This window comes from Corvus moneduloides, chromosome 7 (assembly GCF_009650955.1).
Source record: "Corvus moneduloides isolate bCorMon1 chromosome 7, bCorMon1.pri, whole genome shotgun sequence".
NCBI lineage: Eukaryota > Metazoa > Chordata > Aves > Passeriformes > Corvidae > Corvus > Corvus moneduloides.
This window is the reverse complement of record NC_045482.1, coordinates 24,761,633-24,903,297: the sequence shown is the minus strand read 5'-3', so window position 1 is coordinate 24,903,297 and position 141,665 is coordinate 24,761,633. Positions and strand designations below refer to the sequence as shown.

The 141,665-nt window shown below is 48.3% G+C and overlaps 2 protein-coding genes across 3 annotated transcripts; one reads left to right on the top strand and one right to left on the bottom strand.

Moving 5' to 3' along the window:
* The first annotated feature begins 23,769 nt into the window (after positions 1-23,769).
* IGFBP2 (insulin like growth factor binding protein 2) lies at positions 23,770-87,222 on the top strand. 2 transcript variants are annotated; one of them, XM_032113773.1, is made up of 4 exons: positions 23,770-24,231; positions 81,671-81,894; positions 83,300-83,440; positions 85,201-87,222. In XM_032113773.1, the coding sequence occupies exons 1-4, from the start codon at positions 23,832-23,834 to the stop codon at positions 85,366-85,368; spliced, it is 933 nt and encodes a 310-aa protein (XP_031969664.1). In that variant the 5' UTR covers positions 23,770-23,831; the 3' UTR covers positions 85,369-87,222. The 2 variants fall into 2 exon arrangements, with proteins under 2 accessions (XP_031969664.1, XP_031969665.1); XM_032113774.1 differs by lacking the exon at positions 23,770-24,231 and adding an exon at positions 37,577-37,616.
* Positions 87,223-93,514: 6,292 nt separating this feature from the next.
* On the bottom strand, positions 93,515-113,336 carry IGFBP5 (insulin like growth factor binding protein 5). Its single transcript, XM_032113775.1, has 4 exons — positions 112,007-113,336; positions 94,491-94,717; positions 94,207-94,326; positions 93,515-93,820 (listed from the first exon to the last, which is right to left on the bottom strand). Exons 1-4 carry the CDS (start codon positions 112,335-112,337, stop codon positions 93,689-93,691), a joined length of 810 nt encoding a protein of 269 aa, XP_031969666.1. The 5' UTR covers positions 112,338-113,336; the 3' UTR covers positions 93,515-93,688.
* Between the last annotated feature and the right edge of the window lie 28,329 nt (positions 113,337-141,665).

The window sequence follows — 141,665 nt, the reverse complement described above, 5'->3', positions numbered from 1 at the left end:
TTTGGTTTGGACTATTATTACTGCACCAGTGCTTAGCAGCTGAAGACAGTGATGGTTTTTACAATATATACCTTAATCACTGATAAATCATTTCACATTGCTCACTTGGAGAATCTGAGGCATTAGAAATGGTGGTAGAGCTGCTGGTTATGTTACTTTTTTGCTCTAAAAGGGTAGAGAGTGATTGTACATGGTAAACAGGCTACTTCATTTGGTCAGTGTGCTGTCCTGGCCTTTCCCACTACTTCCCTTCTTTCCTTGGTGTGTTCTCACCCTGTGTGGACCCTCCTCGATGTTGTGAGGCCCTTGAGGCATGGAATATCTTCTTGTTTTGCCCACTGGGGCGAGCTGAGCACAGAGGATCCTGCACGCTCCCTGTTACCTCTGTTGTTCATCTGGACCATGGAGATCACCCAAGCCTTTGAGAATACATTTTAGGAGCATTCCCTGCCATCAGAGCAGGAAGATGGTACCTTTGTCAAAGGGAAAACTTGCCATCACTTGCAGAAAAAGGGGTTGCATAGAAATGAGGCAGACTCTGACTTGTGGTTTTGCTCTAAATCAGCTGCATTTTTAACATTCAGAAGCCAACAAAGATGAAAGACTCCTGGTCAACCTCTCTACTCCCTTGGGGAAAAAAGTAAAAAGACTTGATAAATATTTTGCATTAATAAATTCCATTTGTCTTATAAAATGAAGTTTGCCAGCTACCAAAGCAGAAAAAATATTTTACATAACTCTGAGTGCGACATCTAAAAGGTTGCTATGAGCCTGGTTTGAACAACTCTTTCCACAACCCAGAATGTGAAGGAATGCTAAGCTTCACCCAAGCTAGGGCCAAGCTTGTTGCGTGTGTCTGTGTGGAGGTCCAACCCTGGCTGGCTGCCAGGTGCCCACCAAAGCTGCTCAACTTTAATTGGGGAAATTAGTTTAATTTATTCCCAATCAAATCAATGTGGGGTAATGAGAAAATGAAAACCAAACTCTTAAAACACCTTCCTCCCACCCTCACTTCTTTCCCAGGCACAGCTTCACTCCTGATTTTCTCTCCATCCTCCACGGCCTCAGGGGAACAGCTGCCTCACCATGGCCTTCCCCATGGGCTGCAGGGGAATCTCAGCTCCAGCACCTGGAGCACCTCCTGCCCCTCCTTCTGCACGGAGCTGGGTGTCTGTTCCTCTCACATGTTCTCATTCCACTCTGGCAGCAATTGCTGTGGTGCAATAACTTCTTTTCCTTCTTAAATCCATTATCCCAGAGGCGCTGCCAGTGTCATTGATGGGCTCAGCCTTGGCTAGTGGGTGGTTCCATCTCAGAGCTGGCTGACATTGGCTCTGTTGGACACAGGGGAAGCTTCTGGCAGCTTCTCACAGAAGCCACCTCTGTAGCTCCCCTGCTATCAAAACCTTGGCATGCAAGCCCAGTACAGTCCATGTACTTTTCTGCCAGATGGTTGGATTTATTTCAGGCTGGCTGCCTTCTGGTGAGTGGGGTCCACCAGGTAAGAGGTAAGCCATGGAAAAAGAGATAAAGGTGTGTACTTGTCCCAAAAGCTGTTTGTGAACCCAAAGCAATGTCCCTCACTGTGCTGTGGGAACGTTGCTATAAAAGGCAGGGAAAGCACAGCTGCCTACTATTATTGTTTTGTTATTAGTTTTTAAGTGTGATGTTGATTACTCAGTGGAGCAGATTCCCCAGGGATGTTTCTTGGTCTGGGCTACCAAGTTTCTGATTCTCAGGGCAGGAATTGGGCACTGGCTGTTCCTGCTGATCCTGACAGGGTCTGTGTGATGGTTTGCATCACCCTGCTGTGGTTTTGTGTCAGGCTGTGGGGTGTCAGGCATCAGCCACAGCATCTCGGGGAGCTGCAGGAGGCTTTGCTTGTCTTTTTCAAGCCTGCACCCTCGGTCTTGGTTAGCACTTCCTGGCATACACAAATATGAATTGTTATGAGCGGTTGAAGGAGACACCCAAAGCCTGAGACAAGCAGGGTGCAGCTGAGGTCTGCCTTCAAGTAACAGTCTCAAGACCACTTCAGGTTTGGCACTCAGAGCATTCCAAGCCAAGGATGCTTTTTTGGCTTTGTAGGATGCACACCATTGCAGCTGACCAACCTCCCTCCACCCCTCCCATCAGTCTTCTCCTCAGTATCAGCTTGGCTTGCAGGAGCTGAGGTTGTTTCTCTACTCAGTTTCAGTCCATCTCCTGGTCACCTCTGCCTAGCTCCTCGAAGATTAACTGGCTGCAGCTTTTTGTATGTTTACACTTCCTCTTGAGCCACCCTTTGCCTTGGGCCGTCTGCCACTAGATGAACTTTTGGAAGGAGGGAGTGACCAAAGGCTCACAAGTCTCTGTCAGTGTCAAGGCCAGGAAATGCTGTGAGTTAAAGCACAAAGAAAATGAGGGATGCAGCAGCTCTGGGGGCACAAGAATTGTCTGGAGCTTGGCTCCTACAAACATTGAAGCCCCCCAGCCTCGCTGCCTGAGATGTGCATGCCAGGAAGATATGCCATAGTGAGCCACATGGGAAGTGACCATTCCCTCTTGGGAAGGTGTTTGAAACAGTTGACTAAGGATTTATCCTGATTTGGGGTGAAAATTTATTTGCGAATCCCAAACAATGTCTCTTGTGGAGCTGTGGGAATATTGCTATAAAAGTCACGAAAGGCCCAGCTGTCTACGATTATTGTTTTGTTGTTAATTTTTAACAATAAGGGCAATTACTCTCTGGAACAGATCCCCCCTGGGATGTTTGTTGGTCTCGACTATTTAAACTATGAGGGCCTGTGAACAGAGACGTGTCTAGGGCAAAGTGTATGTACAGCACCGAAAACCTCAGTGCCTTCAGTCACAGCTTGTGCAAACCTACTCTCAGTTGTGTTGCAGCAGTTCAGGAGGGCACATGTGGCCAGACACGCTGTCTCAGCAGAGGGGTGTCTGCTCCTTCTGGGGTGGCAGTAAGTCTTAAGAAAATTTAGAGACCTGAGTAGCCCTGAGCACCTGAAGTCTTTCCCAGTTTTATCAGATTGATATTTCACAGCAGAATGGCCTGTTCAGGCTATATATAGCCAGCCCCTAGCTGAGAACAATTAGTATTTGTTTTAACAGCAACTGAGGCTCTTCGGAAAGAGTTTCAACAGCTAAAGGATCAGTTCTTGGTCACTAAGGGCGGGGTGTTGTTTTGGTTTTCTCCTCCCCCTCTCCCCCTCAGTAGACTGTGCAAGTGCCTTCTCTTTTAGGAATCAGTTTTGGAACAAATGGAGACTCGCCACTAAATTATATCTCTGGGCAGAAAAGCAATGCCAAGCCAGTCAGTTGATTTTGTAATGTAGGACAGAGCCCCCCTTGCCCTGCGTGCAGTCATGCACAGACTCCTTGGCAGCTAATTAATAATTTGCAGTTAAGCGGCGGCTGCTCCCTTGCATCATTTCAACACGGTTGCCAAGTGGAAAATTGAAAAGCAAGAGAGAGCCAGAGAGAGGACAACAACAACAACAACAACAACAACAACAAAGGTTTAAAGTTCTAGGAAATTTCACTATGTGAGGTCAAAATTCCTTGTGTGTTCAGGGGCTGGGCTGTTGGCTGGCAGGCACCTCTAGTTAACGTGGCAAGGCTATTTCTTTTCAAAGTCCTGTTGTCCTTAAGCACCTCCTGTTTGAGAGGAATTTCTTGGTCCTTAAATGCATGAGTTTGGGGAGGGGGAGTGTGGAGCGGGGTACACAGGACTAGGGCAGGCTGAAGAGAAGCTGAGTGAGGGTTTTCCTCATGGTCTGGAAGGTAACAAGTGCTCTGAGGAATGGGAACAGGCTCCAGGACAGGACTGGGAAGAGGATGGGGGTGATGCCACAAAGGAATTTGCAGAGCAGAGGATACCCAAGAGTATTACAGCCAAGGAAAACCTGGTCCTAGTTTTTCTAGTTTTTCCATCCTGAGGAACACATCTTTCCAGGAGTCTCTCCTCTCAGAGTGCTGGTCAGCTGTTGGACTGTGTTTGCCCTGTTCATAACACAAAAGGGCTTTCCTCTGTGTGGAGGGTTTTTTAGCACAGTCCAGTTAGATAACAGTAACAGTATTTTCTTGTGAGTCAGGTTTTCCACTCTTTTACGCTGTTAGCCCTGGGGAAGAGCTGGGGCATGAAATGTTGGCACAGCAAGAAGTGCAACAGCTGAACTGAGCACTTGGAGTTTTCATACATCTTCATGCTTGGGGTTGTCAGAGATGTGAGAAGGAGGGAGCTGAGGGAAGGCTGGTGTTGAGAGCATCTGATGAGCTGTTTCTGCTTTGCCAGCCTTTCTTCTGTTTTCTCCTCTCCATGGAGGAAGCTGTGGAGGCATCTGACTCTTCCCATCTACAGTCACGGTAGTCTTCATTAGGTTGGCAGCTCCAGGATCTGTGTGGCTGGAGACTGGTAAATATCTGGGGGAAGCAGTCATAAAAGATCATCAGTCTCAACAACATGACCTATGGGGAAGGGCTAAAGGATCTGAAGAAGGAAAGCCTTTTTGAAAACATTTGTTTTCAAATACACAAAATATTTTGCTGTAAGGTGAAATGGCCTCATCAGTTCTCTGTATTCATTGCAGACCTGACAAGAAGTGATGATTGAAACTTCAGCGGGGGGTTAAGCTTTGGTTGGACATCTTCTAGCCAAGTAGATCTGACTGGCCTTACTTTGAATAAGGGTTGAAGCAGAGACTTCCAGAGGTCCTTTCCAGCAATAAAATTCTAAAATTCTGTGATAGGAACAACTTCCCTGCAATAAGGATGGCCACACAGTGATGAAGTGAGGTGATAGTAATGTCACATCTGGAAGTTCCAAGCTGGAGATTAGGCAGACATTTGTCAGAAGTGGCTTGGGGAGAGCTGTCAGTGTTTGGAGGCAGGAAAGCAGAATGTCCTCCTGATGTCTCTTCTGTCTTTGACTTTCAAAACCATCAGGTCTTAACTCTCAAGAACTGGCATCTGAGGGCATCAGGCTGTGCATCCTCCACTTCTGCTTGGAGGATACTGAGGCTTACAGATACCCAGCATGAGACAACATGGGACAATCTGGGAGGCCAACTGGTTCCATTAAGAAAACTGTTGTTGTTCCATGTTCACCCTCTTGATTTGGAGGTTTTCTGGAGAGGGAAGGAACCAATGGTGTGCATGACTCATGGCCATTTTCTAAGAAGCCCAGTAATGCTGGGTTGAATCACCAAGCAAACACAGGCAGAGCTGCAAATGCCCAGAAGTCCTGGCCTCCTGCTGCTGCTCACATTTCATGATTTCATTACTAAATCTAAACCTGGGACTCACAGTCCTTTCCAGGGAGGTGTGTTTAACAGCACGCACGTATCGTCAGCCACATCTCTTCCTCTTTGCCCTGAGCCTTTGTACACAAAGCAGTGATGGGGGGCTTGTAGCTTCTTGCAGTTTCTTGCTTCTGTGGGATTCCTGTGGGCTGAGCACGACTGAATGGCTGTGGTCCTGTGGATGAGAAATGCCTCACACCCTGCTGGCATCGAGAAAGGATTACTGTTCCCCTGCTTAATGCGTTTGTTTAATGCCCATTCCGTGAGGCTGTTTCTCAGGCTGTTTTCCTTGCAGGATATGTCTCTGTGTGTGCAATTAGCTAAGAGACATTAGCTTAATGACTTGTGCGTGTCTGAGTTAGGCCTGGCCCAGTCTCGGATGGCTGTCTTTCTCCTGTCTGGAGACTTAATTCTCTGCAGCACAAACTGCTCTGTCATGCTCATCCCAGGGTTTGGATGCAGACAGTGTCTCTTGCTGGTCCCCAGCCAAAGGAACCCTGCTATCACACATAATTACCTCCTTGACTCATCGTGACTTTTATTGCCCCCACCTCCCCTTTTTTGTTTTGTTTTATAAGTTTGATTTGTTCTTTCGAAGCTATTGTTTCCATCCCTGTATTCCCAGTGGCTCCAGAGGACTGCAGTGTATTCATGCAGGAATTACTGGGGCGGGCTCTGTGGTCTGTTTTGTGTAAGAGTTCAGACTGAGTGATTGTTCTGGTCTCTTCTGGCCGGTTTCTGAGCTTATGGGTTAGGCAGAGGGAGAGTAATATCTGGACAGCAAGCTGCATTGTTCAGGAGCCTGGTGCTGAATCAGAGTCCCTCAACAAAATGTAGATGGTAATCTCTTTTTAATGGACTGATTTTCTTAGTCATCTCAAGTGGTCCACAGCAGTTAGCTGAGCAGTGGCTCAGGTAAGATGAAGGGGACACTGGTCATCCAGTCTTCTGAACAGTTCCAGAGCTAGAAGTTTTCAGGACCGCAGGAGTAGATCTCATAAGGAATCTCTCCTCCCCCTCCATCTTTTGTCCTCAGTCATCTTCTTTCCCATATACTTCAGTCCCAGCTTCGAAACTCAGCCCAACAAATGTGTCTGCAGAGGGAACTGGTAAAAGACAGGTTCCTCTTTCTCTGTTCCTGGCAGGACTGAAAATTCTGTTGGCTTAGCTGGATGGCTTCTCCTCTAGGCAAAAATGGATTAAGTTTCCAGAGCCACCACTGTGAAACTGTTTGCAGTGACTGGACCTGCACAACAACATTGATGGGAAGAAAGGCAAGAAGACAGGGGTATCTTGTGGGCTTGCTGATAGGTAAACACATGGTCAGATAGGTTTTTTTGAACCAGACATTGTCTGCCTAATGCTACCTCTGGTCTTTCCTTAAAAGTAAGGGCAGGAGGAGTGCTGTACGTTTTGGATAGCAGTAAGTCAGTTTATCTGCACCTCTGGCCTTGTGAGAGGTTTCATTGGGTCTCCAGGCGCCTCTATATCCTTTCCAGTTCCTCCCTCCTTGTGCTACTACCCATAGGCAAGGTCCTTGAAGTCATCACCTGCAGCTCACACTCAGGAGAGACCTGTATTTGCTCCCTTGGTGGAAGATGAGGAAAAAAGGAGTGCTTGGGTGGACCATGTTGGAAGACTTCCTTCAAGGATTTCTCTTTGGGTAGGATGTGTGTGCCATGGAGGCAGCTGTTTTGGAGTAGGTGGTTTGAGATACTGTCTGGAGCAACAGGAAAGTAAGTGACAAGTTCATATCTTTCATTGCTTTTCCTCACCAATTTGCACTTCTATAGCAGATTTGGCAAGGCATCAGCTTCAGACTTGGCACCGGGAGGAACAATCTGAATTAATTTACCTTATCTCTGCTTTAAAAACTCCAAGATCGATCAGTTTATTGTCATCCTGGAAAGGACTGTGACATTTCTCTTACTGCTGAATACATTGTTCATGCTAAAAAGTGTCACTCATGTTGGTTTTTGACGTAGATGGATATAATCTACATCAAATCAAATACATTTCTTTCATTGATATAATTAATGAGCAGAAGGCATGGGGCAATTGTTAAATTGTTGAATACTGCAAATTAAGGCCTTCAAGAACAACAACAAATCCATGCCTATAATGGAAAGAGCAAAGACATGTCAATCTTGTTTAGTTACCTGAGGACTTTTCCCCTATATTTTTCATGGGAAACTGACCAAATAACCCAATTTGAGGTTATTTTCTTTTAAATCAAATTTATGGGCCTATGCTGCAAACCTTCTAGGTTTTATTTCTTCATCTTAAACCTGAGAAATGTGTTAAAAAGAGGTCAAGGATAATGACCAGCAGCAAAAAGCAACATTTTAACAACCTTTCTTCCTGACCAGCTTGGCTAATTGTTCATTAAAATACCCTTAAAAACCTTGAAGAGGAACAAAACCTCCATGCATCATCTCCATCTGTCCTGGGAGACAGGCAGGGAAACCACCAAGAGCTCATGGAGCAAGGACTGTACTGGACAGGGAGCAGGTTCTTGGCTGCTCTGTGCATCTTCCACAGAAGACATTGAAGGTCATTGTCATGTCCACCCCTCAAGGCTTAGTTTTCATTAAGTGCGTGGGTTTGGGTTTGCTGTCTCTGGGTCTACATGCAGGCTCTTCCTGACCCCTGGAGCAAGATATTTCTGCAAAGAAAAATCCAGAAAAATACTGTGAAAAGGACTGTCCCGTTTTACACCTTGAAGACAAAGCTCCATTGGGACCTATGGCCTTCTTTAAATAGAGTTGTGTCAAAAGATGAGTCCGTCCCTTCATTTACCAAACAAAACAGCCTGATCTCCCTGTCATTCATTCACGTCTTGCACTAAAGCTCTACAAGTGTTGGATGTGGCTGGCTGAGCCAGCGTTCTGCCTGGCCTCACTGCTGCCACGATGTTTTGGGGTTATCCCCAAAGAAGTGAGAACATTGCATGCAGATGGATGCACTCATGCACAGGTGATTTCCACTCCTGCAAACACCACAGGCCGAGGCCCCTGCTTCCACCAGAATTCCTCCACTGGGCTCAGAGGGATGGAAAGGGTAAAAGGGGTGCCTAGGCTGCAGCAAGCCAGGCATGGAGGCCAGCTGTCCCATGCGCAAGTCTCTAGGGCCTTAACCTCCAGACCACAGTGCTCAGCTTCTTCTGAAAAAGGACAAGGCTGTACAGCAGAACTGTGGAACTGGAAGGCTTGCGGGCTGAAATGAGTCCAAAAGACATATTAACAGGCATGAGAGGCCTGTGATGAAATAGCTAAGGTATTAATGCAGCCAAAGGCTGGTAATGAATACGAGAAATGCCCACATTTACCCAAGAGGTCCCAAAGGTTTTTTGTCCAGAACATTGTGATCCTTAGAGAAATCTCTTAAGAAAGTTAAACCACAGGGTTAGGGCTCCAGGACAAAATCTGGGCTAGTGTGGTCTCTCAGTTGTTCTGACCTCTTGTCTGATGAGACCCTATTTGCAGTTTTGGGCTTTTTAGAGCATGGATATTATCCTCTGGGACTTGTCATCCAGAGCCCTGTCAGGTGAGGGTGCCCTCCTGCCCCTATGGGTGGTGTGAGCCTCTCACTGTGCCCTGTGGCTGAGCTGCAGATGGCAAGGCTTAGTTCGCATGTTTTCAGATGGGATTCTGTCCCCTGGTGACAGGGGAAATCTTGAATGCTCAGGTACTGCCCATGATATACAAAATGCTCTTCTGCTGCTTAGCTCTCTCTCCATCTCTCAGCTGCTGAAGAAAACCTCTGAGGTGCAGAGCACAGGTCAGTGCAGGCTGAACTGCCATCATCACAATCTAACCTTCACTTCTCCTTGTTGCCTTGGCCCATTCCTTCTTTAATGCATGGAGAGCCTGGAAATGGTCTCTTAGTGCTGAGCAGAGCTGGGTTGCAAGGAGAAGATGGGACCTGGAGGCTGATGAAAGCAGAGATTTGGATAGCTGAGCATCCCGGAATATAGTGCAAACACCACAGAAATGAGGAAACAAAAGCAGGTTTGATGGATCTTCCTCTAAAGTCAATTCCAAAGCAGTGCCCATCTGACCTGATTTTTGGAGAGGCTGAACCCGCTTTTTAGGACTCACGCACTGCAGTCAGGCACCTTTTTGACCCTTCCGAAGGAGACAGTCTCACCACTGGTGTGGGCAGCCCCTGACCATCCCAAAGGCTGTACCCACACTGCTCACCCCATGTCTCTGTGTCCATTAGTCTCCCCATCCTTCTGAATTTTTCTTCTTTTGTATGTATGGTTTCCCATTCAGAGTGCCCCAGGGAGGAAGGGCTGCTGAGTGGAGGCCTTGCTGTATGGTCCTGGCGTGTCCCTTGGCATAAAAACACCACCTATGCTGTGATTATTCTGTGCACCTGATGTGAGAGTCTGTACAGCCATTCTTTGCTTTGACCATTAACAAGGCCTGACTTTAGTCCAAAACAAGCTTCCTTGAAACAAAATAGTCATTTTCCAGTCTTCCTGTAGAAGCCAAAAGTATTTTAAGTTGGACTGGATTGGCCTAAACACAGGGTGGGGAGGGAGTTTGTAGGTTTAGTACATTTTAACAATGAAGAGAAGAATGTGAAAGGAAGGATTAAACATGGTGTCTTATGTGTATTTACTGAGTCAATTTATAAGGTGCCTTTTGCAAAATATCTTGAGCACTGCATGGAAAACCACAATGCAAAGTATTTGAAAAATCTGAACACGAAGCCAGCGCGTCCCAGCATCCAGCCAGGAAACAGAGGAGAAGCTGGCACTGGGAATAGTTTTCTAATCACCAGGCCCCAGCAAGAGGAGATCTGTGTCTGCAGAACAAGGTGAGCTGTCACAGGAAGGATCTGTTCCCTGTGCTCCAGCCAGCCCCAGGTGGGTCTCTGTGGGCAGCCTGGAGGACAAGTGGCTCAGCCCATCAGATCTCCTCCAAACAGAGTCCTGGGCTGACAGACCTCAGTGCAGATAGGGTGACCCTGGCTGAACTGGGAGGCCTGAAGGTGGCCCACTGCAAGCCCAACTGGTGAACACACAGACCCCAGGAGCAGGGCTGCCTGAATGGGAGCACTTTGGGGAATGCAACCACTGCTCCATCTGTACTGCACAATCCTAAGGACTGCTACCCCTGGACTGTTTTCAGGGAGAGGCCAATTAGAAGCCCATTTCACCTGGCCAAGGAAGAGCACAGATGTTTGTGGCACTGTTTCTGTTATGGGATTTCCTTGCTTGGAACTGAAGCATGAGTCTTTGACATGCTTCTGTGCTGATGGCTTTTTCCTGTGAGATGGCCAGAGCTGCCCCTCCAGCTGTGGGGCTCTGCCAAACCCTGCAGAGGGGCTGCCAAGTGTTCCCCAAAACCTTTGTGAAGTCCATGGGACACCTATGTGGTGAGGAACACTATGAAGAATGCACTTAACAAGAGTGCTTTGAAGTCATGGGTACTGAAAAAATATTCTGTGGAGGATTTAACTGAATTAAAGAACAGGTGAAGACCTCAAGGCAAAATTGCCTCACCTCTATTATACAACTTCTTCAATCATTTTAAGAGTGGCAAGGAACTGAAAATGGGTAGAGTAGAAAAATGACCATGCTGATTGCTTTGAGCTGTTCAGGATGCATTTTTAGCACCTGTAGCACAGTTAATTTCCTTATACAATATTTTTCCTGAACATAATTTGCTATAATAATAATGAAGGAATACAAACCCCATACCGTCGGACAGAGATTAATCTGCAGTACACAAGGACATTTCTTCAGGGGAGGAAGCATACCTACAAGAGGAGGTTTCATTGCAGGAAATACTGCTCACCAAATTGCTGATTTTAGCATAATTGAAGAGAAAACTTTGTTTTGCAGGCCTAACCTGTGCAGTTTCTGCTGTGGCTGAGTCTGGGAGAGATGAGCGACATCAACAAACACTGTGAGCGGCATGGCCTTCATCACTTCCTTCCCTACAGTCAACCACCTGCCTCTTCCAGTGAGAAGAGTGAAATACTTTAAAATCCCCAAAACAAGAAAACCCACTCATAAAACTTCATCTGTTGGCAGTGAGGCCCAAGACAGGACTTAGTCAGGTTTTAGTTCTTGCCTTTGTCATCTGACTGAAGGTCAATCTACAAAGTAGCCCTTTGGTTGGCTGGGACATTTACTACATATATTAAGGCTTTGGGCAATCTCTGTTGGGAAGGGGGTTTTGGACAGGTGTCCCTTGAGAGTAGTCCAGGGTCTTTCAGTTATGAACTTGTCCACCTGTCTGTCCCAGTCTTAGAAGAGAGGCGAGAACAAGAACTGTGAAGACCACGCTTTCCATTTAGATCCTGAATGAGAAGCATGAACTGATGCACCTGCATCTTGGTGTGAGAAGGGCAGCATCACCTGGCTTTCTGCCACATGGTTTTCAGGTATTATCTGGACATTGCCCTTACCCGGAGGACTTTACCAGCTAGGAGCAGAACTGATTTACAGCCTGACACTTTTCAGAAATAAAAGTGTGCCTGAAGCAGAGAGGTGCTTCTATGGACAATGTTAGAATAGGGGCTGATACTTGGAAGTACAGAAAAGCATTGCTGGAGGAGCTGGTTTGCATGCAGGAAGATTTGACCTTGAACCTGCAGTTCAGGCCAACATCCTCTACCCCCTAGGCTTGAAAAATCTCCCTCCCCCTTGCTTTAAAAACACATTTGTTATGTCTAATATTTCTGGCCAGAGCACTAGTACAGACTTGTACCCACAGAGCTGTGCGGGTTGGGGGTGGGCGGTGATGTGACATGTGAGTGACTTTAGCTAAGCTTGCTGGAGTCCCCAGTGCAGTTACACCAGCACAACTGTTCTCTTCTGGGGACAGCTTACTGTCATTCCAGGGGATGGTGGCTTTGTTGTCCCAGTGTGAAGTACAGCCCTGAGAGTCTTCCTGGGCTCACACTCTGCTGTGGCAGCCACAAGCTCGCTGTGACATCCATGCTGCCAGTTCCAGAGTGGGTTTGAAAGCAGATACCCAAAGCTCTGACCTGCTCATGTTCAGGGGACCTGCCAAAGGGCTCTAGGTGTCTTGGAGCAGTGTCTCTGATAACCCAGAGCATGTGAGCTTGGATCTTGGCTGCCAGGCTCCAGGCCTTGTGTGGGACATGTGTGGGTGTGTGAGTAATGTGGCTAGCAGAAGAGTCCCATTCCGGGGACAAGCTCAGGTAGAAGTGTCATGTCCCCTGTGATCCCATGAGTTAGGCATAGAACAGGGCAGGGACTGAAGCAGTGACGGAACAGGTTTGTCTGCTCCAGGCATGGAGCTGCAGCCAGACTGCCTGGTCCCCAGCCAGAGCACCGCAGCACCCAGGCCCAGCTCCAGAGTGGTTCTCCTTGGGATCACACACATAGCTTCCTCCACCCCAGCTGCTGGGCAGTGTGGAGGCCACTGCCATGCTGCCAGGTGCCTGGGTGAGTCACGGAGCACAACCCCCCCGCCCCCCAGTCAGTCTAGACACAGGGAAGTCCAGCTGCCTGCAAACACCCCATCCCATCAGCTTCCCAGCCAAGCAGTGCTCTCCTGGCTGGCTTGGGTAATTTGGACGGACTCCAGTGGAGGATTTGGCAGGCTGATCTCTCACAGTTCTTCCCAGTTCAGACCAATGTGGTGAACTGGTTTACCAAACACTTCACACTGTTCACTGTGCTTTTGCCCTTCTTTGAGTAATGACTGTGTTTATTGGCAAAATGTCAACATGCATGAAGTGACACCCCTTGTCTTCATGTGAGAGGCTACTGTCATGCTGGAGTGGAAGCATCTACTTGCTTTTGGGGGAGAAAAGCAGGTATAGAGGGCAACGTGGTGATTTTACAAGCAGCAGTGTTGAGTGGAGGAAGCCACATGGTTGAGTCCTGTTTCTGCCACACCAGAGTGGGTTTTCCAGTGATTCCCAGCAGTGGGGGATCTTCCTGTCATAAGAAAGACTCTACCTGCCTGGGAGGATGCAGGCAATATCTCAGTGGCATGTGGGTCATGCTGAGCTTGCTACCAAACCTCTCCAGCTGCTTATCACTGCCGTTGATTTTTTTTGGATGTAAATAGTTTGTGTAGAGAAGCTGACATTTTCCCACAGACCATGACTTAAACCTCGTGGGAGCTCATGTGCAGGCTGCTGGTGGTGTGGGTATACAGGAATCCTGGCTGGCTTCCATGCAGCTACCTGCCCTGACCTGTCCCATGATATTAAGAGATCCAAAAGCTATTTCCAAGGAGATCTTTTGTGTTTATGCTCTGCTGGGTCAGGCTGGCCCACAAAAGACACTGGGCTGGGGTTGTTTCTATATTGGCTCAGTGGCTGGAGGAGTTTGAAAGCTCGACATCTTTTTATAATACCAGCTGTGCCCTCATCTCCTCTCCATGGGGCGGGGTAGCCCTGCTTGGACAGGAGGATGGCAATATCCTCCTGGCAACCTCTTCTAGGCACAGGCACATTAATGCAACACTAGAAAGCAGTGGTAATGTCTTTAAGGGGGACAAATGCACAAACCTTGAGAACATGAGCTAGAAAAATCTTGTTTCATTGAAACACTGAGCAATTCAAAGGAACAAGTGGCAAGAGTTATGTCCCTCTGTGATGTTTCCTTTTTTTTGTTGTTTTTTTGGTTTTTTTAACTTGCCCTCCATCACTTTCTGTATCCATTGCAGTTTCTAGCTCTGTGTTCAGCTTTTCCCTGCCCGCTCCCCTTGCATTCCCAGTGCCTGCAGCCTGCAGAAACACAGTACTGGACTGTAAAGAGCTGACTCTACCCAGGAGCTCCTGGCATCCGGCAGAGGGCAAGCGAGCTAAGACAGCGATCCTGTCCCTGCAATCCCCCCTGCAGTGCTCACTGCTCCAGGAAGATCTTTTGGGATTGTTCTGGGCTCTCAGCAGACAAGATCACATTATCTAACCCCTTTTTTCCCCTCTTCACCTGCCTGCATCATTCCATTTCTCCTGGCCAGTATCACCATATTTTATTTTTTTTCTACATTGGTGTCCTGACTGGTATTGGCACGATCTTCTATTCAAAACTTATAGCTATTTTTCAGTCTGACTAGATACAGGAAGTATTTTTTGTATGTTTTTTGTTTCCTGTGTTTATTTCCTGCAGTTTCGGAAGACATCTTCCTCTTTTTTGGGTCCGTTTTGGATCACAGGCCCTGGGGTCTTGAAAGCTGATTCCCTGGAGAAGCTGCTGTTTCCCCAGCCTGCTAAAAGCAAGGAGCAGTTCTGTCCAATGTGTGCACAAACATTACTCAAGTGGTTCCTGCCGCTCCTTTACAGCTATAGTACATCCATCCACACTCCCGTTGTTACCTGCTACTGTTCCAGCTGGCAGCTTCACAGTCCCATGTGCTGCAGGACAGAATCTTTCTAATCAAGTCCCCTCCTTTCTGGGAATGTGCACTGTTCACCCGTACACCTGGATGAGGATAAGATTTAAGATTTAATCAGCAAATTAAAACATAACCAAAGCAAATTTGAAGAGAAGCAGATATTCCTGTCCTTTATTTTGGGATGCTCTTTGTTCTCAGCACAAGTTAGTGTGTGTGCATCATCAAAGGGAATTAAAATGTGGTTCAACTCTCAAAAAACACTGCGGGAAACCAGCACCAGTTGCTGTGCATTTGCTTCCTGTAAAAGGTCAGCACTGGGCTGTACTGGCTGGGAGAGTTAAAAATGCTGAAGGAAATCATATACTCATTTCCCTTTGAATGTTTGTAGTGCACAGGCTCCTGGTTCTCTTAGGTTCTTCTGGAAAATCCTAGTAATGAAGGTAAGAGGCTTTACTCCAGCTCACAGCTGTTCTGGTAGGTAAGAGTGAGTAACTGGTTTATTGCCTAAGACAAGGGTGTGTTTGCTCCTGACTGCTCCCCGTTCCCCCCGCAGCCACACCAGCAGTGCCCACTGGGACAGAGTGACAGGAGGGAGAGCTGGATGCTGTAGAAGGATGGGTCCAGCACGGATCCTGAAAATGGATCAGGTTCTGGTTGGGTGGATAGCCCAAAAGCCAGGGTATTGCATAGGGTTTGGGGGGAGGTAGATTTGGACCCTCCATTTCAGAGCTTGTGGGGGAGGGAGGAGAACCTGTTCTTGCAGAAGGATCATTAGAAAACAGCTCTCCCTTGTGGGGTGGGTTTCATTTGGAATCTGTGAGAGACAATAAACAGGATGTCCCACAATGACATTTTTATAGAGCTGCTTTGCAGAGTGGGGCTGTGCCTAAAATCCAAATTTAGTTTATTTGAGTGGGAGCATCCTCAGCTTTAATGTCTGCTTGCTTTCAAAGCAACATGATAGAGCTTGGCTCATGCAGCTCTGATGTCCGGGCAAACCCGTGATCTGGATCCTTCCTGCTATCTCCCTAAAAGCCCCCTGCCCTTCCATTGAGCTACACTGGTGCTCATGCTTTGAGATTTTAGCTGTAATGATTTTGTGAAGGGTTAATTATCAAGCTGTGCTCTGCAGCAGAGATGACTTCATTTTAAGGTTTAAGCATCTTTGTACATCAGGCCAGTAAAATATTCTTGGAAATAGACACAGAGCTATAAACCTAAAATCATGCTCTACTGCTGAGTGAGATACAGGAATCTTTAATAAAAGGTCTGGTTAATTACTAGCATGTGATGGCAAGTGATGAAGAGAGGCTGTGGGCTGTGTTTGTTCATCCTGGAGAAGAGAGAGCAAGAGCCAATTGCTGTATTTGACTCTCCAAAGGGAGGGTTCAGAGAGGATGGAGCAGGTCTCTTCTCAGAGAGGCACCACAAACGGACAAGAAACAACAGGGGCAAGCTGCCATGAGGGAAGTTCTGTCTCAATAAAAAGAAAATAATTTCACAGGGAGAGTGGTTTAGCCCAGAGTGGCTGTGGATCTCCACCCCTGGAAATACTCAAAACTGGATCAGAACAGACCCTGAGCAACATTTTCCAGCTCCAAAGGGGGAACTCTGTAGGTCTCTAGCTGAACCCTCTGCTTTGCACAGCATCTGTTTGCTTTAGGTGGGAGACTCCAGGAGGTACTGGTTTGTGGGGTTACCAGGGGACCTTTTCTTGGGGTGGAAGGAATATACAGCCTTGGGCAGTGGTGGCCCAACCTTCTTACTTTTAGTCATGCCTTTTCTTTGGCAAAGTGTCCATATCAGCAAGGAAGTGAAGAGTTTGTTAGTCCAGCTCCTCTGTCACAGGGAGGGTCCAGAGAAGCAAGCCAGAAACCAGCAGTGATGCTTGGAGAGTTTGTTGCAGAAGGGGTCTTGCTTGTGAGCTGCATGTCAGTGCTTGTGTTCACAGGCTGGTACATAGAAACATACTGAAGAAATGGAAAGACTCACTGCTGTAGGAGTGTCTTAGGCTGCCTGGCTGTCTCAGCAGGGCTGCACCAGTGCAGGAGGGCTCATTGTGCTACCTTGGGGTGAGATCATCCAGATCATCCCCTCCCACGCCTGTCTTGACAGGTAGTGTGCTATAAAGCATATGACTAAATTCTGTGAGTTGAGGCCCTGTGCTTTTCTGCTGGCCCCTGGGTTTAGAACTGCTATCGGCTGAGCGGCCGCGATGCTCATCAGGGATGTTCCTCTGAACCCGAGAGCAGGAAAGGACACTTTTATACAGGGCTGGTTCCTCAGTCTTTCTCCTGTGCTGTTGCTGAAGAGGGCAAGGGGCTCTCTCTGGAGGCAGAAGGGCAGAGCTGGTGTTGCCCCAAGGTGCTCTACAAGTGGTCTCTGCCTTTGCTACTGAGCAGGGTCAGAGGTGGGATAGAACTTATCTGGGGCCTGGGGAGCTGTAGGATGAGGATCTGTTTCTGCAAGATGCTCTGTCCCCTCAGCTCTTGGCTCCATCTTCCTCTGCCTTGGCCACATATCCAGAATTGCGTGCTCCCTAGTCCTGGAGTAGCTCCTGTTTTTCAACAGCCAGGAGACTGTGAGTGCTGGGGTTTCCTTTGTGCTGGACATAAATGTCAGCGTACCTTCAAACGCTTCTCTTGCCCTACGAGAGCTCTGTGCTCCGAGTCAAGATCTGAATGGCCTGTCTTGCCCCAGCCAAAACACGACTGTTCCCTGTGTTTCTTCCAGTACTTGTTTTATTTGTCCCATGAGACGAATAAAGTTACTTCCCCGAGGAGGCTTTGACATAGGCAGCTAGAGACCAGCAGCTGGAGTTCTTTCTTAATACACAGTCACACTACACTTTCCTTTCCTTCATCCTGTTCCATCCAAGCACTTTCTGTGGACTCGTGTAAGCAATCCCTGCTCTCCCTGGGGCTGAAGCCCCTTTCCACTCCATTCCCGCATGCAATGTTGTTACTCAAAGCAGATCCCAGCATGATGCCTGGAAAAGAGCTGTTTTCTCTCCTGAGTAGGTTCTCCAAAGCTGTTATTACTTTTCCAACAGCAAATACAAAGCAAGTGGAAATGTTGGCTGATGCTGCTAACAAAATTCTTAAGCATCTATGTGTGCTTTGAAATGCTTTCATCCCGCTGCCCTGTTCAAGGGGTACCAGGCACCAAGGGAAGCCTGTCAATGTAAATGTCAAAAGGATCTTTGGGTTCTCATATCTGTCAGGGGGATCCTGTCCATTTGTGATTCCAGAGGCTGGGAGGCTGTCCCAGCCCTCTCCATGATGCTGGACCCTTTAGCATTTGGACTCACTGAAACAAAGGGATTTTTAATCTAACTTTTATCTTGGGATCTAAATCCCCATGGAAACCAAGGGTCATATTGGAAGACGTGGTAGGTGTACGGACTGTGGTGGCTCTTACGCCCAGGCACATGAGTTTTCGGGAGCATTCCTACTACTGAAGGGAAGTCGTGGTTGAGTGGTCTGGAAAGGGAAGGTCTCTGAGACCAAAAGAACAGGTCCTCAGGTAAGAAGCAAGGGCTGTTAGTCACCGAATATGAACAGTACTAGTCCCCATTCCCTCTAAGTTACAGCTGGGATTTTGTGATGTCTGTAAAGCCACTGGGAATTTAGTGTCTTTGCAAACAAGTCTGCTGATGTCCTGAGAACTGCCACTGGGAAACTGTAATAAAGAAGCTGTGGACAGTACCAGGTCCTTTAGCCACCCAAGGCCCACTTCAAACAGAGATTTGTTTTAAGTAGGAATATCTCTGCAAAGATGCACTGCTACCTTTGCTCTTCCTTCCCCTCCCTCAACTACATCTCCTTGCCAGGTCCTCTTCCAAGAGCAATTAGCCCTGGTACCTGCAGAAATCAAGGACAGTCTCCACATAAATCCTCTCTGCTTTCATTTTATCATCCCTATAAGCCAAGTCACTGTGCCTGATCTGCCTAGGTCAATACTGAACCTTTTTTCCTTACCTCCTCCTGGTCAGCTTCTGGGTTTCAAACTGTTTTGTACATCTGAGACTAATGAAGGCATCTTTGAGGGAGGTGTAGGATTGAGTGAGGAGTGACTATTGGGGTGTCCAGATGCACAAGCCTCTGCTATGTAGGCAAATGCAGACCAGACAAACTTGTGACACCCTGTCTCCCTCCCATGCATCCCTGCTGGAGAGCAGTGGTGCCTGGGAGAAGGATAAGTGTGGACCACCTGGCCCCTTAGCATGAGAATCACCATTGCTTTATGCTTTCCAGCTAATGGGTGGTTTTAGCTCTTCTAATCTCTAATCAGTGCTGGAGAAACCTAAACAAACTAGCCTGGCCCATTCCAAAGCATTCATAATTACTGGATCAGGCTCAAAGATAATGCATTTAGGGCTGCTCTAAAAACATTTCAGATAGGGTGAATGTAAATAAAGTGGCCTATAATTGACCCTTCTGCTGACATCTGAACTCTGGCTGCACTGATGCACCTGGGCAAAACAATATGAGGATGAAGAGGGGTGCCTGGGGCATCAGGCAGGTCCAGACCTACCTCTGAGCATGACCTGTGGAGCAGGAGAGATAAGAGTGTGGATCAGAGCTGCAGGAGCCTGTGGGGTACCTGAGCCCCTTGCATGTGAGCCAACCAGGCTCCAGAGAACAAGTGCTGATGGAAGTGTCAAACATGCTGATGAGTTTTGGGGGGGTGGAAGCACAAGAGGCTGATGTGCAACCACAGATGTAACTCTGGCAGTGCAGGTGAGATATGCAGTGAACATCTGGGTACCTAACCCTGACGAGGAGGAAGACGTGATGCTGGGAACTCATTTCTGGGCCATTCATTTATTTCCTTGAAAGCCTGCTGTTTAGTGTGATTGCCTTAGGGAGCAGCTGTGCGCAGGATGGAACAAGTGGGTCTTGCCAGTGCCTCCCTCCTCCCTGCAGGGCTCTGCTCAGCTCCCTCCCACCACCCCAATTCAATGAGCAAAGCTACTGAACTGATGTTGCTGAAGGGAGGTAAAGTTTCATGCACCAGGGCAGCATGGGGCTGGAGCATTGGGACCTACAGTCCTGGGGAGTGTGTAGGGAGGGGCAGAGAGCCAATACCCTGGCATCCAACAGCCTGGATTTTAAGGCTTAATGTTCCTTTTGAGGGGGAGTAAGGGTCCCCCCTGCAGGGGCAGAGGACAGGGCACAGGTCCTTCTGCCCCTGCTACCAACTCACCCTGGCCTTGTTCATGTTCCCCTGGCACCCCCTGGGAAGGGATGGGGATGAGGGAGGGAAGACCCCCTGTCATCCCACTCTGATGTGCTTCACTGTGAGCCAGAGGCAATTCCCATCTTCCAGTACCTTTTACTCATGGCTGAACTTTGCTGAATCTCCAGGGAGAAAGCAGAATGCTGGTGACCAAATACAGCAATCCCAACCTTCCTCTTCACAGCCTCCCTTTCATCATCACCTGCCCCTCACCATGCCAGCTCTGGGACTCGGGAGACTTTCTCCAGCACTCACCACAAAGCACTTTGTGGCAGTCTATTAAAAAGCAGGACTTTAAAAATAATAACACTGTTTTAATCTTCTTGTCTTTTTTTTTTTCTTTCTTCTCCCTCTCCCCTGCCCCCATTACCCATGAAGAAAAAATGAGGGAAAGTAAAAGGCAGAAGGGCACTTTGTTTTCTCCCCCCACACATTTGGAGTTGTAAAATACTTCTTAATCATTGGAAGCAAGAGGATCGCCGTGCTGGGCCTCCACTTTTTGTTTGTGAGTTTATTTTTCCTAATTCATCCTTGACAAAGGACAGAGCCATAAAAGAATCAACCAGCACGTCTGTGGGAAAAAACTGCCCTGAAAAGGGTCGGAGGAAAACTGTAGCATTTCCAAACAATTCCAAGGGCTAAAGCCTGTGTGAGATGCAGCTTCAGCTATAACTTGCCTTTCTAGGAACAAGCCTACATCTGTTTGGCAATGCCATATTTTGTAGGGTAAAATAAACCCTTGAGAACAAACAGGCCAGCTTATCCAGACGGGTAAATGCCTGGGAACAGAGCTCACTTGTTAATCCTAAAACTGTCAGCAAAGACCCACTGGAGAAATTATAGCTGGCCACGGGCACTCAAGCTGTTTCCCTCTGCCTCCCCGCCTCCCCCCATCCCCACAACAGCTGTAAAATCTTCTTTATTGTTCTGCTGGAGTTGGAGAGCGGCGCAGAGAGGTCTCCCAGCCCAGGGCTGCAGCAGCAGGGGCAGGGGGAACATCTGATCCATTGTATCTGCACCGGTGTTATTGCTTCAGTGGCAGACAAAGAAAACGACGGCAATAAAAGAAGGAGAACAGCCCGAGCATCTACTAAAGAGGCGTATGAACAGCAAATCCTGGCTCGTTCCCACATCTGAGCTGCGTAAGGTTTCTTTCCCTACAGGATCATTATGTTTAATGTCCTCCTGCAATTCAGGCAGCTGAGCCAGCGGAGCCCCTTCCCTCCCCCTCCTCTCTACCTTCCCTTCTCTCATCAGATTTCGAGCCCTCCCTGTGGAAAAATGATTTGTGCACAAGCAGCCTACACAACGGTGCTTAGAAGGAATTTGCCCCTGCCAGGAGTTATTAATGGCACCCCAGTAAATGCCCCCAGCAAAACGGGCCGCTGCAAGCATCAAGTGCGTGTTGAAAAATCGGGTTTAAATCGTCCCTTGGGGAATGACCTATTGGCCACCTAAAAAACGCAGGATTGGTTTGCTGTATAATTAAGTTCAGGCCATCTCTTGTGCTTACACATGCAGAAACCCAGATGTCAGCTTGGTGCGAGTCAAAGTTCTGGGCTCTTTTAAAGCACCAGAAGGCAGACCGTGAGGGCATAACATTTGCCACTGGAAGAAAACCTACTCTGAATACTTGGAATATTTAACTGACTGCAACAGATAATTAGCCAAACCCTCTTATGCCTCCAAATATAGATTCATTAGTCATATGAAAATATCTCATTGGAACCAAATGTGAGTCATTAGTGAAGTCAACAGCAGATCATAAAAAAGGTACCGAGAGCCTCCTTCCCGCTATCCCTGAGAAGTTGTAAGTGTGCAGTGAAAATAATTTGCTCCATTTTCTATTGAACATCTGCTGGGAAATCTGTTTAAAAGGGAGGCTTTTGAAGGGCTGCTGGTATGCAGGGTTGTGCATCCCATTTTCCCACTTCAAGATTTGTGGGAGTAACAATTGCAAATTCTGTGCTAGGCTTTTTTAATGTTTTGGGGTTTTTTTTGTCTTCTTGAAGAGACTTTCTCAAGTCACCCAGGCTAAAATTTGGGTTCTGTAATATAAAAAGAGATTTTGTAACATGAAGTAGAATAAAAATCTCTCCGTTATTTCCTTGTAATTTCAGGGGAAGATGTTTGTTGGCTTGGATTTTCAGAGTCCCTTACACTCAGAGCAAAGAGTGCTGCTGCCACAGGGACCCCAAAACCAAGTGGATACTTTCCAAAGTGAAATGGGAGGGGTTAAAATCAGTGTCCAGCTTAAAGAAGGTGCAAACAAGCAATGGTGTGTTTTAAAAATCAAAGCAAATGGATAGCTGCTCTATGGCAAGGTATCTGCAGCATGATGGGCAGACAGAGAAAGGGACCATGCCTGATTAAACTGTTGTAAAACCTGAGTTATTGTTTGGGAAGACCCAGGGACTGGGATGGGACTGCATACTCCGTCCCAGGAGGTATCACAGATTTCACAGAGCATGCAGAACGCTGCAGTCCATCAACCAACTCTGCAGTCATCAATCACACAAACACACACGTTGTTGTGTAACTCCAGAGCCGGGAGTAATCCTGTGCCAAAAGTTGTGTTGCGCGAGTCGTCAACAGCAGCATTTTGCATTTTTCTTAATTTGAAAAAAAAAAACAAAACCAGAACAATAAAAAATTACACCAGCAAATTTTAAATGCTTCAGAGCTGACATTTTTCTCGTGGCTGAGGCAACTCAGGCTGCCTCAGTGCCTGACTTTAACCATACAACCCACAAAGATATTAAGTGAGTTTTCCAGCTTCATTAGCTCAGTTGCATTCCCTTTGTTTTGTTGTTATTATTTTTTTTTTATGGAAAAAAAAGTCACCTCTATGTAATACCCTTTGTACTTAAAATCTTCTGTGGAGTCTGTGACAGTCGGGCAGCAGGAAAAGGAGTGTGATAGGGTTTGAAATGGGCATTTCACACCAAAACTCCCAATCTCAGAGCCCTCCGTCTCTGTGCCTCTGGTTGTACCCCACTTTTCATCACCCTTGTGAGGCAGTGCCACAAGGGAGGTGCCGAGTCATCTGCAGACGGCTTTGATCAGGGAGTAAAATGCCCTGTGGGCAGCCAGGCTGGAGACATGGGGCATCCCTATGGGTATGGAGCCTTGGGTCTCCAAGAGGTCTCACCCAACCGCAGGGTCCTGTTCCCATGGAGGCAGGGTGGCTCCCAGGCCCAACACTTGGTGAGCAACTGGGTGTTGAGACTGCTCCTGAGTCCAGGTTTTGGCCCCCATCCCCATGGTGGCACCTGGACTGAAATGCGGCTGCTCGTGCCAGGCCTGGCACTTTTGGGGCAGTGGGGTGAGAGTGGGCCCTTGCTTATGCCCTCAGCTCCCCTCGTTTCTGGGGCAATCACCCAGTTATCCCTCTCCCAGCACTGGAAGTTGCTGTCAGGCACGACCCCAGCCCCCTGGTGGAGTGGGATCTCCATCCCTCCCTGTTCTAGGTGTCTCTGTGCGGCGGATCTTGATTCCCTCCGTGTCTGGCCCCGCCATATTCAGCGGGGCAGACTCCATGCCCGGAGGGAGACCTTGTCTCCCACTGCAGTAGGCCCTCACCCCGTGATGGTCACACTCCCCATTTCCTCTTTGGGTCATCCCCAACCTCGTGTGCGGCTGCCCCCAGCCCACTCCGCGTCTGATCCCCGCTCCTCACCGGGAGGGACAGCCCCGACCCCCGCAGGGGAACGGGGGCGGGAGCGGGGGCGGCTCTAGGACCCAGCGGCGGCGCGGCGCGCCCGGCCCCGCTCAGCTCCGCTGAGCCCGACTCCGAGCCGAGCCGAGCCGAGCCGACCTGTGCCGTGCTGTGCCTCGCCGTGCCGTGCCGTGCCGTGCCACGCCGCCCGGTTCCGCTCCTCTCCGCCCCGCGCCGCCCCGCCGGGGGGCCGAGCGGCGCGTCCACCTGCCGGCCCCGCCGCCCGTCAGTCCCGCCATGGCGCTCGGCGGGGTCGGGCGCGGCGCGGCGCGGGCCGCTTGGCCGCGGCTGCTGGTGGCGGCGGCGGCGGCGGCGCTGGCGCTGGCGGGGCCGGCGCTGCCCGAGGTGCTGTTCCGCTGCCCGCCCTGCACGGCGGAGCGCCTGGCCGCCTGCCCCCCGGCCGCCCGCCCGCCCTGCCCCGAGCTGGTGCGGGAGCCGGGCTGCGGCTGCTGCCCGGTGTGCGCCCGCCTGGAGGCCGAGGCGTGCGGTGTCTACACGCCGCGCTGCGCCGCCGGCTTGCGCTGCTACCCCGACCCCGGCGCCGAGCTGCCCCTGCAAGCCCTGGTGCAGGGACAGGGCACCTGCGCCCGCCGCCGCGACACGGCCGAGTACGGCGCCAGCGCCGAGCGCCCCGCAGGTGAGCAGCGCCCGGCCCCGGCCTCCGCGGGTCCGGCACGGCGCGCCCAGAGCCGCGTACCGGGGACGGGGCACCGAGCGTCCTGCGCGGCGCGCCGGGGACCGGGCACTGCGCGCCGGGGACCTGGGACTCGGGACCGCCCTCCGGGCTTCTGGCACTGGGGATAGTGCATCGTGCGTCGCTCACCGCGTACCGGGCACTGGGGACAGTGCGTCGTGCCCCGCACACCGGCCACTGGGGACAGGTGGGCGCTGGGCACCGTGCGCTCGGGAACGTGTATGCCGGGCAGCGCCGCGGTGCCGGAACGTCCAGGGGACAAAGGAATCCTTAAGGGTGACCTCAAGGGGGTCCTCTCGGGGCAGAGGGACTCCGCGGGAGGGCAGACAAGGGGAATCCGTGCGGGAGAGGAGCGAGAGTAAATCCACGGAAGCACAAAGAGGGAAGGAATGAGAGGGGCGCTGGAGGGGGGACAAAGCATGAGCGGATCCCTGAGGTGGGCAAAATGGGATTTTGGGGGTGCAGTTACTTCGGGGGTTAGAGAGGTTTTCTTGGCATGGGACAGGAACCCCAGCGGTGGAATGTAACGAGGTGTGTGTATGTGGGGGGGAATGCAGGGACTGCTCCAGGGGGAAAGCTGGAGGTTGGGGTCTTTTAGGGAAAAAAAGCCCCACCATGGGAACACATAAGGATGAACTTTGGGGAGATGCAGCTGAGGGGCGGGGAGGGTCCTTTGGGGAGCAGAGAGAAGTGAACGTTCAGATTTGTGTTTGGTGGAGGAGTAAAACCACCCTGAAGGGTGATGGATACCCCAAAGATCTGGGGAGAGGTGGTGTGGGAGGACTTTGTGCTGCCTGGTGGGAAGGGGGAGGCTGAGGGACTGCCGGGGCCCTGCTGTGTGAGGAACCTGTTCCCAATGGCCACCCTTCCAGCAGAGCCCACCTTGGAGATGAGGTGACCTCTGCCAGCTCCTGTGCGGGGTCCTGACCCCCTCAGGCCCCCCTGCTCCGGGCACTGGGTGCAGGGACAAGAGGAGCGTCTCCCGGGGGCACAGCCCCGGGGACAGGGACGTTAACAGGCTCCTGACCTGTTGCTGTGATTGCCGTGGGAGGGAGCGCTCTTGGGGTTGCCGATGCAGCCGTGCTGGGTTTTATTAATGCCTCCTCTCCCCTGCGATCAACTGCCAGCTCTTTCCTTTTCCGTGGGATGTTGGGAATTGACAGATCAGCTCTGGAAATAGAAACCAACACTTTCTCCTTTGTAATCATCCCCCCTTGACTTCTGCTGCCTTGCTGGTTATGCTCCCCTGGCTATGACTGGGGCTTTGACCTTGTTTGCATAACTAGTTCAGCAGCACGACTTTGAATTCCCTCCCTTCCCTCTTGAGGCTTTGTTTAAAAGCGCTCTGAACCGGGCTGTACCTCTTGGCTTCCCTCTCTATGAGGATGGGAATGCAGCCAGGTACCTGTGCACGCTGCTCCGGGTACCTGTGCACGCTGCTCTGCTCGAGGAGGAGAGATGGAGAGAGAGGAGTAAAGAAAAAGCAGCAGCACGGAGAACTTTGCACGTTTCAAGCTGCTGCTTCGCACAGCCAGGCTGTGACTGCTGTTGTCCCCACTCCTGTCCCCTCTCCTGTCCCTGCACCTTTGTCCAGCTGTGAAGGGTGAGAGTGGAGAGCCAGGACTTTGGAGAACATGTTGATGCGAAATCTTCCTTGACTACAGAACATGAGTGTCAAGGGAATTAATTTTAAGACTCTCCAGAAGAAGCCAAGGGCATTTAGATTTAAGGAATTTGGAGCTGACTTCCAGGCTTATGATTTTACAAAAAGCTGGGGTGGGTGGAGGGTGTTGCAGTGATGGGCTGAGAGGTGATTTTCTGAGTTAGTTCTTTTTTTTCTTTTATGCACTTTAATTCAGAATTACGTTAACTTCACTCAGTATTTTGCTTGATTTTATTATCTTTATTCCTTTATAATGGATGTGATTTATTTGATTGTATCTCTGTGTGTAATACACACAGACATAAATAGCGCAGTTTAAGAACCCTATAATGTATGTGGTGCTCTGTAATATCCATAGGGGGTGAATAATAAAAATACTGGCACATCCTTAACCAGTGTGATGTGAAACATGCAGCTGGAATATTCACAGTTGAGCATGTCTTGGCAGAGGAGCTTGGACATTCAGAAACGGGTTTGCGCTCTTCAGATTACAAAACTTTTAACAGGTTGTTGTAGCCATTAGGAAAAAAATCCCAACCAAACAAAAACAACCAAACCCACAACAAAAACAAAACCTGAATCTGCCAGCTTCACTTGATACTCTTCTCTTCAGACTCTCATCTTTGATCCCATCTGCACTGTGCTTGCTAAACATAGATGAGGGAGCTGAGTTTGCTTTTCGTTTTAAGCAGTGACAGAGAAAAGCACTCTGGCACTCAAAAGAGCAGGGACTGGAATTTGCTTTCAAATGCTGATGTTAAGCCAGTTTCAAGAGTGCCCCAAGAGCAAGTATTTGCCTGCAAAAAGCAGGTGTTGAGGGTTTTTTGGTGTGGTTGGTTTTGTGGTGCTTTTTTTTCTTTTAAAATGTGCTTAAAGGTATTTATCCTTTTCCCCCTTTCCAGCTTGAAAAGGCTCCTTTGGCTGATTCAGGACTGGAATGCGGAGCTCGTGCTATTCCTAAATTAAGAGGTTGGCAAGTTTTTTTGTCCCTGATGAGAGGCAGAAGGATTGCCCAAATGAAACAAGGAATAAAACTCTGCAAATTCTCCTGCTATGGCTCCAGCATTGTTTAGTCTTCCACTAAGGTCTGTAAAGCCAATCCTGAAATGGTTGTAGGCGGAAAGTAACATAAACCACCATGTAGCTAAGAATCAGGGGATGTTGCTCATTGCACAAGAGGCTTTGGGTATTTTGGAGATGTTGGGAATGTTGGAACAAAATAACAGCAGTCTGTGGAAATCAGTCTGAGAACTTCTGCCCTCCCTGGGGAGGCGAGTGCATCAACTCCCACCAGTGGTGGGAGCGAGGTGGAGACTCAGCATCTCCAGGGATCAGGGCCTTTTAGGTAGTTTTGCTGCCTTTGGACCACATTCCTTTGCAGTTTGTTTCAGGTCATGGTGTAACAAATGTCTGTACCTCTGACTGGAACCGCCTGACCTGGGGACAGAGTTGTTACTGTGTGCGCAGTGCTCCCAGAGCTCATGCTGGTCTTGAGTGTATTTATTCTCTCAGCACCTCAGCAAGACTATCATGCTGTTTTGCAGATGGGGTAGATGATGTGCTCAAGGTCCTCCAGGACACAGAGAGCAGAATGAGGACTGTCTTTTCATTGTGTTAGTCTGTGTCCTGGCAGAAAATGTCCCAGTCCCTACAGCCACCTTCTAGTGAAACAGGTCTAAGGTGGCCACATGGGTCTTGTAGACACAGTGTGATTTGAGAGGCATTTTAGGTACCACTGGGGTCTTTCAGCCCCTCCAGTCTCAGCCAGAGGGTGGAAATCCTGCCTTCTGTTTTAGCCATGATGAACTGGAATCAGGAGCTTGTGTGGTGTTATCCGGCTCTCAGTTCCCATGTCCTTTCCCCTTCCTTCTGCTGGGTTCAGCTCTCACCTTATGTCAGAGTAGGCTGGTTCAGGAGATAGTCCTGCAGCAAGCCAGCCCCAGAAAACAACTGTCAGATCAATGACCTGAACTGGCTCACGGTGCAGCAGGGTGCCCAGCAGGATGCCAAGTGCTGCTGCCAGGTGGGAACTTAAGCTAAGAGGTGGAGCAGGGCAGATCTCAATGAAGTCAGCAAATGCCCTAGATTGTTTTGCCCAAGCTATGAGAATAGCTGAAGAACATATTTTCCCCTAATGGAGACAAGATCCTAGGAATAAAGTTTGTTCCACTGTGAAAAAAATGGTTCTTGAGCCACTGTTCAAAGCTGACCAGTTAAGAGAGTTTTTTTTCCCTTTACCAGTGCAGTTCAATTGTGCTTGTGGTATAATTTTGTTGTTGGGATACTTGTACGAATTTAGTGGAATATGTCTCAGAACCCACTGCTAGCTAATGAGTCCTGCTTTGGATCTCATTTATTAAAACAAATGTGGGTTTTTTTAGTCCATGCCAGTGCAAAGTAACCTTTCCAAAGGGAGAGAGAGCTGTGCAAAGAATGTGGCTCCAAGCAAACTCGAACTTGAAGGGATGGGGTGGCCTTATTCACCTGACCAGGGTCTCCACTTTGAACTCCCATGATACAAAAACAGCGTCAAAATAGTTAACTGTTAAAAACACAGCTTGTTTTAGCATCCAGCTAAAATCCTTATTTGGGTAGCTCCAAATGCCACACATCCTTCCTTACAGGTCAGATGTCAAAACCTTCATTTCCCCATGGCAGGCAGCTGCTAAAAGAGAGTTTAATGTATTACTCCAAAACACAGAAGATTCTGAAGTTGGAGGTAGCATAATGTAACTGGAATTTTAACAGCAACTTGAAAACCATGCCAGTAATGCTATGAATGCATTTTTCATGTCTACGGAATTGCCAGGAAGACTTCTGCTTTCTCCTGCTTTTATAAGGAAATGAAGCATCCGTCATGATCTGCATGTGCAACTGTGTATCTGTCCTTCTGCCCCCACAACTTCTGACCCTGTCAGTCAAGCTGGTGGGTCCAATGCAGCCATGGATGTCCTGAAAGTACTGTGTTGCTAAAGCGTGGGTGAGGAGTAGAGGAGAGCCAGGCTGTGAGTGTCCCCCTCTTTCTGTGCTGGAAGCACATGAGCAAGAGGGAGGTTAGTTAGGAGTGCAGCAACCAGGCATTCAGCCTGGCTTATGCAAGCTTGGGCATTGCTACACGCCAGGGAAGCCAGCTATGAGAACCAAATCCACAGGAGTGTGTTCATATGTCCATAGCCACTACAGCAGCTCTGCCAAGGATAAGCCAAACGTCTACACCACTCCTTGCCTTGGAAGAAATTATTAGAAGTGAAATGCAATTAGTAACAGCTGTAGGAATGATAGGTGAATGGGAAAACCACACAGCTCATCTGTCCTCATTGCCTATGAGGCTTTGCCAGGTGGTGGGCCAGGTTTTCCCGCTCCTCCGCAACAGCTGTGTCTGGTCAAGAGCTAACCTGGTCATCTTTTAAGTATTAAGACAATAAATAACACCTTTGTGAAGCAGTTTCTTGAAAATAATGCTATCCCCTGCCACAGCCCCACTGGAGTTTGCCATGGTGGGAGTGATGTGGTGTGAAAATGGTGGTTTGGAGGGAGAGGGAAGCCTGGGAAGATTTCAAGGCTCTGACCCAAAGCAGAAATGTGTTTTCATGCTGTCCCTTGGCAAATGATCTGTTTCCTTCTTGCCCTTTGCAGTTGTTTCCTTTCCTCTGGATTTCAGGCTTATACTCACTGAGTATGGTATTTGTCAAGGGAACAGCAAGAAGCCCCATCTGTGAGAAAGTCCATGTCGTTTGTTTTATCCACATCCAGGAATTGAGCTGAGATAAACAATTCAGGAGGCAAAACAGTGAAAACTGGAATGTGAGAGGTGTCTTTGTGTATGGCTCTGTACTAGACCTGGCTGCAGTATCATCTGGGTCTAATATATCTGCCCGATGGGCAGCTGTTGCTGTTGTCCACAAACACAGCTAGATTTTTGAAGGCAGAGTTTCATCCCAGCAGCCAGCAGAATTCCTGTACCTGCTTTTCCTGGTCATGTGTTCTGAGCTAAGGACCTAGGAGAAACAGTAGTTTGCCTGGTGGATTATTTGCATTTCTGTTTGGATTGGACAATTCTAGCTTCCTGAGCATGGTAACATCTGCCTTTCCTGCTGGGATTCTTTCAGGGAGGATCTTTTGCTCTAAGCAGACAGAGTAAGAGGAAGGCCAAGGTAGAATGTAAAGATGCTTTGTAAAGCATTTCTGTTACAGAAGGAAGGCTAAGCTTGGTGGTGTACTGAGTTTTCAGGCATAAGAATTCCTGTTTTCTTCTTTCTTCCCTTGAGTTGGGGTGAGATATGTAACTGTGATAACTGTCTGCTTAGCAGACCCTTTCTGTATTGGAGAGATGCAAATCCATTGCTGTTTCTTACACTTCCACTATCGCTTCCACCCATCTTCACCCCAGCTCTCCCTTGGGAAGGTGCTGCTGGAATCAGTGCCCCTGTGATGGTGTCCTTTAGCAGCATGTCCTGAACACATTGTGCTTGGCTTTCCAACTTGTGCTCTCTGACTGTTTGCATCTGCCAAAAGGGGCAGGTTTGTCCTGAGGCCTGCATTAGTGAGTGCCCTGTGCCTTGCTGGGGGAGGGAGCTGTAGTACGTGTGTGCACCAATGCAACAACGTGGTGCCTCATGGGTGCTGAGTGTGCTGTGGGATTGGGAGGCTGAACATGGTGCGTGGTCCTCCTGTGGACTTGAGAGAGAAAGAAAAATCCTTGCTGGTGGTCCTAACATATTGTGCAGATTATTCTGCTGAGCTGATGTCGTGGCAGCCGTGTGCCACTTTTTTCCCGGAGCACATTCTCGTGCTCTGTCATACACATCTTGGTCTTTGTCTGGACCCCCAGAACCACGACAAGGAGTTTACCCAACCAAATCTTCACTTTTCTGGAAGGATGAGTTTTCCACCAATTTATCAAATTTCAAATCTAGTCTTATTATTTCCAAAAAGACAAACTACCTTCAGCAGACCAAGTCTGACTGAAACATCTCTGCCTACTTTCAGCAGTCACTGCCAGCAAGCTGGAAGGTGTTTTTCATTCACAAACTGGCCAAGTGTGATCTCATTAAACGTTGAGTTGACAACTAATTACAAGAACATGTGATATGATGGCTATCCTAGGCAAAGGCTGAGGAGAAAGGGGTTAGTGCTCAGCTGTTGGAGCTTTGCTGCAGCCCAGCATTTGACAGCTCTTTGTAATTGCATTATTGATTGATTTCTGCTCAGTGTTTTGCCAGACGTATCATTTCGTGAGATACCAGTGGGAAGATGAAGTCTCTTGCTGCATCAGCTTAGGGTGGAAATAAATTGTTTAAGAAAGGAAAGGATCAGTAATCACATGCCTTTCTTGTGGACTGAAATACTGGGAGATATCAGGTCACTTTTATAAGCCTTGAACTATCCTCTGACATTACAGCTTTTATTCTGAAGAAAGCTGCACTGTGCCTCTTGGCTGGTAAGGGAACAAGTTCACTGCCTGGTGCTCTCTGTAGTCAAAGATCCCATTAATTCTGCCGGCTGCAAGGAACGATTTCTTGGTATTTCATTCTGGACTGTAATTGAGAGTGACACAAAGCACTGGTGGGAATTGGACTGTGTTGAAATCCCTGATTTTTCTTACAGTTTTCTGCAGATAAACCAGCTCAGGTGGGATGAGGGTATTTCTAATGCACTGCCCTTGAAATTAATAATATTTTCAACACCTTACTGGCTGGAGGCAATTTTAGAGAGGTGTTTTTGTGCGTCCTTGCAGCTTGTTCTTGTAGCCAGGTGATGCAGGATGTCTACAAGATTGACACACAGTGCACTGCCCTCACCTGCATGACAATGTGTGTGGGAGAGTCCTGTAGTCCTGTAGTCCTGTAATATCATGAAAATTCATAAAGCTTTGCCCAGTATTTTTGCTCCAGCCTACAGCAAGATTTCCTGGTACGATGTTGTTGATCAGACTTCAGCCAGAAGTCTGTTCTCAGCTCTCCTTGCTAGTTGTAGAAGACTTAGACTAAGCTGATGAATTTCTCTTGGCTTGGTGAGGAGATTGAAGTCTTCCCTTGTTTTCTCCTTGCTGTTTTCTAACTAGAAAAGGGTGAGCATCTGATGTCCATGTCTTCAAGAATACTTGCTGCTCAGTCAGAGGTGACTGGTGAGTTGCTGAAAGTCTTTTTGTGGTTTAGGGTGTCCTTTAAGATCTTTTTGGTACCTCCAAAGATTAGGTATGTGTCCTTAGTGTGACCAGGCTCTTGTAGTGTAGGGAGTACCCTGTATTTAAGAATTCCTGCATTTTGCTCCAGTGAAGCTGGACAGAATCTGACATTTTTTTGTATGTGGAAAGTTGCATGGGGTCATTTTCTGTTTGAGCCCAGGAGGTTTTGTCTGCAGTGCTCAGCGTGCCATTTGACTGCGGGCTGAGCTGGGTGGAACGCTCCTCTCCGTTTGCATCCAGAGAGTCACCTCCCTTTGGCTCTTCAAAAACAAGCAGAAATGGGGAGGAAAACTCAGGTTTAGTGAAGAGGAGTGGCATGAAGAGGAGAAGCAGGATGGGTGGCTGGCATGAGGCTCCATCCTCCCACTGTTGGAGCCCGGAGCTGGTGCTGTGGCTCTTCCTCGTAGCCCCGACTGTGACTGTAGCTACCAAGGCTGTGGATAATCCAGGACGGCTGGCTCAGAGACTCCCCAGGGTGCCTGGTTTGTGTCCTCTGGGACCTGGCTGCTGGGAGGGTTTGGTGTGAAGGTTGGAGCCACCATGGTGTTTCTGTTCATGGTGGAGCTGACCCAACAGCCCTGGGACTTTCCGTGGCTGTTTTTAGTTCCTCCTTATCGTCCTTGCTCACTCTGCAGTGCCTGTGCTAAAGACAAATTCCAGTTGTATTGGTGAATTGTATCTTGCTACTTGGGGACACCTCTCAGGAGTGCTGCAATCCACCCTTCCCTCAGTAGCTGCTTTGCTCTTCTAGCTTTGCAGCTGAACCAGCGTGAGGAAAATGCTGAGTGATGACACTGTAACAAGTCTTAACACTGCTTTCTGAAGGTGGAAGAACTGTTCCAGGCTCCATCCCAGGCTTTGAAAAGGCACCTCTTAGTCCAGCTGATCAAGGACAATGTTCCTTTTCTGGAACCTTCTTTCTCTGCACTACTGGGCTCCAACAGCCATTCTTCTAGCACAGTACTCACTACTAACTAAGGGCCATGAATTTGAAATGGTCTGTTATGTGTAGAGGGCCCTTTCTTTTTGTCTGAACATCATCCAAACTTCATAAATAGAATGGCAGGGAAACCACTGCTGCACCATCTTGATCTGACTGTGGTGTGAATGAACAAGTAAATAATCTGCCAAGATGGAAACTGGGAAGAGTAGACCTAGAGCAAAGGCTGGCCATGGTAGGGTGCCTCTTCCTTTGGCTATGGTGAACAGGACTGCTTCCACAGCTTGTGCAGGGGTGGTTTGGGCAGGGTTTTGTTTAGGCAGAAATCCATGTTGTGACAGACAGTCCACTACAGAGATCACTTGGAGCAGAAGATCTGGATTTCTAGTGGTGTTTAGGGAATATTGCCATTCCTGGGACAGGATGCTGGGTCAGCAGTACAGGTGGTATTTAGAGGCTGACCCACCAATCCATCACCGAATTTAAAGAGCACTCTGGAACTGGGAGAGAAAAGTGAGACTTATGGTAAAATGTTGCCTTCTTACATGTCAGCTCCCTGTGGGAATACTGAGTCATTTTGTTGCTGTTGATTTTAGTAACTAAAATCAGTGTATTCTCTCCTTTTTTTCCTTGCCAGACCCACAGACCCTGTCACCCTGAGCTTTCAGATTCCATTAATTCTTGTGCATTATTGAGGGATTTTGGTTGATTAGATTCTTGCCTGGAATTTCTCTGTGGAGGGGCCTGGTTTCCCACTCCCTGCAGATGGGACCTGTAAAGCTCAACTTCCTCACACACCCAGCTGGGTGGTGGGAATACCACTTCTGATGTCTTTAGGAGAAACTTGGTACCCTGTTCCTTTCAGGGCACCTGTTGCTGAGAGCATGGCCAAGACTGGGCAGGTGGAAAGCAGTTGGTCTACAGAGCTTTGAATAAAGCCAAAATGCCTGTTTTGGGCTGACTTTGGAGGTCTAAGAAGGTCTAGACCTCTCTGCACATAACTGAGGCATGGTTGGTCTGTGGGCACTGGGAGGAATTTGGCATGGAGCCCTCTGAAGGAACTATCTAGTCTAGTAAAACTTGGGCTGTGAGAGTCAGTGTGAGGAAATAACAACATCCACTTTGGTTTCTGCAGGCACTGTCCCAGGGGCCAGTTGGGTGTTGCAGGAGGCCACAGGAATCCTGCTTGTGACCACAGCCAGATTAATGGCCACTTGGGCAGCTTTCCAGAAGTGAGGAATTTGTCCACTTTCACAATAATAGCTAGAAATTCCACATGAATTAATTAGTTTTATTACAGGACTTGTCCTTCCTGCTCCTCCAGGGCTGCCTGAAACGCTGAACTCATTACATGAAGAAATGGAAATAGTACTAAAAATAAGAACTGGTATTCCAAGCCTTTGTGAGGAAACGGACAGAGTACACTGACATCCTCCACCAGACGTGCTTCCCAAGCTGTGACTTTTGGCCAGATGACATCTAAACCCGAGTTTTAGATCAATTGCAGCCACTTAAACACCCCAGCCTGCTCCACAAGGCAGTCTTCTCTCAGCCTCTTATTCCCTGCTCAGCTTAGGTTGTTCATCTAGGCTCTGTAATTACTCCCACCATTTCAGTTTGATGTACTGTTCAGATCTGACCCTTGGATGTTGTACAGTGAAGGCTGCACACCTTCAGCCTCCTCTCCCCATTAGAATGGGCTTTCCCACCTTGCAAGGACACTGTTTGCTTTTATGGCAGTGAAGTGCTTGGAAATACCCCAGGAAAAGGGTGCTCTGCACTTGAGTTATGGTAGCATGGGACTTTGGAAATGTTTGATTGAGTGTAGAGTAATGTTAGACTGAGTAAATATTTTGGGAGCCCAGAGCTGGTAACTTTCCCTTGCTTACCTTTGTGGGGCGTCAGCCTGCAGAAACTTACCACCTCTCACATGGCTTTTAAACAAATGTTGTCTGTGGACTCAGTGTGTTTTTATTTTAATCCCTTTTTAGAAGTGCTGATGTTGTCTTGAGATTTGGCCTTCTGGTAAGGGCACGTGTACTGCTTGCTGGTCATTCCAGTGTTTGCTTTATGAACATTGCTTCAGATACTTGTGGTTGGACAGGGGTTCTCATTTGAATCTGACCCCGCCTTTCTGCTCAGCCCCATCTTTGTGACCCAGGCTTGACATGTTTCTTTGGATGAACTGAGTTCAACATGAGAAATCTGACCAGTGAGGTGGTAAAGTTCCTGCAAGTCCCACAGCACAGAGTGCTGCTCAGCTTCTGTGAGAATTGTGACCCTCATCCTGGATGATGGTCAAATGAGCTAACAAGGACTGAAATGCAGAATTTCCAGCATTAACGAAATGTGCCCTGTACGAAGAGTAAAAAATGCAAATGCAGATATAGATTCTTTAATCTCAGATGGTTGGAGAGCTTCTGTTATTCTAATAATTTTTGTTGTGGATTTCAGTCACTGCTTTCCTCCATTTTTCTCTTTATTCTTTTTATCAGGCTGGTTTCACAGATGTGTTACCTTACTCCTGGCCATTAGGCTGGTCCTGCACGTGCTGAAACTGACATTTGCAAATTCAGACCACACTGAAAGTGCTTGGGCAGTGCAGATCTGATAGGGCAGTAGGTGAACCTGGCCAAATGTCTGTCACATTCATAATCCTGCCTTAGGTGATAGCCAGTGGCACACAAATTGGGAACTTTTGAGTATGGAGTGACCCTTGTGAGGTGGGAACAGTGCTATGGAAACCCGTCATGCTGCTGATACTGCTCAGCCCACGATTTCAGGTACCCAGAGGTACCTTCTTTATTAGGTCAGCTGCCCTCCTGACTTCCAGCAGTGGGGCTTCAAGTTCTGCGAGAGGCAAAGAAACCCACAGTGATGTCTGTGTACATCAGTGCTGTGTCTTGAGGCTTCAGCTGTGGTGAGAAGGGAGGTCCCATCACTTGGGCTGTGCCCAGTGGAAGCACAGCCATGCCCAGATCTGTTTTTATCCTTAGTTACAGGGTGTGCTAGGAGGGTTGAGCCTCCGGCTTGTCGTTGTCAGCAGTATCCTGTCCCCTGGAGCTGATCTGCCCTAGCAGAACTAAAACGTCTCAGCTGACCTAAAAAACTGCTTGTAATTGAAATGCAGTGGCCCCCATAAATATTTAACTGAGTCTGTGTTTTGCTGTGCATTTTTTTCCAGTTCTTCTCTTTTGCTTTTCCCTGCCTCTGTGTGGATAGTCAACTGAATGCACATCCCCTCCATGACATCCTGTGATGAAATGGCATTTTTGGCAGTTAAGTTATGCATCTTGCTTGTCTTCTATGATCATCATGTTTCAGACTGACATCAAGCTCAGTTGAGAATGTGTGCATGCTCCTGCGGGAATGTTTACACCCCACTGTGGGCTGCCCACTGCCATACAAACCACATCCTGACAACCTTTGCACAGTCTGCATTAAGATTTTGCAGCTCTGCTGCTGAATTGATGGACTATCAGACGAGGGAAGTTACCAAAATTTTGCCCAAGAAATAGCTGTGGATGGATGGGACTTCAGGTTGTGTGGCAGAAGGAGCCTGCAATGCAAGACTGCAGTTAGCGCAGTCAGACAGCGACAAAGGTATCTGTGTGAGCAGCCAGCACACTGGGCTGAGCTTTGGAAGTCCCTGAAATCGCAGGCTGAGCGGTGTCAGCGGCGTGACCTGAGCTGGGCTGACTGCCTGACACCAGTACCTGGGGCTTCTGCAGGGTGTGCAGCCTGCCCTGTACTGGAGTAACCCCGGCTGGGCTGCTCTCCTTGCTCCAGCTGTGGAAGCATGCACGGTGCCTGGAGGACAAGTAGCCACAGCCTGGCAGGGACTAGGACAGCGCAGATCAGACACTGCTCCCGTGGTGGAGTTAGGCTGGAGATGCTTGAAAGCTGTCGGGTAGGGTCACCCATCACTGCAGCTCAACCTGAAGCAAATGTGATTTCCCCACAGTGACAGTGATCAGCGACTGCATTTCAGAGCTGGAGAGGTGGTGTTGGTTCCCCTCTGCTCTGAACCCAGCACAGGGGCCGATGCAGGGCAGTGCTGCCATCCTGTCCTGGCTGACATGTCCTGGAGAGAGTGGGGCCCTGCTGTTCTCAGCTGGGTCAGACCCTGAGTGGCCTTGGGCCAGGGTTGCAGGTTTGCCCTCTTCCCAGACAGACACGTGCATCTGTTTAAGGCAGCCCAGGCACAGAGCGAGCGAGACTGAATCTCCCCCAAACCGCCCGTTTCCCAAGGACCTGAAGCGGGGACCGCAGGAGTGGGATTAAACACCAGAGTTAGAGCACACATATGTTGCAATGCTGCCTGGAGGGTGCTTCTGTCCAGGGGCTTTCCTGTGGAGAGACATAGCCGGGAAGCAGAAATAGCAAGTGACTAAATGTCACGGTTACATTCCTGCCATCTGAAAAGAACTCCCTATTTTCTTTTGGCTGCGAAAATTAACTTCCCTTTTCTCCTGCCCGAGCAGGCGAGCTGGCTCCCGGTGGCCGTGCCCTCATGGCGGATGCACAGGACGGTCCAGGTCAGACTGAAAGGAAAACTCTCCTACTGGGGGCTTTTCACTGTTGTGCTCCTTTCTAAAGAAAATGTGCACGGCTTTTCTTGGCCCTTGTGAAGGCCAAGATGCAGGTCTGTAGCTGGAATAGAATAAGACTGGCCTCATTTGCGAGCTCTTCTGGGTTTTGAGCTGCTTGCTTCCCTTCTGCATCCCGCTGAGCTGTGTGGGGTGGGGGCTGGTGGCTGGCATCCGGCTTTTTGTTATTCATGTAATTAATCTCATTCCTCCCTGACTGTGGCTCCGCAGCCCCCAGGCACAGACTGGCTGTTTGGCCTCTGCTGCACAGTAAAAGCTCCACCTGGAAGTCAAGGAAACTGAGGCAGGTACAGCTGAGTGTGTTGTTCTTGGGCGTGCTTATCCTTGGGTCCTGGAAGACTCAGTAACGGGACTGTACCTTAGGAGAGTAAGTTTCTTAGACTGAACAGCTTGCTAGTTGCTCCAGAGAGGAGTACTACAGAAAAAATGACGCTGCCACATGTTGCCTAGTTTGAAGATGGCAGGGTGAGGAAAACACTGAAAAGGCTCCAATGCAAAATTCCCTGGAATTTTTAAAAATTTCTTTTAATACTCTTTGCAATAGCAGAAATCTGGATTTTTGTGGGATGAGAGTGTGATGGGTAAGGAATGACTCAGCAGCTGCTCCACCTGGGAAAAGTCAAGAGCTTGGTCCTTTGATTTGCAAGAGGCTTTTGTGGGCCCTCTGGGATCTCCTTAGTGCCAAGAAGAAAATATGCATCATTATACCCATGCTGACCATGTGCATTCACGACAGCCTTCTTCCTTGCTGCTTTTTTTTTTCTCTAGAGCCCTGGACTTTTTTCCCATTGCATTTTTTTTTTCTTGTCAACAAGTTTATTATTTTCCTGCTATAAGGTGCTGTGCTTTCTTTCTTCCTTTTGTGTTCTTACTGCATTTCTGCCAGCCTCATCTTCTCTTCCCATGCTTGGTCTCAACATTTGCTTTGCATATTTTCAGCAGGGTGCTAGCAGGATTATTGTGACCTGTCTGGCTCATTGAAGACCTGCTGAAACCTGCCATTCATTGATCCAGTGAGAGGAGCCGTCAGGAGCCCTGCTGCCAGGGTGGGAGGGTCAGGGCAGAGCTCTGCGCAAGCATGTCTGGGAGCTGTGGAGGTGACACACTCTGGGTTTGGAGTATGATGGAATCCACATGTTGGTTCCTGCTTGGGACTGATTCTTTTGGTTTGTCTGCCAAACCATTTGACCAAAAAAAAAAAAAAAAAAAAGTAAAATCTAAGGGGTTTTTTTCTGGTAACTTTGAAATATTGGCATTTCACTTGGGAGAACAAAGGAACCTCAAAATAAGTTTGCAAAGATATTTAAGGAGACCAGCAGCTAAAGAAGTTCACCACTTGAGCATCCTTAAAGGAAGAAAACTGAATGCATGTCCACACTCTCAAAAGCAATGCCAAAGAACATGACACCAGTGACCCATGATGTGTGAAAAGTCACCCCAAACTCTTCCTTTGCCTGAGAGATGAAGCCGGGCAGTCTGGGCTCCCACACTGTAACACATGGGTTTTGCAAAATGCTGACATTTCAGTTGGCATAAGCAGCTGGTGGTGTTTGGGAGAGAGCCTGGAGGAGCACAGTGATCCCTCTGGGCTCGATGAACCTCCTGAGTAGCAACTGTGGGAGCCAGCGGAATCTCAGGTTCAGTGGGTGTGGAAGACTTTAGTCCAAATGGCCAGGCTCTTGGTGGCTTGTGTTGTCATTGCCCTTGCAGTTCTTGCTGAAACTGGGCCATAAACATACCTCCCTGGTGGAGCTGCTGGCACACAGGCTCCCTCCACCCAACTGGCCCCAGAACTCACCGCAATCTTCTATTTCTTTTCCTTCTAAAAGGACCAAAAAGAAGCCTTGGGTTTGACCATAAGCCAGCCTTTTTGAGTTGATTGCTGTTACTGCTGCGATTAAACCCAAACAAAACCAAAACCTGGAATGTTTTCTATATGTCCAGTTTTAGTTCCTTTTTTTCCTGGTCATCAGCCAAACCAAACAGCCCCAAACAGACCCAGGTGTTTGCACTGTCCTGCTTTTCATGAAAACGCACAGTTGCTTTATAAAAATGCGTTCAAGAACTTGGGCTTTTCCTACTTGCTCTCTTTCTCTAGGGCATTCAGAGAGAGATCCTCTTCTCTGTTACAGCTGTACTGAGATGTTTTTATCCTGGCACTGTCTTTCCAAGGCGGGGCAAGGAGAAGCCATCAAGAAGCTGTGGAAAAAGCAGTGTGACCGAGAACCAAAGTGGACTTGGGAGCAAAGCTCTCCAATGAAGTTTTCTTGGGGGTGGTGTTGACACCCTGGATGGGTTAGATGTCTGCATCTATAGCCACCCCTTTTCTCCCCTCCTGCAGACTGAGCAAGGCCTTCCTGGAAGCCCATCCCAGACCTGGAGCTGGTGGCTTGTAAAGTGGTGCAAATCCAGTACCTGGACTGCACTTGGATCAGTGCCCATCCACTTTCCAGAGAGGGGGGGGGCAAGTCCACAGAGAAGGTTTTCCCAGGTTTCAGTGAGTCGAGTGACCATTAAGGCACGTGGGTTGAGACATATGTGGACCTTCATGTCTTGGCTCTCTTTCTCCAGTTACCTAAGGTGCTTGTCTGTCGTCTCAGCATGCAAATTCCTCTCTGCTTTGCATCATAATTCCAGCCGGTGCAAATCGCTCTCCTCCTCCGCTGATATCCGTTCTCTGACTTAGCATTTCTGCTGCTGCTGAGTTCTGGCCTTCCCCCTTTGGGGGCTGGCACCCACCAAACCCAGCTGAGAATGTAGCCCTTTGTGCCGGAGCTGCTTGCAGGAGCTGGGGAGCTCTGCCTTCCCTGCTGCGAGCCTTTTTGGCTGGAGAACGCGTGCCCTTTCCTGGTGGGGAGGGATTTAGGGGTGAGGGGGAGGTGAGAGCACTCCTTGTGCTGGAAGAAAAATGATGAATGACTCTCTTGTGCTTCTGAACAAAACCAGGAAATGGGGGGGGTGGGGGGGTGAGCAAAAAAAAGAGGAAATGAGAAACAGTAAAGAGGCCTCCCCCGCCTTCATATAAGCAATCACTCCACAGCATCTGGAGCCCAGTAAAAGGGCTGTTCCCAGGAGACCTCACACTTGCCAGCTACACAGATCTCCTTTATTGCAGACTCCTGGGGATTGCACCCCCACCCACCTCCCCTGTGCCGGCCCTGCACCCCAAACCAGCCTAACAAGAGCAAACCGAAGCTACGTTTCCATGGCCATGAGCAGCAGAGATGCTCATGTGTGGCTCGGCTGGCAGGCCATGGCCTGGATCCATCCCAAGGATGTGGTTGCGATGCTGTCAAAGCAGCTGGAGCACCTGCACGCTGTTTGTGTTGGCATGCTGCCTGGCAGCACCAGGGCACAGATAATGTGATACTCTTATCTGGTGTGAGATCTGCTGGAGTGGAGTCACCTCTCCTGCCCTCTCCCCCAAAATTGTTTTGGATGCATGAGATGCAGAAGGGATGAGCACAGAGTGGGTCACTGGCCATTGTGGTTTGTGTCTGATTTTAAGCACCCTCCTTTGTTATTTGTTAAAAAACTTACCTGGTAGGAACCTCAGTAGGTTAAGCTCTTTCTTGCTGTAACCTTGCTGGCATTACTGGTTTAGCCATTGTGGAAGGGGCTTGTTGGCAGTAGGAAAGCTGTTCCTGAGTGCAGCTTTAAAATCATAATAAGGTTTCAGAAACGGAGATCCTGAGAGGGGAGTGGTTCTCACCCATTTCCAGACGGAGGTGATCACAATTGATCACTGAGCATCTTTATCATACCAGCCAAAACACTGGGTTCTTACTCCTCTGTTGTTTTCATCAAGTCACAATTGAATTTATTTAGGTGGGAGGGGGTTTGGTTGTTTGTTTCTCCCTCCTGAGCTGAAAGGAGCTCTTCTCCTGGATGTAAGTCAGTTAGCTGTTGTCCTCCATTCTGGAGATGGGGAGTGTTTCTGATGTGGCATTTGGGTCTTTCCTGGGAATTTTGGTGTTCTGGGCTCTGTAGGAGAATTGTTTGTCACATAGGTAATGCAGAGACTGGGGAACCTCTATGCTGATGGATGTTTTTGTTTCTTATATCTAGAGATTATACTTTCATCCAGGCTTTAACTCAGTGCTTGTTCACCTGCTTGTGTGACGCCATTTTCATTCATGCAAATCTGGAGGATTGAGTGCATTATCTGAAAAATACATTCTCTCTGGGAAGAGAAAGTTTTCTCTTGTGAAAAGGTAAATCACCACTTTGGATATTTTCAGCTGTTCTTGAAATCCCCTCTTATGCCCTTGTCAGCAGAAGGGAATCCTTATCCTGTTTCACAAATGCAGTGTCCTCGACACGTATCTCTGCTTGGCATGCTCCCAAAGGAGCATCTTCTTGAGGGGCTGAGGAGAGGGATGGCCGGGCTCACACAAGTGCTCACATGGAGGAAAGGCAGAAATTCCAGAGGAGTAACAGACACCCCGCTGTTTTGTGGAGAGACAGGAAATAAAATCAGGTTGCATCCTTGCAAAGTGTTTTCAGGTTTTTCCCAGCTAGTTAATGGTGAGGTTGGGGGCGATGCTATGGATATGGGCTGTTCCCCTGTGGCAGCCTCCATGTAAATTGGCTGGACTCACTCAAGAGGAAAAGCAGTATTACTCTTGAGTTTAAAGCAGCTCCTGGGATTGCTCAGCATCTAGAGGAGTTTGCTGAGAAGGACAGTATTGTAAAAATTGTCAGCTCTTCTGCCTAAAATCCATAGGGCAGTACCTTCCTGAACTTGCTCTACCTTCCCCCTTGTGTCTTGGGTTTTGGGTGCTTGAGGAGGCATGTGAGAATCCAGGCAGGCCTCCACTCTTTGCTCTGCCTGAATCTTGGGGTTAGCTTTGGAGTGACCTCTGAATTGCACAGTTTGGAGGCAATGGTCAGAAGAGGCACTGTAAGCCCTGTCTGCAAGGTCTGAGCTGTGCTGCTGTGGGCTTAGCTGGAGAGCAGTGGTGTGTGTGGCAGGTAGCAAGGATAGATTTCATGTTTGTGGCACAGAGTGATCAGGGATTGGGCTGGGAGCTGGTTATTTTTTATTCAGCAGTTACGTGACCAGTCCTTAAAGGAGGGCAGCTTACGATTCACCCCATCCTTTCTTTTGCCTTTACATCAGCAGTGCTTTTAAAGCAAGGTTCTTGATGGCTAGGGAGGGAGTGTGCTGAGTCAGCAGCTGTTGCTGCTGCTGGATCAGACCCTGGTCAGGGGTGTGAAGTTTTGGGGATGCCTCAGGCCATTGCAGCCTTCTCTGCTGGCTCCCCCTATGTGAGTGGGACCTTGTGCTCTCACTAGTGCAAACCGGCAGCATTTGAGCCTGGTAAATTTACTTTCTCTGGAAGTCACTCAATTGGAAACCCTGGGTCAGTTGACTGGGTGACTGCTGCCTTTTGGTCCTGAGCCCTTCAAAGTTCGATGGACCCACTCAAAGGGAGAGAAATCTTTGGAATTGTCTTCCTTGGGAAAAGCTCCTGAGGGAAGTCTGACTCCTCTGTGGTTTCCATAACACCATGCTGAGGTGTCTGCATGTCCTGATGTCTTACTAATTTGCCAGTGATGATTTTTTTGGAGTTATTTTTAACAGGCGCATTGTGCAACTAATGGGCTTTTTATTGGTGGTAAACAAGCCGAGCTAGACAGGAATGCCGCCGAGGCTGGACTGGCAGGCTTGCCTCTCAGTGCTGTAGAAATAACTTGTTTGGTCTTTTTTCCTTAAAGAGGGAGAGAGAACCTGTGGCTCTCCTGCAGCCTGATGCTCCTACCAGACTCCTCTGTGGAAGCTGTGGCAGAGCAGCTGAGGTGCATGCTCTGCACCTCATGGCCTGATTTTTGGGTCTAAAACTGCTTTCTGCACTGGTTTAAGGGACTGTAACCTTTGGTGGGAAGGCAGTGGCTTTGCCCACACACCGTAGCTGGGTGGTGCAGGGCCCAGTCCTCTCCTGGCCCAGAGAGCTGCTTCCTGCCAGGCAGTGGCTGGGATGCTCAGGACTGAATGCACGGAGCTGGTCGGTAGGGTCTGTGGAAAACCCCCTGTCTCTTACCACACTTCTTGCTTGGTGAGGTCAAAACTCTGGACACGGAGCATTTCAAAACCCTCCTGGAGGGGAGTGAGGTCAGGCTGGAAACAACTACAGTCAGGGGATTGCAGGTACTGCCACAAAGCGTGTGGACACTGGTGATGCCTGGCAGTGCTCACTGCGGGGCTGTGCTGGGGCACTGCGACTCCCACTGAGCTCGGAGCTGTGCCTGGCGTCAGCCTCTGTCCCTGCAGTGTGTGTGCCATCACCGTCCAGGATAACCTCAAGTGAAAAGTATCAGACTTCAGTGGCCAAGAAAAGAGTGCTGACCTATTTTGGACACTTATTTATATTCAGGTTGCTTCTCTCTGTCTCTGTGAAAAAGCTGTTGTGACTCCAATACTTTCTAAAAGTTTTTCCCCTCCCATAGCTTTTGTTTGTAACAGGATATGATCTAGGACTAACATCTGTATTTTCCAGTAGCCAGAATAAATGTGTTATTATCTCTTCTTTTACTTTTCTTGCTGAAACAACACTTTTGTGGACCAAAGCCAGTTTTGTAATACAGCTAAGCATTTAGTTGCATTGTGTCTCAATTTCTACAGGTTCTCCTTTTATTAAAAGTCTTTACTACAATTCACAATATTCAGACCAAAATGGAAAAAAGTTCGAAGCATGTCACTGCTTTTTCTGGTTGTGAGCAACAAAAAGTCATCTAATGTAAGGTCACAAAAATTATGGAAAACTTTGGGTCTTTTTTTTTAAGTACAGTTTCCTTCTGTCACTGGCTGTGTCACTTTGCTGAAATCTTGATCTTTTGAAAGATCTTACTGGTGAAAATGTTTTGGATGTGGTGTGTTTTTTTAAATTTATTTTTCTTGTTTTGACAGCTATTCTTTAGCTTTGTATGCTGCAGTTCACAGTTAATTTCTTATGTTTTTTTAAGTTGTTTCTCTGAAAAAATTCTACCATTGGAGTAATCATAAAGTCTGAGCAGCTTGGTCAGGGCAGCTGTGTGCACTAACCCTAGGTGGATACTTGTCAGATACTTGCAATTCTGTCAACAGTAGGAATCTAAGTTAGATACTTAATCAACAAGCTAAACAAAGGCAAATACTATGAATATTCATTATTCATCCATATATATGATGGTTGTATTAGTCCATTATATTCCATAATTTTTCCTGCTTTAATGTAGGAGTATTTTTTGTGGATTTTTTTTTCTTTGTTAGTGTTGTGGTTAGATTTTTGTTTGGGTTTTTTTTTTCTTTCTGTGTGTGTCTTTAAGACCTGAAAAAGCAAGGGTGAAAAAACTTGCTTTATGGAAATTGCAAACCCTTTGGCTTCACTAGCTGAGCTTGCAAATGCACTGAACAGCACCAACCTTGCACTGAACTAGCTGTGCCCTGTGCAAGTGCATCGACATGAAGATGATATGCAGCTTCCAGAAGGCCAGTGGGAGCTTTTCCACTATCCTTGCCTGCAGCTGGATTTGACCCAAAGTATATCTGAGAAAGATTAGGGCAGTTGCTTTTTTGAATAGAGTTTTGGTGACTTTTGTGCTGTCACATCTGTGTTCTGTCTTCAGTGGCTGACATGAAATTACCAGTTTGCATGCCCAGACAGACACACAGCCACTTGTAGCCCTTGTGTGCACTGAAATGCCTCTGTGCATTGATGGGGCAGGATCTGGGATGATCCCATTGCACCACGGCAGAAGGGCTGTGCTGGCCCCCTGGGTTCCCAAGGCTGATGGTTCTGTGGCATCAAGTAAAGCTGCTCCTCCAGTGTGGTCAGGCTGCGACTGTTGCTGCTTGTGAGGTTGGTCCTGTGCAGGGTTTTGGAGAGAAGGACTGCAGTCTTATTTTGTCCTACATGCTGTTGTAAGAGGTTTTTCTCCTATGTGCCTCCCTGCGCAGCCAGATGCTGTGATGCACTTTGTGGGTGCTGAGTCTGGGGATGGTCTTCATCCAAAGTCACCAGGGAGTGGAGAACTGGAGTCAGAGCACCAAAGAAGAGTGTTTCAGCTTCTGTCAGCGAGAAACATCAGTTGAGGTCTGAGGCTTCTGGTCAGACCTGAGAAGCTCAGCATTGCCCTTAACAGGAGTGGAGTATGGCATGGTCAAGTGAGTGCCCCCATGCTGCATGCTGGGGTTTGAAGTGTCAAATTCTCTTCAACTTTCAGTGGTTCACATGTGTTCAAAGTTGCTTCTGATCCTTGCTTGTTAAAAACATTTGTAAAGCTCATCTAAAAGGAAGTAGGTTCTGTAGCGGGTTTAATTCGGAAACGGGGCAGAAACACTAATTAAGTGTAGTGGTTTGGTTCAAAATATCTATTACTTACTTATTTTCCTTCTGTGAGAAGATAAGAATTAGGAGAAAGCAAAGCAGGCACAAAACTTAAACAGTTGCAGTATAAAGAAAGAGTTTTATTACTAACAGAATTAAAAGTAAAGAGAAATAACAAGAAATTAAAGCAAACCCCCTCCCCTCCCTTCCAGCACTTTCCTCCTTTTACCCAACTCACACAAAGGGTAACAGAACATGGGATTTTAGTCAGTGTTGCAATTCTTGATAAGTCTCTTTCATATGCTTAAGGGAAAAAAGGGTTTTCTTCAGCTGCACATGGTTCCCAATCTGCCACAACAGCAGACCCACCTGGAAAGAAACAATCTGCTGTGGTGTAAAACACCTCTTCCATGAAAAATCTCACAGTTCCTTCACACTGCAAAACATGAGCCATCACATGGGGTTATTAATCTTTTTAAGGATGAGTTATTTTGGCCTGAACACAAAGGCTTTCTTTGCCATAAGTCTCTAAAAAGCCTTTCAATGCTTCTATATAGCCTGGCATAGGCACTCTTCACAATCTTCATGGGCCACACATGAATTCTCCATCCCCCCATGTACTTCAAATGGATTAAAGAGATAAACCATTTGTGATATTACAGTTTCTTACCACGGCATGCAAGAAGTTTTTTAAGCTACGCGCGAGAATCGCGGCACCGCCCTTTTCTCTCCCGTCGCCATTTTCAGTTTTGTCTCACGTGACTCACTTTCTCTTTCTCTCTGGCTCTGAAGCTGCCATGTTGAAGAATGTTCTTGTTCAGGCTTTACGGTGGAGAAAGCTTCGCTCCCTTTGTGCTGCTGGCTGCATGGGGTCTTCTTCAGTTCAGCACGAAGTGTGCTGGCTGCAGACAGGAGGCTACGCCGGCTCCTGTTGGCTCTGCCGGCTCTGTGTGTGGAGAGGAGAGGGACCCGCCAGTCCCAGGAAGCTGCGCCGGATGGGTTGAGCTGTGCGGCAGTCCATGGCTGGTTTAGCTGTGCGGCAGTCCATGGCTGGTTTAGCCGTGTGGCAGTCCGTGGCTGGTTTAGCTGTGTGGCAGTCCATGGCTGGTTTAGCCGTGTGGCAGTCCATGGCTGGGTTGAGCTGTGTGGCAGTCCATGGCTGGGTTGAGCTGTGTGGCAGTCCATGGCTGGTTTAGCCGTGGGGCAGTCCATGGCTGGTTTAGCTGTGCGGCAGTCCATGGCTGGTTTAGCTGTGTGGCAGTCCATGGCTGGTTTAGCTGTGTGGCAGTCCATGGCTGGGTTGAGCTGTGTGGCAGTCTATGGCTGGGTTTAGCTGTGTGGCAGTCCATGGCTGGTTTGAGCTGTGTGGCAGTCCATGGCTGGGTTTAGCTGTGTGGCAGTCCATGGCTGGTTTTAGCTGTGTGGCAGTCCATGGCTGGGTTGAGCTGTGTGGCAGTCCATGGCTGGGTTTAGCTGTGTGGCAGTCCATGGCTGGTTTGAGCTCTGTGGCAGTCCATGGCTGGGTTGAGCTGTGTGGCAGTCCATGGCTGGGTTGAGCTGTGTGGCAGTCCCTGGCTGGGTTTAGCTGTGTGGCAGTCCATGGCTGGTTTGAGCTCTGTGGCAGTCCATGGCTGGGTTTAGCTGTGTGGCAGTCCTTGGCTGGTTTGAGCTGTGTGGCAGTCCATGGCTGGTTTGAGCTGTGTGGCAGTCCATGGCTGGTTTGAGCTGTGTGGCAGTCCTTGGCTGGTTTGAGCTGTGTGGCAGTCCATGGCTGGTTTGAGCTCTGTGGCAGTCCATGGCTGGGTTGAGCTGTGAGCAGTCCATGGCTGGGTTGAGCTGTGTGGCAGTCCATGGCTGGGTTGAGCTGTGTGGCAGTCCATGGCTGGGTTGAGCTGTGAGCAGTCCATGGCTGGTTTGAGCTGTGTGGCAGTCCATGGCTGGTCTGAGCTGTGCGGCAGTCCATGGCTGGTTTGAGCTGTGTGGCAGTCCATGGCTGGTTTGAGCTGTGTGGCAGTCCCTGGCTGGGTTTAGCCGTGTGGCAGTCCATGGCTGGGTTGAGCTGTGTGGCAGTCCATGGCTGGTTTGAGCTGTGTGGCAGTCCATGGCTGGGTTGAGCTGTGTGGCAGTCCATGGCTGGTTTGAGCTCTGTGGCAGTCCTTGGCTGGTTTGAGCTGTGTGGCAGTCCATGGCTGGTTTAGCTGTGTGGCAGTCCATGGATGGTTTAGCTGTGTGGCAGTCCATGGCTGGGTTTAGCTGTGTGGCAGTCCATGGCTGGTTTGAGCTGTGTGGCAGTCCATGGCTGGTTTGAGCTCTGTGGCAGTCCTTGGCTGGTTTGAGCTGTGTGGCAGTCCTTGGCTGGTTTAGCTGTGTGGCAGTCCTTGGCTGGTTTAGCTGTGTGGCAGTCCATGGATGGTTTAGCTGTGTGGCAGTCCATGGATGGTTTAGCTGTGTGGCAGTCCTTGGCTGGGTTTAGCTGTGTGGCAGTCTATGGCTGGGTTGAGCTGTGTGGCAGTCCTTGGCTGGTTTGAGCTGTGCGGCAGTCCATGGCTGGGTTGAGCTGTGTGGCAGTCCTTGGCTGGTTTGAGCTCTGTGGCAGTCCTTGGCTGGTTTGAGCTGTGTGGCAGTCCTTGGCTGGTTTAGCTGTGTGGCAGTCCTTGGCTGGTTTAGCTCTGTGGCAGTCCTTGGCTGGTTTAGCTGTGTGGCAGTCCATGGATGGTTTAGCTGTGTGGCAGTCTATGGCTGGGTTTAGCTGTGTGGCAGTCCATGGCTGGTTTAGCTGTGTGGCAGTCCATGGATGGTTTAGCTGTGTGGCAGTCCATGGATGGTTTAGCTGTGTGGCAGTCCATGGCTGGGTTGAGCTGTGTGGCAGTCCTTGGCTGGTTTGAGCTGTGTGGCAGTCCTTGGCTGGTTTGAGCTGTGAGCAGTCCATGGCTGGTTTGAGCTGTGTGGCAGTCCATGGATGGTTTAGCTGTGTGGCAGTCCATGGCTGGGTTGAGCTGTGTGGCAGTCCATGGCTGGGTTTAGCTGTGTGGCAGTCCTTGGCTGGTTTGAGCTGTGAGCAGTCCATGGCTGGTTTAGCTGTGTGGCAGTCCATGGATGGTTTAGCTGTGTGGCAGTCCACGGCTGGGTTTAGCTTTGTGGCAGTCCATGGCTGGTTTAGCTGTGTGGCAGTCCATGGCTGGTTCCAGCCGTGTGGCAGTCCATGGATGGTTTTAGCTGCTGGTGGCTCTGGGATAGTTCCCCCCCAGCAGCCCAGGGTCTGTGCCATGGCGTTGGGAAAACGGGAGGGGGGTAGGGGCCTGTCCTGGCCCAGCGGAGCCTGGAGGCTCCGAAGCCCCCTCCACCTTCTAGCAGGCGAGCTAGGACAAAAGGCAATTCCCACCTTTCCGTGTGGTTTAAATATGTAAGTTGTGAGAAGAGTCATTAGTCTAAAAGACTGTCCATCAACTCAGATTCAACCCACTACAGGTTCTGAAGGTGAAACTAGTTCCTGCTGCTGCTGGGATCAAAGGAATGTAGCAGCAGTGTCCTGAGTGGTATATGGGTTGGGTTTGGTTGTTCAGACCTGGCCATGAGAGACCAGACCAGACCATGACCCCTTCAGTGCAAAAGATGTATTTTTTAATATTTTTTGTGTTTAAATGGACAGCATTTCTTTCCTTTCAGAAGAGCTATTCTAGGTGCCCAATTACCCTAACAATAAACATGACAGTGAAATGGTGGGTTCCAGATTTGATGCTTATTTTGTGTCCTGAGTAGCCTCCACAGGCTGCTGCAGTGGAGCAATGCTGTTGGCATCTCCTGGTGAAATCTGCTGGGGTGCTTTCACACCATTACGATAACGAGGAGTTTACTGAACTCATCTGGGATTTGCTGGATTAGGCATTATGAGAGGCTGCTGAGTCTGGAAGCCCAGGGACTCTCAGGAATTAATGACGTGTATATAGTCTAGATTAGTTTTATCTACAGAATTTCAGTGCAAGACATTTACTGGAAGTTGAAGTACTCCTTTTAAAATAAGCAGAATTCTCCCTGCAAATGAGAAGGCAAACTTAAAGGAGAGATGCTCTGTATTGAGTTGGCATGTTTAGTATGCTTTAGCTACTCTGCTGTGAAAGTGAATTCAGATTAAGCTTCCCCCATGTAAACAAGCCAGGTGAGGAATTTTGTTGTGTGATGAATTGATGCAGTAAAGCAGAAGCTGTACAGGAATCTGCTGTGAGCAGAGGGAATGTCCCTGGAGCTGGCAGCACTGGATTATTCCCCGTCTGGGGATGGGGAATAATTTGGGGAATGCATGAGACTCTCCACTTCAGTGCTTAGCCCTCTTATATCCTATACATGATATATCAGGTATGAAATTACAATTTTCCTGTTCTGGATACACATGAAGATGATGGTTCCATTTTCCTTGAGTCCATCAAAGATCAGTCCCATGTACTTTGGCTTAGTTGTCTTCATGCCTGCTGGTGGTCTTGTGCACATGTGGCTTCACACCTTACACACCAGAATGTCAGCAGGACAAATTTTTTATAAAGTTACTGGGGAAAACTTATGGTATTCCCTATTGTCAGTTTTTTGGAGACATTTGGGTCCAAAGCTGAGGCTTGAGTGTTCTTTCCCTGTATTGCTGCCACCATATTTGTTTCTAAGCAGGAACACTGATTAAATTGCAGTGCACCTCTGATAATGTGCACATATCGCAACTCTCCAAAGTTTCATATTAATTTTTATTTTTCATGTGGTGAATAATCATGCTCGCATATCCAGAGAGTTGAAGAAAGAACAGTACACAGTAATTGTTGGATATACATTTCAAAATTCCCTGTGGAAGACTGTCTAATTAGATGTAATGAGCTGGCTGGTGAGCATGCGTGTGCATGTGTGCTTTCACCACCTCTCTTGAGCCAACTGGATCAGAAGTGCTTATGTTTGTCCGAGGTGAACTGGAGGAGTGTGTGGAAAGAGGTATTTTTGCACTTGGAGAGTGCAGGTTTGAAGCAGACTTCTACCTGCTTTTCTCATGTCTGTGCTTCTGAGGAAGGACCTCTCACAATTTAAATTTTGAACAATTTATTAAATTGTTAACACAACGATCAGAGGCTTAGATTGGCTGTCTGCCTTTACACAAAGCGAAACGCAATGCTGAGTGTAGCTTCAGATAACATGTAGCCAGACAGCTTCAAGGGCTTTGACACCACATTTTATAGCCCAAAGACCCCACCCATCACCTCCCCTATACCCTCCCCTTAGGATCAAGATGATTGGCTGGTGTTTGAGTCAGTTCATTCGATCGGCTGGTGGCTTGCTTTCTATTGTCTAGGGTCTTGTCATAGGTGCAATCTCCACCCAATGAACCTCTTGTCTGTGCCTCTTTATACAAAAGTCTCCTCTACATGCCTCCTTCAATTACATCACTAATATTCTGGAACATTCCCGGCTCCTCCATTATTAAAATCTGTTATTTACATGAACTGTAACTACTGTTAACCTCAATTATAGGGAAGACAAGAATATTAACTTGACATAACATTTACTGTTCAGAACATCCAAGTACTTTATCCCATAACAATTAAACAGCGACTATTAGTGTTACATAGTAACCTCAACTCATTTCATTAACTAATTACCCTGTGTGAAAGCCAATTCCATCAACCTGTTTTTAGCAGTGCTGTAATGAGGGACTTCCACCATGGAGGTGAAGCATTTGATAATGCAGGTGATAAACTGGAAGTGACTTCACTGTGGTTTCAGCTGCTTAGGTGAGGAGGGATGGAGCAGAGTATCTGTCTCTGTATCTGTGGAGTTGGTATCCCTTCCTCTGTAATGTACTCCTCAGAGCTGCTGGTGCAGGGGGTAGCAGAAGTACAGCAGGTCACAGCATGTGTGCCACCGAGCTGCCAGGGGAATGTTTTGATTTAGTTGGAGGCAAATGCTCAGTGGGGCTGGGATTTCTGTCAGTGAGGTGGATTACAGCCATCAGGTTCAAACATAGCTGTATCTCTGATCTACTCTGTTGGCTGGTTTCCCACCCCTCCATCACTGGAGACAGCCCTGAGTTGGTTGTGTGCAGTTTGGCTTTTTTGCAGGGGTCATTGCCGTGGGTCAGTGCTCTGTTTCCAAGAAGGACCAGTGTGAGTAGAGAGCTGTGCTGAGAGGGTGGCCATTTTAATGAGGGGTTTCTGTGTGGTTTTTTGTTTCTTTCTTTTTTTTTTTAGTATTAATTAACCTTTGTTTTCTGTCAAGAAAGTTGTCCTGAAGCATGACTTAGCAAGGCAAACATGCCTGGACAAAGGGAGCATTAAGCCTGCACAGAGGGAGGGGAGAGGGTTACACCTCTAATTACTTTGTGTGCATGTAATTTTTTTTCCCCCTCTGGTGACTGATGGGTCTTGAAAGGACTTGCTGGGGTTGGTGTGTGATTCACCAGGGCAGAGCATGTTCTGGGTTGAGGCTGCCGGCTGTCTGGCCCTGGATGCCAAGGGCAGGCGATGCCCTTGTGCTGGTGTTGCTCACGCCTGAGTCAGCACTTGTGCAGCACAGCTGCTCCCCAGCTGAGGGTCAGGCGTGGGATTCACTGCTCACGCCCCAGCCCAGCTGGTTGGGAGGATGCAGACAGAGGCTTGGTTCTGCCACGTGAGCACTGTCTGGAGTGGGCTGATGTGGGAGCATGTGTAGCAACATCTCCTGGTAGCAGTGTGGGTGCTCAGAGCCATCCTCAGTGGGTGTGAAGCACCGAGCTGCTGAAGTGCTTGTGCCAACCAAGGGGTTGGAGAAGGAGGCAATCCTGAACCCCCTTCACACATCCCTATCCCCAAACAGGGAAAAAGGGATCAGTGCTTTCCCACCCTCCCAGTGAGCAGCAGCCTACAAACTACCCAACCTGCCACCCTGTCCTTTTCTCTGGTCTTTGTGCCTGGTCCTGGAGCCCATGGTAGATACCCAGGCTCTCCTGGAAAAAATGTGACCGGGGATTGGCTAGGTGGGGAGTTATAGCTCATGATGTTCATGTGGGAAGCAAGAAGAGGGAAGAGGGGAACTGAGGTGAAGGAGAAAAATGGGTAATGAGCAGTTGTGGGAGTGGTGTTCAAGGAAGAGGAGGAGAAGCTGGGGCTGCCCAGAAGAAAGGAGGAACTTGTGGAGTGGGCTGCAGTCCTGGCCTCAAAGCTGATGGATTAGGAGGGCTTGGCAGAGAGTTGGGGATCTGGTTTTAGGCAAATAAAATATGTGGAATTCAAGGAGGAAGCTCCAAAGCCAGTGGGCTTGGCTCCTGAAGATCCCACAGGACAGAATGAATTTTAATCTGCTTTCTATAAAGGTTTTCTCTTTCCCACTAGTTTTTAGATCCATTTACCAACTCCCCCTGGTGGGGTGGTGCAGAGGTCTGACCAATGATTTTCTTCTTCAAAGTTTGGTGAAAATCACTGGCCAGATACAGGAGGAAAGTCCCTGTTAGCGTCTACTTGGGGAGGAAGGCTGCAGCATGGGTTCAATTTGAATATTAGACATTGGGGCATCTGTGTGGGTGCGTAAGGGCCAAGATGCACTCTTTGGCAATACTGCTCCCAAGATGCCTGGCTCTCTTTGGGAAATGGTGTTCTTTCTGCACCAAAATAATGGAATCATTTAGGTTGGAAAAGACCCTTGAGATCATTGAGTTCAACTCTAAACCCAGCACTGCCAAGTTCACCACTAAACCATGTCCCTAAGTGCCGTATCTATGTGTCTTTTAAATACTTTCAGTGGCGACGCCCCCACTTCCCTGGGCAGTCCATTTCAATATTTGGTAACTCTTTCCATGAAGAAGTTTTTCCTGATATGCAATCTAAACTTCCCCTGCTACAACTTTAAGGGCATTTCCTCTTGTCCTGTTGCTTGTTACAAGAAGGGCCAGAAGAGATTATTGCAGAATGAGGTTTGGCATATGGAAAAAGGCTAACCCTGCCATGGCAGCTGGGAGATGCAGGGGATGGGACCCTTCCTGAGCTGGGTGGTTCCAGATTTGAATCCTATAATTTTAAATATGGGGTTTCCCTGCTTCTGAGCATGGCACTCAGTAATTTAAGTATATCTTACTGCTGGGACTTTTCTCCAGTCCCTTTCTTCATTTCACCAATTCCTCTTTCCTGATGCTTTCATAAGTCTCAGTGGCTTAGAGGAAATATTTTTCATATCTTCCTTCCTCCCCAATGAACATCTCTTCTATTATTTCCATGAACAAAAAATTGTCTCTAGCCAAAGGGAATGAGAATCTTTGCCATTTTGAGCAAAGTCTTACCCTGCCTAGGGTGGGGAAATCTACCTCCAGTGTCACCTGTTCGGTTGGTTCCACCAGCTCTTCTCTGCTGATGGACGATCAGTTGCATCTTGCAATTGAGTTTGGGTTTGGGTGTGTTGGTTTGGGTTTTTTTTTTGTTTGTTTTGTTTTGTTAAAACAAACCAAAAAACCCCACCAAAAAACCAAACACCCCAACCACCCAGCTGTCTGGGAGTTCTTTCATTAAATGGAGCTGAGGGACTGCAGCAAGCTACCTCTTTTGCGGGAATCTCTTTTGGCTTGAAAGGAATTATTCATGCAGTTATGCAATCCACGCTGAATTTTCAATTTGTCACAGTTTTCCCCTGCCTCCTCCCTTTTGTCCACCAGCCCAGCTAGGCTCCTGCTGAGTCTCTTCATTCACTGACATGCTTTAGCAAGAGTTCTGATGTGTAGGTGCAGTCCTGATCCAGCAGCACTCCATGCTCTGAGACCTCTGCTTGGAGTGAGGGGCTGCACTGCACAAATGAGGTTCTAGATTCTCTCCTAGTTTAAGGTCACACCTTCTGAGAGGAAAAGCCATAATTTTTCATCATGAATTCTTTTCTGAGAGCCTGCGGTTGCCTGGTGTCTTGGCTTTCCTCCATTCATCCGTGTGAGAAAGCCAAGTGGTTCACATTCCTTGCAGGAAGAAATCTTGGAAGCAGAGGACTGCGTGATCCTCTGCAGTCACAACCTGAAGTATGACTGAAGTGCACAGGTATTGGGGAAAATCTCAGGAGCCTTCACTTCATGAGGATCTGCTCAGATGGGTGGTAGCTGAGCTAATGTTTTATTTTTCTCAAACAATTTCAGTTGTGGGATGGCAGTGTTCACTGCTCATCCTGACGTAGGGAGCTCTGCCACCTGCAATAGGAACCTGATCTGTGGCTGGCACCTGTTAAATATTAAATAGGAGCCTATGTGTGCTGCACATCTGTGGTGGGTTGGTCCTGGCTGGATGCCAGGTGCCCACTAAAGCTGCTCTATGGCTCCTCTCCTCAGCTGGACAGGGGGGAGAAAATATAAATAAAGGTTCATGGTTCGAGATTAGGTAGCAATCTTGCACCACTGCTGCTCTCAGGTCAGAGATTTCATGCACATGCACCCAGGTGGGATGGCAGGGAAGGCTGCTCCTGCCCACTCACTCTCCCTGCAGAGCCTGGTGTTTGCAGAGGATCTGTAACAGGAGTATGGGGATGGGGTTGTCCTGCAGAAATGGTGAGTGTGGTCCTTAGGTCTCACTCTCACGTGTTGTCCCCTCCCCTCTCCCTAGGAAAGAATGGGTCAGTGGGGTGGTCTTGTGCTGAAGGAGCCGTGCAGTGGGTGATGCCTGGGCAGCACCAGCACATGTAGTGATGCAAATATTCGTGGGATGTGGATTTTCATTTTACTCCTCCCATTCAATACTCTTGTTTGGATCAGTGGAAGGAATTACGAGCTGATAAAGCTAGCTGTTGCTGTTAACAAAAGCATTTTCTTTAAACTCCCTAAGAGCTCCAGCAGAGAAAATAATAAAAATTCGCTTGCTGTTCATGTTTCCAGGGTGTTCATGCCTTGGAGATGCACCAAGATGGTGGAATAAGAAGATCTAAGGGAGGGTATACACTCCTGGGGCTGTGATCAGGAGTATGAAGAACTATTCACAAAAATATAAAACAAAATAGAACAAAGCCAACCAACACTTCCCTAAAGACCACTTTTGTGCTCTCCCTTGGTGCAGCACTGCCTTGAACCTGACACCTCCATCCTTCCCTGTGCTGATTTCTGTTACTAATTTCTCTTGCTGCAACAAGTGTTAAATCCCAGCTGCTAAGCAGCAGGTCTGGGCTGTGTTTCAACCCCCCCCTCTTTCCCAGGAGCTGTTGACGTGCCTGTGCTTGCACCCTTTGTGCTGTGTCCTCCATCCTGACACAGCTTTTTCCTTTCCTCTCCTTCCCTCACTTTTGAAGGGTTCAGGCTGGAGATGTGATGTGTGTGGTGGGGTTTTGTTAGGGATATATCTGCCTTGACAATGTTCCTTGAAAGCTGTCCCAACCTGAACAGAGCAGAAAACTTGGGGAATATTTGAATTGCTGACTAGTTCAATGGTCTCCTGGATAATGGGGCACAGAAGCAAATGTTGCTACTGGCAGACACTGGAGTTGGAAGGTCTCTCTGCTGCAGAAGGTACCCCTGAATTCCTCAGTTGTGGTGAGGCCAGCCCAGCCAGCCAGAAGGGTCCCCTGCACCCGCTGTGTTTTGTTTGCGTCCTAAAACTGCTTTAAGTGAATTCAAACTTCATTTCTCCTGCTTGATCCAGCCCTCTCCCTGGGTTTCCTCCATGTGTGATGTGCTGGAGTCATGGAGACGTGGGAACACCTCCAGGCCTGGATGGCGTCTGGAGTAGAACATCCCATTTCTGTGTGTGTGGCTGCTGTGGGGTGCTGCGCTGAGTGCACAGGGGCCACGTCCCCTGGCTCCCCTTCTGCAGCAGCTGTAGGCAGGCGGTGAGCAAGCCTTGCCTGCAGGCTTTGCAAGGTGAGCAACTGGCTTTGTGCTTCCCTGCGGGCTGCTCCGTAACGTGTCTGTCCCTGCTTGTTTGTGCCACCGCCTGGGCCCCGGGGATGGGGAGGGCAAGATCCCCTGTGCTGCTCCAGGACCTGGCGCCGGAGCTCTCCACATCCCCACTTGGTGCAGGCGAGAGCATGTATGTGTTTTATGAGGCCAAGTTCACTGTGCCTGTTCTGTGTCACCTAAAATTTCCAAATCTTACTTTTCTTAAAAATCCTCATCATATGAATGCACACTTCATGTGTCCAGAGCATCTGATTGCAGTCAAAGTGCAGATCTTTCCCCTTTACAGGGGACATGTCACCTCTACAGTGTGCCATGCCATATTAACTCTGGGTGGAGGGCATCTGGGCAATAACGTGCAAACATGGTCCGTGTTTGGCTCTTGCACTCAGTAAAGACTTCTCTTTCTTGTTTTAAAGCAATGCGCTGGCTGTCCCATTTTGAGCCTGGCGTTCTTCCAAACGAGCCTGTGTGTGGGCACGTGTGGATTATCTTTGTCTCTATGGCTACCCTGAAAACTTTTGAACTGGAAAATTCAGTGGAGGGATTGAGCTCTAAGATACTGGTTTCCTATGGCTTTTATGGAAATAGTTGCTGGGTGGTAGGACTGTACCTTGTTCGTGTTTCCTGAGGGGTTGTAGCAGAAACTCAGCCAGTATTAGACATCAGAGAACCAACAATGTACTCACAACCACACTCTCAGGAAAGAGACATAAAACTCCTTAAAAATCAAGCTTTGTTAGTTCTATCACTCAAGTGTATTAATATTAATTAGGTCATTTTACTAATTACCTTTTTATCTGTATGTAAGGGGCAATTGATAGCTTGCTGATGGGTCCCAGCTGGAAACTGTACAGCATGAGAAACAGACCTTGAGAGTCACATGTGGGCAAGAGGGGGTTGATTATCACTTCCAAGAGCTCTTGTTTGCTAGGGCTTTAAATCATATTGTCAATTCCTGAGGTTTCATGTGGGATGGAGAAGTGCTGTCTCTGATGAGGGTTAAACGTGTGTTTTAAGAGAGAATTAGTGCATGTAAGCTATTCACTGGTGCATGCTTGCTAAGAGTTGCTGTCAACATTTTGAGATGATAACAAGTAACTGCACTTACAAATATCATCATCATCCTTACGTTTTGTCTGTTTTCAGGCACCTCCCCAGCTGGGGATTTAAAGACGTTTCTAATTAGTCACTGTTTCAGGTTCTGGGAGATGAGAGTTGCTGAGCTCCATTGCAGAGATGTCTGTATTCTATCCCCCCCTGGATCTTATTCTGGGATGAGCATTGTCTCGGCTCCCCTCATGAAGGTCACACACTCTACAGTGAGGGTGAGGAGATAAAGCAGGGGATTGGAAGGGGAACCTTGTGTGTGATGTTTCCCATAGGCTTTAGGTCTCTTAGAAGGGAGATGACCACTGAGGACTTACTGGCTTGTCTTGCACCATCAGTTGGATGTGCCAAGTGCTTTTTCTTCTCTTTCCTTGTCCAGCTGGAGTGGCACATAGATACTGTCTGGCACGAGTAGGTTTTCCAGCCCAGCTGGGACTCTGGGTATTTCCATGCTAGGCTGGACAAGATTTGGTGGTAAGAAAATGTGTAGTCACTTGTCAGTCTCTCTAGACTGACTGTGGGAGTCAGGTCCTATGGGTGATTTTTCCAGTGTGTTTTTTTAAACATGAGTGGTGACATTTCCCACATTTCAGTCATTTCATGTCTGGTATAATGATCTTTGGAGCCATTTAAACTATTTGTTACTCATTAAATGAAAATTTGCAGAGGTGTTTTTAATTTCTGTACTTAAAATACTACAAATTTGGTGTTGGAAAACCGAATGGAAAGAATTAATTCATGCCAGTCCTCTGAACAGACAACCTCCTTGGTTCTGCTCCCTGGAGAACCTTCCAGTCCATTGTTATGTTGGGCAGAAGAGATGTTAAATCTGGCCTCATCCTCCCCAGTTCAAGAGTATTTTGGTTGAAATCTTGCTGTTTTAAGGCAATTGTTCCTTTCTGGCTTGTCAAACCTTTTCTTTCCTATTCTTTGCAACCTCCTGAAAGCTACTGCTCACACCCCTGCTGATGGCAGGTTGATGGCTGTCAGACTTTCTTGATTCCTTCCTCAGCTCCCTGAGCCCAGTTCCCTTTCTTCCAAGAGTTTCTTGATAATAAAGCACAACACAACCCTCAAGTTCAGACAAAGCTGCCACAGAAAATGCTGTAGTCCCCAGAGGTTCCAGGTGGAAATCCTGATGGTGGAATGGATTTGAACTACTGCTTTTTTTTTGTCAGAGCGTAAAGAAGGACAGGGTCACAAGTTAATGTTGCTCTCAGAAGAGACAATGAAGGCTTGGTCTGAGACAGGGAAACAAAGAGGGGGAAGTGTGTCCTTCCCTGAAACAAGAGCTGCTGTTGCTCAAAGCAAAGAGTGAAATAACATGAAATATAATTGATGATGTAGCATAAGTGGTGGAGACAAGGCAAAGAGGTAGCTGCCTCCGGGCATCTGCACATGAACAAACAGCTGTCTTGGGAAGAAATTAATTTGCCCTGGGAAGAAACTACTCTGGATGGAAACTGGTTAGGGCAGGTTTACTTCAGCACAAGGTTGCATCATGTAGCCTTTTTTCCCTCCCCTTAGGCCATCTGGGGATTTCCTGGCTGATCCTGTTCATGCTGCTTACTCTGGGTGCTTGAGAGATCTCTAATAGGTGCTTGTGAACAGCTGTGGGGGATGAGCATCGGGCTGGCCTAGCTCATTAAAGGAAAATGGGTTCAGAGCAACTAAGGTGATCTGGGGGCGTTAATTGGTGGAAGAGGACGACAGGATTTTTCCTTTTCATCGAAACAGCCTTCTGAAGGCATGTTGGAATCTGGGGAGATAGGTAAATGGCAGCTGTATTCATGGAAGCACTGAAATAAGATTCTTGCTGCTCTTGGCCAGGATCCTTTGCCCTGCTGTGTTGCCTCAGCAAGGCACACTCATCTTCCAGTCATTAGTCATTTGCTTGTTATTTCATTTTGTGGAGATTACAACCAGCTGAGGCGATAGGGCAACGTGAGAGACCAGGCTGCTGTCTTAAACCGCTGTATTGCCCCTTTGTCTTTGCTTTGTCCTCCTTCCAAAACCCATGGCCATCCAGACCATACAATGGAGAGCAGGCAAGAGCATTCCTTAGGGTGGGAGGAGCAGACAGTTTGGATTTTTCAAGTCAAGTTGCCCAACACTGGAGTTACGTTATTCAGTGTGGAAAAAAAAAAAACAAGGGCTAAGCATTGTTATGGTGCAGTGTTGATTTCAGAGAACTTTTAAACTGTGATGAATTTATGGAGAGCAAAGGCTCAGGGCTGGAGGACTTCATCATGTGGCTGGTTGTTTCAGGCCTTAGGAGGTTCAGCAGGAGCAGGTGGATTTGAGGGAGCTCAGCTTCAGGACCTAAACCTGAAGACCTCTATTACCTACCCAGTCATGAAGCAGTTAGGTTAGGGCCTTAGAGCCTGACTGTTATTCTTTGACGAAAAAGTCTTTAGGATACAAGATTATCTCTAAATTAGTCTGTTGAGCAAATTGTATACTGGGACTCTGTTGTCCTGGAGCAACCTCAGGTCAACACATTGATTTTTAAGTGATAACAATAGCATTTGATCAAGTGGCTCAGGTGAAGAATTAGTTTTATTACTTCTAGGAGTCTCAGCTTTGCTCCCAGGGTCTTACAGTTCTTTCAGGACGGAATCTTGGTCCTTCTGAAGCTGTTCACTGACTGGAAGCAGTATTCTCCCTATGAATAAATAGCTTATTACTGCCTGACGTTTCTCAAGGGCAAGTTGGAGACTACTGCTGTCTCTTACGTGCCTAGGCTCACGTGTGTTTTGGCACGTACACCTCTTTGATATGAAAAATGACTGGGTTGAAAAAATGCAAATCACTTCTGCAAAATTGCTGATTCGTGTTGTATGAGGGAGGAAGGAAAAAAAAAATATGCACCCAAATCTTTTCTGAAATTTCCAAGTTAGAGGAGTGTCCAACCTCTGCCAGGCTTGGTAATCACAGTGCCTGGTGCCAAGCAAGAATAGGAATTTTTCAGCAGGTAAGAAGGTAACAGTGAGGTGAATTGTATTTGGTGCTGTGGGGGAACATCTGTGTTCCTTTGCTGTGTGGTTCAGAGTGGGGGCCATGTCAGGGTAAGCATTCAGATGCAGTTGTCTGTATCTCCTGAGTTTCTGCATGGGGTCAGTTTTGCTCAATCTGCATAGCCTAAGGAAAAAAATCAAGTCAAACGCACAGCTCAGGATTGTTGTCTTAGTTTGGGCAGCTGCAGTGCATGAGGTTTTTTGTGAAGAGGCAATTTTTGGAGCAAGGCAGGTGAGGTAATTACCACAATCCTTTTTTTGGATTTTGCTAAACGCCTCCAGCCTTTGCAGGGCTGAGAAAAAGAAATTGGGATTTTCCCCCAATCTCCTGGCCCTTTTTACTTTAAACATGTATGTTCAGTGATAATAGCATGACAAAATAAAGGGGAATGTGGCACTAAAAGTACAGTCAGTGTCAGAGGAAGGGACTTGAACCTAAATATCTATTTTAGCTATATGGCCGTCCTTGCCATAGTTACCATGATTTTTTTCTGTCTGCTGGCTTGATGATAACAGACATTCTGTCAAGGATGGGATTTTTATGGTCCCTTTTTTAGAGATGTGTACTGCTGGACAGAGTGATAAAATTACTTCCTCAAGGTCTCTTAAGGATTGAGAAGCAGGGTAGGAGGGCTCGAATCCAATTCTCTTGAATCCTAGTTCACGACCTTGGCTCTGAGACTGTTAATGGGACCTTCCTGGTGTCAGGATTGACTTCCCTGAAGTCAGCTGTATTGTACCGCCATAAATTACCTTAAGCAGATTATGGCCAGGGCCACATTAGTTGCTTTCAAGGACTTTACTATGAAACAGAGCACACAAAAATTGGAGTGGGATCAGGAACAAAGAAAGTACTGAAAACAGAACTCTTTGGTCCCACAGTCAGTAACAGAATGGGTACTGAGACTTTCTTAGTCTACCAGAATCCATTTTTGTCTTAGTCTAATTCATCCTCTTTCATTTGCATTTCCCCTTTTTTTGGCTAACATTGGTTTTGATGAAGAAATGTGCCAGAGCCTGTGACATCCATGACAAGTCCATTCACAGTCCCTCATGTTGAGCCAACACTACTGACTCCATCTCAAACAGACCAAAGATGAGGCCACAATTAGCAGAGACTTAAATGTTCTGCAGTGACAGGTTTTTGTGGTGGTGTTTCTCTGTGATGGTGTATTTGATAGTATCCTTAGGAAGGAGGAAGGTCTGGGTGGCTGTGATCAGAAGTCAAGGACCCAGAATTGGTGATACCAGAAGCACTGGCATGCAGTCTGTATGGACTGGTAGTGGTGCTGTCCTAGGTATAGTAGAGTAAAGAAGAGAAAGGCGACCTTTGTGGGGGAGGTGAAGTTTAAAATAAAAATTAGAGAAATTAAGAAAATGAAGGAAATTCTATGGGGTGGCAGGGGTTGTGTGGATAAATGTCTCTGTAATGTTATTGGAAGGATAAAAGTTTCCAAAATAATACTGCAGTGGGAACTTAGGAATGTATCTTAATATCTAGGAATACACATTGGCAAACACATTTTATTAATAAGGTAAAACGTAGATATGCCTGGATGTGATAGCCCAGACTTTTTCATTAAATAGAGCACCAGCAAGTGGAGGTGCTATTTTAGGTTTTGTTTTGGTAACTAGTGTTGATGTTAAGAGGACCTGATTTTACAGAGGAATCTTGGACCTAGTGCTCATAAAATGGATTCCTTTTAAATTAAATGGAAGCCTAAACAAAAGTAAATCTGGAACTAGGATACTTGTCTTTGAAAGGGCAAACTTTGAAAAATGAAAAAACCTGGTGAGTGAAGTCATCTGGGCAGAGAATCGTGAATGCAGAATGCAGAGGATACAGAGCCTCTAATTCAGAGGTGCAGAAACCATCTGGAGCAGGGGTCCTTAAGCAGAGGAGGAAAACAGGGCAGGAAAGAGCTCCTTGCTGAAGCTGGTGAATAGCCACCTTAGAAAGGATAATTTGGATTAAACAGAGAGTCTGTAAGGAATGGAAAAAAAGACTAATTGGCAAAAAAGCAATGTCTTAGAGGTCAGGAAGGGTAGGGATAAAATGAGAATTGCCAAAAGTCATGCTGCATTAGGCCTGGCAAAAGAAATTAAAACAAATAGCAACAGGTTTCTCAGCTACATAAATAAAATTAGACTTGAAGCCGCTGTGCAGCAAGGACCAACTGGAAGATCAAAGATGATGTAGGTACGGATCCAGTATTAACCAAATTTTGCTTCAGTGGTCAGTACAGTTGGAGGGGATGAGGACATGGAAATGTTGGAAACTGAGGGGAAGAACTAAAAGAATCAAAGAATCAAATTGATTGAAATCAGTCAGAGGGGTAGGAGCACCAGCCCTGGTAGAAACTGTAGGTGTGTGAAGATGTTGAATACTTGTGATTGCACTGTTGGGCTCATTGCTACGAAGGAGGGGAAAGCCCAGAAAAACTCTTAGGGTAAATGGTGTGGATGGTTGAGAGGGTCAGGAGTGGGATAAAACTGAATAGCGCAGAGTGCTGGGATGGGCAGTGAAAGACCAGGCTGGAGACTTTGATGAATGGGACTTTTGCTAGTGAAAGCTGCCAGTGGACAGCTAAGACCTATGTGTGTTAATTGATCCCAGGGTGAGGGGATCCTGCTTTGCAAAAACACCCAGGCTCACCCTGTATCCAGAGAGGTGTCCCACGGGGAGGGAAGTGTTAACCCCTCGGAAAGCAGCTGGCAAGCCCTCAGCAGCAGTCACAAGCCTGAAAAAATGGATGTAGGCGCAGGCACAGGTGCAGGGAAGAGCTCCAGGGGAGTGGAAGCTTGTGCCACAGGGAGGGCTTGGCAGGGGAGGGCTTGGCTGCTCTGACGAGTTACAGGAGGAAAACAAAGACAGGGAGGGGAAAGAGCACTGTGAGCAAGAAAAGAGCGTTGGCATGAGGACATCATACCATAACTAGCCCTAATAATATCCTGTCTAGAAAATATGGCATCTTCTGCTGTCCGGGGCACTGTCCTTCTAGGATGACAATCTCCAGGTGATACCTCAAGGGCGGGGCAGGTACTTTTCTGCTCCCAAGGAGGCTGCTGTGATGTGGCTGATGGAAAGTCTCATGTCCAGTGGCTCAGCAGGCCCTTGCACGAATCCCAGGGAGGATTTAATTTTTTCTTTAAAAGAAGAATTTTCTAAAATGTTTTAGTTCTCCTCATGAGCCCAGGTTTTGTCAAGACATAGGGAAACATAGTGCTAACTCTGCCATGCTAATGCTCCTTCAGCTTGGCAGAAGGCAGGTCATGGGGGAGTGATTGTTAAAGATCAGTGTGACCAAATGATGATCAAGACCAAATTCAAACTGAAATTGTGCTCTCAAGAGTTTGGGGTTTCATTCACAGTATTCCTGTTTCACAATAAGTTTTACTGTTCTGAATTTTCAAAGGGAATGGAGAGATGGTTTTGCTGTTGTTGTTAATACTGGTTTTTAGGTGCGGGTCTCTAGTCTGCCTGTTTTTTAAATTGATTTTATTTTTAATTGTAGCAAACCAAGTGTCAGGACATTCTCTGACCTAAAGAGAGTTTCCATCTATTTATTTATTCCCTGAGATTTTATTGCTCAGCATTTCAGAGTAGCAAAAGTATCTTATGTGTTTGTTTTCTTTAGGCTCTAGAGTTTACTCTGCAGCCAAGCCAAATTACTCCAGCTTTGGAGAGAGCTGAAATGAGGAAATCTGTACTTTGTGACCTTAAACTTCAAGTGAAACGGGATTTAGCAAATGGAGCCAGTGATCGACAGTGAATATTTGCAACGGGTAAATGGGGGAAGGCTTTAAAACAAAGCCTTTATACAATGCCAATGACTAGATAATGTGGTAAAGTTGGGAACAGAGATAGAGAATTGTTTGCTCAAGAGGAGGTGTCAGGTATGTTGTCTGAGGCCAACAGCCCTGACAGAAACAGGGAAAAGGATAGCTGGCATTTCTGATACTTTAATTGCAAATGAAACAAAAGCTGGTAGGGGAGAAACTGAGAAGTGTCACGTGCCTTTAAGGCCTCCAGTCTTCCCCAGCTTACAGTGGGCCTTTCTAGACTGATTTATTCCTGTGACTCAGTGAGGGCTGGATTTTAAGCATTTGCTTCTCTCCACCTCCAAGCTCCCCCAGCATGGCCATGCTGCCTTTGGGGCAAAGGAGCAAGATGCACTTCAGACTATTTATGGCTCATTCTACAGTTTCATTCTGGGAACATGGCGGGGAGGCTGATGGCTGTTTTGATGCCAAATATTCATCACCCTTCTTCCATTTTCCAAGTTAATTTGTCTGGATGGCTTCTCCGATGACTTCTCACATTTTCCACCACCTGATGCTCTATTAAGAGTTTGCTCCTTTGTCCATCTCTGGGGCTGTTTTGTTGTATGGATGCTGCTCCGTTTTCTGTCCAGTTTAAGGATTTATGCTGACCTTGTCAATTGTGGCAACTAATTGAGGCCACTTCTGTAAGGAATCAACATCTGGAGACCTCCATCCCAGCTCCGCTGCAGTAGGTGTGATCTGAGCACTGCCCTTTTCTTTGGTGGAGGTTCTTGGTTAAGGGATCATTCCACATGGTGTCAGGTCACCTCTTAGGACATCCATCTCTGATGCTCCCAGGTTAATTTTTCCCAGCTTTACAGCCAGAGGGACAACGTCCCATTCTCAAGCCTGCTTCTTCGTCCAGTTCAGACCACAGATTTTTGCTGAGTAAATGGCTGTTTTGACTAGAACACTACAAAAAACATTTGGACTTGCCTTTAAAATCACTCATAGCATGATACACTATCACAACCCTTTTGTAAACTATACCAGTGCCTAATTATTTGGATTGTCCATGTTTGTGTAATCCAGTAGTTTTCATCTAAGTAAAAGTTGAATATTTATAAGAGTTGTTAATTCCTTTTGGTCTTCCTAGACTTAACTATAGGTGTAGTCAAATTTTCCCTGGTTGTTCTTTTTCCTTTCTAGTATCTTACCTGACCTATCTGTCCTACTTTCTTCTGTGGTGCTCCATTATATATTTTAGGAACAAGAGAGACACGTGTGTGGAATTATCCCCACAGGTTTTATTCACTTTCGCTTTTCATTATTGATAAGCAGTTTCCATTCTCCTCTTCTCTTACACCTCCTTAATAATAAATATTTATGTTGCCCCATAAATTTACATAGTATTCTGTAGACCTCAAAAGTGGCAAAGTCTTGTCCCACCAATTTCTGGTCTTTTCATGCATCTGCCATGCTGCTGTGGTGGCACTGGGAGCAGAGATGATACAGCTTTGCAGGGAAGGACCCACATACTGCAGAGGCTGGGTGTATTTTGCTCCTTCGGAGCTCACTGGGAATGGAAGACCTTCCTAATTCCCTTTCAAAGAGAGGGGGACATAGCAGCTGGTGATATTGCACATGGAGAGAGAGTGGAAGTGCCCTGAAACTGGACATGCCCATTCTACCTTTTCTGGTCCTGTAACAAATCCTATCTTGGAATGCAAAATTTGCATTACCCCTCCTGTGACGTGTTAAATGCCACCAGTAACTCTTCCCTGCTGACTATAAACCCTTCCCTCCAGCATTACCTGTTTGCTCCGGGCACTCTTCCTAAGTGAGGTAGGAGGGAGTAGTAGTGAAATGAGTTGTTAACTCAGCTCTTGCTGCGTTAGGGATGTCTCTGGTCTGGAGGAACTTGATGATGAAGAGATCTGTGGCTGTGTAGGAATCAGCCAAATAAAGCTGGTAGAAATGAGATCAGCCCAAGGATTTTCTTACCCTGGTGTTCAGTAGGAAGACTCAAATGTAAATATGATGATTGCAAGCACATGTGGCTGTGGCTGTCCATCTTGAGACCTGTTCAGTGAAAACTGGATTTATCTGTTTGCCAAGAGCAACATGCTTTTCCCTTTAACCCTCAGGAAGCCTTTCAGCTTTAGTCTGGCTGACAACATCATGGTTTATTTAGCAAGGCAGAGCATGGTGAGGCCGAGGGAGTGGTGTGAGAGGCCACAGCTGGACTTTGTGAGAGACAGGGATGGGGCAAGGGAGAAAACAATTAGGAAAAGGCAAGTGTTCTGGTGCAGAGTTTTAGAGTGGGACTTATAATGTTCAGTGGTAAATAGCTGGTTAATCAATGCCAGATTGTCTCTTGGAAGTCCTCTTAATTACTTCAGCCTGTGCCAGACACTGATATCCTTGAAACCTGAAAAATCCCATTAGAAGGTGCTTTCATTGGTCCTCGGCCAACATCTTTTGCTGGGTGACAAGAGCGAGTACTGATGGGCTGGGGCCATCGGGGCAGCACTGGGGCTGGCACTGCAGGGGTCTCTGTGTCTGGGTACCCTGTGCAGCTCCTCAGGAGCTTCCAAGGAGTTCCTTGCACTAGGGTGGTGTCCCAGCTCTCCAGTTAGACAGGCAGCAGTAAGAACTGCTGCTGCTGTTTTCCATGTGCTTTGGCTTTGTTCCTGTGCCCTCAGCTCATGCCAAGACCTTCTGTAGTTGTGAAAAGGCTGGGCATTTTTCTTTCTCTTTAAAGAAGAGGTGTCCTGGCTCCCAGCCCCTCACCAGGGCTGTGGTTGATTTTGGAGGCATGTGTGGCACACAGCAGGTGCACTTAGCATTCTGAAGGTCACCCCTTGGCTAAGGGGTCTTCAAAACCTGTCTCAATGGGGTATAAAGGCCGGCACTGTGGTGTCTTTCTGCTGACTTGTTCCTGTGGGCTGAGGGAAAGCTATGAAACAGGAAGAAGACGATCACTATTTTTCAGTTTCATTTGGCATTCCATGAAAAGATCAAGCAGAGCACAGAACTAAACCATGAAGGTCACTGCTGTAAGAAGTTGGAAATGGCCTTTATATAAGTGGCATCTAAAAGGAAGTATAGAAATTCACAGAAATACGGCTAGCTAAGAAATGTGATGATCCGTGTGCAGCCTCTGGCTTGGAAAGTCCCTGTGTCATTGGTTTCCAGAAGCAGAGGAGATGATCAGTCATTACAGTCCTCCTGACATCAGCTGCTGGTCACAGAGGAGAAGCTCATTCCCTGACTGCTCCCTGTTTCCCTGGGAAGCAGTGCTGCAGAAGCCATCTGCTGTCCCCTCTCGCTGTCTTGGTCGAAGGGGGGTCAGTGTGGGTTGTACAGCAGTACCTAAATTCTCTGCCTTCCCTGACTTTGGAAGATGGGGTGTCCTTTTGAGGATAACTTGGTGTTCCCACAGGTAGCGTCCAGCTGGGTTCAACTGTAAAGCCTAAAGAGGGATTTTTTCGTAGGAAAGATGTCTTTGCTTTGTGCATACGAGCTGTGCTGGAGGAAGAGAGGAGGGCAGGGAGAGGTTTAGAGACTGTAATTTGCTCACTGCCCTCCTGCCAAGGAATCCAGAAGAGTTTGTCTTGTTAAAGACGGGTCTGTTTTCCTCTCTAGTGAAACAAGAGTGCCTGAACATCCATTACCAGTTTGGGATAGGAAGTGCAGAGTTTAATTACATTTTGACTCTCTTTCATTTCACTATTCAGATATTTCTTTTCCTGGGCTTGATGTCTTGTTGGACTGGGACAGGAAGGACCAGGGGAGCTCATTCGGCTGCTGCTAGTATGCCTTGCTTTTTGCTTGCTTTGAGGGTGGCTTTTGTGTTTAGACATCTGAGAAAAGATACCAGGCAGCAGGGATAAAGGATGGTTGGACTCAGCACTGCAGCGTGAAATCAAACTGGAACACAGCATTGGGAGAGCTGACAGTGCTTCAAATATCTTATTCATGTAGGAGGGGGACAGGCAGGACATTGATGCCTCTTCCACTGGAAGAATTGGAAGCCAGAGTTCACAAGATGTGACAGTGGCTGAACAGGATTCTCTTGTACGTGAGGGGCAGGAGAACAAGGAGCTGATGGTCAGGGCAGGACACTTGAGGAGATGGCTGGTGGGGGTGGGGAGTGTACCTGATGGGCATGAAAAGCAAGTGGTGGTGTAACTGAGGAGCTTCCTCCTGGGTGCCTGGAACAGATTGTGGGGATTGCTGCGTCACGGCCATGACATGTGGTGGTGTGATCATTTCATCCAGCCACTTACCCTGAAGCTACAATAGTCCTGATTTCAGCAGGTCATCCTGTTAGCAGGTATAGAGCTCCTGGGCTGCTTGTGTGGGTTTCATTCTGTGTTAGTATTAAGCATAATGTATTTGTGTGCATTTGGTGCTCCATGACAGTCAGGCGGCCTGCTGAGCTGTCTCAGCCTCAGTCTGCAGTGAGACGCATACTCTCTGGGATAGTGGCCATCCCATATCATGGCCTGAAAGCTGTGGAAGGATGATGGGCATGAGCATGTGAGGATGCCACAGGCCAGCAAAGGTGCCCTAACTCCTTGCCACAGGAGGCACCAGTCCTGTTCTCCCAGTGGCTGCGAAGTACTTGGGGTGGCTTAGTGGGAAAACAGCCAACTTCACAGCCAGCGCTCTTCTATGTTCCCAGCTACTGTGTGCCTGGCTTCTGGTTTCACAGGGAAACAGGCATCTTCCAGCATAGGAGCTGGCAAAGGGCATTTCAGGTAACCTCTTCTCAGTCCGGGGGCATGAAGGACCCTTGTACTTTCTGGAAGGGATTCAAGCACTGCATGCATCGAATACAGGCTTCCTGAGCTGGGCTTTTCTGTTGTTCAGGCCACCTGGAAGGATGTGCCGGAGGAGTCTCGCAGCATGATTGTTTGTGAGCAGTAGCTGGCACTAGCACAGCCTGCACTGGGTGGATGGAGAGGGACATGGGGGCTGTGTTTTGATTCTGCTTTTCCTGTTTGTTGTAACTTGGCAGAGGCAAAGTTTCAGAGACTGCAAGGGCAGCACGATCCTTTTTCTTTTCTTTCTTCCTGACTTGTACTACACCACCTTCTGCCACTAACTCTGATTTTTTGCTGGGGAAAGAATGGGAAGGGAGGATTGGCGGGGTCGAGGTCTGCAGCTTTGAAGCACACAAACCAGAATATTTAGGATGAGGTTTATTGTCTAGAGAGGAGACTTTCATAAAAGCAGCCCCAGAGATCGTGAGCAGCTGTCACAGCGGCTTTTGTTCCTGCTTCAGGTGGGATTTCAGTGGAAAAAAAAATTAAAAAGGAAGAATGAAGAAAGAAGCAAACTTCAAGCACACAAAACCCTCTCTGCAAGGTCTGTTTAGAAAATGGAGATAAAGCAGCAATAAAATCAAATGCTTAATTAAGCCAGATGTATGTGCTTTAAAGCACTAACAGATGTGGCAACAGTGGCTCTAATGAAGTGGAGCTTTACAGACCAAGTGTGGTGGAGGTGGGTGTGGGTGTCCATTGCTTCCCGATGGGGAATAGTGCAGCAGTGCTTTTGTTCTGGGGACTGATGAAAGGGGGTATGTAGCTGCTGGGGGCTGTTGTTCCCCACCATCTCCTTGGCTCCTGCCCCCTTGCCTCTGGAATGGCTGTGGTTACATTGCTTTCCAGTTGTGGTGGTCTGTATGAGAGCAGTGCGAGTTACAGCGCTCCAGGGCAATTCACCTACTGACAGCCTCCCACCTTAGGGCTCCTGGGAGGGTTTTGTGCCCCCCTTGGTGAGCTCCTTCCCCAGACCCTATGCTTGGGGACTTACATGCCCTTAAATGACTGCTGCATTTTGCTTTGAAAATTTAGGGGTTCCAAAATGTGATAGATGAAGGCCAGGTAAAACCTGTTGCGTGCTGTGCAACACCAGCAGAGTACAGTGCGAGCCGTACTTGCTGCAGAGCAGCTGGGTGGCCTGTGGCTGGGGAGGCTTACCCACGCCAGGCTTACACCATGGTTGGGGTTGGTTTGGAGAAGGACATAAGCACCCATATGCCACAAGCCAACTTATGGCATTTGGCATTTTGGGCTGAACTCTCTGAGAATGCCAGTCCTTCTTGAAGCCAGAGGGTTCCCTGCATTTCCTTGCAGAAGCTCAGTGTTTCACTCTTTGGGTTGTTTACAAAGGCAGGGGTGGTTTTCTCTAACTTGGGGACCATCCTGAGGTATCAGCAGATCCCACTTTTCAAGGGCTCTTTGCCATATGCCTGGATCTCTTCCAAGGCTTTAAGTAGTATCCAGATTGTCCCACCAAGAAGGGGGTGCTGTATAGATCAGGTGTAAAGCAAGCACACCAGGGCGCTTGGTGGTGAGCGTGCTGACTGGCTGTACACAAAATGCTTTCTGGAGCTCTTTGAGTGGAAAGCTGACTGATGTGCATCCCAGCTTCCTTTCCGGTGGTTAAGCTGGCTTATCACATTTGTCTCCATCACTCTGTTTTGTGGTGGTCTGTTTCTTAAGTTTTGCAATGCCTTCATCCTCCTTGGGAATGCAGCTACTGATGTTCCCCTGTCTTTTCTTCCTTCCTCTACCACAGTTTTATGGCTTTCTCTTCCTGCCTTTTGCTCAGCAGGAGTCTGCAAACTCCTGAGGTTTGAATCTGGGCAACTTCATGGGTGGCCCAAAATAGAGAGTAATTTTCAAACAAAATGAGATCCAGCCCTTTTTTCTATAAAGGCAAGAGACCAAAGCAACGACATCAGAGTGAAGCAGCAGGCTGCCTGGCATTGCTTCCCTCCCACCTGTGGGGAGGAAACTTCCCCTTCTGAAGGCCAAGTGGCATGGATGTGGCCATGCTGTAGGCTCTGGAGGTTGGAAGTCACTGAGGGACCGTAAATGTAACTTGCATTACTTGCATGTGCATGGCCCTTGTATGCCACAAACTGTTACTACAGATCAAATTGCTGCCTTCTGGTAGAGTGTCCATGAGTTTGAACCTTTCATTGTGTTCTTGCATGCGTGCATGTGCCAGTCAGCAGTGGGATGAATCTGCAAAGTCTTGGTTTTGTCAAAGCTCCTGGTTATTTCAGTAGCGGTGTTGTATCAGTGAAGACTTTATGCTTAGAGAGTGGAAGTTGCCTTGTTTCAGTAAATGCACATACTAAGATAAATAGTAAATGTGCATAACAAATACACATGCAAGACCTGGTTCCGTCCCCCCTCATGGAGTACTTGAACACAAGGGTTCAAATTTAGCTCTGCCTCTAGCTGGGAGAAGGGTAAAACAAGTGTTAAAGAAATTGAGCAAAGTGGCTGCAAAACTAAGTGAAATATTGCCCCAAGAACAGATGAACAAAGGGTTTTGACATAACCTGAAACAACTGCAATGTTGCTTAGCTTGGATGTCAAATGAGAAAAAAACACTATCTGGGAATAGCTCAACTTGTGGTTTAGATGTGGGATGTAGCAACTAAGTAATAGCCCTCATGAGGAGGGCAGGATAATGACTGTAAGTGCTGGAGGCAGCTGGGAGATGCTGGTGGGCAAAAAAGACTCAACTAAATTGCAGCAGATACTCCCTCTTTCTACTTATGGCTCAGTGCTCTGGTTTTATTTGGAGGCACCTGTGCATTGTCCCTGGGGAACGCAGGTTTCTGGGGGAAAAGCAAACAGGGTTGGCTTTGAGGGCTGGTGCGTGGCTCAGGGGCTGCATGAGGACAGTGGGTCCAGCAGACCTTAAGGTGACACCGGTGGTAGTGGCTGTTGGGCTCTGGCAGAGTTTCTGAGAAGGTAGGAAGGAATTACTGTAATAATAGTGTGTTTTGAAAAAGGCAGACTTTGAGGAAATGTGCAATGAGATTTGGGTGGGTGGTGAGGGGAGCCCTGGCCTGAGCTGCTGTCTGGAAAAATTGACTTTGGAAAAGTGAGATGTTATTTAAAAACTAGTAATACAAATGACTGAAGTTCATTCCATTTGTATACATAACTGGAGAAGCCAATGTGGCTGAGAAGGGAGCAGAGCAATACCAGAGATAGGTGAGAGATGGCTCTCAGAGGCAGGGTGAAGGACCTTTCTGGGTTTTAAGTGTTTTTTGCTTTGTGAGTTGTTTTTTGTTTGGTTGGGGTTTTTTTATTCCTGGTTTTGAGGCTTTTCCACTTTTCTTGAGGGTGGAAGGTCAGACTTCTGGCTGTGCTGCACACAGCCTTCCCAGATGGTGCAGTACTCTGCCGCAGGCTCCTTTGGCCATGCTGTGTCCAGAGCCACTTCCCCACCAGCCATTGATCCTGGGGGTTGTGAACAGGCACCAAATGGTTACTCACAAATCAGTGAATTGCAGTTGGGCTTCCAGAGCCAGAGGACATCTTTTTGGTGAGCCTTTGTCCCTCCTTGAGGAGCCAGAACAGGCAGAGGGCATTGTCAGAGACTATCTCCCTTAGCTTCTTACATGATAGAACCCACAAAATTTCCCTCAACCACCTCTCCTTGAAGCAAGATGTCTTGTATTTGGCTAAAGCACCCCATCCAAGAGACATGGACAGATGTGAGCACTTCCTCTAGTAGTCCATCTTTCATTTGTGCAGGTTCAAACTGATGTTTGGCAGTCTATCTCCAGCTAATGTGGTGTTTGCTTGTTGCTAATAATTTAAAAGTTATTAGATAAAAAAGGTAACAATTTAAAAATAGGAGAATAGTCTGAAAAGATCCTGTATACTGTAATTTTCCCCAAAATTAGCGAAGGAGGCAGAAATGTTTAGTGTGATGATGAAGAGTTTCTTGTTTGTGATTGTGTGTCCATTAGATCATAAGTCCTTCATCAGCCCTTCCTGGCAGGCTGCAGAGTGTCATACCTGGGAATCAGCCTTGTCGAGAATCATAGCTCCTGTAATTCTCGCAGCCTCTGGCTCTCCTGCAGGAAAGAGAGGTGCAGCAGCCCAATGCCAAACAGAGATCATCTAGATAGTAATGAACATGCAGGCACCCTCCTGGAGGCTGTGGTAAGGAAACTCTTCTGTGCTTGCATTCTCTGGACTGTGGGATGCAAAAGCCCCAACAGATTTGGACTCTGGGTTAGAGATGAGCCCATGTTTGCATTGGGGAAATACAGGTAATTCCAATGTGGCAGGTAAACCTATAGGAAATGAAGAAGGTGGTTTTGTGGTTTGATTTTATTCTGGAAATTGATAGGAACCAACGATTTAGGTCCTGATCTTATACTAGAAGTTGGTTCAGGCTTTTTGGGGTGCCTGAAGACCGCACGGATACATGTGAGTGACTGGGGAAGGAGAGCAGAGACTTGGCCTGATAAGATTAATGGCTTGTTTCATTCAGGCAGAAGCCCCTAATGACTCAGTAGTAGCTACTCTGGGGATTTTCCAGACAAGGTCAATGTCAAATCGGGAAGCTGTAGTGCAATTAATTTAAGCTTGGAAGTGTTTTCAAGTTAATTCATTTGGTTCTGCTGGGAAGGTTGGAGCTTTGCAGAGGGCTAATTGTAGAACTGTGTTGAAAAGGCTGAGATACGGTTCACTAACAAGGGGAAATGCTTTTATGGTGGCAGGGAGCTCAGCGAGCCTCATTCTGCAAAACCTTCCAAACGCATTAAGGTCTTTCCCCGGAGCATGCTGCCTTCACACATGTTGAGGGCATGCACACATGCACAAAAACACTGTCATCAGCCATGAGATGAGACCCTGTGGCTCCTCAGCCTCGGCTTTTAGGTAAGTCCAGAGTGTCTCTGCTGTAGGTACGCACTGGGGATGCACAGCAGCTCCGTGCTCGGAAGGAGTGGTGAGAGAAAAGCAGGATTGTAAGTGGAAGCTTGGTAAATGAAGGGACTTGAAGCAATCCCCTGAATTTTTGAGGGTCCTGAACAGCATCCTCACTTACCACTGTTGGCACAAAGTGAACAGCTGTGCAGGAGGGAGCAGGATGTTGCAAACAATACGTGCAGGCTCACTGCTGGCAGGAGGAGGGCTGGAGCAGACCTTCCCCTGCAGTGGTTTGTGCTCTGCTGGGTCTGCACAGAGTGAACTGGTAATGTGCTACATGGCCCTTCAGTCAAATCATTTGGAAAGAAAGCTAACAAAACAAACCCTGCTGTTTTGTCTCTCTTCAGCCTGGTTGCACATATTCATGAAATGGTGGAAACTTACTATTTTTGCGAATTGTGTTCCTGTTTGAGATGCAGTTGGCATTTGCTGACGTGTTTGTAGATATATTGGGAGGTGGAGGGGGAGGAGAACTAATAGGGAGACAGGCAGTCATACAAACATACGCACATGCAGAAACACATAGAAGCAGGCTGTGTAATTGCACAAGTCCTGTATCCTTGGGAAACCAGTCTACAAATGTGGTTAAAAAAAAAAAGAAAATAAGACCAAAGTAAAACCCGGGGGAATGGACATCTCGGTCCCTCTCCTTTCTTCATTTGACATCAGCTCCATGTCAGTATTGCTTCTCCCTCGGTGCTAGATGGCTTTGCGTGCAGCGGTACACAGGTGAGCTACAGGGCCCTGTGCAGTGGTAAGAGGTTTTCCTCTGGCTCTGGACCTAGGTGGATGGAGGAGGGAAAGTTGAGCTCTCCAGCCACCAGGAAGAGGCAGGAAAAAGAGAGCAAAGCAGGCTGCTGGAAGCTGTGCTGCCCCGAGTCAGCATCCCTGGCACTTTGGAGGAGCATAAAGCATTTCCTGTAGGATGCCTGAGTCAAAGGAAAGCACTGGGTGCCCCTTGGATCACCCCTCAGTGCCAGCTGCTCAGGGCAGGGAGAGGAGCTTGCTAAGCAACCCCTGGCCAGAACATGCTGTTCCCTCCCCAGTCCTGCCTTCCCTGCTGGTAGAGATGGGCTGAAAAGATCTCATGGCATAAAAAAAAAGGGTGTTTGCAGAGTCCTAGGGCTTTTGGCCCCAGGGGATCTCAGAGTGCTTTGTGGATAGCTTATCACAGAGGTAAAACAAGCTCTTGGAGACCAGTGCAGGAGTTTCCTGGCTGTGGTGTGCAATTCCTCACTGATACTGAGCGAGTTGGTGTGGTGAAATAACCTTGGGAGTGCAGGCAGGCAGAGGGGGTCCCAGGGAGCTCTTCTGCAGATGGAGAGATCCTCTGAAATGATTGGTGTCTCACGGTGGCCTGTGTTTCCAGGAGATTGGGATGACTGGTCTTCAGGCCAGTCCTCCCAAAAGCTGGGTGGCACAGACATCTCTGGGCTTGTAAGGCCTTTGCAATCAAATTGACAGCTTAAACATGACATGTTCCCTGTGCAGGACTGAATAAGGCTAAGCAGAACAGGCTGCTGGCTAAGGAGAGGGGACAGGAAGCAATATGGGGGTGTCCCTGTACTTGAATCCAGAAGGGGTCATGCACAGCTTTTTCCCCTCTTTAGGTCTGTCATTGGCTGTTAAACCCAGTCTAGATGAAATACCTTTGGTTTCTGAACTGCTGATGGCCAGGAGGAGAGCTGGGAAGGAATTGCTCTGTAATTGTCTTTTCTTCTGCCCCTCCCCTGAGCATCCATGGTTGCCCTCTGTGAGAGATGTTCCAGGGCAGGTGATGCTCCTTCTCTGATGTGTGCCCTTCTCCCATTGCCCCCTCTCCTACACAGCCCATTGCTCATGCTCTCTCTGTGGCATTTCCAGTTGCACTTTTGTGCAAAGTGAAGAGTGAAACTTGTGTGCGTGCTTTGGTTTCATCTGCCTCTGGACAGCTGCATCCAGACTGGCTTGATGATGTTTGGGGCCACATCACGTACCAGTGCTCCCACATTTTCCCTCTGCTGCCAGCTGAGTGTGGACGGATGCTGTGCCATGGCTCTGTGCTTTACAGGTTGGCACAGCTAATCAGTGAACCCTGGATCCTTTTTGGGGTAAGGTATGGGCCAGAGGTCCTGGGTGGAGGGGGGTGGGTTTTGTTCTTGGCAGCTCCTGCTGTGAGGAAATTGCAATGCCAGTATAATCCTTGTTGGCAAAGTTTCTGAGGTTTCTGAGCTCCAGGTCATAACACACACCCTAGAGCTGTTGCACCTTTGCCCAGGGCTCTTCTAAAAGTACTTTGCAGACTGATGAGGCAGAGGTCACCGGTGCTGGGGTTGGGGTTTGTCTGCTCCTTCCCTACATTCCTACGAGTAATTCTTCCACTGGGGCTGTTGTGCATATGAAAGGTTAGGCTTAAAGGCTCTGTCTGCTCTCAGGCTGCACAGGACAAGCACTGGCTTCCTGGCAGCCTGGGACAGGCATCTCTGCTCCTTAAAATAAAAAGTGGCAAGCAATAAGTAATTTAAATTATCCTGAAATGGTAATACTTGAAGACACAAAAAACTAAAAGAGTTGGAGGTAACCCCCCCCCCCCCCCCCCAAACCTAGATAAGACGGATGACACTGCTTAGGGTGAAAAATCTCTCCATGGATGCTGCATTCCTGCAACCCCAAGTGTGCTCACTCCTGTGCATGGTACAGTGCCAGGCCAGGACTTGGGCTTCTAGATTTGTCCATATATTCCTTGCATGGCTTTGGGCAGCACTCTCAAATATTTCTGGGCTTTTTTTTTTTTTTTTTTTTCTTTAACCATGTGCAATTCAGGATGAACACCTTTCTGTCTTCAGGGTAATTAATGAACTGCAAAGCCCTTAGATGTCTTCAGAAGGGAAGTGCTGGCCAAAGGAGGCTGTGATTGCTGTGGGAGGGAGATGTCAGCCCCATCCAGCCCAGGACACAGCCGGGACCCCCAGTTAGTGGGGTTTCAGGCAGGGTGTTGAAGGCCACTTGGGTGAAACTTTCTGTGGGTCTGGGGCCTTAATCAGCATTTAAACACTGTACAAACACCCTGGGCAGATAAGCAAATGCACGTGAAACCCTCTGGGCAAACTGTTGATGAAGGAAAGCAAGTGCAGAGAGAGCAGGAGCAGCACTGGGGAGGGCGGCTGCAGTCCTTGGCATGGTGTGTGCTCCCGTGATACAGCCTGGCCCTCCTGTGCTAAGTGAGTGCTACTGGCTCCATCCCGTCCTGCAGCCCAGATACGCTTCAGGGCTCTTCAAAGGGATAAAAATATATTTTTAACCTGAGGCAGCCGCCTTTTTTTGTGTGGTACATTTTTTCTCATAGCTCTGGAAGTGATAGGTTGTTTTTCAGCCCCTCTGTTTCTCAGCTGTCTTGGCAGAGGTGCCTAGAGGTCTCAAACCAGATTCCCGAAAATTTTAGTACTGGAAATTGGTAGTCGCTTTTGAAAATGTTGGCGAGACGGTGCAGCTCCCTACAGACATTAACTGATGGCCATTGGAACAGGCTTTTTCCTCAGCCAAGTCCTCACCCCATTGAAGCCAATGGGAATTTTCCTTAAAAAAGGCCATAAAGAAATTGTTTTCTTGGCAAGGAGAGAGGTGTTTCATGGACTCTACATCAGTGTTCAGGAGAACTTCAGCTACCTGCTTAGATTCCTGCCACATTTGTCCCACCCTGTGCAAAGCTCTCTACCTTTTGATCCAGAACAACACAGGAGATGTTTTCCACATGCCATATGAGAGAACTATAAAACAATTGTTTTGGAGTTTGGCACCACTCCCTTACAGATACATTTAGTGTGAATTGAAATTGGTCAGCTAAAAGGTGTTGGCCAGGATGACAGACAGATTAGGGCTGTGTATCTTGAGGCTATTGCATACCTGCCCATCCCATGCTGGTAGGGGTGGTAGGTGGCTTCATTAGTTCATGGATAGTCATAAACAAGCATGACTTGCAGCTTTTGGGCAGCATTAAAAAGCATTATCTGGCTGTAAGAGGGGTTGTTTGGCTTGTGGCATGCTCTGTGCTCTCCTTACCTTGAGTCTTTTATCTCTCCACTCTTCTTGTTGCTCCCTGGCCCTTTTGCTCTTTCAAATGTGGTCCATCACACCTGGTGCTCAGCCTCCTCCTGTGCATGCAGCTTGTCCTGAAAGAAACACTGGTGCTTTGCACATAGGGCCAACCTCTTCTGTCTCATCTCCCTTCCCCTGTGATGAATCCATCCCTGGAAGCTCCAAGTCAGGATAGTTTCTCCTAAGAGCAGCACCAGATTTGGGAGAGGGAAAAGCTGTGATGGGGCTCTGGCATCAGCCCCAGGTGAACCAGTCCAGCTTGGCAGCAGGGTCAAAGGCATGGCTCACCATGGCCGACTTGGCCTTGGAGAGGAGTGCTTACAGTCAATAGCAGCTCGACCTTCCTGGTCTCTGATCCAGTCTTGCTCCTGTGATGGTGCCTGGGGAGCCAAGACCAATCTCTCCTGTTCTTGGGTGTGTTCATGCACATTGGCTTGCACACTCCACTCCCATCGGTGGTTTTCTTTGGGCTGATATTTGTTAGCATTGGAAAGTGAGAAAAATGAACAAAAATATTATCAGAAGCAGGTTTTGTGAATGAATCAGCCGACAAGAGGCTTACCAGCTTGCCTGCATTTACTAGCACAGTGCTTATTTGGGCAGATGTCTATATATTTTAGTTGGAGGCAGGAAGGAGTGAGAATGGATGGGGGAAGACATCACTTCCAGTTTGCTGCTTTTCTGTCAGTTTGTACCATCTTTTTCTGAATGAAGCAGAGGACTGCAGTGTGTCTGAGAAGCTGCCCTGCTGCTGCCCTTGTTCTGCTGTTGTTGACAACTTGGGGGACACCAAGGAGAGGAGCACGAAAGAGGTCAGAAGGCTAAAACTCTCCTAAGCAGTTTGTTGAGGATCAGGGCCTGGCCAGCCTTGCCCATCTCTTCATGGTGCTTTTTTATTTGATCCCCTCTAAAGGCAGCCTCATGACCTTCTCTCTTCTCTCTATGTGTTTCTAATTAACGGGGAGACTGGCATATAAACAGAATATTCCTGGTCAAAATATTGCTTGCCTGACTCCTAGGATGATGGCCAGATGGCAATCACCAGATAGCAGCCTAGACTTTGAGCTCTCCCATCTGGCTATCAAACCTGGTCTCAGTTCTCATCTGGAACCAGACTTGAGGAAAGTAATGGACTTTGCCAGATTGGTTTTGCCCCATGTTTGCTGTTCAGTTGCTACCTAAGCAGCTAAAAACCTGCAGACCAAATGCATTTAGTATTTCTGGAAATTGTGAAGAAGTTCAAAAAGATACTGGACAAATCCACTGAGGGATGGGTCTTTTGGTAGCTTTTAAATCCTGTGGGTCAGATGCAGTCTTCAGCCATGAAAGTGCTTTTACTGCTGGTCTGCAGCACAGACTGGGAATGGTCCTTCTGCTTCCAAGTAGCTGCTGGTAGTCTCTCATGAATGGCAGGCTGGGCTGGATGGCTCTTTCATCCAGCCCACCTGGGCCATCTTGGCATCAGGCAGGTCAGCTGCATGTTTGCTGAGTAAGTTCAGACAAAACTCTTCTCGCAGTTTCTCCTTTGTGAGTTTGGGGTTGTAGTACCTGAAAAGAGCTTAGAAAGCTGTGGCAGAAATAAAACACTTTCTATTATGATTTTTCACTCTGTCATGACAGTAGGGCTAACAAAATGTTGTGATGCAGATTCTGAAAAAAGGAACTGTTAACATCTGTAAATGCTCTGTATGCTTGGTCCTCTGAGAAGCAGGAGAGATCCATAAATTAACTACTGTTACATGAGCTAAAGCACTGCTTGCACTGCATCATACACAGTTTGATATGATTTCTTTACCTCTAGATAAAGTGCCCGAGTTCCATAATGCTGGGAAGCTGAAATTGGAGATGCCCGAGAGAATTCTGATGCTGGGAGGTTGGGTGCTACAGTTCTACTTTGGCAATACTGAAAGACACTTCCTGTTTGTCACCACAACCAGAACAGCCTGGTCCTGTCTCCTGGTGTGGTACCTATGGAACTGCTGAAGAGGTCTTATATGGAGAGATACATACAGAGATGTACAAAACCTGGCCTGGGTTATTGCACTGAGAGGTGATGTGCATATGTGGGTTCAATCCTAATTTGGGCTGGAAGGGACCTCTGGAGGTCTTGCTTCAAGTTCCAGCTTAATGCAGGGTCAGCTTCAATATTATATTCAGCTATAGTATTAGATGTGCTTGCTCAGCCAGATCAGAGGGATCAGCTGTCACCTTCTGGGCATTTGGAGCAAACAGGATGAATTGAAATCTGTCCTCATTGCCACTGCAAAGTTCAAAGAGACCTGTGTCTGCAGCATTGTGACCATTGTGTCCTGCTGTGGGAAGGTTTGCTCTCACAAATTCCTGGTGAATTGGGAAAATGCATAAAGCACAGAGCAGAGGAGATGGAACAAGTCCAGAAATCCCCAGATTTCTGCTAACTGATTTTTGAAATGGCTGAACTAGCTGGGATCTCGTGGCTTTCAGCAGTGGCAGAGTTGTGACTGTTCCACTGTCAGCAGAAGTGGCCAAATGCAGAAGTAGGTAGAAGCTAAATGAGTAACACAGTGTATGACAAACAATGGGAAAGATGGTATGGCAAGGATGATGATCACTGAAATGGCAGGATCTCCAAATGATGTTAGGGAGGCTTTTGAAAGCAGGCCTGAGAATTTGTTTTAGCACATGAATATTGAGTAAGTATTCCTGGAGATGCTCTGGGGGATGATAGATGGACTCAAGGTATTGTTGCTAATCACTGTGGTCTTAAGTGTTGGAGCTGAAGTACACTTGGCATCTGTAACCCAACTGGACTTCTGATGGGAAAATTGCATTCTTGGGAAGTAATTTAGAAGGTCACAGAAAAGCCAGAAAGAACTTCTCCAGCAGCAATTGCTCTTTAAACCGTCTTTTAGAGTGGCAGTAACTCCAGAATGAAAGGATCTGTTCTCACCTTCCAGATGAAAGGGCTAATGCAATTTAAAATTTTTGCATGCAAAGATTTTATGGCTTGGTAACCAGCCACATCTGAAAATGATCCAGGGCAGGATGAACACGTGAGGCAGCGCCTGACTGAGCTGGACGCTTTCCTTGTCTGCCCTGTCTACTGCAGATAATGGTGATGACCGGTCCGAGAGCATTCTTGCTGAGAACCACGTGGATGGCACTGTGGGGATCTTGAGTGGAGCTGGAGGGAGGAAGCCCATGAAGACAGGCATGAAGGAGCTGGCGGTGATGAGGGAGAAGGTGAACGAGCAGCAGCGGCAGATGGGCAAAGTCAGCAAGGCCCATCACAACCACGAGGACTCCAAAAAGTCACGGCTGTCGACGGGCAGGGTGAGAGGGCAGAGCTGTGGGGAGCTTAGGGGGGCAGCTGTGAGCTCACTGGGAAATGCTGAATACAAAGCCTTAATGGCATCTGCAATAAACTGTCTTAAAAACAGAAAAAATAAATTGAAAGAAAAAAGTGGGGAGAGCAAAAGAGGAAAAGAAAACATTTTTGGCCTGATGCTGGGGCCAAACATCTGATGAACTTTGATGTGCTGGTCAGGAGGCATTATTTTCAATGCAGCTTCACCTCTGGAAGGGGGGCTTCTGCTGGCTCAACACCGACCTCTGCAGGGGTGCAGGCATGCCCTTTGCCCATGGACTGGCTTTCTCACACCCTTTGTCCCTAAGCAGGCATGGCCCAAGGGGATTTGAGGGAGCAGAAGCGGGGCTGTCTTCCTGCTGCAGGGCAGCCCCAGTCCACTGAAGGGAGGCCACAAGCCCCGAGGATAAGCTGTGTGACTGTCCTGTAGCAGGGAGAGTGCTCTAAGTCCTCCCTGTCTCCTTCTTGCCTGTCCCTATCGCTCTGTTATCCAGTTCTTGGCCGTGGTTTCCCTCTAGTGGGAAGCTTGATCAAGGCAACTAGATGGAATGGGAATGGGGATGGAGATGGAAACTCACTCCAAAGGGTCCACAATATACATCCCTGTAAACATAGAGAGTAATAATATCTGGGGAGCACAGAGACAGAAAGGAGCTTTAAAAGAGTCCTCATGCCTTCCAAGGACTAGGCAAAACAGAGGTTCAAAATAAAATGCAGGCACCGTCAACTTTGAGAGCTCACACGCTGCTGCTGCTCCTTTGCAAAAAAAACCCATCACCCACTGCAAAAGCAGAGAGGTGTGGACTCAGTTTGGCTCACATCAGGCATATTTCAACCACACTGCCTTGGCTGGAAGCCCTGTCCCAGAGCTGCTGTGGAGCAAGAAGGATGCCTCCAGAGGCTGGCTTTGGGTACTCTCATTCCCAGGTCTTCCCCTCTACTCCCATGGAGTCTCACATGCTTTTGAGTTGCAATTCTGGGCCAAAACTGCATCACAGGTGTGCACTCTGGGCTATGCTTATGGAAACCCTCCTGGTCTCTCTGGACTAGCCCTGCTTCATGTCACTTGACACCACCAGTGGGAGCCATGGTAGCCTCTCTGAGGTTTCTCCTCCTCTCTGTATCTAGGAGTTGGGATCTGGTATTATGTTGGCTCCTGGCCATGTCAGGTACATGGGAGAGATGTGCATGTCTATGCATGACTTTGATTCTGGGTGCCTGGAGGTGAAGTCTGCAGCAGGACCCAGTGGCAAACCTGTGTCTTTAGGGATGCACACATCCCTACTGATGTTCCCATTGTCCGCACTGTTGAGGCTGAATGATACCATTATCCTGATATATTTTTTTTTCTGCTTTCTGGGCTGTTTTCAGACCCCTTGTCAGCAGGAGCTGGATCAGGTCCTAGAACGCATATCCACCATGCGACTGCCAGATGAGCGAGGGCCCCTGGAGCACCTCTACTCCCTTCACATCCCCAACTGTGACAAGCATGGCTTGTACAATCTCAAACAGGTAAGTGGGGGGAGTGGGAGCTCTGGGGCTGACTATGCTTCCAGCAGCAGCCCTTGGCTCACTGTCTGTCCCCACCATGTGCAGACACAGAACATGCACAGTTCAGGACTGGGCTGATACCCTGCACATGATGTGAGGTGTGGGGTAAACAGCTGATGCTGCATGTGGCATGGACAGGTTTAGTTAAACTCATCTGCAAGTTTGCAAGTGGAGATGAAATCCACATCTACATATGGCTGTGGGCAGTCCAGAGATGGAGAATCAGTGTAGTTCTTCTTTCCCACAAGAGCTGCTTATCTATTTTCATGAACTTTGAGCCAGGTCTTGTCCAATCTGGGCCCTGCTGCAGGAAAAAAGCAGAGAAGGGCTGAATGATGGCCAGTCTTGCAGAGAAAGCAAAAAGCACTTCTGGGAGTCACGAAGGTTTCTACTGCATTTTACTGGTTTTCCTCCACAAGTCAAGGCTGGTCCCACAGCTCCAGGAGGGATTCCTTTCAGGCAAGGTGGGGGTCAGGGTGCAGCATGCTTCTGAAGGTATTTATGGGACCCAGAAAGACTCAGACAACTCATGTGTCTGAATTCTGACTTCTTGGCTTCATCTGTGCAAAACCACCAGGTATCAGTGGCTGAGGAATGGGGAAAAAACTGCCAGGAAAAACAGCAAAACCACCAGCTGGTGCAGGGTTGACTGGAGTCACCTGTGAATAGTATCTGGATATGAGGATCCCTTATAGATGAGCCTTTGGAAGGGACTCCTGCTGTTTTCATGGCTAGGCCTTTTACTCAGGGCTACTTCTACCCCTTGATCAGAAACATTAAATAACAAAAATGGGATGCTCTGAGATAATCTCCCTCTCTCCCTTCTCCTGTCTCTGTCCCACTTGGATCCTCACCCTCTGTCTCCCCGTGAAAAGCCCCATGGCTGGCTGGATCCCGCAGCATGAGCACAGTTGGAAGGGCTGGATGGAGCAGAGCTGGCAAATTGCCTGTAAGATGAGCTGTGTCTGGGGAATGAGCCTGGACACTGCAGTGATGCTTTGTGTGCTGCTCCTTGTGTCTGGGGAACAGGTCAGCCTGCACTGGCCTGCCTGGAATAACCTCTGCATCTACTACACCCTGTTCAGAAATGTATCTGCTGGGGATAGAGGGATGAACATCAGGTTCAAAGTGCCTGCAGCACTGCAGGGCAGGAGGAGGACAATAACCATTAGGCCAAGGAACTTCTCTCTAACAAGACTGGGAGGACAAAAGTCCAGGTCCAGATGCACCATGGTCCCTACCTCTGTTCTGAGATTAGTGAATCTCTGTTTGGTCTGTCTGTGGGGGCCTTGATCAGATGTTTGTTTAGCCTAATCTGCAGGTGATAAGAATCTCATACAGCTCCTCTGTCAGGGTGTCTCATCCCTCTTTCCTGAGGGATCTTTGTCTCTTTGGATACTTTCATCCACAGCTGGCAAAGGGTGATGCATTTCAGGGACAGTTGTCCTTCTAGTTCATTAAAATTGGCTTCTTGGTCCCTGGCACAACCCCTGGGGAAAGAGGTTCAGCCTTCATGCTGGACTGCTGCAGTAACAGTGCTGGTGCGGCATAGGCCCTGCGCGGGTTTGAGTATGGCGTCCCATGGATCTTGCCTAAATCCAAACTAGTGCCAGAGAAACCCCAGCTCTGTCAGTGTTGTGGCTTTGGGCTGGTTGACCTGGGAAGTGGTTTGTTTTGTCCCTCTTTTCACTCTGACACCTGTCCTGTTCCTCTCCACACAGTGCAAGATGTCGGTGAACGGGCAGCGTGGTGAGTGCTGGTGCGTGGACCCCATCCATGGGAAGGTGATCCAGGGTGCACCCACCATCCGCGGGGACCCCGAGTGCCACCTCTTCTACACAGCCCATGAGCAGGAGGACCGGGGAGCACACGCCCTGCGGAGCCAGTAGACAGATGTGATCCTGCTGGCTGGAGGTGGCTCGCTGTGGCCCCAGTGCTGGATTTTACATGGGTTTCAGCGTGTCTCTTTAGGCTCTAGAGGAGACTGAGGTTGGGTCCTGTGTGCTGCCCTCCTTCCTCAGCTGCCTGGTTCCTGGGGAGGGGAGGGATAATGGGAGGGGAAAGGTGGTGGGGGGTTTGCAAGGAGAAGGGACTGCTTTCTTAGTCTTTCACCCAACGTAAACCAGAGAACTGGTCTTTTTTGCTCCTCGCCCTGCAGCCCTGCCCTCCCTGCTGTTCTGCGGCATCTTTCTGCACCCTCCAGCACAGAGTGCCGTGTGCTCCCTGGCCCCTCCCAGGGGACAAAGCCCCTTGCTATGGGTGGGAGAGGATAAAAAAACTGAAAGAGCCCAGCCTTTTCCCTTCTTTTTCTCTCTTCCCCAAGACCAAAGACTGTAAATACTGTCACCTGCTTCTTGTGTCCTGCGAGTCAGTCCCCTGCGCCCCAGCCCAGCCGTCAGTCCTGGCATGGGATGGAGGGAAGGAAGAAAGACCCTGGATTCCCAGCTGGAACATACCACCGCTGCTGGGATGTGTTCCCCAAGGAGGCAGCAGTGTTATGCTGAGGGAAAGGGCTAAAGATGAGACAGCTGCCACCCTGCCCCCTGACAACACTCCTGGGTGCTTCCTTTCCTCATGCTGGGGCACAGCCAACTCCACAGGGACCCAGCTTCAGCCTCTGGTCCAGGAGCATGGGGCCTTTGGGTGACAGCAAAGCTAAATGCTTGCTTTTCCAGGGGATTTGAAGGGCTTTTGCACAGTATTTCTTAGGATCAACTTATTCCGAGGGAGCTAAAATGAACTTGCTGAGGCTGGGTGGAAGGATGCCTGTGTAGATTTAGGGTAACAAGCCAGGGAATGTCTCTCTTTCTCTCATTCATTTTTTCTTTATTTCTAGATAGGAAAAAAAAACCCATCTAAAACCTGCGTTCCCAAGCAGTTGCCCTTGTCCCTCCATTTTTGCTTGGGACTGAAGTGAGCATCTGTTATTCAGCACCTAACTTTTTCTTTTTGTAAGTAAATTACAGTATATATCTTGCTTTGTAAAGGCCCTTTACACGGACACGCACACACACACACAGACACACACACTCCTCTGCCCACATACACATTTGTATAGATGAAATCCAAATGATTCCAGGTGCTCTGAGCAGTTTTGTGCTGGACATGCTGACAAGAGATGTGTCTCTGCTGTTAATTCACCTGTTGATTTCTTTCTGTACAGAAAACAATGATGCTGAGAATAAATAACTTCCCCATTGCCTAAGCAAGGAGGTTTTATTATTTTCTTCCTTATTTTTTTTTTAAATAAGGAAGATGTCCTTTTTGGAGCAATTGCAAAAGCTTTCTCCTTAGAGTAAAAGTCTTGGGCTTTCCTTAAATGGTTTGTTGTTTCTTGTCCCCCTTCTTGGACCCACATTTCAGATCCCAAGTGTGAAGGGCACAGGTGGGCTCTGTAAATTAAGGCCCTCATGACTTTGCAGGGGTTTGGACATGACAGTGGAGGAGACAGGGGAAGGATCCCCTTTGGAAAGTTGGGGATGGGTATATGTGGATGTGTATGAATGGGAGCACATGAAAGAAGAAGAAAACACGCCTCCATGCAAAACCAAGTAACTGTAAAAATGATGCTACCTGTTTTCTGTTAACATCTGAGGGTGTTCTGCTTTTTCATATAAAACTTGCACATGCTGGCTCTCATTTGGTTTGTAATTTGTTTTGTTTAGGAATAGGGAAGTTTTCTTATGCGTTTGCCATTTTTTCTTTTGGAAAAGCTGAGCTACATAAAGTTGGAATAAATTAAATAGGATGCCAGAAAACTGTTGTCTTTCCCCTCCACAGTGCTCACAGGATATGTTTCTTTGCCTGATGCATCGCATGCAGATTTGTCCCTGTTCATCCTTTGTCCATGGCCGAGAGGCAGTAATGGGAGTTATCTTTTCATTGTTACTGGCCCCGGTTGTGTGAGCAGGGAGGAACTGGTGTCACTCATCTTTTGCCTGGCTATATTCCTGCTTTACACATGGGTCCTTGTGAATGTGTTGGGAAGGTGCAGGGAGGTACAGGCTTGTGCACGGCCAGAGTTTGGCTGAGCTGCTCCACTTACGGGCCTGTGGAGAGAGGTCCTGCACCTTTTCCCAGGGTGTGAAGTGCTGCCAAAGGGAGCATGACAGCAGAGCTTGGTATTTGGACATCATAGGAGGGCAAATAATAATAAAAAATTAAACCCACATTCCATTCAATTAAAATTGCAGCATTGAAGGAGAGGCCCTGTATTGGCCCCAACATCCAGCATCCAGGTAGCTGTTGTTTCCTTTGGACTCCCCAAAGGGAGGCAAAACCACTGGGCTTCTTCCCCTTCTACTTTCTTGTACCCCCTGCCAGGAGTTTGGGACTGACATATGTTGAGGGGCTGGCCGGTGGTGAGGAGCACCAGGAAACTGTATGGGGACAGGGGCCAGTGAGCGCATGGGGCTGCAGGGGAGGGGAAAGAGGACAGACACGATGGGGGGGTGTGATATAAGCTGAAGAACATGGGAAAAGGAGCAAAATTAATACCCTGTTTTGTGCCTCTGGGGGGAGCTGAAGGTGGCTCGGGGGAGGCCGAGTAGCAGGGTGGGGCACAAGGATGCTCCAAGCCAGGTGCTGCCCAGAGAGGACTGGAGGTGACAGAGATGCCCAAGCCCAGAGCCCAGCAGTGCCTGGGGCCACCCTCCCGTTCAAGGGCTGGAGGGGAACAAACAGAAGCTGTGACACCTTCCACTAGACCAGGCTGCTCCAAGCCCCATCCAACCTGGCCTTGAACACTCCCACGTTAGGGGTTATCTACAACTTCTCTGGGCAACCTGTTCCAATGCCTCATCATCCTCACAGTGAAGAATTTCTTCCGTAGTATTTTAGTATAAAAACCTATGCAACAGTATAATATAAACAATGATATTGAATTATAAAGCACATCATTAGTGTAAGAATGCATGACTGTATCTGTGTGCACCTGTAGCTATTTACACACGTGTATACAGCTCCAGCTGTCCTTAGGGATGTGATTAATTAGGCCGTAGCTGATTAATTAGCCCGTAGCTGAAGGCGGGGGGCACAGCACTAACTTTTTGGATGGAAAGCCCAATTTCAGGGCCTCTGGAAGCGGCAGCGCCGCCGGGCCGGGCCCTGAGGGTAACGCGGGAGGGGCGTGGCGCCGCCTAGTGGCGGCTGGGCGCCGCGCGGCTCCTGCGGCCTGTGCTGCCCGAGGGGTCGGGCTCAGCCGTGCGGGGTGTCCGTGAGGGGACACGGTGGCTGTGCCAGCCCCATGTGCTGCAGGATGGGTGCGGGCTGCGTGTTAGCACAGCCCTGGCAACCCACGGTCCTCAGTGCAGGGGCAAAGGGGATGATTTCGCCTCCTGCCCTGCTCAGGGTGCACGGGGTGATGCTGGCAGGTGAATGGAGGAGAAGAGGGGCACAGGAGGACGGAGATCAGGGGATGAGTGGGAGAATGAAGGGTGATGGTGCCTGGGCGGTGGGACAGGGTCAGATCCAGCACCGGGGAGGGCAGGGGGTGAGCCACCACAGAGTGTTTTGAGGACCACGGCCTGGCTGGGCTGAGCAGCTCCAGCGATGTTCCTGCACACTGGGACAGCGGGGCAAATGCTTCCAGCGGCCCCAAGAGGTTCAGGCTCAAATAGCACGTCTGATCCCAAACTGTGGAGCTCAGTCTGCGATAGCATTTAGGGGCTTAACATCACTGGTTGCCACGTACTTTACCCTGGTAAGCCAGTTGAACGTGTGTGCTGTGCCCCACGGCCACATCCATGCAAAGAAAATTCTAAGAAAAAAAAAAAAATTGTAGCTCTGCTTTCAAGAAGCTGTAAAGTTAAACTTGCAACTTTTACCACTAGCCTAGCAGATGGCTCTAGTATCAAAAGCTTCCCTAAAGCATTGCCACCATTTTGCTCCATGCCCTGTACCTCCCTGAGCACCCATGTGGAGCTGGCTGAGCCCCCCAAGGGACCCAACACAGGTGGTCGTGGGATGCTTGGGGCTGGAGCAGCTCACTGGCAGGCCCCAGCACACAGATGCTCCACGAGGGTCAGGCACAAACTAACTGAATGCATAACTTTATTAAATAAATGCTTTGTCATGAGAAAAGACAAAGATCAAAGAGTAACATAAATTATAAGTTGAATAAATAGTATACAGCAATCTTCACTTTTTAATAAAATGTGAGATTTTTTTTTTAAGTACAAAATGCTAAACAGAGCATTAAGCTCTTCTTCCATTGTCAGTTTTTCACAAACTGCTTTTTTTTTTCCCACCAGTAAGATTATGAGTATTTCTTGTTTACTGGAAAAAAAAAAAACAAAACAACAAAACCAAAACGAAACAACAGAGCTACCGTATGTATGTAAAGCTATAAAAAGCTACCGTAAAATGTGTAGTGAGTATTGCTTAAAGATAAAAACCAGGCAGGAAACTCGGAATCTGGTGTGTTTTAACAACTGTGTTAGAACGGTGGGTAACGTGCGCGGTGACGTCTGTCCCGGTGGCAGTGGCGGGGGCTGGTGGGGCTGGGGAGGGGGCCACAGCAGGCAGGGCTCCTAGCCAGGGCCAGGACAGCAGTCTGGAAGCGAGGTGAACTGACGGTTCTTTAAATATACAATGCTCCATTTGGGGGAAAAAAAATCATCAACAACAACAACAAAACAAAAAAAAAAAAGGAAACTAAACCAACAGCAAAGAAGAATTTTCACGGAGAAGGTGGAGAAAAGGGGAAGAGGGGAGAGAGCGGAGAAATAGTGCAAAATGCTCCTTGTACTAGTGGTTTTCGAAGCCCACTGCAGTACAGACAAGGGGTAGCCCAGCCACTGAGCACAGCTCCCGGGGCAGATGTGGTGGAAGGGCTGTCCTGAGCCATCCTTGTCCTCTCCTTCCCAGCTCACATCCTAGATACTGACATGGGCTCGGCGCAAATACCGTAGCCAGAGACCCCTGAGCCGCACGACCCCCGGATGCACAAATTACCAGCACCTTCTGGTGAACCCTCCCCAGCTTCCAAATCTGCCCTTTTTGGTTCTCTCACCCTAAATGCAAAGGGGTGCTGCTGGGTGCTGAGAATGGGAGCACCTCATCACTACCACCCCAGAGAGTGACCAACCCCTCCTGAAGTCACTCTCATTCCCAGCCTGACCCAGGCTCCAACCCCAGTCCTAAATATTAGTGCAGCCTGTAAACAGCCTCGTCCTGCTGGGGATCCTTAAGGGAGTGGGCAGCTGGGGGAGGTCACCTGGTGCCCCATCCTGAGAGCCGAGGAGATCTGGGGAGGTGAGGGTGGCACAACCCAAATGCCCATCATCCTCCCCCCAGGTTCGTGGGGACAGAACAGGCAATGCCATCCCAGCATGGGATGTGCAGGGTGAGGGAGGCTGTGTGGGATGAATTTTGGTACTCTGGGCTCCCAGGGCCATGGGGACTTGGTTTTTAGGGAGAGGACAGAGAGTCACCCTGTGTCCCCTTACCAGTGTCCATGGTGGCCTCATTGTGACACCACCATGGGGCCCTGTGAGCTAACCCAGACCCTGCAAAAGCATCCTCCCCAAAAGGCAAGGTCCATGGGGATCTGCTGCCCTCTGCCTGCTCCCATCCCACCCCGGGGGCACGTCTTCTTTCTCTGCAGCCAAAGGCTTTCAAGTTTCGGGAAATTAAACAACAAGACAAACAAACAAACAAAAAAAAAGCAAGAAAGAGGAAGAGAGAAGGAAGGAAGGGTCCTGGGAAAGGTGGTACTGGCCTAAAACAGTCAGGTGGTTTTGCACAGGGATCAGCAAGCGGACAGTGTCAACAATGGTGACCAGTGGCCCTTGGGGTTAACACAAGCTCCTCCTCCTCCTCCTGCCATCTTCACCCCATTCTGCACCCGACTTGCACCCCAGCATTAACCCACCACTCTCGTTAAACCAACCCTGCTCCATCAGCCCTGCAGAGCCTGGAGGGGTCCCTCTCTCAGCCCCCACCGTGCTCCCCTCCAGCAACATGGGGGTTACCCCACTCCAACAGGCTTGTTGGGGGCAGATCTACATTTGGTGGCATGCTTCCTTCTTTTCAGCACAGGAAGGTGCTTTGTCCCCAGGCTGAAAGGCGTTCTGCTGGGTCTCCGTCGAAATCCATCAGCAAAACTCGCCCCCACTGTCACTTGGCAGGTGGCCAGTCCTGCCCTCCATCAGGGTAACGTCCTTGTGGGGGGCCCCCACGGGGTGCTTAGGGGACTGATGTCATCTCATGGGAGGCTATGAGGGCTCCCAACATGTGATGGCAAGAAATCTTCACCAGAACCCCTTAGTGCTGAATCCCTCTTGTCCTATCCCCACTCGTGGGGTCCCAATGGTGCTGTGGACCTCCATTTTTCTCTGCCCAGGTCCAGGAAGCTCAAGGGGATTTGAGGGTGCAGGAACTTTCCCCCTGAGATCAGCTGTGTCCTTTGGCCAGTGCTGGCTGCCAGCTCCAGCCGTGGCAGTAGGATGTGGTTCCCAGTGGGTGTGTTTCCCCACAGCAGCACCCGGACTCCACAGCTCCCTTTCCTTTCTTTCCTTCCCTTTGCTGCAGGATCTCCTCCCAGCACCAACATCGTGGAGACCCTTGTCATGGATAAGCAAGAGGCAAGAGTCCCAAAATCAAATGCAAACATTAAAAACAACAAATGAGTCAGGAAGTCAGCCCAGGGCTGTCCCAGCATGCCCAAGGCAGTGGGTCTCCATGGTGCGGTGGCTGCTGTCACTCAACAAGGAGCCGGGTCCCAGGTTAAAGGCAAGGGCCCATCACAGGATCTTCCTGCAGGGTGGGAATCAGCCGTGGCAACATAAGCAGTATCCTCAATGCAAAAGGATGGAGACTGGCATTTTCCTACCCACGGGGAAAGCTATAAACCAGCCTTAACAAAAAACCACGATGAAACAAAGTGGAGGTTTGGGTTTTTTTTTTCCCCTGGAGCAAACCACATTTTTGGCTGTGAAAAAAAAAAAAAATCTCCATAGTTGGTCGTCTTTGTGGTAGCAAAGGGTGGTGAAGAGTTTTGGCCCTGATTCCCCTGCCCCATGTAGGGATACTTCAGTCTGAACAGGGATGCACCCCCTCAGTGTTGATGAGGCCCTGATTCCACAGGCACCGATGCTCCTCCATAACTCTGCTTCTGTGCTTAACCCAGCAGGTTATTATTTGTTTTTGGGAGGGGCAGCATATCCCCCAATTGCATATTACATTGAAACCTCCGGATTTCAAGGTGAAGTGTTGCAAGGAGGAAAAGCCACATCAATGCACACACATATGCATACACTTTCACACCTGGATGGACAAAGGTCAGAGTCCTGCTTGTCCACGAAGATTTCTGACCTTCCATTCAAGATGAACTGGACAGGGAGGACTGTATTTCCTTTTGGGATGATTTTTTTTGGAAGTCCACAGATATTTTCTGGGGGTATTTGTGCCATTGCAGGATCTGTGTTTCCCTCCCCAGCTCATCTCCAGACACAAAACCAACAGTGTCATGCCTACTCCCTTGCTGAAATCTGCCTGGAATAGGGGCAGTCATTTGAGATGGAAATCCAATCAACTCAAGTGAGTCCCAGCAATATGGGGAGGACACTGGAGGACTGCAAGGGGAACGCTGGTGGCCACAAGATTTTCTCTCAAGACCCTTCAGAAATCAACTAGCTAACACCAAAAAAAAAAAAAAAAAAAAGAACCTGCCCAAAACCCATACTTGGAAAATCACCAACTTGGAGAGCTTCCTACATCAGGGTGACCTCTGCTTGTGGCAGAGGGGTGCAGGCAGCGTTGGGGAGAGGTGCAGGTTGGCAGAGTGGCCATGGCTGGTTTGTCTCTGGCTCTATCCTTTCCTTGCTAAGTCCTTGTTGTCAAAAGGCTGTTGTAGATTCCGAGTCCTCAGTTTCTTCAGAGTTTATTTTTCTCTCTTCTCTTTTTTTCCTTTTCTCTTTTTCCTTTTCTCTTCTTTTCTCTTTTCTTCTCTTTTTTAATTTTCTTTTTTCTTTTCTCTTTTTTCTTTCTTTCTCTCTTTTTACTTTTCCTTTCCTTACTTACCTTCTTTCTTTCTTTCCCTTTCTGTTTTTTTTTCATTTTCCTTCCTTTCTCTTTTTTCTTTTCCTTTCTTTTTTCGTCTTACATGAGATGAAAGGAATTGGAGTCCCGGGGTGCAGGGAGGTGCAGAGGGGAGGGTGGAAGGGAGTCTGGGTAGATAGTGATGGGGCGGAGGGAGGGGATGCGGCTTCACTCCACATTGCTGCTGTCGAATGCGTGGCACTGCAGGTCTCCGCTCAGGAAGTCAGTCCCCGGCAGCTTCATGCCGTACTTGTCCACACACCAACACAACCCACGCTTCCGACCTCGGGAGGGCTTGCACTGGGGAGACACCCAAGGGCAGAGATTAGGAGTTGGCCCCCAAACACTGTGGCTTCCTCCCTTGGGATCAGGCCTCGCCTCTTTCACACCAGTGATGCAATCCCCTGGGTAGGATCTGGCTCCTGCTGTCTGCTTTTAGCACATCCCCATCCCTGCTGCTACCCCAGCCCAGGGTTCTCTGAATTTTCTCCCTCCCTCACCAGCTCCTTCAGGATGCTTGCTTCAGGCCAGATGGCACTTGGAGCCATCAGCAAGGCCACCCACCACCAAATGTGTCTGGAGATGCTTTCAGCAACATCCCAACCAACCCAGCAGAGGAAAAACCTCCATCCTTCCCACGGAGGGCAGCAGCAGAGAAAAGCCTTCCTGGATGGGGAACATCTTACCTGCTTCCTCTTGTAGAAGCCCTTGCGGTCGCAGTTGGGGAGGTGGACAGCGCGGGGCACCATACGCTGGCTACCCTTCAGCTCCTGCAGGGACGCCTCCATATGCCTGCGGCACGGGCCCTGCACACAGGGAGATCAAATGTGAGAAGGAAAGCACCTCACAGAACCTCCCAGCTGCAAAAGCCCCCAGGTCCCCCCCACTAGTACCCATTTCCCTGGGGTAAATGCCCTCCCACAGTCACCTTCCCATGGGAGTCCCATGGAGGGAAGGTGAAGGCACCCACCAGCTCAAACTCCTGCCGGAGCTCGGGGATGACGACACGAGGGTGAGCTGTGTTCTCGGCCATGCCCACGAACTTGGCCAGGGTCAGCTTCTTCCGGCGGTCCTTCTTCAGGGCTTCAGCCTTGAGCTCAGAGAGGCGCCCGTGCTTGGGCCGGTAGGCCTTGGGCGGGTAGGTCTCCTCCGTCATCTCCGACGTAGTCGGCTCCTCATGCTCCCGGGACTCCCGTTCTGCAAGGGAAGGGGTACCAAACTGTCAGGTCTCCATGACATGAGTAGGGCTTGCTTTTGCACAGAGAGCCTCTTGCCCAACCCCCGAGGAGACCTTTGCACCAGGCAGGATGAAAACAAATAACCAAAGAAATCCCCTTCCCAGCTGCTGCCTACAGCCCTGGCTTTATCCCACTGTGTGGGACTTCACAAGGTTTTTGTGTGACTTCTGAGCTCGGGACAGGAAGGTGTCTAGAGCGCATGGAGGAGTTGGAGGTCTAGGATGCATTTCTACATACAAGGGCCATCATTGTTTTTGTGGAAAAAGACCAGTGTGAGGGTGATCCTACCTCCAGGAAGGGTCAGATGACGCATAAATGAGGCAGAGAAGCCCCTGTTTATCCATGCTGAGAGGATTAAGTAATGAATTCGTACTTCACCCTGCCTTGAGAAGGCAAGAGCAAAAGCCAGGAATGCTTGAAGATGAGACAACTCCAAAGCCAAGGTCAATCACTCAGCACAGCCAGCATGTGGCTGGGCAGGCACTTCAGCAGTGATACCAAAGATGCAGCTGACAAGCGCTGGGACCTCCAGGGTCCTCAGCTTGCAGCCCCACTCATGGGACCAAACCAGCTCCCATCTGCTGGCACACACCAAGCAGCCAGCAAAGCTAAGGGTAACACTGCCAAGCAATGCTGCCTGACTGCCACTGATGGTACTGACAGCAAAGGGGGACCATGTTTAGGCTCTGTCCGTGGCACTCATCTTCCTGTAGACCCCCCAGCATAACCTCTGCTGGCAGGATGCAGTCAGGAGCTCTGTGTAGTTATATATAGGAGCAAGCTGGTGACAGTCTAAACTTAGATGACTTGTGACATTTAGTACAACCACCAGAGTGAAAAAGGGTTATTTCTTGATTAAATTTGCATACAGTTTAAAGCTCCTGAAGTTCCCGGTCTCCTGACCCCTGGATCCCCAGAAGTCCAGTGCTGATGACAAGTCTGTGCTGAGACCAGCAAGTGACCATGAGGAAACTCACTGCAGCAGAAGGAAAAGCATCATAGTAGCTGGAATCTGTTGCTGAATTTCTTGCAGTTTCTATGCCAGTGAAACCCAGTTCATCCCCTCCTACAGGAGGGAAAAAGACTCAGGATTAAAATAAAAGCAGAGATATGCCCCCAACAAGGCAAACAGGATTCTTCCTGCAGACCGACTGCTTCCTGGAACCCAGATGCAGCACCAGAGGGAGAAAGGTGACAAAGATGCTACTGCTGCACAGGGATGTCTGAGGATGCCCAGCGGGGGGGACAGACGAGACGCTCAGTGGCAGATGGCAGTGCCAGACTGTCACACACACCTCATCTGCAGGGTTTGGAGGTGACCAAGCAGACGGGCTGGTCACTGGGTGACCAGGCCAGTCACAGGTCCCAGTCTCCTACTCCTCCTTGCCAAGGTGACCTTGCACTGTCCCAGCAAAAAATGGAAAGTTTCTGCTGGCCACTTATTTATTACAGTGGCCCTTTGTTTTTTCTGTTTCCACAAGAGCAGCATTGGATCTGCATCCCCAACTCGACACCCTAACAACTGCTCAGAGCAACAAAAACAATTCCCTGCACCATCTGCAGGACTCACGTGGCTCCCCAGGATGGGATCATTTTGCCATTTTGCCTCGTGATGCTCATATGCTTGGGGTTTTATTCCTTGCTGCAGGACTCAACTGCCTGCACAGATCAGGGCTCCTCTACTCTAAGAGGATGACAGACAGGGGATAGAGAAGAGATTGAGTAAACTGGGAATTACTCCCCAGAGAATGAAACAATACAAGGTGCAGCCAAAGCACATCCTTTACCTCAAAAGATATTGTGGCAACTCAAGGTCCAAAAGAAGAACAGAGGCATCTGCAGTGACTAAGCCCTACTTATGGCAATGAAACACGCTGTGTTCTGTCCCAGGAATTCCCTCTGGCACCCACATCCAGGGCTGGAGAAGGCGCTGCCAAAGTATCTCCCTGGGCTGCCCTACAGTAATAAGGGGAGGGAGGTTTCACATTGGTTCTGGCAACCCCCCAGCAGCACAAGAGGAGCATAGCTCATTACCTCTGCAATAACAAATAAGTGAGGCACAGCTTCTTAGGGCAATCCTAACAAATAAAAACAAATAACAAATAAAGGGTACAAGGCAGTGAGGATTCAGTCAGAAAAACAGTACAGGGTGTCCAGTCCCCAGGACTCGCCATGCAATGGGTGTTTGCAGCAGCTCAGACTGCTCACAAGGTCAGCAGCTTTACCCTCTTGCAAGCACCTTATCCCTCCTCTCCTTAAAGCTGCCAGCAAGCCAGAGTGAGCTGAGGACTAACGTGGGGCCCTTTCAGCAAGGAGAGATGGGAGCCACAGGATCCCTGTGCTCTTGCAACTGATGTGCACTAAAAGCTGCTGAGATCCCAGCCCGAGTCCAGTGCTTTCTGCAGGGCTGAAAAACCACCTGGAACTGACCCCTTCACTGTCCCTGGCATGTATGTGCTCCCCCTCAAGTGGGAACATTCACTTGCGAAGTCATACAACAAGGGATGGAAGTGATGGGATTCCTTCATCTGTGACTCAGCAGTGGTGTCTAGTTTGGGTCTTTATATCCCAGTGACAACTCCATGGATGCCTTGAAGGGATCCCTTTCCTCCACCCTCTAATATTTTTTATAGCCTAATTTCCTCCAACAACAAAGCTGACACAACCCCTTCTTCTAACAAGCCAATTTTGACAAACTGAAGGGCAGAGGTCTCTGACAGAAACTCCTGACAAGCTCTGGGCAGCTGGTAAGGGACCTTCCCAGTGCCAAGAGGAGAGGAAAAGGCATGCAGCACCCATGCAGCCCCTCCCTTCTCTTCCTGGCTGGCCCACCCACATCAACCTGCAGCTGCCCACTGCCACCAGGACCAGACACACATGCCAGCATCTCTAGAGCTCCTGCACGCACATGCCCATCCTCACCCACCAGCTCATTCATTAACCTTTGTCTGCCCCCAGGCTGGCTCATGGCAGGCAGCATTGGCATCGCTGTGCCTCCATGCCTGAGGACGTGCTGGCAGAAGCAACGTCCTCAAATGAGTCCTACTTGTGTTTAAGACTCAGCAAGGAGGCTGGCGTTCCTCCTCCTTCACTGTCAGGTTCTGGCCTGCCGCACAGCCCCTTCCTGCCTACTCCCATCCGCCTGCCAGCCTGGTGACCCTCTGCAGAGGCAGAGCTGCCTCTCTGGGGGCACAAGGCACAGACAAAGCACGCTGCATCCCTGTGGGCATAGGGCAGGAAGTCCCTACTCATGGTGTCCCCAGATGAGGGACAGTGGGAAACAGGAGGTGGGTGGCTTGCACAGCTCCAGTCCTTCTCCCCACAACTCAGGAGGAGATCACCTCTCAGTAGAGGCCCCAAGCTTACTGGCACAGAAAAATGACACAAAAGAATTACACTGCTGGCCAAGCCGAGGATGCCCGGCTAGCTTGGAGGTGGCACGTGGGCTGCAGCAACCTCAAAGGGATGTTGACCCTACAGCCAAGGCAGGAGACTGGACTCAACTCAGAGCCACCCCATGGCTTCACGTCTGGTGTGATCCACTGTTGCCCAGGGAAAGAGGGGCAAGCATCTGGAAAGGCTCTTGACCCAGGCCAGGCCAAAAGGACTGTGCTGTTGATGTCTTAATCCATGAGCCCTGGGAGGCAGAAAATACCCACAGCAGAGTGTGAGCTGTCCTCTGCCCTGGGCTGAGGGCATAGTGTCTTCTCCCCACTCCAGGCTAGCCAGAGGAAGCTCCCTAACAGGAACCATTGCCAACCATTCCCTGCAGAAGGGAAGGGGAGTAGCAAAATGCCAGGCACTGTTTCTGGGAAGCCACAAATTGCTCCTGTCTGGCTGCCTGCTGTCCTCAACAAATACCACTCAGAGCAGACTACACATTGTCCTGCTCCGCATCAAAACCCAGCCTGGTGCTCCTGGGCTTCAGACGTTTTGGACCCATGTGAACTCCCAGTAAGGTAATGGGTGCATCCACACTGGAGAGTGGAGTGTGTGGGAACACTGCATCCCTGCCTGCTGACATTACAGAGTGGAGCACGAAGCTTCTTCCAAATGGCTGGGAGGCTTGAGTTTTTATAACACATTTTCATTGGTTTCTGGCAGAAAGGATCTATTGACTGCTGCTCCTAATGATCCGTGCTCGTTACAGCCACAGCCCGCTGCTAGAGGACTTGCTGTCCTGTTCAACACCACCCCCAAAAGCCACATGCACCTAAGAAGTACATACACAACCACAGCACAACCCTGCTAAACAGCCCTCTTGATTATTATCATGATCATTATTATTTACAGCATAGGCACTAACATAATACACCACTTAAGCAGGAAGGTGTTGGAGAAAGACTTAATGGGGATCTCAACTAAAACTCTAGCACAGGAACAACACAAATGTCACTGGTGGAGACCTTGAGAATTTACCCAGTCCGTCCTCTGTCCCTAGACTCAGCCATCTCTGTGCAGAGGTGCTCATTGCATATGCGGTTTATACAGGAATTATTTTCTTAGGTACCTGGCTGGTAAAAACCCTGGGTATTTTCCCCAGCTGCCCTTCCCATTTGTTGCCACTCCAGAGGAGGGGACATGCTTGACCTACACCGGAATGGGCAGGCAAATTCCTCCCTGACCTGGACTTGCACCTGTGGCCATGATGTGACAATAAAAATTCCTCCTTCCTGGTCAGCACACAGAGACAGCCACTGTGTTTGCATTCTCAAGATGCAGGCAGGGAAGGGATAATGCAGGCAGGGAAGGGATGCAAAGCTAGGAGTGTCATCTCATCTTGCACCCTTTGGCAGCTGGAGAGTACAACTGAGCAAAAGCATTCCTGAGCTCCCGAGAGGCCACCAGACTCAGCCCAGGCAAAAGCCCAGGAGCTTTCACCCGCCTAACGAAGAACAGCTCGTTTACATTCCTGTCGCAGGCACAGCCCCTGGCCCGGTGGTGACCGGCCCCCAGCCCTGCTGGGGTGGTCAGTGGAGGAGCCTAGGCACTGTGCCTCGGCTGGGGTCACTGCTGAGGCCACCGCCCTGGTGAGGTCAGGCAGTGAGCTCAGGCAGCCGCCCAGCCCGAGGCCATCTGGCACCAACTGGAGGTGGAGCAGCCAGGGCTGAGGATGGAGGCTCCAGCCAGTCCTTCCACTAGCCCAGGGTGTTGTCTGCTGGAGAGCCAGCTGCAATATGCCTTGGACTTTGAACGAACTTTTGTGCTTTGGTGGGGTCTCGGCATCAGGCCGGTGCAGTCTGTCTGGTAAGGACTGGCAAGGGAGCAAGCTGGTAATACTTGCAGGTGATGAGAGGCTCAGAGGAGACACCACACACCAAGAACACAAAAACAGCAGCCCTGCTGGGACTGCCACCCCACCTCCCACAAGTCTCAGAAACGTGCAACAGACACTTAAAACAAATCTATGTCACATAACACCTGAATGCTAACACTGAGGTGCTCTACATGGTCAAACTCCATGTGTAAGTCATTGCAGAGATGCTGCACCCTCCAAAATGTGACCAGCCCCATCATTTGGCTTGGGTGTTGATTTTAGGGTGGAACGACATATCTCTGGAAACTCCAGTCTCTTCTCCTGTGACTCCAATGATCACACTTAGGCCTCCAAACATCTGAAGTTAAGAAAAGGTAACTCCCACCACCTCTTCAGTCTTGGTCCCCTTGCAGCCTGTGATGTAGTTCCCATGGGCCAAGCTGTTTTGCAGACACAGGAGCAGTAGTAAGAAAACGCACACCATATTTCCTTCCCTGGGAATTAGGAACTTCAACAGCTGCCAAAGGCAACAAAACACTTTTGTGATTTGCAGAGTGTGGAAGAAAGTCTTCAGCAGTCAAAGCACTGTGAAGTGCTCTCGGAAACACCCACTCTGCCCCACCACACCCAGTCACCTACCAAAGACAGATGATCAGAATCCAATCACTCCACCGCTCAAAAGCCACACAAACTTTTGGAAGAGGGGCTCCAGGGTATTCCAGTATCTTATATCCCTGTGACAACATGGTGGAAGTTGATGAGACTTGTTCACTCCCTTGTTCCACTGAGACACCTTTTAAGGGAAGGATATGGATCAGCAAGACCAAGCTCAGAGAAGAGATGGAAAAGCATCCAGAGAGCTGGCTTGGAAGGCTAGGACTTATCTCCATTTTATTAAGCCAAGAGCCAGGAGGATCCCTGAAGAGCCTCAGAGAGCAAGCACTGATGGCTGTGGCCTTTTTTTTTTTTAAGTTATTGTATGGGCTTTGCTGAACTAGCCTGGAAGACCAGCTCTTTCTCAGGTGAGTAATGTCTCCTCAGCAGAAACCTGTGGATGCAGATTCTGCTGTATCAGCCAGGGCTCACCTGCAGAGCATGAATATCAGGTGCTTGGGCTGCCCCCAGGTTCACACAGGATTCATGGGAAAGGGAGATCATCATCCTGATGACCTCGGAGTCCTCATACAGAGCTGGATGGGGGAGAAATGCAGCTCGGCATGTGGGAAAGGAGCTCTCAAGAGAACCAGCTCATGTTTTGGTCTGCTCTGGAAGTGCAGGACCTATCTGTAGGAGCGGATCTCTGGATCAGCATGACTTCTCCGCAGTGCCAGCAAATGCCATGGAGGTGGGAAAGGTACAGCTATGGGAACTGGAAGCTTAAGGAAGGATCTGTGTTGCTAGGTGCCAAATGGTGCTTTCCTTAGCTGCCCTTCCTTGCTGCAGCCACAAAATAAAACTCTCTGAGAGCAACTCTGTAGAGCAAGGAGAAAAGCAGGTTTGGATATGGGGAGCTTCATGATGGAAGCTCCTTCCCTACACATTGCTAGTTGTTAGTTCAGCAGTCTCCAAGCACCCATGTTGTGCTGGAAGAGCCAAGCTTGGGCACCAGCTGATGGGCTAGACTGCTGCTGCCTTGAGATGTAAAAGCAAAGACTGGGGCTGAACAGGAGGTGTTGTCTTTGTCTCTTTCCAAGGAGTTCCCAAATCTGTTTACAATCAGTTCTCCATGCAGGTGTGGGAGTTTGCAATGCACATACAAGACACACCAAGACCAGGTGAGGGTCTGAGTCAACAGGCAGCACACAGCCAGAGACTCTAGGTTCTCATGACAATGATTTCTGTCCAAGAGACAACCCAAAATATCTAACCAATAAAAGAATTGGGAAACTTTCCAGAGTTTTGCCCTCCAGTAAGATGATGAACAAACCTCCATCCGTTTCAATTAAATGATGCTGATGTGCACCATCTTGCAAAATTGCAGGCACTCTGTTGCTAGATAACTTTGTTCAGGAAATGTCAGGCTGATACAAGCAGCTATCTTCCAGAGAACTGAACTGGCAAGTGGAGAGGAAGGAAATTTTTCAGGACTAGATTTATATCAAGAAGCTCCTGTTGCTGATGCACTGATGATAGGAAGATAAAACATATTTCCTTCACATCATCTGGAGACTGCAGATGTTCCCCATTCCATATGCCGAAACTGCAGAAGAAGTTGAGAGCTGAATTATGACCCACAGAAATTTAAATAAATCATCTTTCAATATTAGAGTGACCAAGATATATTTTTCCTTCCTGGAAAGCATGAAATAATTCAGCCTTTCTTAGTCTTGCATCTTTTCCAATAAATCCACCCTAGTGGCAGATTTCCTTGGTTGCAATAAAGGAGGCAAAACCCATACCAAACTGCCAAGAAACTAAGAGCAGAAAAGAGCAAAGAAGGAAAACTCAGAGAAGACTGCATGACAGTCTCTGCCTAACTAACAATAAAGGTGAGGAAAATCTGGATTAGTTCCTAAAAGGCATCATTGAATTGTTTACCAGCAGTTTCTCCACAGGGCTTATTTGTGGCAAAAAGATGAGAACACACATGCTTTAACATTTTCTGAATGAAAACAAAAGGTTGTTTGTTTTGATCATCTGGCCACCAGAGATGACTTGGAAAAAATCTTACTGTGCCTGTAGAAATGAAGGAGGTGTGATGGGTTGGAAGAGAACCCTAACAGTGTCCATCAACTATCATTATTGTATGAAAAAAAAGCAGGAAGAGGGACTTTTTTGGATGCAGGTAGCTCAGTGACAGCAATGGAGGAAGTGTAACTAGGGAGAAGGAGTAGGTAATTTGCCCTCTTGGACTATGTGGGGCTTGCCTTTAAAACTCATGTGAAGACTGGTATCAATATACATGAGACATCAAGAAACCTGGAATTAAAAGCAGGTGCTGCCAAGATGCCAATGCAATTTTGGTTTCTGAACCCAAGTATTACTAATCATAGTAGAGTCAGGCCTTAGAAGCTGACCCATAACCAAAAGAGTGCTGCTGGTGACTATCAAGAGCTGGGAAGTCAGTGTGGATATTGTAGCTCCTTACCTTAGGAACAGTACAAAATTAAGAGGAAAATCCTGTATTAAAGGAGAGGATCCTGAGAAAAGGATGTCCTACCAAAAATGCGGTCACTACAGGTTATGCTAAGCTCTCTGGCCTGCTTACGGATGAAGGCAACTTTTGCCTTTTGGACAGGGTTTTGAATCTGATTTTTTTCATGTTGAGCAGAAGTTTTAACAAATGTCCTACTGGAACTGACTCTGGGAAACGCTACTCTCACCAGAAGCTGGTGGCCTCCGTGCCCAGATCTTTCTCCACAGTTGGTTATTGAGGGTCTCTGTTGGCCTCAACAGCAGTCAGGAACTGGAAGAGCCAAGAAAGTCAAACCCCTTGCCCACCACAAAGAGAGAGGAAAAGGCACATTAAGGTGGAGTGTGGAGATGCACCTGTGTCAGGTGTTGGACAAGAACTGCTACAATGCCAAAAGTATTTCAGGTGTGCAGCTGTGATTAATCCAGCCTAGCCTGGATTAACTTCTAGGCCTTCTGCCTCACTTTCACAGTTTTGCCTTAAACCAGATAGAAAAGCTGTGTGAGATCATCCATTGCTCATCTCTGTGTCAGCACCAGATGACACATCACCACATGTACCGTCCATCCCGACTATTACCACTTCTGAGGGATGACATTTCCAACCTCTGCCCTCAGGACTCCCTTCTGCCTTAGCTCCTTCTCTCAGAAAGCCTTTGCCTGCAGTAGGCCTGGCTGTTATTTAATCTCTCAGTCCACCTAAATCAGACCACAAAAAAGTACCAGAAGCTTGACATTCACATTCTGACAATATTGATAAGGAGAAATTTGCTCAAGTTTGATCCTAATGGATGAGTCTTGCCTCTCTTAGCCGTTTTCCACCCTGTACCACTGCATACATTAGCAATTTCTCTTGGTCCAACACGATGCAAAGATGCTTTTGAATGTTAAAAAACCCCAATGGGTCTCTTGATGTAGAAAAGGGTACAGACCTCCATTTTGGGGTCTGAAGCTCCATGAAAGACAACTAATCACCCCTTGCCACAGATCTGGAGCCTTTCTGGAATGACAAAATCATTGTTGCACTTTGTTGCTTCTCCTGCAACCTCAGGCCACCGCTGCTTTTACAAAACCAAATAACTGGATGCTGAAATGGCTATGAAATGATACAGAAAATTTCACCCACATCTACTATTTCATCAGGAAAGAAAGACGCACAAGTGAAAGCAATGACTGTATATCACTTTGTATTTAGATATAATTAAAGTATCTTAAGACATATATGCAGCTGTGGCAGCAGCATAATTGACTGCTGGACAGGTGTAAGGCATGCAATTCTTCCACAGTAAAACTTTTCTTCTTTTCCACCACCTCCTTTAAATTAGGAAGTGAAAGCCAGGTTCCATAGTTTTCACTGGCTTATTTAATTACAGATTTTCATCATTAGTCTAACACATAACATCTGATTTCTTAAGCATGAATAATAAATGGCTCTGTTGATTTAATCATCTTCTGATGAATCCCATCTGTATTTGGAAAAATAAAATATTTCTACTGTTTTTCTACAAAAAAGAATAATGAATATTAGCCAACTTTGCCCCCCAAAGTTACCTTTCAGAAACATTCCTTCTTCTGTTTAGCTAGGCAATCATTTCCTTAAGTATCTGTCAGGATTACCTTCCTGCCCTTAAATAGCAACCAGACAAGTCATCTCCATCAACATAACAATTATCTCCATCAGCGAGCCAGCTGTGTCCATCCAACAAGCAAACAAACCAAACTGCAACAACAGCCCTTGAGGCCTGAAGCTGCAAAGAGCTCTCCAACTCTGCCAGAGCCAACAGCCTTTGCTTTGGCCCCACAGTCCTTCGAGGACTGAGGCAGCTGGTTCCCACTGAGGAGAGAGGTGCCCTAAAGCCTTTGATTCTCTGGCCCTCAAGGAAAAGTGCTCAGCATCTTGCAGGATCAAGCCCTGACAGGGCATGGTGTGCCCATTTAGAGTGGGAGATACTGACCCCACATTCCCCCATTCTGCATGGAAGAGACAGCAACACTGGGGTGGACTTACAGTGAAAAATGATGGAATATCAGAGGGGTCTGGAGATAAGGGCAATAGTGAGAACAAGTACTTGTGCATGTGCACACAAGAAATGCCCACTGACTTCACAAGCATAAGTTTAACATGCCTCCTCAAAATTTAACCTGTTGACCAGAGTCTCTCTCACACTTGTCCTGGAAACATCAGAAACAGACAGAAGACTTACCAAAACATGCTGACAAATGAGCAAATTTGCCCATGTCAAATCACCAAGAGTCCCAAATTTCTGCAAACACATTGTGCTGGCCCCTGCTGGGATTAACTTCAAGCAGTGGATTGACATGAACACTAAGGGGTCCCCTCATATCACTTGCATCAAAGAGCCACCTCAAAAACAACATCTTGCTGGGACTCGCCTTGGCTACACAGCCAAAGGAACACAGTGTCTTGTGGGGGTTGAGTGGCGAGAGGATGGGGGATGTCACCAGATGTGACGGGACCCTTCCAGGTTGACCCAAGGCATGAATCATGAACCGTGCCCAGTGATCTTAAATGGGCAGCCCCATGAGCCAGGAGTGCAGGCACAACTGCTGCCCCACTCCACGTCCCACAGGCAGCCCTATGTATCGCCCTGGGGAGACCCAGTGTGGAGGCTCATGCTCGCTGGACCCAGCGGGCCAGGTCTTAGGGGATTCCAGCATGGGGGGTCAGGCATCCCTCTCCTTCTCACCAGCAGAGCCTCCTCATACTTTTGGCTATTCCTGTCCTGACGACAAACAAATAATATCTACTTTTTCCCTGTAAAAACCCTCCTTATAAATGACTAGGTGGTTATCAGGCTGGCTGCCAGTGAGTTCACACGGCCAAAGATGATCTTTGGATCATCTCTGACCTCTGTGTGCATCGTGTCTTTGGGTCCTATAGCTTCCTCTGGTCAGTGCTGGAGGCTGTTTCTCCTATCCTCAGCTGCTACATCTCAGCAAATGTGCTGTCTTTTCCCAATTCAGTTCTTCTTTCACACCTTCCTGAAGGCCAGTGGTTGCTGCCTGGGCATAGAGAAGTTTGCAGGATCCCAGAGACCTCAGGGCCCCTGGCACCATCTCCTCCACCTATAACACCAGGCACCACTGCCCTGGCAGGTGGACTGGCTGTCCTTTGCAAGTCACAACTTCACACCTTCGCTGTGGAGAATTTGCTTGTTTGATATGGGAGAATTTGCCCTTATGAAATCTCTTAGTGTATTATCCTAGTCTAGCCAGAAAACACAACCCACCTCCAAGCACCGGGTCAGTTTGGATCCACACAGCTGGCTGAGAGGAGGACAGATCTTGCATCTATCTCCTTCCTCACCTCCCATTGTTTGATATGCTCACCTGGTGCATCTCATTTCTGAGCCCTCAGTGGGAGGATAGGGTAGGCTGATCTGTATGCCAGTATCTGATCTTGATGGCAAAATACTGATGTGCCAGTCATAACCAGAACCTGCGCATCTAAGAGAGGTTTGTGTGTGCTGCCTAGAAACCATTCTGCCTCCAGAGACAAGACTGCTCTGTGTGTGTGCTTGCACACATTAAATGTTTATGCAGGCATGTGTGGGCGTGTGAACACGGGTACATGTGTGCATATGCTCACACGCATATCTTCCCTGTGCACATCAATCCTGCTGCTCTGCAGCACACATTGAGGGACAGGTGTGTTCCAGCCAAATTCTCCACTTACGTCTGGCCTTGAATTTGTGACACTAAGTGCTTGGGGGGAAAAAAAGCAGCCAGGATTTGGTGTGCCATGGGCACTTTTATCTGCTCTACAACTGTTCTTAGCTCACCCCGCCGAGCAGAGGACGGCAAGCCCCGGAGGGGCTGAGGTTCCCGCCACCCTTCCCAGGCTGCTCCCAGGCCTTTCAGTTTGCATGAAGAGTTTTGGGAAACGCTGCTGTAGCAGCTCCCGCAGCTGCTCCTGCATCTGCGGCTCTTTCGGCCGGGGGCGAGCAGAGCTTCCAGCGGTCGTTAGGAGGAAGCAGAGCACCGCGCTCCGCCTGCGGCAGCGCCGGCCGCCGCCTCTCCTCCTCTTCCTCCCCCCTCCGCCCTGACACGTGTGACAAACTAAGCGACAAAAGACACCGGGGGATGTCTTGAAGCTGGCACAGAAGGTACCAAATCTTTCCTACCCCCTTCTGTCAAGCCTGAGGGGACACCCCGCAGTCAGACAAACGCTTCCAGTCGCACATGACTGTGCTCATGTTACTGACGTGCCAAAGCCGCGACGATCATCTGGGCACAGGATGCTGCTGCTGCTGCTGCTGCTGCTGCCTATGTGTCGACACAAGGAGATACAATGGCCTCCTCCGGCATTCCTCAAGTTTGCAGAGGCTCCCGTTTGAGACCAGCTCCTGCTCTCCGCTGTGGTGGAGCAGGCTCTGGAGGGGCTCCCTGCACTGACCTGGAGTGGGTCCAGGGCTGCGTGGAAGCTCGGGGCCAGCTCTATCACTCATGCACGCACGCACAGAGCCACGTCTTTTCTCCGGTGAACTCTGCTGGCACTCGGCAGGAATTTCATTTGGATCAACTACTTAATATTCTCCCTCCTTCCTTAGAAACCAGGCTGCTGAAAAATCCTTCCAGCCAAGGCCCCTCCTTTCCTGTTTGAACCACCCTATCCCTTCCTCCCCCGTACACACACACACCGCAGAAACCCAGCTCTTTTGCTGGCACCTGATGGATTTCACTTTTTTTTTTTTTTTGGATATATTGTTACTGTTGTTGAAACTCCAGATCAAAAGAAAAATGAAGATTCTCCTGTTTAGTATCTGAGGTTTTGCAGGCCTGTTGATACTAGCTTTCACCTTGACGGCTCGGAGCTGCTTCGCAATGGACCTGCCGCTCGCACAAACCAGGTCCCTCCCAGAGTGACACACGTGCACAAGATAGTGCATCCCAAGCGCCCTGCTTCCATGACCCCTGCCCTAACCCTCACCCTCATCCCGGATCTCGACATGGAGCTGCCCACCTGCCTCGTCACATCCCCTTTGCTCACCCCTGAAGCTCCACATCCCCAAATGTAGAGCAGGCGAATAAGGGAAGGGGGAATGGGGTGGGGGAAAATATGTTGGGGAGCAATAAAGGATAGCACCAAACACAAGCTGCAGGAAATTTGGGCTCGGCAGCAGTCCTCCTCCTGTCAGCTGACGCAGCAAAGATGATTTTCTTAGGGCTAATTCTGCAAACCCCCCCCTTCCCCTCCTGGTTATCGTTGGCTCACGGTTTCATGAGGAAACTTGCCAAGTCTTGCTCGCTTTCTAGAAAGAGAGCAGGAACGAGAGAGAAGGAAATATTTGACAACCTTTGTTTTTCCATGAGCCTTTTTAGGGCAGCAGGCTCCAATCTGTGCCCTCCACTCCCCGGTGCTCAGCCTGACCTTGCTGTCTCAGCAGGAGGAAGTCTGGCAGGAGCACAGGGGAGAAAAATGGAAAGAGGTGGTATATTTCAAAGGAAACCTAAACAAAACAGAGAAAACCCAGAATCCTGCAGCCTGTGCCATAAATGAAGCTCATTCATATTTTTTTACCAGGAACAGTCAATTGCAGACGTGATGTTTGGCTTTCAGTGAAGGACAGTGTCTGTTGTGGCAGGAAGGACTACAGGGACCATCCTGTCAGTACCTACATATCCATCTACTTAAAACAAGCCCTACTAAGTCTCTTTAATCCCACACTTGCTTTCATTTCAGACCTCTCAACAAACCAGGAGGACATTCTGCTCATTACCTCTAGCATTCCTCAGTACCACTGTTCCCAGCATACATATGAGGAAACTGCACAAGCATCTCGTCCCCGGGCAAGACATCTGCTCTACAGGAGACCAAAGCCTGGTCTCCCAGGCTCTGGCTCTTGCAGTGCTGCTCGATGCATTTCCACCTTGTCCATAAGGAGGAAAGCATCTGCAATTGTAAACTTGGCTAGCACAAGAGCAGAAATAGATAGAAATGCAGTTTGATCTAGTCCTCACCACTGTAACATAGTTTATTTTGCAGAGTGCTGATTTTTTCTCAGCGGTTCGCAGCTCAGGGCCAATTTTGGTCATTGATAGATGGGAGGGCCAGGCCAGCTTCCCCAGCACACGGTCCCTGTGCTGCTGGCCAAACTGGCATAGGCCAGAAAGTTCAAGTCAAACTTCATTTCTTTTCTTGCCCTGTTGCTTAGAAACATGCCTATGAAAATATACTTTGTTCTCACACACTACCAGTTGAATGCCAAGTGACTTCTTTCCTCTCTCCCATCCTCAGGAATTCCTGATTTATTTTTTATTTGTTTTTTGCAATTGCATAAATCTCAAGAGGAGCCTGCTGGTCTCCTGTGGCTTCTTGCAGCAGCCTTTCCAATCCAGGCTCATCTGCTGTCTGCGAACAAAACGTGTCAAAAAGAAGCCCCTGCAGCATTCAGGGAGTCCCAACTGGAAGTGCAGGTGGTGCCAGGGGGTTGGTTTGCATGACAAACCTGCCGCTGCTTTACTGTCCCTCTCCTTGTTCATTCAACGGGTGTTCCCCATCCCAAGAAAATCAAAAGCAGTGGAATTACAAGGGACCTGGCTAAAATTTTCACACAAAGCACCTGCTAAAGGACCAGTTTCTTAGGGAAGTGCAAGGCAGGTGAAACAGAAGGAGATTCATGCTGGGAGCCAAGCGCCAAAGCTTTTTCAGGTGTTTGTATGGGGCACCTTCGGCACAGGTGCAAGGATGGGCCCTGCTCTCCTGCTGGGTTTCAGCTGCATGGCTTTGCCTTCCTGACCACACCACCTGCCCCTGCCACGAACACACACGTGCAGAGTAAATAAACACCAGGATGACGCGCTCCGGGATACTTCGCCTATCTCCGCTGACGGCGGTGACTGCCCAGCTTCCTGGGCTCCATGGCAGGAACGTAGCTCCTGGCCTCACCCTCTGCTCCCTGTGCAGGTCGGCTCCCAACCCTCATCCCTTCCAGCCACCCTTCAAAAAACCAAGCTCAGCTTTGCTGTTTCTGGCTGATTAAAGAGAGTTTGGACATCTGATGTCATTTGAGGGAGGGGGGAAGTTACTACACACAGAATTTGGTTTTGCTCTGAAGGATGGAGCATAGCAACACAACCACTGCCTGCAAGCAGCAAAGGGGAAAAATAATAAAAGCATCAAGATTTATTAGGTGCTAGAAAGGAGAAAAGGATTCTTGTTGCAGACGCTTGCTAACAAGTAGAAATGACTTTTTCATGGACCAAAAAAAGTGAGGGTTTCTGTTTCGTTTTTTTTTTTGCCAAGTGGTCCCCCAGACATACGGACACCCTCCCCTACCTCCCCTTCACACCGTGGCAGAAATACAGATGTATTTGGAAGAATATAAGGAATCTGTCCTCACATGAGCTACAGGATCCAGAAATGGGAGTGAAATGAGTGCCAAAATGAAGGAGCGCTTTCTTTCATGCTTTTGTCACGTGCAAGGTGCAAACATTTCAGAAACTTGGCATTGCACTGGTGCTGCTGTGCTTGCCTTCATGCTTGCTTTTAACCTATTCTTTCCCGTTATTAGCCACACCACCATTATTTTTTGCAAATGCATATCCTGTCCCTAATGCACCTGCTCACTTCACCTCCCTGAGCTAAAACCCATCGCCCAACAAAGAGGTCCAGCAGCTGGCAGACAGAAAGTGCAGGCTGTAGTGATTCCAAGGAGGAAGTGTGAGGCAGAGCAACAAACCTGGGGGTGGCTGAGGACTTTGGGAATGGGGCTGTTGGTTGTAAGGAGATGCCCTGCTCTCCTCTGTACTTCAATCTGCAGAGATCAGTCCAGGCCCCAGAGCAAGGTGGAGGATATAGTGATAGACAGGTGTCAGGGAGAGGGTTGAAGTCAGGGATGCAGGAAAGATGTAAAGGATGCAACTGGGGAAGGATTGGGATGCAGCTGTGACTAAGAAGGTGCATCTGGGAAGGGGGGAAAGAAAACCTTTCCACTGGAGATGGGGCAAACAAGAGGCAATGATGGAAGGCAGGGTGGGGGAGGCTGTGAGATGATGCAACAGGAGGTTTGACCGGAGCACAGATGGAAAGGATGGGAAAAGTGGCAGGGGGCATGGAAGAACAGTTAGGGGGATGGAAGAGTACCCACAAAAATGGAAAAGCAGCGGGTGTGGGTGGAAGAACAGCTAGAAAGATGTGAAAGTAGCTGGAAAGGTGGAAAAGCAATAGAGGGGTGAAAGAGCAGCCAGGGGAAGTGGTAGTGGAGCAGACAGGAAAGATGGAAAAGCAACTGGGAGCTTGGAAAAGTTGCTCGTGGAGGGGGTGGGGAGAAGAAAGAATGGGGAAATAGCTACAAAGATGGAACAGCAGTCAGAGTGTGTAACTGTGTGAGAGAAAGAGAAAAGTCAGGCAGAAAGACAGAAAAGTAGCCAAAAAGATGGAAAAGCAGCTGGTGGTAGTGCAGGGGAATGGAGGAGCCGGGAAGGCGAAAAAGCACACGGCGGGGGAGGGGGCTGGAAGCGCAGGCGGGGGGAGGGTGGGGATGGAAAAGCGGGTGGAAAGATGGAAAAGTAGCCGGGAAGGCGGAAAAGCAAGCGGGGGCATGGAACAGCACCTGGGAAGATGGAAAGGCAGCCGGCGGGATGGGAAAGCAGAGGCGGGGGCAGGGAAGAGCAGTCAGTGGGAGGGAACAGAAAAGCAAGCGGAAAGATGGAAAGGGAGCCGGAAAGACTGAAAAGCAAGCGGAGGGTCATGGAAGAGCACCCGGAACGAGAGAAAGGAAAACGCAGCCGGGAGCTGGCGGTGGGGTGGAAAAAGCAGGCGGCAAGATGGAAAAGGAACCGGCAAGGCGGATAAGCATCCGGGAGACCTGCGGCTGGAGGATCGGGGTCACTCACCGGCCTTGGCTTGCTCGCGGTAGCTCTTCTCGCTGAGGCAGACGGCGGTGCCGTGCAGCAGGGCGTGCAGCGGCTTCTCCTCGCCCTGGCGCGGCAGGCAGCGCAGCCCGCGGGCGCAGCGCTCGGTGTAGACGCCGCAGGGCTGCCCGGCGGGCAGGGCGCAGGTGAGGCAGCAGCCGCAGCCCGGCTCCTTCACCAGCTCGCAGCCCAGCGGCGGCGGCGGGCAGAGCGACAGCGCCTTGGCATCGCAGGGCTCGCACTGCACGAAGGAGCCCAGGCACCGCGACAGCCCCGGGCAGGCGCCCAACAGCACCAGGAGCCGCAGCAGCATCGCGGCGGGGATGCTGCGGGACGGGGCCGGGGGGCTGCCGGGAGCGGGCGGCGCTGGCTTTCCGCTGGCCCCTTCGGGGGCCAAAAAAAAAAAAAAAAAAAAAAAAAAAAAGAAAAAAATTACAAGAAAAAATTAAAGAATTTTAAAAAATTAAATTCAGAAAAGGAAGTGCAGCCCCTGCTTGCATGCGCCCCACTCTGGGGTTTATTCTCGGGGTGCGAGACCCTCCTGCTTTTCTTTTGGGGTTGGGAGGGGGGGGACGTCGAGATTTCCTTTTTTTTTGTCTTTCTCCCCCCCCCCCCCCCCCCGTTTCTCCTTTCAGCTTTTTCTCGCCTCGAAAGGGGGAATTCGCACCGCGATCCGCGGGAGCGCAAAGAAGAGGGAGGGAAGGAGGGGGGAAAGGGAGCGAAGCCTGCAGGGGTTGCACAGCCTACAGGTTGCAGGGGGAGGCGTGGGGGAGCAGGGGGGTTTGGGGAGGTGGGACGGCGATTTCACACACTCACTCACTCACTCACGCACACACACTTCCCAAAGGGCTGGGAGGAGGCAGGTTGGGAAGGGAGCAAAGTTCCTTGAAAACCAGTGTCCTGCTAATAATGCATCAAAGCAGTCAGGAGGAGAAAAAAAAAAAAAAAAGAAAACGCAGGAGAAGGAAGAGGGGATGCAAAGCTCCCCTCCCCTCCCTCTTCTTCTGAAGGAGAAAAAGTCTCTCCCGACGCAGCGAGCGTCTGGGAAGCTTGGTATGAAGCAAAGTTGTGTTTCGATCGGCTCTGTTCAACTCTCCCGCTTTCCTCTTCCAAGATTTGCAAAGAAAAAAAAAGACCAAAAGAATAATAAAAAAAAAAAGTTTTCTGCAAAGTTGGAGTGTTTTGTTGCAAAGTCGGCAGAGGAGCGGTAAAAAATCAGGGGGAAGGAGAAAAAAAAAAGAGGAAAAAAAAAATCCACTTTGTAGATCTCCCAACACTTTTCCCCTGGAGAAGTTTCTAAAGAGACTGAATACTGCAGAACAGGCTGTCTTTTAAATAGACTGCCTCTGGCTGCCTGCCAGCCCCTCGCTGCAATTTGAGATCCCAATGACACCTCAGCTTGACTAGGTGCCAGCAGCGAGGGCCCTATCAGTGCGCGCTCGGGCCGTGGGGGTGGGGTACGCAGCTCCTGACTTCTGGGCTTCAAACCCCGGGCAGTGATCAAGGATAATATTATGAGGAGAGACAAGGGGAGGAGGAGGGGGAAAGGGAGGCCGAGGATCGGGGGGGGGGGGGGGGGGGGGGGGGGTGGGGGTAAAGTTCAGATCTTCACGGTTTAAGGGGGGGAAAAAAAAAAAAAAAGCGGTTGCCATTGGGTTGCAGGGCAGCCTGGGCTGCAGGGAGGCTGGGTGGGAGAGGTCAGGGCTCTGAGTTTGGGGAGGAAGTGCGAGATTGAGCTAGCAGGGCCTGATCCTACGTGCTGGTGAGGCGTGGACCCCCATCTGGTGCCTGGATAGCGGGCGGGCTGGGGACTCTCGCAGCACCCATGCGCTCCAAAGGTGAGCGCAGGAGGAGATGGCTGGGTGCCTGCCAGGGAGCTACTGTCGCCCGCCCGGGCCCAGGAAGCAACCTTTGTGTGTGCATGGGAGGCTTGGGCACGGCTGCATTGCCCTCCTCTCCTGTTCCTCTGCCCCTGGGCTAGGTTTAAAACCGCAGTGAGGCTTTGCCCTGTGCCGGGGTGAGCCCCTGACACCCCTAAACTGCAAGGGTTAACACGGCCGGACAATGAGTAGAGGGAGGGCTGGGCTGCTTGTAAGGACTGTGTTAGATTCCTCTTTGGAAAAGTTCGCTGTTGCTTAGGGCATGCCAGAAAAGAAGGGGAATTTTGCCATGTGAAGTCCAATTTGCACGTTTTAGCTCATTCTTGTGCCTCTTGCCCCGCACAAAATGGGGAGAGAGAAAAGAGGAATTAAAAAAAAAAAAAAAAAAAGCGCTTTGCAGGGCTCATCCCCTGTCCTGGGCAGCTTGGGGTTTGTTGTCTTTTGTTCCACCGTTGCATTCCTCGGGGTTACAGTTCTCCCGGCCTTGGTCCTTCTCACTTGCCTCCCTTGGTTCTCATTCATCGCTAGGAGCGGGGAAGCTGGAAGCGCAGGGAAGGGAATCTCCAAAACTGGGGTGTGCAGCCCCCGCAGCTGTGCTCAGGGGTTACACCTGGAGCAGGGGGGTGAGCTGAAGCAAGAGTGGGAGTCTGCTCAGAAACTCAAGCACGGGGGCATCTACCAGGGCAGTGGAAAATTCAAAGGGATGAGCTAATTCTGAGCGAGGTTTATGTGCGATTCAGGTCAACCCCCCTTCCACACAGGCACACACTCCTCCAAAGCTTCATATTCTCCAGGTTTCTTTTTAGATCAGTCATCTGGGCAGCTGCATTGCATGGATTTTGCCACTAGAATGCACCCTTATCTATGGTAAGAGGACGGATGGTTGCTTAAAAGCATTAACTCTTTCTTCTCCAAAATTTCCAGCTTAAGGCTTTCTTTGCACCTCTCCGGTGTTCCTTGTTTTACTTCCTTTCTACCCCATGTGGACTCAGGAGAAAAAGATCAAATTCCTCCTGTTCTTACCCCTTGCCCTTCAAAAAAGAAGGCTGCATTTCTAAGCTTGGTTGGGTGTTTCCTTGCTTTTCTTTCTACCAAGAGTTTTTCCAGAGATTTTATTTATTACTACCTGAATCTCTGCTTAGATCACAGTTAACTGCAAAAAAATAGGCACCTTTAAGGTAAGAAAAGCACTCCCCAGGGGTTTTATCTAGAAGTGCTTTAAAACGGTTTCTCCAGTTGACACTTAGGACTTTTACAGCATATTAATTGCATCCTGCCGCTGTTTTTTATGAGAATCTGCCACTGGTCTGAACTAGTGCTTTGCAGAAAATAGCACCAGGCAGAGAGTGAGCACTGTTCACCTGGAGATCTGGAAGCACTTTGTGAGAGGGCTTAGGGCAGGAGAAAAATGACTTTCCTCATTCTCTCATCCACCCTGTAAGAAACAGAGTGCCCCGTATTAGTACCTGGTAGAGAGACAGTGAGAGTATCTGGAGGGGTGGAGGAGAGGTTTCATTCCCACTCCTACCTGCGAGACACAAAATGGTGAGGCATGTAGAGAACTGCCTCCATCAAGCCCAGCTGCAAGCCCTGGCATGGGAGGCTTGGGCACGGGTGGATTGCCACGGGGCAGAGATCCTGCGAGGGATCCCAGGGGAAGCTGCTCTAACTTAGGGCTGTCCGGGAAATTTCTCTTGGGCCAAAACCCAGGTCATGTGAAGTTGTCTTGCAGCCACCCTCATTTCACTCCTGTGCTGTGCTGCGAGGACGCTCATCCACAAAAGCTTGCCTGGAAACTGAGTTGTATCCTCAGCCAGAAGATGACAATATTTTAGCGATGAGAGGTGCCTTCTTGGCAGGTTTCCCCCCATTTTATGAAAGCAGTCTCAGCCATGGGGATCTTAGAGCTACCACCTGTACTGAACCACTGAGCCCAGCAGCTGGGATGGAGTTGCAGATGACCCCCTGGTCTGTGCTCTCTGTGCTCTTAACAAGGTCTGTCTTTATGGCATCTTCTGCTGACACCGAAAAACCCCCACTACCCTGGGAACATTAGACAGCCACAGGACAGTGTGCAGCGTATGGCTGGCCGTGAGCTGTAGGAGAGCCTGCAGCTAACAAAGATCACATTTCTCCTGGCTTGTGCTCTTCCAAGGGAGATCACAATCATGTTTTATGTTTATAAGACATGCTCTCTTATTTCGGGGGAGTGAACAGAGAGTATTCAGAGGAAACCAACGTTTCTATTAGTGTCTTCTACTGTATTTCTTTGCTATAGGCTCTATGTGTTACATACAGCTCTGCTGCAAAAGGAGAAATAATTATTTGGAAAGCAGTTACTGTTCTTAAAGTATCAGATATGTTACACTTCATTATGATAGTCTCAGTAATATGCAAAAGCACTGACTTTCCTGGGTATGATAAAGCGTATGGGACACATACTTTAATCAGTTTGGGCTAATCTGTGTGTTTTGGAAGCACTTAGAACATAAAAAATGTTCAAGCAATCTAGGAAGATTAAGAGCTGAATGACAGATACAAAAGTAAGATACTTTTTTTCTTCTCCCTCCAAAACCACTGTCCAGTTTTTGTAGATCTGAAAGTCTTTAGCAAAATAATGCTTATACAGGAGAATGTATAATTTTTTTTCATGAGCAAGCTTTAAAAAACACTGAATAGTTGTGAAATCAGGTGCTTGAAGCATCATTCTGAAAAATATAAAAAGCCAATACTTCTACAATTCTTGGAGGGAAAAATGACAAGCAACAAAAGTGGAACTGATGGGACAAGTCTGAGACAGAGGTGTAGAAAGGAGAGATGAGCACCAGCAGGAGGTGCAGATATCGACATAGTATTTCACTTTGCGTGGAGACTGCGTTGAGTGTCAAAAGTAAAATGTGATTTCTTCCCAAGATACTTGTTCTCCCTTGGACTGTACGTTCTTGCTTGTGATGATAACCCCAACAAGTGTTCTCAGCTTCATGCTGGGAGCCCCTTTCCAGCAGGATCCAGCAGCCCATCCCACAGCAGTGGATGTAGTAGAGCTAGCGAGGGCTAGGTGGCATACTGGATACGTTGGAGAGTCACCTCCAAGGACTTCCTTCCACATCCAGCAAGGGTTAGGCTGAATGAAATTATCTCTTTGCAAGCAGCTTTCTGTGTCATTAAAAAAACAAAGCAACCGATGCTTCCAGTGAAGACAGCATCAGTGTTTTGCTTTCTAACATGCCTCATGGGGGTATCAATTTTAAACCGCATGTAGAAATGGAGTCTCCCCCACCAGATCAGCGCCTGGGTGTTCTGCGGGGCTGTGTTGGCTCTGTTTCACATTATCAGGGCTCAGCTGCCAAGATTTGCAGTGGTGATGGGTGACTGGGGTGCCTCCACCTCCCAGTGGCCCACACGGGTCAGCTTGGGGTGCAAAGTGGGGGGATTCAGTAAGCGAGGGACATCAGATCCTGGGCATCAGGAGGTCCTTCCTCAGACACTTTCACAAGGACTGAAGCATAGAGCCTATACTGGATGTTTAAACGATAGAGGCAGAAATACCTCAGGGGACAAATTCCTCTTGCCTGAGCACAGATGAAATTAATTTCTTCTGCTAATGGGGAAAAGACAGAGGTTTCATCATGAGCAGACAACAGGGGTTCCCCTTTGCACCTTCCTGGCCAGAGCGGAAGGCAGAGGTCGTTGTGTTGCTGGTGGCTCTCAAGGAGCCGAGTGTGGGGTGAGTGGTTCAGTGCCCCTCCCAGCACGGGCATGGCCCAGCAACAAGTAGGGCTGTGAGTCTTCTGCCCCACTGGCCATGCAATGGCCATGGGGCCCTGGATGTTCCTCATTCCTTGGGGCATTGGGAAAGTGCAGTCTGGCTCTGGGGAGAGATGCTCGATGACTGGGGATGAGTTGCAAAAGGAGCTTCAGTTTCCCTTGTCTGTGCAACAGGGCTGCTGAGGTTCCCATGTCTCAGAGGGGACAGGGTGGACTTAAAGGGCTGTCTTTGTAAGTGGCTGGAGACCTTGTCGAGGTGCTCTGCAAGCTGGAAATATCCATGTGATTCACTCACTTTCCACCTCCACCTTCCCCCGCTTCATGCTGCCCACGTTGTTTTTTTGTTATTAATTGTTTTAGATTCAGACAATGCCTCTCCTTTGGCCTCAGGCAGACACACTGGCTGAATCACTAAACACTTTAACACACATCTGCTGAGGCAGCAAAACTCAGTATCTCCTTTTCTCTTTTTCTGTCTCTCCAGTATCACAGTCAAAAGGTGACTGAGACACAAAGTAGATCTGAAATTGGCTGAAAAGGGAAAGTGCTCCCAGCTGAAGTGCAGAAAACACCTGCATCTAATAAAAACAAATGAGAAACATCATCAATAACCAGGAGAAAAAGTAGTGTAAATAAAGAAAGAGTATAAATTCAGATGGTCTCTGGGAAACTTGAACAGATGCCCTAGCCTGCTGTCTTCTGGGGGTATTGTCTAATTATTTACCTTGTAGTGCAATAAAATACAGGGGGTTGCCGTGTCTCTCTAGCACAGACTAAGGTGCTCTAGAAACCTTGCTGTGCATGTGGGTGCCATGGTGATGGGTGACACAGAGATACGATAGATTGTTGCTGTGGCAGGAGAGGGCCATCTCCTAGAAGGAGGAGTTGTCCTATAAAGGATACTCCTTTCTGCCCTTGTAAGGTTTTACATATTCTAAGTATTTGGATAATGATTCAAGGTAGAAAATATGCTCGGAGTTGACTGAGAATCTTCAAGTCCCTTGCAGGCTGTGTTGGGTGGAGGTGGGATGTCCTTTGCCTCTGTGGTCATGTACCTGCTGCTGGCCCCATGAAAAACAGTGAGGAGTACTTTACCTTGAGGAAATGACTCCTGACTGTGACCTCCCTCCAAGCCTGCTCTGTGCACGTTCATTCCTGAACCTTTGCATAGCGCCTGAGGAGCTGGCATGAAAATAACCTCTTGAAGCCCTGCTGATTTTATTTTTTCTTTTTTCATCTTTCAACCACTCTGGATTCCCTTCTGCTCTGTGCATGAGCCAAGATGGATATAGGCTTTTCATCTCTTTTTGTGATGCCATGTGCCTGAAAATGTTCTTGTCTGAATGAATGTTACCACCAGGAACACACCAAAACCCCTGTCCGAAGGGCAGGGAGGCGTAATTTTCATGGAGAGTCTCATGGGTGGGTGTCTGGCTGCACCATGACGGGAGTGGGTATGGATGGTTTGGAGGTGTTCTAGGGGTGAGGAAACATGATCCCTATAACCTGATTCTGAAGAGCTCTCAAAAAACAGCCTGTCTCTTCTGCTGAGGTGCTGCAGAAGTTTCCAGGGACATCCAAACTACTCTGGGATCTGTGGATAGCAAGTGCTGGCTGTTACCATTTATAGTCCTTTTAAATAGGGAGAACTCTCCTACCTGTGACTATCACACCTTGATTTTTTGCAGAGCTTTCTGCTGGTGGGATGCCTGTGCACAGCTGTCTTCATTAAATACCCACAGCCAGCAGTTATATTTTTCAAAGGACAATTAAGGTCCTCACCGAATTAATGCAGGCTGCAGCTTAGAGCCTCAGCTTCCCTGATATGAAAGGGAAATATCCTGTCTCCACCCCACCCCAGACACATGCATGGAGCCTCATCCCTGAAGGTCTGCAGAGTGCTGTAAGGTCAGAAATGCGTGTAGCATTTCGGGGTCCTCCTGAGACACTGGGGACAGCAGGTTCTGTGATGGTGGTACTGGCTCATGCAAGACTGGATGGAGATGGACCCAAACCAGAGGGGCCCTCAAACCCTGCTTGGATACATCCTCTTCTCAGCTACCAGTAACTGGCCTGGATGTGGGCTCATGATTATATCCCTGAAGTAATTCCCTGGACTTCTCCTTACCCCCACTCTATAATTATTCATAGTTATTTTCTAATGGCTGTCCTACCACTTGTTTTCTTTCTGGCTTGCTTTTTCTTCTGAGTAATGAAAACACATCAGTGGCTTTTCTCCAAGAACAGTTATTAAAGCCATCACCCCTGCCTATCCCCCCTCCCCTCGTTTAAAGCCTATCAAGCTCCACTGGATTTGTGGCCAGAGTTTGCATCAAATTACTATTTTAGGGCTGCCAAAATAAGCACAACCAGAAAGTTGGAAGGGCGGGGGGAAGGGGAAAGAAGAATAGGGAGAGAAAGTTATAATCTTCCCAGATCACTATTAATTACATTTATAATAATTATACTTTTCCAGACGGTTACACTGCTGACAAGCAGGAGGATCAGCTCTTGCAGGGCAACCTGTGTGTGTATTTTGGCCTTTGCTTTTCCTCTGCAACAAGTCCTTTGTGACTTGCAGCTGCTGCTGGGACACCTCTGTCCCCAGTGGGATGGAGAGGACAATGTGCATGTGCAGGGAGCACGGATGGCTTCACTCCCTCGATGACAGAGCTTGCTCCCACAAACACGTCCCAGCTTGACCTGCCAATTTGTCACCTCCTCTGAGGCTGAATTTCAGTGCCTTGTTTTGTTAACCCAGTCCCCAGCACAGCAGAGGTGGGGTGCAGGATGCAGGTCTGGGGGTGGTTGTCTAAAGCTGCTGCTCAAGGCAAAGAAGTATTAAAGGGTGCTCTCTCATGGCTCTGGACTGAGCTGTGCCTCCTTCCGGTCTGGGAGCATGCTCTTGCACGGGTGGATCTAGTGGATGAACACAGCAGTTCAGAGTAGCTCCCACAAGTCAGACTGTTCCTCATGTGTCACAGGATATTTATTTATTTAAAGGGGTGTAGCAATTAGAGAAGAGAACAGAGATGTCAAAAGGCATTTTGCTTTTCTCCAACCAGCTCCTTCTTCTGGTGCCTCTCTCTGAGGCCACTGTCCTCCCCAGTCTCCCGCAGTGCTGAAACCCATGACAAGGGTCTCCCTTGCGCTGCAGCCAAAGTTATTCTCTCCTCTCATTGCCTTTGCTTGACATTTCCTGCTTAACACCCCCTCTCCTATCCAAAGTCAGAGGTGTGAGGACCCAAATACTCATCAGAAGCAAAACCTTAAAGGCATTAAAATAACACATTTTGTCATTGACCCAGTTATCTCCATTTTCAGAGCTCTCTTACTTCAGACACATCAAAACTTTGGATCTCACATATTCTCACCTGTAATGTGATACATTTTATGTCTTCTACCAAATGCCCTCCCTAAAACTGCATATTACACAAGCCCCTCAGTGAAGAACAGAAACACCCTCTTACTAGTGGGGAAACATTTTTATACAAAATCCACTTTGTCTCCAGCCTGTGAATCCTGATCCTCTAGGGTAAACTAAAATAATACCGACTCTTGAACTAAAATTCATAACTCTCCTGCCTGTGACAAATCACAGCCTCAACTAGAGATATTAATTTTATGGCATATTACAGCTTCCTCTGCAATTTACCTGTCCCCTAGGATTCTAAAGGCAATAATTATCTCTCCGTTTGTCCACCCAGGACCAACAGCTTCTTTACCTCCCCTTTTCCATCTTCCTCCTCTGCTTTCCAGTTGCTGGCTCCCTTAAGATAGACAGGCATAGCCATCACAGCGGAGAGACACAGGTGGTGTTCGTGAGCCAGGGACAGATCTCCCTGGTACTCCTGACAGATGGCTTGCAGCGGTGGTCCCCTTGCTCTCTCACTTGTGCAGTAATTGCAACAGAGCAAGAGCTGAATGGCCTCACTGCCAGTCTGCCACCCTAACTCCCTTACCTCCTTGGTGATGGGAGGCATTTTCACCCTTTGAACAACACATCCTTTCCCCTTGTTTTCCCTAGGAAGCATCCTGCCTCCCTTTTCTGCCCTGCTTTCTGCCTGGAAGAGCAGAGCATTGCTCATGGATGCCCCAGCGAGAGTCCTTGCCACCATCTGATGAACAGCCCTGGGACACACTGGTCCGTATGTTGAGACTGGCTCTAAGGATTGTTTCACTCAGTGTTAAAGGAAATAATGAGTGCTATTAAACTAGATGCATAAAAAGCAGTATTAAAGCATACGTCTGAAAAAAGTAGTTGAAATAAGAGCAGATGCAATAATCCAGGGAGGAGGTGAGGGAAAACAGAATCTGTGCCCAGTACAGAAATAGTGAGGCCTTCAACGTACAAGTGTCTCTTGGGCTCCCAGACTCAGAGCACACATCAAAGACCTGAACTTGGTCCAAACCATCATTTCAATTCTTTTCCCCCTGCCCCCCTCCCTTTTTCTTTTTTTTGAAGAGGGAATCTCCACAGCCTCTTGTGAACCAAGTTTCACAACCTGGGGCATGTGGCTTTCTCTGCAATCTTCCTATTTTCCTTTCACAGCCATACTGTGGTAGGCTAAGAGGGAGGGAGAGGGAAAGTCAGAGCCACTTATGCCTTGCATTGGTCCTAACTCCTCAGAAAAGTCACTGGGAGGTTGAGTGAAGCACGTGGGTCTCACAGCGGGAGCCAGCACCCTCATGGATCTTTGCTGGGAAGGGCATATGAGTCTTGTGCTTTTGCAGCCTGGGGAAATGTAGTGACTCAACACACTTGTGCCAGTGGGTGACATAGTTGTGTTGGGATGCATGTGTTGGCATCAGGAGTTCATTCAGTATTCCCCCTGCATGTCAGGCTGACAGGAACTCGCTCAGATCGAAGGCACGCTCCGGCACACGTGACGTTGCGTCTTTGAGGGCACTTCTTGCAATAGTCCTGGGAAAATGCCAGCCAACTGTGTGCTGCTGGGCAAGAGGAGGGTAATGGCAACAGGGCAAGGAAGCACAGCCCTCCTACAAAAGAAAATTCCAGGAGAGCTGCTCCATAGCTGTGGGTCAAACATTCCACTGGGATCCATGAGCCTTTGGTCACCATCCCTCTGTCTGAAACAAGTCTGGTATAAATGATGCCTTAAAATATTTGGCTTCCTCTAGGGCAGTTAATTTTCACATTTCAGATGGGAGACTGAGATTGAACCAGTGAGAGCAAAATGGGCAACAGATGGTTGAGGGCTCAAGCGAAATGTAGACCAACTTGACAGGGTAGACTCAGAGGACAGTGCTATAAAGAGCAGGCAATTTACAATAGTTAGGAAGAGGAGCAGGGATCTCTCTCTCCTATGGCATAAGGGAGCTGGAGAACCCTTTCTTGGTCACATTTGGAAGGACCAGAATTAACAAGCATTCTGGAAATGATGCCAGCTCTGCCAGCATTCATATACCAGAGTGATGGATTCTTCCTCAGGACAAGAACTTTATCTGTGAACAAAATTCTCTGCATAAATTTCAGCCAAAGGAAAAAATCATTCCTCCCATGTGCCTTCATTTTTATGGCCCATTTGCACTCTTTTTCCGGAGTTTTCAGCAGCCTCTTCAATCTTCCTGCAGAAATCCCTGAGGACAGTCTGATCCAACATAAACTTTACTGTAGCAGCTTTCCCAGGTGACTGGCTCCTGTAGCTATTCTCTGTGCTCTAGCTCTGCCTGAAGTCACCACTTGTTGCCAGATCCTTGATGCTTTTCTGAGGTCTCCAAGTCTGTGAATAGCATGTTGCCTGATTTCCCATCTCTTCCTTGATGTCTTTCTTGTCTGCCTCTTAAAATCTCATCTTTCCAAAGCGTGGCCGGAGTTTTCAGACCTTGTATGTCACACTCGCCACTGAAACCTTCCAAAATGCGCACATATTTCAAGTGAAATGGTGCAAGATTTTGGAGGAGGTGACAGTTAGAGATATAAGACCTTCATCTCATCCTCAACTTTACTGACACTCATAGAATCACAGCACAGTAGAATTGCTTGGGTCGAAAGGGAAATTAAAGGTGATTGTCTTGGGGTGACTTTATGATGTGTATCCCATATCGCTGCCCTCGTTCCAACCCCCTACCTTCTACTAGACCTGGTTGCTCAAAGCCCCGTCCTGGCCTTGAACACTTCCAGGGATGAGGTATTCACTGCTCCTCTGGGCAACCTGTTCCAGTGCCTCACTATCCTAGTAGTGAAGGAATGAAAACAACTCTTCCAAATGAATGTAGTAGCCTACCCTTGAAGACTCCATCCCATCTCTCCTTACACATTTAAAAGTTGATTGGTTGAAAGTTGTTGTGGAGCTGTTTTGTGATTAAAATTAGGTGTGGAAGATCTGAGATATTCCCAGATCTGAGAGTTTTGGTGGATGTTGAGAAACCCTGTCCTTTCCAGGGTCAGTTGACTGAGTGGTCACTGCTTCAGTGTTTGGAGTGTTCCTCCAAAACAGCCTGGCTTTTGTGCCTTGGAGTCCACTGCTTTTCCAGCAGGCTTGGGAGCCCTCTGGCTGGTGGCTGCTCAGCTTCCAGGGCCAGGCAAGAGCAGGTGGCTGCAGTCACCCTGGTACAGCTGCAGCCCACATGGGATGTCTGAGGCTCAGTCATGCCTGCATCTGTTCCAGCTGATGGATGAGCCAGAAAAGCCACTCTTCTAGCTGAAGAGGTTGCTGAAGACTGGCCTTAGATAAAGTTTGGACTTGGGAATTCTGTTCCTGGAGCTGCCTGGCTGCAGTTTTAACCAAGCATGATGTGTGGCTGCTGAGTTACAATCACTAGTCTTTTTCTCTCTGCCATAACCAGTTTCCATAAGCACTGAGAGGCAAGATCTACAAAAAACCTCAACAAAACAAACTACCCAAGGAAAGCAAACTGAAAAAATCTGTTGAGGGAAGAGATTAGTTAAGTGACTACTTTTCCTGTGCATCAAATGGCTGAGGACATACAAGTTTCCCAGTTTCCAGGGCACTGTAAAATCAAACACAATAGGAAGGGGGAATGGGATTAATGGGAAAAGCATCATGGTCTGCTCTCAGCCAGAACAGTCTCCCCAAAAGAGATGCCAGTGAAGGCATGAGCAGGATTTGGCTTTGAATCTGTTAAATGAGGACATTACCAGAGTACCAGATAACACAGCCTAGTTTTCTGAAACCTATTCTGCTAAAGTAGAAAGGATTTGTTAGGAGGCTGCAAGGTCAGGAAAGCAAGATTATTGGTTTAGCAGCCTTCTGCTGCACTGGGGACCCCAGGCGACAGCAAACGTAGCTCTGCCCAGTGTTTCACATCTTTTGCTTTGTCATTTAAAGCCTTGTAAAAAGGACAACGAGACATTATCCTTTCTTTCTCTTCAATATTTGCACAGTTGGAGTAATTCTTACTCTGTGCTTTTTTTTTTCTCCTCAGAAAACAAGTGCTTCAATGCCCTTATTTTCTAAATAAACTGAACATGCCCACACAAGTGCACCCACGAATATGAGCAGCCCAGAGCGCATGACCACAACAACGAACCATTTTGTAGCACAGTCTTCATGAATATCCTGTTCAGACCAGCCGAGCCCCCTGTTCATAAACAGCTCTATAGTTCCTATTAACCAGCAGCCCTCCAGTAATGATCCATTCTGTTCAGCCCTGTACCCTTTGGTGACCTCCCAATAAAAGACCCTACTATTGCTGCGCAGCTTGGCCACAATTAATCAGCATAGCTCTGGGCTTGCAAATTACTTTCACCGTTGCCAGCCATTACTTTCGAGTGACCCTACAATAACAAATCGAGATCCACTGCTGGCAAAATAGTCAAGGTTGGCTTTTTTTTTTCCCAAATACCTCAAAACAGCTTTCTAAATCATTTTTTCCCTATCCGTTTCATAAATTAAAAGGCTTAACCTGAGCACAAAGAAATAGTAATTGGGGGGAAAAGGCAGGGATCACTTTTAATAAGCTAATTGTCCAGTCAGGAAAAAGAAGGAACACCCAAAGTCAGTCTGGAGGATCCAAGTCACAGATCACATCTATGGAACTGCAGAGTGTGTGTGTCCCCATCCCAGAAGAGGAGGATGTCACCCATCTTGTACTTGGGCATGTCTCTTTCCTGAGTGATCCCCATCCAAAGGCTTAGGAGATGCTGTGACAGCTGTGCTGAGGAGTGGGCTCGCAGTTCCATAGCACAGTCACATGCTGGTGCTTGAACCCCTGCCCTCTTTAGCTTCCTTGTGCAAGTGCAGTCTCAAACCTCTGGCTTGTGCTCCTCCACCTTCCCTGCTCTTTGTGGGTTGGTGTTGCTGGTGGCCAATGCTGTGAATGAGTCACTTTTTCCTATAGTGGGTAGTTAATTTCCATCTCTCTTCTTTATCTGGTTGCCAGTTTTCAGGAAAACTGTAGAAATGTTGCATCTTGGAGCACCCTGCAGTGCTGTCAGATTGGGTTGAGATGGGCCAGTGGGTTGAAAAGCTCCTGTAAAGTCATGGGGACATGGAAATGCCCCTACCCTTAAGCATAAACATGACTGAGCACCATTTGTTTTCTGGTGTCACAGCATTGTGGTGGCATTTTCACTGTGTCCTTCATAAGCTTCTGCCAAAGTCAGAGTCTGCAATTTGTCCTGTTTCACCTTGTTTTAGCACCTGGGGTTGAAATGAATTTTAAAAGCAGAGGGAAGATGTCAGAGTCTGAAATATTATGGTTTATGACTTAAACATTTTCATGAAGGACTTTCAAAACTGTATTACAAAAGCTGCAGAGAAGACTACCACATCCTGAATGGGGCTCTGAGAGGCCCTGGACTGCTTGCTGATGAAGATAAGATAAAGTAACAACTCAGGGCTAGGGACATTCACAAAGTTCAAGCTTAACACCTCCAAGGTGGAGACCACAGCCACAGGGCTATCAGCTGCCAGGCTCACACAGATTCTCTGCACCAACGGGTGGGGAAAAAAGGCTTTGGGTGTGTGTTGAAAAAACCTCTGGTGAGAGGCCAAGTGAACTCCATCCTCCAATGTGCAGAGGAGCCCAGCTGAGAGGCCCCTTCACCCGGGAGAAGCTGCATCCACATGAAGGACAGAGCGGGTGACATGGCCCATCAAAGGCCCCCCTGAAGGGATGCCCAGACCATGCACCAGAGCACCAGAGATGATGCAACAGATCCACGGTGCTGCAAGGGACAGCGTCAAAGTGGCCCCTGCAAGGGAGGCACCTGGGCATTCCCACATGGTCCAAAGCATATATTAATCCACGGGATTCTGTACTCTTTGGTGTGTGGTGTGGTGGCCTGTGGCAGCGTGTGGCAGCGTGGCCCCAGCAACAGGGGACCCTCACCCCCAAGAAGACCAGATGGATGGGAGCAACAAGACCTCGTTGGGACCCTTGGATGGGTGATATGCTTCCACCTAACCCCTGTCACTCTCTCCCTGTCCCCCCACCCTCCACGCACCTACCTTTCTTTTCTCTTTCTTTCTTTCTTTCTTTCTTTTCTTTTCTTTTCTTTTCTTTTCTTTTCTTTTCTTTTCTTTTCTTTTCTGTTAAATAAAATACATCAATTTTTTGGCACTAACATTTAATCTCGTTTGGTTTTGATCTCGTTTTTGGGAATATTTTGAACCTTCAAAGTTCTTTCCATTTTATACTCAGGGACTTAGTTTTCTTTGCCCTTCTGGGTGTAAACTGGATTGTAACATTTTATTGGTGTAGTCGGCAGGATGTCTTTAAAATGAGAGCTTTTGTTCCAAAAAATTAATTAATTGCTAATTTTTATGATAGATCATTTTATTTGTGTGTTTGTTTGTTTGTCTGTTTGTCTGTTTGTTTTTAAGTAAAGTGCACATTGAAAGTTTGTTTTTTAGTTTTAAGCAAGGTACCTTCTCAGGGAAAAGGAGTAAAATTTGGAAATTAACTGTAAGGGGCACACTCTGGGAAGTTCACTCTGTGTTTGTAACCTAGCTTTGCAGAACCGTAACTTTGAGACTTGTAACTTTGAGATTTTTAGCTTTGAGCTTTGTAACTTTGGTAAACACTAGGTGCTCTTGAGGTGTAAGGAGTAGGGACTTGGAAAATATTTTATGAGGGGCACCCCTTGAGAGAGACTACTGCGGTGTTTTTTTGGTTTGGTATAAGAGGCTCGTTCCCAGGGAGAGGAGTGAGACTTTTGAAAATTAGCTTTACGCAGGGCTACATTAAAATGCATATATTCAAAGTTCTTTCCATTTTATACTCAGAGACTTAGTTTTCTTTGCCCTTCTGGGTGTAAACCGGATCGTAACAGAAGCACAAAGAGCTGGCACACAGTGGGGTCTTGGCTCTGATCTCTCCAGAGCCACTGACTCTCTGTGATCTTCAGCAAAGCTGTTGACCTGCTCGTGCTTTGTGCTACACAGCTGGAAAATTGAGAAAAGAAAAAAAAAAAAAAACCAATGGGAACTTCGCTCAAAAGAGCAGATGCACAGTTTTTCTAGATAAACAAATCACCCAAGCCCTGCCACTCCAGCGCCCCCAATCCTCCTCTCTTCTTTGCACCTTATAGTTCAAGCAAGAAATAGTTTAAAGTGGAAAATCCGGGGCTGTGTTTTCTTACATGTTCTGGATCCTCCTTTAACTGTGAAAATGTTCAAAGTGAAAACTTGACCTGGCAACAGTTTCTGAATGACCTCGCTCTGGCTGTGAAATCCACTTCAGCTTTGCAGGAGCAAATTTTTACAGTCTTCTCTGGTAGAGGAACAAAAAGATTTTTATTATTATTATTATTTTTCTTCAAGAGGAAACTTTATACAGACTGTGTGTTATGCTTTCTCCCAGCACTCAAGGTCAAATCAGCAGTTCTGTTCTCATTGTTCCCCACTCACTTTATATCACCCAAAAAAAATAAACCCATTCCCTGCTCTCGCTGCAGATACTCCACAACAGCAGAGGGGAAGGACAGAAGCTCAAGCAAACAACGTGACATTTCTGCCATTACAGCCACACACAGTAAAGACACATCTGGGCAGTGTGATCATGTAGCTGGAAGTTGCTAATTATAATTGTTACCTCCTAATTCAAAGGATTAGTGACTCACAAGAACCCTGACCTGTCTGGGCCTTCCAGATCCAAGTTCCTCAGACTACAAGCCATGGCACTGAAGGTAAAGGCCTCCAGTGGGTTAACTTCAAGCTGTAACTCAAAAGTGGTCAAGACACCACTGGTGAAAATTTGACATCAACTTCTCTCCAGCTTGGTAGTGAGTGCAGGATCAGAAGCTGTGGCTGAACATCTGGGGCTCAGCTGGAGCCAATTTGATCCTCCTCAAGCACCCAGTGCCAGAAGCTGAACACTGCAATGATTTCCTGCTGGTCAGTTTTGCCAGGGCAGTGTATGCAGCACCAGCCATGCACTGGTTGAGAAAGAGCATTTATGTTTGTTGGAACAGCTTCCCTGTGTGTGATGGTGGCTGTTTGCATGTGCAGCCAACACACCTCACACCTCATCAGGACTCACAAGTGCACAGAGCACAGGACATTATTATGTATGTGCCTGCATGCTCTCACAAAGCTGAGCCTTAGGTGACAACTAATTCTGCATGATGTGTTACAAGAAAGCAACTGGTACCCAATAAGGACTAATCCTAACCTGAAAAAATACTTATTTTTATCTCCTGGTGTGGCCCTTTGACAGGAAAGCCTAGTCTCTGGCACTGACTTTCCCCACAGTACTAGGCAAGTCTTAGCTTCAACTTCTTAGCCTTAGACACTGGGCATAATAAACATTTCCTTTTAGTTGGCCAGCTCATACCTGTGTTTCCAAAGCTTGGCCTTGGGAATAGGATGTCTCATTCCCAGTAAGGATTGTGGAGGTGACTACCACAGGATGGAGGAGGGAAGGGAATTTAGTCATAAGCCAAGCTGAACTGGCTTGTGCCAGGCAGACTCCAGAGTATGGTGCTTGATCTTTTAGTTACAGGGCTATATATGGCCTGCATTTCCAGAATTGTAAATGAGACATCACATCATCAGGGCTGAGAGAGTAACACACTGAGGAAAGGGTGTCAGGCCAAGGACATATTACAGTATTATCTTATTATTCCTTCACACTCTCTTTCAATCAAACTGTGTTCCCTGTCCAGCATTTTACACATGATTATAGGCTCTCTGGGGGCAGAGGCCATCTCTTAGCTGCATTTGTGCAGCCGCTGAAACAATGAGGTCATGTCCTTGATGAGGAAGAATTTCTGCAGGCCAGGGATGCTGATGATGCCCGGATGCTCACAGGAAGGGTGAAGGAACACTCCCCTGCTGAGATGCTACTCCACAGCAGAGTTGAAGGTCTATTTGCTTTTCACACTTATTCCAAGTTGGCAGGGGTTTGGTCATGGCCATCTAAGGAATATGTGCATGAGATATTGCAGCCAGACAGTTCATTCCTCTGCTCACAGAGGTGTTTCCACATCAGAAAATTCCTCACCTGCATAGGAATTGCCCCTGCCACCAGAAATGACTAAACATGTAACTGAAATGTGAGGTCTAAGGAATATTGTCAGAGGTCTCTTTAAGGTAATTTTTATTAGGTGTTGGGTGTCCTAGTTGAGGGTTATTTTCCCTCTTAAAGGCTAACGTAGGAAAGAATCACACCATCAGCTCAGCCCTGCCGTGAACTGCCGGCAGACCGTGTTCCCAAGGGGAATGGAGGCAGTGGGATGAGCCACGCTAGATTACGGAGTGTGACCAGATGTGCTGAGGAGTTTGTGAAGCCTGTTCTTTGCTATGGGGTTAACATGCATGAGGAGAGTGCTGTAGCTGATCCTCCTGTGGAGCTGGAGCTTGATGTTGCTTTGGAATCATCTCCTCCTCGCATCTCCATTGCTGTGGGAGACACTGCTCCATCACTGTGACACTGCTGGCTTTTGGGGCACTCTCTTTGCTCTCCCCACACTTCCAAGAAAGCTTTTCTAGTGCAACATCTGCAGTGTCCACGCTTGTCTTTCTGTCCACCTAGAGGGTGTTCTATAGATTTTCCTGCTGCCCACTGTTTGCCCCATGTCTGTGGCCTAGGCTACCTCAACCATAGAGGCTAAGTGGGGGAGGGTGGGAAGCAGAGCAGTGAGACAGAAGATGTAGTGGCTTGGAAAGGCTGTTCAAAGGCACCCAGAAGGAAGCTGGTCTCTGTGTGCACCATTCTGGCCCATGCTCTACAGCCACAGGCAGGCAGTGATGGAGAAAGTGCCTGTATGGAGGCATAAGCTGCTCTGAGCTGAACTTTTCCTATGCATCATCCCCAGCAGAGCAGAGTGGTGCCTGGATGTTATGGACTTCTGAGAAGTGGGCAATAAAAATGGCTCATTATGCACTGGCTTGTGTCACATGCTGAGCTTATTCACCCCCTCTACTCACGGACTTCACAGAGGGGGTGAGCTGGTAGGAGAAACATAGCCATCCCTACTCTAAATCCACTTTCATCCTTGTCCTGGGGATTGGAGACTTGGGTCACATTTCTGTGCATTCTCCTTAGCCCTGCTGCCTGGTGCAGATAGGACAAAATCCTTGAAGAGTGACAGGTGTGCTTGCACAGCTACAGATCACCCTGCAGGCCCTGTAAATTGAGGCATTCATGAAAATCTCATCCACCTTCAGTTCTGCCTGGTAACTTCTTACAAAACCCTCTGAAATCAAAGAGGAAGGAGTCAGGCAGCCCCTGCCCAGGACAAGCCCCCGTGACCAGATGAAAAGGAACAATCCCTAATTAGCTGGTGCAGAGCCATGTGTGCTTATACATAATCTGAGAGATGTGGGCCACGTGAGGAGAGGAGAGCCTGGTGTCAGCTTCTTGTGAAACCTACTGTGATGGCAGGATGCCAGGATAAACTTTTGGGATGCTTATGGCAGGATGAGAGTGGACAGTGTCATGTGGGCAACATCATGTCAGGCAAAACAGCTGGGAAAGGACACGGTGGAGACATTTAGAAGATGTATTGGTGTGGATATGGTTGTGTCTGGGATATTTGTTCAGCTGAGACCCGGAGAAGCTGTCACGGTTGTTACACTACATCCTTGGTGACAAGGATGGGAGAGAGGAGAATGGGGAGTCCATTGAAACTATAGAAGACAGTAACTCGCAGGGTTTTATCCAGGAGGGAGCAGGTGGAGGTAATCTCCATTGGGAACAGTCTCACGGTTCATTGCTTCTCTTTTCCTTCCCCTGGAGCAAGGAAAACATGGCTGAAGGGGTCTTCTGTTTTGGAGAGAGTTGGGCATTTCACCTGCTTTATTTAAACCAGTCCACATTTTGCGGGGTCTCATCCTGTAGCAATGTTTCCACATCACTAATCACAATTTTGTTTTGGTTTTTGTTGTTGTTACACAGATCTGACTTTCCCAGAGGGAGCAATAAATGACCAAGAGGTAAGGTTTACACTGCACCCAGATGTGCCTGGTAGACAGTTGTGCAGTGTATTATGTTTCTGTCTTGCATTATCTCTCGGGTTTTGACCCCAGTGGAGCAGAGCTCCTCAGCAAGCAGCACACTTAGAGGGACAGAGAGAGAGAGAGCAGCAGCCTTGGAAAATCGTGCTTTGCCCACCAGGTGCTGGGTGATTGCAGGAGACAACCCCAGATTTTGATAATTTTTGTTTCCAGTGTCTCTCTGGAGTTTTGGCCCATTGCAGCCATTTGCACTCTCTGATTTTGGTGCTGGCTCCAGGTCTTCCTTCCAGCAGTCAGATTCCCTCCTGCCTGAGGTCATGCTTGAGCCTGAGTGATAATACCACATTCACATGTTTTTCAAAGGCTGGATCAAACTATAGAGGTGGCTGAACCTAGGAACAAATGTCCTGTTGTGCACAGAAACAGCGTTGATCTGATTTTTGATACACCCACTTAGTGCAGCCGGGGTGCTGGCAGGCTGTCCGTGTTTGGTTGGTGCTTTTTGGAACTGCAGCAGGGAATGCAAAGCTGTGGGAGGCTGGGTTCTCTTGCTGAGAGCACCATTTGCGATTAAAGCCCATAAAGTGACCAAAGGTTGTCACCTCTCTTTGGCATGAGATACACAACTAGCCAGAAAAAGGTAGTAACTGCTGACTTTGCCATTTTGCTAGACTGTTTACAGTCTTCCAGCTGGCTGTGAGCTCTTACAGTCATGTTGTTCTCCAAGCTGAGCTGTATTAATTGTCTCTAGAGACCCAGCATCAGCTGCTTTATTGTAGCCCAAACTTGTGACGAATAATTCATTTTCTCTTGCTGTAATTGCTGGTAGTAAAACATTATTTCCACTCATCAGAAGGTCACAGGGCAAGAGGCAGGCACTCTTTGTAGCAGTTGTGGCAACCCATCAGAGAAGAACATAGTGTTTGAGATTCAAATGCTCCTGGACTTGGTGCTAAAACTAGCACATGATAACAAAGAAAGATGAGAGTTGACACCTCTCTAGCAAAGATTTGTAAGGAAATGGGCCATGGCTCCTACCTGAGGCAGATTTCTAGCTGTACAGGGGTCAGCTCCCCCCAGACTGTCAGTCCTCTTTTCATATCCCACCTGACGTCCATTTCCTGTTGGGTTCCTGTGCTGTGCTTAGGTTTGGTGGGCTCCCTCAACCATGTGGAGTCGAGTGATTTAGCAGAATGTTCATGTGGTTTGCAGTTTTTAAGCTACAAGATTTGCAAGCTATTATAAACAGAAAGGCCCAGCCAAATCTTGCTGCCTGACTGAGCTATCAGCATCTCTAGACGTGTAGGAGAGGCCATCCTTCCCTCATGTTTATTTGTAACACAAGGGAAAAGAGGGAAGCCTAGTAAAGCTTAGTACCACATAATTTACTGAAGAGTGACAGCTAATTTGCATTTTAGCTAAGACATCCAGCAGCAAAATGCAATTGTTTTCACACACACTCCAGGATTCCTACTGCATGATCTTGGACACATGGATTTGATGGACAATGAGTTTTGCTGGAGCCCATTACAAATAAGGAAGAAATGTGACAAGGCTCCAAGGAAGTTTTGAGTGTTTGTGTGCAAACGTTTGCATTACTAAAGACTCCTGTGAAAGGTATCCCCATGTGAGCTCAGTATTCCTCCACCAAAAGGTTTGTCTGTGCATCTCCTGTGAGATGGCCACTTGAACAGTTCTGTAGGTGGGTGCTGAGAGATGGACAGGAGGGAGCTTTCTAAGAAAAAGACTCCTGAAGGAAGGACTTGAGTGTGGGATGAAGGATCAGGCAGTTGGGACTGTGCTCATTTTACTCAGGTGTCCTCACTTGAAAATTCTCCACTTGCTGGTCATTTTAAATCTCTCAAGTCAAATGTGAAGGTTTTAAAATTTGTCTTTCCATACTGTCTAGAGAAGCTAGTGTAGTACTGTCTGCTTTTTATTTTTCCTGAGGACAAAAAAGTATCCTAACAGGGAGACCTATTTTTGGTGTGTTATCAGACAAATATGACAGTGGAAATCTCTATGGTGCATTATCTACTTTAGTGTCTGCTGCAAGGAGCAGCATCTGATCTGAATGTGCTCCTGCCAGACCAGGGTTCTCAGTGCCTCTGGTTGCCGGTAGTCAGTGTGACACCCAGCCATTACTCATGACAGATCCTTGGGCTGAGGTTCAGGCTCAAAATCCTTCTGCTGGAAAAGAGCCCTGCATCTCACTCCAAAGAGCAACACTTTATTTTCCTTGCCATCAGCTAACTCAAAAAAAATCCTCATATTTTGTCCCTCTGGGCTCTTGTGAGTGCTGGGTGTGCAGCTCTGTGCCACCTCTCTGAAATTGCTCCAGCAGGGACACAGCCTGCCTTCCTTTCCCAAGTCCAAAGCCCTGCTCGTTCTCTTTCACTGGTTAATATGGAGCAAAGTCAGGACTCACACACCTCATGCAGGGCCGTAGTGTCTCCTTTCAGCTGCTGTTCCCAAGGGCTGTGTGTGTCCAAGGTGGCTGTCCTGGCTGGAGGTGGAGGCACACCTGGCTGAAGACACGATAGAACCAGCCGACTGCACCTGGGACTGTAACTCATCACAGTTGGATGGGTTTCTGCTTTCAGACCAGCCTGCTCCAGCCAGCTACACACATCCTCCAGGCAATTTTAATGTTCCTGGAAAGTCCTCCCAAAAACAATCACATCATCCAGATCAGCTGAACATGTGGCCCACTGAACAGCTGCCAAAATCAAATCCATGAGCCTTTGAGAGGTGCTAGGGGAATTGCAGAGACCAAAAGGCATCGCGTTAAACTCAGAGAGCGAGACACACTGTCTTTGGACAAGTTTCTCGATGAGTCTGCCCTTGGCAGAAACCACTGAGCCCATTTGGAGAGGAGCACTGCTCTGTGGTGCAGGCAACTGCCTCGGGCAGCTCCTCTGCCTGCTGGTTTTTACTTCTGCCTTCACTTTTAGTACTGAGCCACTCAGAGCAGTGTTGGCCACGCAAGTCCAGTCTCCCCAGAAGAGCACAAGCTCTGCTGAGACCACCCAGTGGAGGGGCTGGGTGCAAGGGAGCCCCTCTCCTGCTGGGTTTGGTTTCCAGAGCCCGTCTTGTCCTTGTTCTGTTAATACAGTGCCGAGAACAATGGGACCTCAGTCCCTGCTTTGGGTCTTGAAGTAATGAATAACAGCATCTTCTGCTGTGGCAGTCAAGCCATATTTGGGGAGGATGTGCTCTTTTCTTCCAGGAAATGAGTCTGTGGAGCAGGTCAGCCCCTGTCAGCACTCTGGTTGTGAAACCTGTGTAACAGTAATTTGTTAAGACCTTTATCCTCCCTCTGCCTTGCCTCTGCACTGCACCCCCTGCATTGCCCTTGATGTTTGTGAGAGGTTTTTTAGTAACCAAGAACATCAGTGACCCTCAAGGATATTTTGGAGGATGTGACATTCCTACCTTCTTATGAACAAAAAACCTAAACCCAGGGTTTTCCCTAGTTGCTTTTCTAGTCAGGCTTTTCCTTTCTGGTTCCTGGGAAATGTGCTTGTATGTTGCCATTGAAGTCTTAAAAGAAATGAAAAACTGTGTCCTTGCAAAGAACTTACCTGATAACAATCTTCTCCCATCACTGATTTGTCAGACTTACAAGCCGAAGGAATGTTAGCAGAGGGGAGAAGGGACAAGATGTCAAATCTCGCCCTGCCAACCTTCCTTTCCACCTAACATCTGCCAACACAGGGCTGGATGCAGAAAAAATAAAGGCTACGCCTGCCAGATGGCTGATGGATAATGGTACCATTGTAAAAATTGGCCAGAGCAGCTCAGACAGAAGCTCTGCCACCCTTCACAGCGTGGGACAAGGGCTCAGATGGCTGTCATTTACCTCCAGCCATAAAGTGGGATCTCCCTTCCAAGACCCGAAAGACCTCATCCTGCCAGGTGCAAAGCTCTCTGCAGTCTCCTGATTTAAGTAGGAGGGCTCCTTGGCATCTCTCTGGAACAAGCATTAATCCTTTTGGATTTGTTGTTGTGGGGGTTTCAGGAAAGGGATGACTCTGATTCTGCTGGGGCAAGCTGTTGCAGAGCGAAGGTGCTGAGGTACCTTCTGTAGGACTTTCTCTGGGGCTGTCAGCCCTGATACATTCCTAGCTTTCTTATTTCTTTCCATCTCTTCTGCTCATTTGTGCTTTCTTGGATTGCTGTCACGGAGGAAGGTTTTTATATTCATTGAATTTATACCTCAGTGACTCAGCACTGGGCTCAACCAGAAACTCAGTTGCCCTGAGGAGATATGGATGGAAGAAACGATTGTGTGTGTAAGTATTTGTTGGCAGGGGACAAGTTCTTCCCCAGCCTCAGCTATTCACACACTTTTGATTTAGGAAAGCCCGAAGAAAGCTTTCTTACTTCCTCCTTACTGGTGCCGAGCAGAAACAGGACCAGACGTCATGCTCCGACACGCTGAGCCGTCTCCTTCCTTCATGCTCAGTGGCTTTTCTCCTGGTGCACTCGAGGAGAGCTCAGGGAACAGCACTCCCAGCCAGTTTGCAACTTTGAAATGCGTCAGCTGATCGCTATCTTGTCTCAAATACCTGTCTGGTACAGACCATGTGTGGAGTATTAACTCTGCAAAAGAGGGGCTGGAGCACTGGAGCAGGGTGGACAAGGAGCTGAACTTTAACTCTTTCACTACACAGGTCCCTGCTCACTGGTCACAGCTACAGTATGTGAGCAGTACTGGTGCAGGGGGTGCAGGGGGATGCAGAGCCATCCATGAGGATGCAGGAGGACAGAGGAAAACACCTGTGAGGTGCACCCAAATGGAGCTGGGAGAGCCATGTCAGAATCAGACAAAGTACAGAGTTCCTCCTGTGGCATGTAGTTGATCTGTCAGATGCATGGCCAGAGGATGTCATGGCTGGAGATGAGCTTCCAGGGAACTCTGGATGAGTTAATGAAGAAGAAATTCCCTCGGGGTTAATAAATTTGCAGGGGGTAACAGGCTTAGATAACATGGGGGAAACGGCATATTTACTTGTCCTGTTCTTACTTTCCCCAGGTTGCAGGGCCAGATGTACATGTGGTCAGACCCAGCTCAGCTGCCAAATGTTCTCATACAATCTTCCACCTCGTTGGCAGCTGCCTTAAGCTGAATATTGCCTGGGATAGGCCACAGACCTTAAGTATGCCCTTCTTGGAACTGCCATGAATGTTCATGGAGAATACCAAGTATTTCCCTCTTGGTTGCCATTAACAGAATGAGGGGGAGAAATGTTGCTCGATGATAAGCCAAGATGTTGTCCACAAAACATTGCTGCTTAAACACACTGGGGGAAGTTTCCACGCTAACCATGAGAGCTAAATGCTCTCCCTTGGTTCTTCACGTGCAAAGCGTGTACAGTAAAGGCTGTTTCCTGCTATAGGCTGCGTGGCACTGGGTGACTGTACAGCCTCAGTACGTTTTTGGTACTTTGCTCCCACCAGACTAGATATGTCCAGTGTCCAGACACCTGCATCTAGTCCAGAGCCTCCTGCTTCATAGTAGGTGTGGAGCAAGACACAAATTAATAAGCTTACCCTGGCTCATTTATTGGACCTGGCACTGCCATGCAGAGGGATTGCCAAAGCTACAGGGAGAACAGTCAGGGGACACAGCAGGGGTTTTAGGTGTTGGATGGTGGGAAACGTGACCTGCCCCAAGCAAGGGCCAGGAGCCCCTCATCTGTGATGTTATTGGAGTGACAGCTAGAAGAGACTGCTGGCAGTAGCTCTGGGCATACCCTGGCTGTTAGCTTGGAACTTAGTACTAAAATGTTCTCCTTTTAGTACTTTCAGGCATTTCTGAGCACCTTCTTCCTGTTCCAGAATCCTGCTCAAGTTTAAACTCTGTTTTCGCTTGGAAATAAAGAGGCCAAAGCCCATTTCTACTGCACCCTGAGAGAGAAAATTGATGTTTCTGCTGCCACAGAAGATCTTTGTATTCTCCTTGTTCCGGAGGAAACCCAGAAAGCTGAACCTTATGCAACACATTTGGCAAACAAGGCTGTGGCAGGGTTGTGGCTTTGTGACCAGATGAAGTGACACAGGACGAGAAAGTCCCCAGAACTCAGCCAGAGTGCAAAAGAGACAGATATAGAAAGGGGAGAAGACTGCTGTTGTGGCGACATGAAATAGCAAGATCTACCAACACAGTGATAGGCTGGCAAAATCCCTCTGCTGTCCTGTAAGTGTCTGGCACAGTTTACCAGAGAGAGAACCACCCAGAAGGTTAAAGAAACAGGATAAAATGAAGGAGGTCATCCAGTGAGTGGTCTGGTTAATCTCATATTGGAGGGCAGTTTCAAGACGTGGTTTATCTCCTCTAGATTTAAACTGTATAGTGTTTGAGTATTTGCTATAGCACACTGTATAGATCCCAGCTTAGGCAGTGGGGAAAGATGTGTATATCTAAGGAATATTTATCCCAGCCTGTCCCAAAGATGGAGGCTATTCCTGCTTGAAAATGTCTACCCCTCCTCATGAACAGAATAATATGGACAGCTATTAAATTTAAGCATCTAATTTACAAATGGCTAAGTTGGTGGTATGAACATCAGTGTAGATAAGAATGAGCCCTTCCAGCCTTCTCCATCTGATTCATTACATAAATATTCTCCTGTACTACATTTAAGAAGATACAAAATTTGTTTTCTACCATGTGAGTAACAGTAAGTACTTGACAAGACTTCAGAGGACACCAAGACCTTTGTGCTGTATTGTTAACAAAAGAATTACCAATGTGGACTTTTTATTCTTTCATTTGCAGCTAACAGAAGACAAAACAGTTTTCCAAGAATTCTGGTTTTAATGTAAATGTGTCAGTATTTTTTTTGGAGATGACAAAGCCTTTTATGAAACTAAGACTTTTAAAGGCAGCTTCAATATACAAATATCTCACCACAAATGGCTCTTGTATAAGTTCTACAGCAAATATCAGCCTCTTCTGAATTCAAACCCTCATTTTCTCTGTGGAAATGTTCTTCATGTCAGTGATGGGGACCGCTGTGGGGTCTGGAGCAACTGAGGGCTGTTAGTTTGCTTAATGTAGCACAGCTAGAGAGAACTTTATTCTTTGTCTAAAATGCTCTTGAGAGAAGGGCAAAGAGGCACCCCCAGCATACATGGGCTGGATCCAATGTCACAGAGATTGAATTCATCTGAAGGAATAACAGCCTCTGGTTTAAACTAACTATGGCTCTAAGAATGAAGGTAGGATAAGTGAGTTGATGCGATAGGATATCACAGCAGCTGCTTTGCTCTCCACAGAGTCCCATTGCCATGAACGGGGCAGCCCTGTCCTCTTGCAATTCTTCACACTGGGAAATTGACTCAGCAACATCCTGAGGCAGGGTGCCAAAATTTAAACCTTATGAGTAATCCAAGGTGTTCACATGACGATGTGACAAGAACAGCTTGCATATTTCAAGCTAGATGTGCTTCAGAAAGAGGTGAAAATCCCTCATTCTAGGAGTGTGATGAGGGCGTTGGGTACATTTCAGTCGTAGTTTTATATTCCTTTCTTGTATTTTATTTGTCAGTGATCTAAATCAGAGGGCTTCTTTCTAAGTCTTTACCATGAGGAAATCCTTCCATGTTTCTGCTCTAGATTTTTCTTGTTTGTGTTATACATCTTTTGAGAGCTGGTGATTCAAACTATGTTTGAGGTCAGGGAAAGAAGCTGTGTACACAATGGTATTTTAGCACTTTCAGTCATGTTTTCTAGCCTCTTCCTAAGAGTGATGTAGTCTCTGTTGGACACCAGGACCTTGAGGCTACAAAGGAATTTGGCACAAGACCCAGGGAATAACTCTCTGAATTTCCCTTTAGAGGTGTTCTTTTCTCAGCACACCTCATTTCTGTCTCACTGAGAAGCCAGTTTGCTTTCACCAAGGTCTACTGAACTTTTTATGGTTTCCTTAGGGGTTTACATATATAATATACAAAAAAATATGACTATAGCTAGGACAGAAGGTGGTACAGAACAACACTGCTTAAGTATTTCTGGTGTGGAAAGAGGGATGCTCTGTCAATCTCAAACCACAAAAGGGATTCAGGAAGAAGAATGCAATTTCTCTTCAGTAACTCTGCCAGAAAACCAAGGCTAATGAGCTTTTTCCTACTAAATACAGACTGGAATCCTTCACTATCGCAGACTGATGTGGTCTTCACTTAAGTCCTCAGTCCTTGGGGTGCCATCAGACGGAGGCAAGGTGTTCTCTCCCTAGCACTTTATGAAAAAGTAGGCTAGATAAAGGAGTATTTTATCATGTTCACTGCTCCTCACGACACCTGATCGTTGTTTGACCATCTCCATTTCAGGTGAGCAAAAGGAATTCAAGAAGACTGATCCTTCCAGGAGGATACTCAAACACTTTTAGGCCTCACTCAGGGAAGAATCTCCTGGGACTTTCCAACAGATGTGGATGTCTTAAGCTCAAACTTGGAATCTCACAGGAAAAAGGGACACTCCTAATTATCTCCTACTCCAGGACATTCTGGTTTCAAAGAGTGCCATTGCTCTGTGCAAGATGGAGTAGCACTCTGGAGGTATGGAACAGCCTCTTTTTCCCACTTGGTGTTTGCAGGGATATGTGCACCTCTCAGGAGCACTGTGTTCTGAATTAGGCAGATGAAGTGGTGGTGTTTCTGGTGAGCTGTGGTGTGGTATCATCAGGGACAGAGGATCCTGATGAAGAATATTTAAAATGCAATCAGTCTGTATGACTTAAGACAAAAAGCATCATTCACACTCGCACACGTCCAATTGACAGGGCTTGCCAATACCCACACAAGATCCATCCAGATGGATCCTTTTGCAATGACTGAAAACATACTAAGAAGAAAAGAATTTCAGTTCTTCTGTTAGCCTGAAAACACATGAGTTTTTAGAGCAACTATTAGTATTCCGAACATATGGCAACTCCCTGCGTTGCCTGGGGAGGCTCTTGGCTTTCCAGTAGAAAAGCTGTTAAACCAGTAATGGGGGACTGGGTGTATCAAGTGTTTATGAGTCTCCCATCTGTAGGCCAGACAGGAACATCTCATACTGAGTGTTTTGCAGTATCATCAACCCATCTGCAGAACTGTCTGTTTGACCCTGGGTATGTGACGGACTTGGCAAGAAGCAAGAAAGAAACAGGGGTGGTGGGGGGAGAGTGAGAGGTGAAGAAAGGAAGATGGGTGCAAGAGGAAAAGATATAAGGTGAGGAATATAAATAAGCCTGTTCAAATATCACAGTAGTGACATCATGACATTTCTTCACTCAAGTTCCTCACTCTCAAACTCATAAACTAATTAGAGAGGTGCATTTTACAATTCCCTCACCCTTACTGCATTAAAATCCATTTTTTCAGCTGGTCTGGTCGAAGAGGAGGACTCCAATCACATGTTTGCAGGGGAAAATGTTAGTGCATGGGATGGTTGGCTATGTATCTGGAGGCACCCAGTTTTCACTGCTGAAGGAAATAAACAACAAAGTAATTTTTGTTTTTATTTTAAAAATTTTTCTTCTTTCTGGCTTTGGGCAGTGTTGAACTTCCCACCCTCTGCAATGCTGTCAGCCTGAACTGTACGGACATCTGGCATGC

Excerpts from the sequence above, each read along its gene's own strand:
- IGFBP5 (XM_032113775.1), bottom strand. The coding sequence starts at position 112,337 with ATGCTGCTGCGGCTCCTGGTGCTGTTGGGCGCCTGCCCGGGGCTGTCG. Across the intron at positions 94,718-112,006 it reads CCGCGAGCAAGCCAAGGCCG|AACGGGAGTCCCGGGAGCAT; the intron begins GTGAGTGACCCC and ends CTTCCCTTGCAG. Across the intron at positions 93,821-94,206 it reads GCTTCTACAAGAGGAAGCAG|TGCAAGCCCTCCCGAGGTCG; the intron begins GTAAGATGTTCC and ends GTGTCTCCCCAG.
- IGFBP2 (XM_032113773.1), top strand. The coding sequence starts at position 23,832 with ATGGCGCTCGGCGGGGTCGGGCGCGGCGCGGCGCGGGCCGCTTGGCCG. Across the intron at positions 81,895-83,299 it reads CACGGCTGTCGACGGGCAGG|ACCCCTTGTCAGCAGGAGCT; the intron begins GTGAGAGGGCAG and ends GGCTGTTTTCAG. Across the intron at positions 83,441-85,200 it reads GCTTGTACAATCTCAAACAG|TGCAAGATGTCGGTGAACGG; the intron begins GTAAGTGGGGGG and ends CTCTCCACACAG.